At 38.6% G+C, this 143,194-nt stretch overlaps 10 protein-coding genes and 1 long non-coding RNA gene across 17 annotated transcripts in view; 6 read left to right on the top strand and 5 right to left on the bottom strand.

Moving 5' to 3' along the window:
- The window catches only part of LOC136239865 (interaptin-like), a 5,136-nt gene extending 2,762 nt beyond the window's left edge, over positions 1-2,374 (top strand). Inside the window, exons 16-26 of the mRNA XM_066030614.1 lie at positions 37-127; positions 175-263; positions 323-694; positions 748-814; positions 870-1,013; positions 1,063-1,109; positions 1,158-1,253; positions 1,305-1,378; positions 1,434-1,488; positions 1,541-1,870; positions 1,937-2,374. Of these exons, the coding sequence (XP_065886686.1) occupies positions 37-127; positions 175-263; positions 323-694; positions 748-814; positions 870-1,013; positions 1,063-1,109; positions 1,158-1,253; positions 1,305-1,378; positions 1,434-1,488; positions 1,541-1,870; positions 1,937-2,095 (1,524 nt within the window). The 3' untranslated portion in view covers positions 2,096-2,374. The remainder of the gene's footprint in view (positions 1-36; positions 128-174; positions 264-322; positions 695-747; positions 815-869; positions 1,014-1,062; positions 1,110-1,157; positions 1,254-1,304; positions 1,379-1,433; positions 1,489-1,540; positions 1,871-1,936) is intronic.
- On the bottom strand, positions 2,093-3,039 carry LOC136240221 (uncharacterized). Its single transcript, XM_066031141.1, has 3 exons — positions 2,879-3,039; positions 2,379-2,515; positions 2,093-2,292 (listed from the first exon to the last, which is right to left on the bottom strand). Exons 1-3 carry the CDS (start codon positions 2,951-2,953, stop codon positions 2,271-2,273), a joined length of 234 nt encoding a protein of 77 aa, XP_065887213.1. The 5' UTR covers positions 2,954-3,039; the 3' UTR covers positions 2,093-2,270.
- LOC136240219 (DNA excision repair protein ERCC-5 homolog) lies at positions 3,008-9,790 on the bottom strand. Of its 3 annotated transcripts, XM_066031137.1 has the most exons (15): positions 9,591-9,776; positions 9,330-9,505; positions 8,931-9,061; positions 8,697-8,774; positions 8,523-8,580; positions 8,331-8,474; positions 7,210-8,275; positions 6,914-7,020; positions 6,739-6,858; positions 5,221-5,434; positions 5,033-5,177; positions 3,728-3,776; positions 3,554-3,678; positions 3,415-3,502; positions 3,008-3,310 (listed from the first exon to the last, which is right to left on the bottom strand). In XM_066031137.1, exons 1-15 carry the CDS (start codon positions 9,676-9,678, stop codon positions 3,122-3,124), a joined length of 2,778 nt encoding a protein of 925 aa, XP_065887209.1. In that variant the 5' UTR covers positions 9,679-9,776; the 3' UTR covers positions 3,008-3,121. The 3 variants fall into 3 exon arrangements, 2 of the variants coding, with proteins under 2 accessions (XP_065887209.1, XP_065887210.1); XM_066031138.1 differs by lacking the exon at positions 9,591-9,776 and having other exon boundaries at positions 9,325-9,460; XR_010693746.1 differs by lacking the exons at positions 3,008-3,310; positions 3,728-3,776 and having other exon boundaries at positions 3,478-3,502; positions 9,591-9,790.
- A 264-nt stretch (positions 9,791-10,054) lies between these two features.
- On the bottom strand, positions 10,055-14,197 carry LOC136240220 (angiomotin-like). 2 transcript variants are annotated; one of them, XM_066031140.1, is made up of 13 exons: positions 13,983-14,197; positions 13,748-13,801; positions 13,319-13,626; positions 13,100-13,258; positions 12,909-13,053; positions 12,804-12,856; positions 12,689-12,755; positions 12,476-12,627; positions 12,317-12,423; positions 12,071-12,268; positions 11,569-11,703; positions 10,905-11,521; positions 10,055-10,213 (listed from the first exon to the last, which is right to left on the bottom strand). In XM_066031140.1, the coding sequence occupies exons 1-13, from the start codon at positions 14,095-14,097 to the stop codon at positions 10,191-10,193; spliced, it is 2,133 nt and encodes a 710-aa protein (XP_065887212.1). In that variant the 5' UTR covers positions 14,098-14,197; the 3' UTR covers positions 10,055-10,190. The 2 variants fall into 2 exon arrangements, with proteins under 2 accessions (XP_065887212.1, XP_065887211.1); XM_066031139.1 differs by lacking the exon at positions 10,055-10,213 and adding an exon at positions 10,220-10,556.
- Positions 14,198-14,252: 55 nt separating this feature from the next.
- LOC136240126 (uncharacterized) lies at positions 14,253-22,156 on the top strand. The gene is made up of 22 exons (XM_066030979.1): positions 14,253-14,381; positions 14,434-14,526; positions 14,582-14,875; positions 14,967-15,071; positions 15,135-15,404; positions 15,453-15,533; positions 16,479-16,772; positions 16,823-16,912; positions 16,975-17,292; positions 17,338-17,445; positions 17,504-18,175; positions 18,227-18,307; positions 18,365-19,948; positions 19,997-20,083; positions 20,131-20,463; positions 20,521-20,604; positions 20,654-20,873; positions 20,924-21,000; positions 21,054-21,190; positions 21,240-21,367; positions 21,418-21,566; positions 21,615-22,156. The coding sequence occupies exons 1-22, from the start codon at positions 14,262-14,264 to the stop codon at positions 22,080-22,082; spliced, it is 5,793 nt and encodes a 1,930-aa protein (XP_065887051.1). The 5' UTR covers positions 14,253-14,261; the 3' UTR covers positions 22,083-22,156.
- LOC136240127 (dehydrogenase/reductase SDR family member 12-like) lies at positions 22,153-25,236 on the top strand. Its single transcript, XM_066030980.1, has 12 exons — positions 22,153-22,282; positions 22,333-22,466; positions 22,560-22,642; positions 22,701-22,796; positions 22,842-22,923; positions 22,976-23,040; positions 23,348-23,455; positions 24,193-24,265; positions 24,329-24,346; positions 24,404-24,468; positions 24,517-24,589; positions 25,020-25,236. Exons 1-12 carry the CDS (start codon positions 22,227-22,229, stop codon positions 25,136-25,138), a joined length of 972 nt encoding a protein of 323 aa, XP_065887052.1. The 5' UTR covers positions 22,153-22,226; the 3' UTR covers positions 25,139-25,236.
- Positions 25,237-25,534: 298 nt separating this feature from the next.
- Positions 25,535-49,090, top strand: LOC136240125 (diacylglycerol kinase delta-like). Its single transcript, XM_066030978.1, has 32 exons — positions 25,535-25,700; positions 25,919-25,969; positions 26,024-26,089; positions 26,163-26,243; positions 26,305-26,409; positions 28,430-28,562; positions 29,087-29,193; positions 29,384-29,509; positions 32,208-32,327; positions 32,467-32,532; positions 32,589-32,671; positions 33,728-33,836; positions 34,436-34,575; positions 34,681-34,846; positions 34,944-35,041; positions 35,166-35,250; positions 39,498-39,693; positions 40,273-40,366; positions 42,667-42,702; positions 43,084-43,215; positions 43,669-43,765; positions 43,978-44,088; positions 44,142-44,210; positions 44,268-44,312; positions 44,571-44,705; positions 44,788-44,951; positions 45,084-45,195; positions 45,764-45,847; positions 46,100-46,207; positions 46,262-46,436; positions 48,557-48,690; positions 48,779-49,090. Exons 1-32 carry the CDS (start codon positions 25,596-25,598, stop codon positions 48,977-48,979), a joined length of 3,534 nt encoding a protein of 1,177 aa, XP_065887050.1. The 5' UTR covers positions 25,535-25,595; the 3' UTR covers positions 48,980-49,090.
- A 10,067-nt stretch (positions 49,091-59,157) lies between these two features.
- LOC136241518 (NLR family CARD domain-containing protein 3-like) lies at positions 59,158-68,580 on the bottom strand. The gene is made up of 5 exons (XM_066032741.1): positions 68,461-68,580; positions 68,122-68,403; positions 64,173-64,268; positions 62,496-62,567; positions 59,158-61,793 (listed from the first exon to the last, which is right to left on the bottom strand). Exons 1-5 carry the CDS (start codon positions 68,480-68,482, stop codon positions 59,215-59,217), a joined length of 3,051 nt encoding a protein of 1,016 aa, XP_065888813.1. The 5' UTR covers positions 68,483-68,580; the 3' UTR covers positions 59,158-59,214.
- A 6,183-nt stretch (positions 68,581-74,763) lies between these two features.
- On the bottom strand, positions 74,764-142,162 carry LOC136241909 (5'-nucleotidase domain-containing protein 3-like). Of its 4 annotated transcripts, none has more exons than XM_066033296.1 (16): positions 141,922-142,153; positions 141,206-141,387; positions 92,598-92,672; positions 92,491-92,546; positions 89,885-89,972; positions 80,753-80,824; positions 80,639-80,695; positions 80,178-80,238; positions 78,998-79,100; positions 76,749-76,853; positions 76,614-76,698; positions 76,475-76,561; positions 75,580-75,633; positions 75,440-75,526; positions 75,117-75,181; positions 74,764-75,065 (listed from the first exon to the last, which is right to left on the bottom strand). In XM_066033296.1, the coding sequence occupies exons 1-16, from the start codon at positions 142,052-142,054 to the stop codon at positions 74,867-74,869; spliced, it is 1,509 nt and encodes a 502-aa protein (XP_065889368.1). In that variant the 5' UTR covers positions 142,055-142,153; the 3' UTR covers positions 74,764-74,866. The 4 variants fall into 4 exon arrangements, with proteins under 4 accessions (XP_065889368.1, XP_065889367.1, XP_065889370.1 ...); XM_066033295.1 differs by lacking the exons at positions 141,206-141,387; positions 141,922-142,153 and adding exons at positions 93,645-93,826; positions 122,243-122,487; XM_066033297.1 differs by lacking the exons at positions 74,764-75,065; positions 75,117-75,181; positions 75,440-75,526; ... (9 more) ...; positions 92,491-92,546; positions 92,598-92,672 and adding exons at positions 132,961-133,275; positions 133,327-133,391; positions 133,790-133,876; ... (9 more) ...; positions 140,462-140,517; positions 140,576-140,650 and having other exon boundaries at positions 141,922-142,162.
- On the top strand, positions 99,311-102,319 carry LOC136241912 (uncharacterized). The gene is made up of 7 exons (XM_066033300.1): positions 99,311-99,615; positions 99,673-99,757; positions 100,283-100,526; positions 100,590-100,984; positions 101,032-101,166; positions 101,215-102,053; positions 102,164-102,319. Exons 1-6 carry the CDS (start codon positions 99,553-99,555, stop codon positions 101,232-101,234), a joined length of 942 nt encoding a protein of 313 aa, XP_065889372.1. The 5' UTR covers positions 99,311-99,552; the 3' UTR covers positions 101,235-102,053; positions 102,164-102,319.
- LOC136241609 (uncharacterized) lies at positions 122,738-124,004 on the top strand. The gene is made up of 2 exons (XR_010694358.1): positions 122,738-123,012; positions 123,064-124,004. It is a non-coding gene; the product is annotated as an uncharacterized lncRNA (long non-coding RNA).
- Positions 142,163-143,194: the final 1,032 nt, after the last annotated feature.

The following is a 143,194-nucleotide window of genomic DNA, read 5'->3' as shown; positions in this document are numbered from 1 at the left end:
ATATATGAGAAATTCATTTAACTTTTGTGTATATAGGAGATTTCTGACATGCAAGGGTTAATCGAAGAACTACAGTCTCAGCTACTGTTGACTGGTGAACCACAAAAAGATGATTTTATTGAAGAAGGTAAACTTTAAAAATTTACAGGCTTAAAATACACACAATTTATATAGACAAGATCAGTAATGCATCTACCATAACACCCTACTGTACGCCAAGCAGATCTCGTGAAAGTTGCACGCCCATAAAGGACTGCAGTGTAGTGAGTTAACTGTTGTACATTGAAATATTAACTGCACACACACACACACACACATGTAGATCATGTTACCAAAATCTACGAGTGATAGTGTCCCCACGAGTATGCAGAGAAGGCAGACAATTAAGAGTGAACGTCCTCTGTCCATTGAGGGACAAAAGTGCAAGTCCCTCAGTAGAATGGCATCAATGAAAGTAGCTAATAGCGGTAGTGTGAATTTGAAGCAAGGAGCACACTGGTTGGATACAGTCAGCTTTAGCAAACTGAACTTGACACCAGAAGAGCTCCAAGATACAATGAAACAAGTCTTGTTACTTGAAAATGATCCAAAAAGAGCTACAAGATCGATAGTAGCTGATGCCTTACATCAAGTCAACAGTGGGAAGTTCACTGGTAATGTCAGCGCCAATAACCTGGCTAGCTTCCAAGATGAAGTAAGTGATATTTTCCAATCATTCTTCAACTTTAACAAACTTTTTTACAATAGCTGGAAAGCATGTGCGATGCTATTGCTGGATTTTTAGATTACTCCAGTAATCTTGTTGAAAAAGAAGGTACGTTTTTGGAAATATACTCTATTATAACAAACACTGTGTATGTTGCTATTAGCCAAGGTGGTGTCTGATGCTGTTTCTTCTCTGCTGTCTAAACTACCTGATGAGGAAAAGGAAAGATTACAACAGACACAGGTTGATGAAATGAAGGATAAATTACAAGACAAACTTGCCGACATTGTACAACCAGCTTTCACAGGTGAGCTCTAACTTTAAATGATGTATATAGTAAAATATTATTATTACAGCACTACAACAAGGTGGAAAGTTGATCTATTCAAATATGAAACGACAGGTAATTGGCATGTCATTCTATCAAACTGAAATTTCATATCTCCATTAGAGCGAGAGTTTACAAGGCGCCATGTCTGCTTTAGCTGAGTACAAGAAGAAGCAACGTGCTTCGTATCAATTTGAACTACCTCCACCTGATCCAATGGTAGAACATACGTGTAGTAAATCTGTATACATTTGTATATAAATTATGTAGGTGGAAAACCAATTTGACCTACTACCATTACGAGAGAAACTTGTTCCTAATAAAAATGGAGGAATTGCTATGAAGTATGAAATATCAGTACTTCAGTGTAATGTACACATACCTGCTTACCAATTGTAGGTATGAAGAACAGTTTCACCGCCACAAACAAAGAGGAGCCGTTGTTCCCAAACTGGTATTGTACATATAACAAATATTTAGCACTTTTAATTCTTTTACTTCTACAGGCTAAGTTTCCAATTATCCATGGTTATCATTTTGTCGGCGGACGATTAATATATACAAAGCCCCCAATAGCTAAACAGGGACATCGCTACCGGAATCTTAACACACAGTATTTAACTATCAATGCTACTGGGTACTACGGAGCACTGGGTGCACCGCACACAGCATCCAGCCGTGCCTACCAAATGAATCAAGGTAGACATGCACAAGGAAGGATTCGTCCAGTTTCGAATTACAGAAGGCGAAGGAAAAACTCTATAAATTCTTATCATCCGGGGAATATACTAGCACCCCTTCCACTGAACACATATCAGTCTAATATTCATCCCCAAGTAAGTATATTTAGTTTTATAAAATACACAAAAGTTTATATTGTGTGTAATATTGTGTGTACGCAGACGCCACCAAGTGATGCTACTGTACGAAGGAAGCATGGTCAGTCAAAATATTCAGACATCATAACCAACCCTGAATACTATGGGAGATCAGTCCCAGCCAACATTCAAGCTAAACCCATCCATCTTCCACCCATTGACAAACCCAACAACAAACCGTAGAATTACATGTACAACTACAACATCATTTTATTTGTATATGTAACATTGTGGAACAATACAAAAACAACAAGGTATCCATTAACCAATCAGTTCTATAAGTATACCTGATATGAAAGAATGTACAAGTTTCAAAAGCTACAGTAGACTGAAGTTACAGTAAAGATGTATGAAAGGTTCAGTGAAGTCTTTTGGATGAGCTGAAATGTAAAACAAGCATGACAGGATAGGTTACATCATCACAACCTAGCAAATTTCATTCTCATTATGAAGGTGTCATACTTACTGGAGGCTTGCAATTCTGTTGGGAATACGAATGATGTATTTCATACTGTCCTGGATTGCTTTGCGATGTTGTCGGCTTTTAATCTTCCATCTACTCAACTCTGACAGTCGTCGGTAAACTCGAGGGAATCCATAGGACTAAAGGAATACCACATAAAAAATACCTGACATGTACACAAAATTATAGACTTTTTCTGGATAGGATAAAAATGAAAGTAACACCAGAAGGAAACCTATTAGGCTTTCACTCCAGAAAAATCCTTTTTTGCAAACACGAGGAAAGCAAGTCAGCGCCACTACTATATTCTCCAACCTTTGAGCATACATCTTGCTAAAGGCTGATAAATACGGAAGTAGTCAGCGAGACTCGATCAACTCCAATGTTCGCCTTCCAGTGCCAAACTGGTAAAGCATATAAAAACAACACAACTCATTTTACACGTGGTCTTTTGCAAATTTTAAAAAGTTGCCATAACAGCTTTAGCTACACACTACACTCACCCACGCCAATGCATACACCGTCGCCTTCTTCGCAACTATCACAGCGGCCAACTTCACTGTCAATGACAGAGGCATGTTAAATTGTTTACGTGTCTTGACCTCCAAACATCCCTCCGGAAATAACAAAAGTTCAAAGGGTAACTCTAATTAAAGAGCACGTAGCTCTTACAAATCTGTACAATTGCAAGGCATTTGTCAGCAAAATTCAAGTATATATATATATATATATATATATACAGATTATTAATCTTCATCACTTGATTCACTAAGTGCTAATTCTTTCCTTGCTGGTGGAGCAGGCTCAGGGCAGCAGCCTGATTGTTCTTGGTGCTGTTTAATTTTCAAGACAGCATCACGTAGTCTACGACTTCTAATAGGTAGTCCAGCAGGTCCCAGTTGTGGAGGGACAAAGTCAGTTATCTTTGCCTGTCGCTACACAAACCAAAAGGAGTAACCATTTGTCAAGTGCTAATTCTAGCGTATCTTCTATTAGAGTGTTTTAGCAAAATATCTATATTGAAATGAAACAAACAAACCTCTCTCCTTTGGTTGAGACTTCTTATAACTGGTATCAATTCCTGGTCAGTCTTTTTCTTATCCCACGCAAATTTTTCTCTAGCATACCTAACCACTAGTAAAGGCAATAACACAGCAATAAAATTGCATAGAGGATACTGTCTTAAGAGGTCAAGGTCAGGTGTACCCCATTCAAACTGCTCCTGAGAGTCATCAGTTAATGGATGGAGATAAGCATCTTGTACTCTCTCATCAGGGAATGATGGCTCCAATTTTAAGCTCCGCTAGTAAAGGAGTGAAACAATATGATGTATGCAGTGTTAGATGCCTTACCAGTTTGGATTTGTCAGTTAAATTTGGAGTACTATGATCATGCCAAGTCCTAGAAAAACCATAAACGCTCACATTGAAATGTGAAATACAAATATGAGCATTGGGTAGAGTTTTATTAATTCCTGGTTTACAAAACAGTTTTGGAAATTGTATACATAATTAATAATTATAGGAGTCAATGCACAGCACTAGCATGTGTGCACCATAATTTTTTTTTTCATAAGGGTGGCTACATCATCAAGTAAGCTATATATTATCAAGAGACAGATCTAATACACTGTAATGATATTATTACAACAAACACCTGTTACACAACAGTCACAAAGATATTTTAACCTAAAGAATCTAAAATCAGGTCATTGCAAAGAGACGACCTATATGAGGATGGGCCAGTAACAGTAGTACAAGATTAAATCTGAATGGAGACAGATTAATTAGAATCTCTGGAAACACAGAATTGTTGCAAGATGAGTGCAGTACACCAGTCCATTTTCTTTCATGTGTACACTTTCATGCAATTAGTGAAGCTGTTTTTTTTGTTTTTTTTAATCCATGGTATTGCTGTGTTAAGAAATTAGACGGTATAAAATAATTATTTGGTACATTGATCGGCGCTACTTTGAACATGCCTAAAATTTTGCTAGTACTAATATAGTAATTTTAAATAGTAAAATTAAATATGATTTTTAAGAATGAATACCATATAAAAGTGTATGCTGCATTTAAAAGATGTGGCGCTTATTACCTTAGCTCAAAATATTGATGTGGCAAATATTTAAAATTGACTAAAACTTGATGTGCTCAAAAATGACATTTTTAAGTGCTCATAATTGTAAAATCAGTTCAAGTGTGGGTATTGTTGAAGATGTGGCAGGTAAATATGGTAGCTAGAATTTCAACTAAAGTATGGCTTGTTACCTGACCACTTATACTAGCAGAGCTTTAAATGAAATTCTATTGGATGTTCTATTAGAGTAGTGGATCATTAACTGACTGTGATGTTAAGCCTCAGCTAAGTACATGGTCAATCTTTTAAGGGAGGAGTGCTTTAGCACTCCTTATAATCTCCCCTTGAAGCAAGCAAATTAGTACAATTATGGAGCTGAAGCATTCAGCAAATAAACCCTAAAAGTAATTTTAGGTTAGATAGATGGCTTTGTTTACAGGAAGCTCTGTCAACCATGTATTCAGGACTTTGTCTATTAGAGTAGCTTACACAACCTATCTACCAAATAAAAGTTGGCCATCTTATCTCCAAATTTAAATTTGGTATGTAATGGTTGTGACTGGCTGAAATATCATTACTTGAATTTCTGTAACACTTCCAGGCCACATCCGGGGAAGTCCCTCAGCACTTCCATAGCTGTTACCACGCCGACACCTGCCACGCCCACTGTATAATCACTACCCAACAAGTATGCAAGATTAATCAGTTGTAGCCGATCCAACCCTGAACAGTTAATAAAGAATTATTCATGTGGAAAGAGGCTTACCTAGAGTGTGTTGAATCTTATCATCTTGGTAACATGCTATGTCCCTACTGGCAGAGAAGAAGCTCCGGAATGCTTGTTTACCACCGAACAAAAAATAGTCACTATCATCAGTGATGGTACCTGATACTTGACAGGTCATGTCTAGTTGTGCACATTGAGCCTCTGCCTCACATGGGCTGATGATGTAGGGTACTCCAAACAATGACAACAACTCCTATAGAGATTACAAAGGGGTACGTTTCACAGTGCTCCACTGTATATGAAATTGTGCTGCCGGACCGCTTATTTTTCTTTGCATACACAAAAAAGTAAATGGGAAACACAAGACTACTGTAACATGCACGTGTATCCATTCTAACTCATGTAAACACACTCAACACAAATCAAAGTCAGACACAAAGACCCGTGTATATACACTGTGCATGCATGAATGCCAAGCATGCAAACTCATATGCACATTACATACAAAAAAGGCACAAACACTTTAACTGCTGTTTATATAGTCATGCTAACTAAGCTAGGGAGTGCATGGGAACACTGTACAGGCTCAGTGATACTCTTAGTAATACACATGGGAAAATTTTTCTCAGATGGGACTTTCAATACATTAATTATTGGAACTAATTATAAAACATCAGATTTTTTTTCCTGTTGCAATCCTCCCAGCATACAGACCATCTGTGTGGTCCTTTATGAAAATCACGTGTACATGGCAGATGCAAATTTTGTGGACAAAAAATGTGCTATGTAAAAGTACACAAGATATCAAGATATTCTACCTTCAATAGAACGTTCAGCTTTTACCCTCACTTTTCCCACAAAAACATCATGAAACCTGGAGTCGTAACAAGATCAACCCCAATTAAAACATCATGTATAGATGGTTAGTTGACTACACAAAAAATTATCTGCACAAATTTTTAACTGTGTTCCAACATAAAAATTACTTTATATGTACAAGATTTGTCAATGCAGTGATTAAATATGACTATCCCTACGTTCTTATAATATAGCTAAGTCGAACACTGTAGCTATGCATAAATTTTAATTGTTTTCTTAAGTGAGCGCTAGGTTAAAGCGTTTTTGGGCAGCTAGAAAATGTTTCTTGCTTAAAAAACAAACAAAACAAACAAAAAAAAACCAATAGGGTGTGTTGAATACTTTAACAATGCATGTTTGTTCAATGCTTTAACCACTTGACTGCTAGAGGTGCTTCCTCAACATACACACACACACACACACACACACACACACACACACACACACACACACACACACACACACGCAAACAATACAGGCATGCATGAGACCCACCAAATCGTTATGTTTGTTGGCCTCCATCAAAAATTATAAATTACCATGTTTAGATAAACTGATTAGCTAATTGACAAAACATCTATGACATGCAGACCATTGTCATAATAGCATACTTAGATCATAACTGCTTCAAAAAGACCTTATTCCATAAATATGATTGAAATGTTTATCATCTAGCAGGTATTTATTTATACCACATACCTTAGCTTCATCGTAAATTTCATTGGATACAGTGGCAGCAAGACGAGATTGTCTGGCTTGTTCACTCTGCAACTGTAGTCGCTCTTGTTCCCATTCTTTCTGTAGATCCCTAGCAGAAGTCTATGAAATTAACAGACTAAATTTTATAAGTCAATTGTAACTGGTATAATCTCACTGTTGCTAGTTCTTGTTGTACACTTTGCAGCAAATCATTTCCACTATTAGAAACCTTGTCATTTTCCAAACAAACTTTCTTTGCAGATGGAGCTAAGTCCTCTGGCTCTACAAATAATCCCATTTGTACCATATTTGGACAACAGTTGTTACTATATTATATATAAGCCATATACTGTGTTATAAATGGTACCATATTAGTAAGGGTGTAACAAGAAGGGATACAAGCTAGTGTCATATATGGTGACAAAGTGTGGTGTAAGCAATTGACATGGTCCACTTGTTATACAGACATACCAGAATCAGTGTCTGTACCATCACTCATGATTTCCACTTCACTGGTGAGGTGGGGTTGGTGTGATGGTGATGTGTCTTGTGTTGTGTTTGAATATGGGACAGTGTTTTGTGATTGTGTGATTGGTTGAGATGTGGTGGCTATTGACGAGCTGGTTAAGCCTGCTGTACTTGTTAAACTTGTTGTGCTTGTTAATGAAATAACAGGTTCTTCCGGTGTCTCGATACAAACTACACCGCCATCATTTGTGTCTCCAGATTTGTCAACTTTTGTGCTGACTTTGGTAACTACTGCCTCTTTATTGTCACTGTCTAGATCAACTGTGTCACTAATCATGTTAGTGGTAATATTAGTGTCTGGTCTGTCACTAGTTGTAGTACTAGAAATGTCACAGGTTAAGTCAATTTTGTCATCACCAATTGCATTAACTTTGGCACTAATACTGTCATCTTTGTCACTGGTTGTGTCACCATCTGTGTCAACTTTGGTAACATTTGTGTCAGCCTTGTTATCACCCATGTCAAGTATGTCAACATTTGTGTCATGCTGACTGTTAAATTTGTCAGTATTTCTATTACCTCCTTTACTAGCTATAGTGTTGCCAACTTTTTCGTCAATGAGTATATCACATGCTCTGTCACCCCCTTTGTCACCAGTTATGTCCGCTGCATTATCAGTTGAGCCCTCATTACTGCTATCATTTAATGCTATTTTGTCATTAGTTATGTCTACTGCATCATGAGATGTAGTGTCCAATGATTTGTCATCATTTGTGTCCAATTCTCTGTTGCCCTCTGTCTCATTCTCTGACACATTGTCACTGGATATGACATCACTACCCACATTGTCGACACCACCACCACCACCTTGACTTTTTATCAGAATATATCTTGCTGTTTCATCCGACGCTATCCTATTAACTTCAACCTGACAAGAATTGGGGTCCAGCCCCACTACAGCAGAACTCTCGGCTAGAGTGAGAGATTTGCGAACGTCGTCTAAACGTTTACTAAGTTGGCTTCTCTGTACGAGCCTTGTCAGTTGGTAACTAGAGAAATCACTGGCATTCTATAACACATAATGAATCATATTTGCCTTGTAACAATTTAACAATGTAACTTACTTCTGGAAGTGTCTCAGGTTGAACTGAGCTTCTGTTCTTCTCAAAGACTCTTTTTTCAGTGATAAGTTCATGTTGTATTTCAGCTGGTAGAGATTTAAAGTGTTCGCTATCAAAATCTAACTGGTCTACATCCTCACAGTAACCCTGTTAAGCCCCACACTGGCTGAATAACTCGTAAGTTTAAAAACTCACTTGATACAACTCGGTTTTATCAGCAATGTCTTCTTCTTCTTGTCTTTCCAATAACTCACTAAAGTAACAATATTGACAATCAATTTATGTAAAAAATTCAAGCACACATAATTGTGACTGGATGCTTATGGCATGTAAGCTAATTCATAAGGTGTGAGGTATGAAGTGACTTACAATTCTCTCAACACATTGTCTGACAGAGGAGGTAACTGGTAGAGGTCTGGCTGAGAATTTTCCACAACACTTTTAATGCTGTGATAATAAGAAATACAAGTAATTCACTATGTCATGCTGTATGTATAATAATGTGCTTGCATATGTATTTGGGAATTTTCGGTGCATGGTATGGCACATGTATATACTAGCGTACAGTATATGAACAGTTGCTACAAATCCACAAGATGGCACCTTTTAGTAGTAGCAGGTGTAACTCCAGTGATCTCCTCCATTGCTTTCAACTTGGCATAGTTCCACACCAGCTTAGTGGATGCCATGTCTGATTTGGCTTGAGCTAAATGACGTTGCTTGCGTCTCAAAGCCTATATGTGTATGTGAGATTATGTTTAAACCTCTACATACAACACAATGTTTCCATGGAAACTTTAAGTACATATTTAAATATACATAAGCCTTGAGTCTACAGACAAAACATTTCAAGTGTGAAGGGGCAAAATGTTGATAGTGGGAGGATATAGCTTGGCAGATGTAATTTGGAAGTACATGCACATGTACATAAACACATATGCACAACTACACAAACACACAGGCGAGAGTGCTCGTGTGCACACACACACGCGCGCACCTTACCAGCGTATGTTGTTTTAGGTCAGCAGTTGCTCCATCAAACACAATCACTGGTTTAATGTTGTAGTAGAGTAACTTGCACAGTCGATGGAACAATACTAATAAGTGAGAATTAGGCACAGCAGCTCCATGTTGGTCCCTGGCTCCTTTAAGAGCCTGGTTCAGCCAAATACTGACATCTACAAAGCAACGTTCAAATATACTGAAATAGCTAAGCGCATCTTATATTCATGTGAGAAAGACACTTTTGGTTGTGAGTCTTACCAACTGCTAGTATTGTCCCGTCAAGTGATTCTATAGCGACTGACCGGCCAGCGGGTTCAAGGAGCTTCCATAAATCCTTAACACCCATTTCACCAAACGGTGGGCTTTATTTAAAGTAATGAGCGTTATTTAGAGTGTGTTGTGGAGGACATGTGAGAAGTTTAGAGTCTATGCTATGGTGAAAGTACTGTAGTATACTGTGAAAATAATTAGCGAATCACAGTTACTCTGTTGTGCGATTTTACCTAGTCAAATGTCCAGGTCATTTGCCCTTGTAATTTTTTTTCCCCAATAGCCTAATAGAAAGTGATGAGACTAATTCCATTACTCCACCCTACCCAGTTCTGACCACAGGGACACAGCTGAAAAGTTGAAGAAGCTTTCTTTACAAATAGTCAAGGAAGCTTTCTTTACAAAAAGTCTTTAGTAATCATGCAAGGATTAATTACTCAAACCAACAAATCTTTGTTGACCACAAGTAAAAATTTTGGAACATTCTCAAAAGCATTTAACAGTGTACACAAGTCACTAGTGTTAGATGATACCATAGTCCCCACTGTTTCAGTATCACTTCATTGTATATTTTCCCCAACTAAGATTTCATATTCTGTACCAGCTTGTTCCTAATGTAAACAACAGTCTCATCTTACAAGTGATCATGTTACCAAATATGTACTACAATGTGTGTATATATATTATGTACACGGTTACCATGGTTACAACACTCAGATGGTTAATTAAGGTGAAAATGGTGTTAATCTTCAGTGACAGCATTACAAACACTATAATTATGTACAAAAAATATTTGAAAATAAGAATATGTATGTTCTGAGGAATGCCAAGAATTCTTCTGAGGTTAGACTTGCCAAGGTATATGTCTAGAATCATCTCTATTGCTAAGCCGACTATCACATGAAGTCCCTCCAACTGGATGAAAAACTCCGAATCCAGAATCTTGTGAGAAATCTTCAAAATAGTGAGTTATTGTAATTTGAAATCAAACACATGCTATCCCATGTAGGAGTGAGATTGTGAGTAAGGAACAATTAGTACACTCTACGACACTTGTAACATTTCTAATGAGATAACTAAGCCATAGTAATGTAAACTGGGAAATTATAAATATAAACTCCCTACCCAAATACAGTAGAACATATTAAATACACAAACTGTACAAAGAGCCTTTTATAAGGATACCTTGCTTGTAGCCATACCAAGTAGGTCTGAAACATTTTGACCTTAAGAGGCCACCCCAGTAAATCAACACCATACATTTGGTCCCTACATACACACTATATAGCCATACATACGTACCAGCTAATGGACTGTGCCTGTCTGCTGAAAAAGATTTTAGCATCCTGCGATTAGGGCTGTGGATTTTGTGGCTGGGTGATGACTTGGTTGTTTTTTGATCCACTGGTTCACGCTGCATGCCGGAAAATATCCATGCTGATTCAGCAGATTGAGACTTGACAGTCTTAGTTGGATTCTGAGTAGTGTGTAGCAAACGATGTGTCACTCCAGGTGAATTAGGAACAGAAGAAGAAATCTGTTTGCTTTGACCAGGAGGTGATGTGTCACTAATGGAAGTAGCAACGGCTAGATTAAGAGCACCCAATTTGGTTTTACCAGTTGGACTACTACAGTCACCATTCAGACTCCCCATGGAAGACACAAGTCTAGTTGTGCCTTCGCTAACATCTCCGACTAGAGTACTACTATAAAGTCTGTCATGAGAGCCAGCCTTATGGTTTGGTGATCTTGGGGATGGTATTCCCATCACTGTGGGTGAAGGTGACAATGCTTTCATCGTAGGTGACATCTCTCCGCCATGAGACGCCCACAAATCATCATCAACTTCAGCATAAGATTGTTGTAATGTTTGAATCAGTGAATCTTTCTCAGCAACATTCAACTGGAGAATTGCTTTCCTGTACAGTACATCTAAGCTACCACCATTACATACATACAGACTTACTTATTTTCTAAGTCAGCAATCTTTTTATTGGCGTCATACAACTGCACCATATAATTCATCTTTTGTTGTTTCAGTTCTTCTATCGTATCTTGTTGTTCAGCAATAGTTCTCTTCATCCGTGCGATGGCAGTGTCCCTAACACACACACACACGCACAGACAGACATACACATGATATGTTTAAGTTTTAAACCAATAACATACACCCACAAAAAAGGAGCACATGTTAACAACATTGAGATATGTATATTATGTTTCACCACACACACTTGATACAAGGTTTGTTATAACTCCTGCCACCGTGAATAAGATTAAAGAAGGAAAGCAGAGGAGTCACATCCATTAGCAATAACGAATGACATCACAAAATGAGTTACCAAGATCACATTAACAAGATGCTTATAGGTCAAACATGCCAAGGGCTACTTTGTGTACACAAACACACATGCACCTACGATTAGGTAATACACAGGGTTGATTGCTTGTACTTTGGATTATTATACCTTGGTACAGTTGCTGCATCTAGTACCATTTGTCTTTCTGCCACTACTTGAAGGCATTTGTGTTCTAGTCTGGCAATGGTGATTTCAAGAGCAGCCACTTTTTCGTTTGCACCAGCCACAGCACTTGCATCCATTTGGGGATCACCATTAGCATACTTATGCTGTTTCAGTGTAGTCAATTCTTGCATCAATTGAATCCTAATTGTAAAATGTATTCAGTAAAAAGAAATTCATGAAAGCTCTTACCGTAGTTTGTTCTCAATTTTTTCTTTCTTTTCACTCATGGCTTGCATCTCAGTTAACACTATCTTCAGATTTTCAATGCTCTTAGCATAAACCTCAGCCAACTGGGTCTAGAAGTACACACAAGGCTAAAACGAAAAACATTTATAACTATTTATATACCCCTTGTTCTCCAGCTGGTGATTCACTAGATTCTGTACGCTCATGATTCGTGGCAGCATTAACTTCTTCTTCCTTTTTAATATCTTCCAATGCACTTTTCGTACTCTGAAGATCTTTTTGTAGTTTTTCTCTGACGCTTACAGAATCCTTATCTGTAATAAGACCCCCAGTGCAGTAAATTGGTAGGAGTTTACAGACATAACATTTGCCCACTTTGTTTGATCAATCGTTTGATCATGCTATCCCTGCGGGCAATCTCCCTCTTCACTTTGTTATCAGTCTACACAAATGGCATGATGTTGTGAGAATATAAATACGTACACCTTACCATTTCACTGATAACTGATTGAGGCGTGTTATTACGCATAGTCTGCAACTCCACTGTTTAATAAAATATAATTTGTAATTGATGTTTCATATAATGTGGACTCACTTTCTAACTGAAAATTTGACTCTTTTAATTTCTTTAACTGATGTTCTAGTTTTGCTCGCATTGCATTTTCTAGTCGCTCCCTTCGTTTGGTTGATTCTTCAAGTAACTGATGGGACTCTCTAATCTGTTCAACCTCTTGTTCAATCTAAATTCACCACCTCTAGTTAAAATGTGTGATTTAATTCACATACCTTGTGAAGCCTTCTAACTCGTTGATAATAGGAATCTAACTCTTTTTTAAGTGAAGAATTTTCTTCTTTTAAAATATTCACTAATCTACTGCTGCTACTCCCACTACTGAGCTTTCTCGAACTCATAAACCCATTTAATGAGTTCTCTTCACTATCCGACTATACCAGACAGCATAAAACATAATAGCTTGATAGACGACAGTACACACGTGTATATACCTCGATTAATCGGTCTAAACTCCTGTGCCGTCTTAAGTTCCTAACTTTTGGTTCCATTAATAAAGAGTGGTGTCTCGTGCTCTTTCTATGTCCTGATACACCACTATCTCCAGTAGGCATCGAATTTTGCCTCATGTTGCTCAATGATATGTTAGTGTTACGGGGCCTAGATGATCCGGCTGAGCTGGGGCGAGGCATTTTAATGATAGCATTCTTATCACTGCTGTTTGTCATAAGATCGGCCCGCATTGCTGTAATCGTCTGCAGAATCGTAACTCTGTCATTGGTGTCTGCAACTTTCAGCTGGTCTGGGAACAAACAAACCTTTCACAACAATGTTGGTAGGAATGGTTGTTTAGCTAAACCCAAAGCCTACCCTCCCACCCGTGGTTTTCCATGGTGAAATTTCATACATAAACTATCACTTACCTTGTAGCAATGTTTGATTGAACTTAAGCAACGACTTTCCGTCAATCTGATTTTCTGAAAAGCAATAAAAAGCAGTAAAACAGATCGCTTTATGAAGCACATGTTACATTATAAGACGCCATTAGCGTCTGTACATAAAAACGCATATAACATGTGAGCGGTTTATCAACCAATATTCGCCCGATACTAATATGTATTCCCCTGCAAAATCTACTGTTTAATATGTTGTTATCACCTTCAAAGTGACACTGGTAGTTTCCGTTCAAGGACAGCGATTGCAACCACTCAACCACTTCGCTGACAGTCCAGTCCAAGAACGAGCCAAAACTCTTATCGTTACTGTTCTCCATGATTTCAACTACCGCCCAACATTGGTCAGCTTCTTTTATAGGTCGTTAATTTTTGAGGATTCGCCATGTTAATATTTTCGCGATAATGAACGAGGACGTCCCTCCAATCAAATTACTGCAATAATTGCGGGAAATATCTCCATGGTTATGGAAACGAAGGAGACATGAAAGTGCTTCTAGTGGTGTTGTTGCATTTGTTAGCAGTTAATTCTATTATCGCTTCTGTCTGTATAGATTTGTCATGGGATAATGAAGCGAAGATTAGTTTGTTTAACACAGGAAACGTGAGCAACTGAATTATCTAACTACAATGCAATGATGTAAATTGGTTTGCAGCATATCTTAACGCTGAGTACTACTAGATTAAATTGCAGTAAAACTGGCAGAAATTCAGATATATTAACAAAGAGCTATTTGTCCCTCAATCCAGTAAGGAGTTTGTATAGCTAATTTTGCATTCAGTGTGTTGTGGTTGTTTTAATAGGGACAGAAATTTCAAATACCGGTGGATGAAATTACACTGCAGTGTTCAGCAACTGTTTGTGTGGCCTGTCTCCTTCATCATTGTAACATTAGAGCTCAGGTGGTCGATTCTGGCACAAACGAAACAACGGTGGAATTTTCCTACAACACATCAAGTTTAATCAACTTTGGACATACCCGGTTGTCAAGAGAGCAGCCTTATGATCATCCTTCTTGTCCAGGGGATATTGCCTCAGTGTGGATGGACAAAAAGGATTCCCCATCACTGTTTATAAATTTGCCAAATAGAAAAAAGGTTTGATGCATGCATGCTGGCTGATAATACTGAGTAAAAGCCATTGAGCTATTAAGTGAATCATTATAAAATGAATGATTGTTAATTGTAGAACAATTCATCCTACACTTTGACTCTATCCTGTGATGGCCCTTATGTATTGGATGGTGATATGGCAGTCAATTCTATTTCACATACAACACCAATAATAAAACCGGTTAGATTTTCAATGTATGTACGTAGCTATATGACTATACCAATTTGTATGTTACTATTTTAGAAGAAAAATGTTGCTGTAAAGTTTGCTTTGCAACAGAATGAACTATTTGGAACTTGTATGGTTAATGCTTGTATACAAAGAAAGAAATTTTGTGGTCACTTAATCCAATGCATGGTTGATATTCCTGATGAGTCAGTCGAGTTGCAGAGCATTACAAAACTCAAACAAGAAGATGGCCGCCCAGTTGGTTGTAGCGGTATTCATTGGGTATGGACCATACTGAAGGCCCAAGAGGGCAACTTAAATCTGTATCTTCGGAACAACGATTGGGTGAGTAAATAAACTAGCCAAGCTGGTTTACATTGTTGACATGAACAGGATGAGAAATTGTTTAAAGTGTCCGTATCCTGTAAAGAATTGATTTCCTTAAGCGATTCTGTGCTTGTATCTATTCCACCGGTATGTTAAATCATGTGAAAGCTTCAACTGTTTGTGTGTTGAAATTTGAATGTGCCATTGCAGTGACGTAGCTATCATAGCTGCCTCGGTGAAAATTCTCTACGTACAGGCTAGCTAAGCAAGATCGAGATACTCTAATAGAGCAATCATCGTAATATACTCTAATAAAGCATTCAGTATAGTATAGCTATAAGTGCTATATGAAAAATAAAGCACTCGGCATGTGGCCGAGATGCTAATAAAGCACGAGGCAAATATACAGATTAGCCACTGTTCTCATTACACTGTTTGGTCTCAATCATTTACATTTATGTTAATTGTATTAAATTACTTTTCAAAAGTTCTAATGAGTCAACTGCATGGCACTGCATTGAGCTAATTGATCATACATACTGTATCATGCATTAGCAGTTACAATAACAAAAATAGCCTCCACATGCCATTTCAAAGCATATATTTTCAAAGTTTTCTTGCATGCCCCCAACTCCCTAGCTTGACATGCTTAGCACATGCAGTTGAGCATCACATGAAAGAGAAAATCTCTGACTTAAACATCACATCAGTTCAATAAAACTATAGTGTGCATGATCATGACCTCCCTTGCAGTCCATGGATGGCCTGACCACTCAAAGTATCTCTGGAGTGCTTCAGCTTTTTTGTGCCAATTGAATGCGATTAGCTAGTCTAATAATTGAAGCATGGGCTGGAGCGTTACTTATGGCATGTAGAAAACGCTCAGAGTCTTCTGAAACAGTTTCTTCCATCCATGCAACCAGAGAGTCAAACTGCAAATGTTGTACCACCCATACTTGAAAGTATTTCTGAATCAGTTGGGTCAGAAGCAGACCCTTTCAATTAGGTCAATGTATAAACTTTGCCTCAGTAAAAAAATTTTCCTGGCTACGTCACTGCGTTGCAATGTATCATGTCATTGTTTCATACTAGATGGTGCACACTAAAGTTGTCACATTCCCACTTCAAATTTCTGTTATGGACAAGTTGGCAACTGTTACAAATTGTATTGTTAAGTTTTGTAATACTGCAAAAAGAAACTGCAGAACGAGCACAACTTGTCCCATTGGTTTACCTGTACAAGACAGGCAATTTGTTGTCAAACCATTCAATGAAAAAAATAACAAGGACTCAAAGTCTAATGAATGCGAGTCAGAAATGGTATCCTGGATAGTCAGTGGACCTAAACGAGGAAATCTAATAGTTAAAGTATCAAATACTAACGAGGTAAAGGAAGTACTACTAATGTATAATTTTATATGTCTTTATATATGCAGGCACCATTGCTTTCTAATGTATCCACACATTGTAGTGAATTAGATAAAATTAAAGGACCAGCTGATGATTTAGTAGTGAATATTCCTGGGGTGAGTGAACTGTAACAGTATAATGAATGTGTGTAATTACTAAATCTATACTCAATTCGTAGAAATCCATGTATTCTATGGAGTTTAGAATGAGGACAAGTTCACATATAAACAAATCAAGCACAGAAACGAAATGTGCTATTGATGTCACTGATCTTGAAGATAAGACTAACAATCTATGCTATTTCGTGATACCCATTAGTAATGGAGAATTTGTACAGAAGCTGAAGGAGAGAAGGTCTATAAGCCATCAACAACAGCTGGTGTCTTACCAAAAAAGAAGTACTATTTCTACTTGTCCATCCGACATCACATCTATTACTGAAATTAACAATTCTGATTTGCTTGAATTACACGTGTCAGTAGTGAATAAGGGAAAGGTAATAATATTGACCATGTATATATGTACACATGTCTTATTACAGAAAGCCTTGTCATTTAAAGTTGAACTGAATTGTAATAACATTTATATACTTGATGATAGTGGTACAACCACTGGATCACTCACTAAAACCACAGGATCTATTTCAGCTGTGAGCTTGAACACCTATGCAATGTCTTTTTTATGTATGCTTCTCTCTTTTACATTAGAAAATGTCTGAAGTTGTGAACTTTAGGTTTCGACTTGATGGATTCACTGAGGGAGAAAAGACATGCACACTGAATATTTGCAAAGATCGTGCAAAGTTTTGCCGCTCAACTGTTTTCTGCGCTCTTAAATTTTCAAGTTCACAAGAAGCACCCACTATACCATCAAATGCAAGCTTAACTACTACACCACAGAGAACAAGCTTAACTACTACACCAGCAAGTGCAAGCTTAACTACTACTCCACTCAGAACAAGCTTAACTACTACACCACCAAGTGAAAGCTTAACTACTACACCACCAAGTGAAAGCTTAACTACTACACCACCAAGTGCAAGCTTAACTACTACACCACCAAGTGAAAGCTTAACTACTACACCACCAAGTGAAAGCTTAACTACTACACCACCAAGTGAAAGCTTAACTACTACACCACCAAGTGCAAGCTTAACTACTACACCACCAAGTGCAAGCTTAACTACTACACCACCAAGTGCAAGCTTAACTACTACACCACCAAGTGAAAGCTTAACTACTACACCACCAAGTGAAAGCTTAACTACTTCACCACCAAGTGCAAGCTTTACGTCTGACTGTGGTGCCCATCTGTGGACATGGATAGTTTATGAACAACAAAGAGGTGGTTTTATTGTTACAGTTCGAAACACTAAAGAGGTAATGCACATTTTAATGGTGATATTTTGTCAATTGGTAATTCTCAAATAGGAGGACATCACTTTTTCTGTGACACTACATTGTAATGATATGGAGGTGCCAGATGATTCAGTTAATGTTCATTTACAACCAGTAAGTACACCTGTTAACATAAATGTCTCAAAAGTCTATCTCTAATATATTATGTAGATGGTGCAAAGTCAACCAATAAACTTTACAGTTAATCCATTGCCGCTCCATACGTCTACAACAGTAGCACAATGCACTGTTAGGATTTGTGAAGGAAGTTGTCATCAGAAGAAGACCACTTGTAATGCCAGGCTACCTGTAAAACACAGACAACTTCTAAGCGACTTTGCTAATTTTACGAATGATAATCAAGATGAAGAAAATATTCATGATTATGAGAATCCTGATCAAAAGGATGAGAGCAATAGCCAAAATGATCAAAATGATGAGAATCATGATCAGGAACATGAGAGCCATGGTCAAGATGAACAGAATGAGCAAGAGTATGAGTACTATGATGAAGATGAGCAAAATGATGAGAGCTATGATCAAGGTAATCAAGAACATGAGAGCCATGGTCAAGATGAACAGAATGAACAAGAGTATGAGTACTATGATGAAGATGAGCAAAATGATGAGAGCTATGATCAAGGTAATCAAGAACATGAGAGCCATGGTCAAGATGAACAAGAGTATGAGTACTATGATGAAGATAAGCAGAATGATGAGAGCTATGATCAAGGTAATCAAGAACACGAGAGCCATGGTCAAGATGAACAACAGTATGATTACTATGATGAAGATAAGCAGAATGATGAGAGCTATGATCAAGATAATCAAGAACACGAGAGCCATGGTCAAGATGAACAAGAGTATGAGTACTATGATGAAGATAAGCAGAATGATGAGAGCTATGATCAAGATAATCAAGAACACGAGAGCCATGGTCAAGATGAACAAGAGTATGATTACTATGATGAAGATAAGCAGAATGATGAGAGCTATGATCAAGGTAATCAAGAACATGAGAGCCATGGTCAAGATGAACAAGAGTATGAGTACTATGATGAAGATAAGCAGAATGATGAGAGCTATGATCAAGGTAATCAAGAACATGAGAGCCATGGTCAAGATGAAGAGTATGATTACTATGATGAAGATGACCAGAATGATGAGAGGTATGATCAAGGTAATCAAGAACACGAGAGTCATGGTCAAAATGAACAAGCGTATGAGTACTATGATGAAGATAAGCAGAATGATGAGAGCTATGATCAAGGTAATCAAGAATATGAGAGCCATGGTCAAGATGAACAGAATGAACAAAAGTATGAGTATTATGATGAAGATGAACAGAATAATACTGAGAGCTATGATCAAGAGCACGAGAGCCTTTTTCAAGATGAAGAGAGTCTATATCAATACTATCAAGATAAACCAAATAAAAATAATAAAGATAAAACAAATAAAAATAATAAAGATAAAACAAATAAAAATAATAAAGATAAAACAAATAAAGATAAAACAAATAATAAAGATAAAACAAATAAAAATAATAAAGATAAAAACAATAAAGATAAAACAAATAAAATTAATAAAAATAAAACAAATAAAGATAAAGCAAATAAAAATAGTAAAGGTTTTGAGGGTGATTATCTAAATCGTAATCAAGATACTCAGAAATGTGGATCTAAAGTAGCAGTTTGGTCACCACAGGGACCACTTAGAGGTGTTCTCAAAGTTAAGACATCTAATCCAACTGAAGTTAGCAATATAACTGTGTTTATATTGATATTTACTATTGATTTATAGGAAGAAACGACTTTCCAAATATCTGTAGCCTGTACCCACGCAGAGGTCATAAGAAAAGCAGCAAACCAATCAGTAGATGTCCCAGGAGTTAGTTATTATTATCTTACAACTATGACACATGCATCTTATTTCAGAAATCCATGCGTCCAGTTACATTCAAGCTTCGACCGATTAAATCTGTATTTGAGGAGAAAAAGACAATATGCTTTGTTGAGATTATTGACAGAAATGATACAATTCTGAAGGTTTGTGGAGTTGTAATACCAATGGATACAGGAGAGTTTGTCATGATTGAGACAAAACAAAGTAATAGGAACAAAAATAAAGTCAAGCAGCACAGATGTCATAGGAATGATACTGATGAACCACCCGGGCCATGTCACGATAGCTTATGGGAACTTGTTTATACTAAAGAGCAGTTAGAAGGGGAAGCCTTACTGGTGATTATGTTGGATGTAAAAAACAAAGTATGTATAGATTGTTTTATAAGAAATGTTTACAACTTAATTGGTACTAACTTACAGGCTGATTTACGCACTCATGTTACTGTAACTTGTGAAGGCATAATGATAGAAGATGTTAATGAAAAAATTATGATGATTTCAGCCGTAAGATAGCTATTTGTTTGCATTATATAAATATGAAAATCATTTGCAGTATGAAAGAGGGAGGAATATTTCATTTTCTGTAACAACTGTGCGATCACTTGACGTGGAACATCATGTTTGCCAACTAGCAATACGTCACAGCGTGCTTCTTCCATCCAAAAACAACACTGATGGTGCCGCCAGACGGTTATGTCCTAAAGAGAGAAACTGTACAATATCACTAGAATCTAGATTTGGCAGGATAATACCAAAATGCAACTTGGAATATGGTATAATATTATATAGTTAAATAAATTTTATACCATTTACTGCCCAATAGAACAGTCATTGATACTATCTACAAAGGTCGATAAAAAGTTGGCAAAAGTTGATATTGAATTAGAGGCATCTCCTTATGTAGGGTGTATATAGATTAAAGTTGTGTTAATACTCTACGCATGTTATTGTAGGATGTATTTACCTATGATGCTTATTGCTCTAAAAACAATCCATTTGAACATAATACATTGAAAGAAAAGAAGGCCAACTCCTTTATCTCACGAGTTGGAATGCCCAAAACTGTTACAATTGAATTCGCCCCAGATTGGTAAGGGGATATAATTATTCGTTGTAATCTCATTCAAAGTTTTAATTAGTGAAAATGAAACAGTTCGACAAGCATTTGAGAATTACCGGCAAGAAAACTGCAATTTAAAATTTTATGGATATTGCCAAGGAGGAGAATTACTACTTGAAAAATTGGATGATATTGATTTTGACCACGGTACAGCAATATAATGGAGTACACAAGTTTAATAATGTTTAAATTTACAGATAGCATGTATTGCACGCCCAAACTGTTCTTCAACAAATGGTTACAAAGCGTGCAGAAGCGTACAGGGATTCACAGCAAACCATTGGCAGCGTTAATAGTAGTGGCCGCAATAATTGTATTCCTTCTTATTGCCATTGTAATACCAACCGTAAGTTTTTTTATTTTATTAAGGAGATGCTAATATTTTATCTATTAGGTGATAGTAATATATTTCTGCTTCTGCCATCGACATAGAGGATATGATGATGACAGGAGGCAGTCTCTAGGAATTGTTATTTCATCTTGTGATGAGTGGGAGGGAGCTAATGCTATACTTTATGCCATGAGTGAAGAAAACTCAAAGTTCTTAGCTGGAAAATCTGAGCAAGTGATAAAAAGTAGGTCCATTGATTCACCCTTTGATTTCTCATCTGGAGCTGATGAAGTAAACTATGAAATAGCTGACGAACTAAACAATGAAATACTTGGTGAAATAGACAATGAAATAGCCAATGAAATAGACACCACAAAGAACAGTGGTGATGCAGGCCAGGTGGATGACACTGGCTTTACAGAAGTTGATCTACACCAACAGCAAAGCAGTTTGGACTACAATGAAACACAGCCCACTAATGTACAGAATGATATCAGCACAGATGGATTATACAACTCTACAAAGCTATAATGTTCCTATTGTATAATGTGTAATATTTATTTGCGCCCCGTGTAAATTATGAATGTTCTAATAGACTATAACGTATACTAACATAATACGGAAATTTAAACTCGTGTAACGTAACATAGTACATTGAGAAACTAGACGTGTACGATGTCGATCTACAGGAACTCGATTTGGTTTTTAAAAGGACTCAGGGAATATACGAAGTACGTTAGTTTGAGTAGAATACTTTCCGTTTTGAGTTAGACTCGTGTAGGGGTGGATATGTGAAGGCTGCCAAGAATTTTGATCCAACTGACATCGAGGTAGATGCCAGTAAGCGAAACTTCATGGTCACTGGAGCAAACAGTGGGATTGGGAGATCAACAGCTTTAGAATTAGCCAAACGGGGTGAGTTATGTAATTTTACAGTCATATGAGTATTATGTAAAATTATGTTCGGCTAGGCGTGTATGTTCTAATGGGTGTTATTGTATTTCAAAGGTGGAACTGTGCATTTGGTGTGTCGTAGTGCAGAAAGAGGCAAGGAAGCCCAAGAGGCCATTATTAAAGAGACAAAGAATGATGTGAGATTTCAAGGAATTTCTCTGATTTTAAGTGCTCAAAAAATTCTTTATAACTTAGAAAGTACATCTCCACCTTGTGGACATGTCCCAACCTAAAGAGATACTGAAGTTTACCACGCAGTTTGTGGAATCAGGTGCACCCTTAGATACGCTGGTAAGAAAGGGTCTATAAACTCTATGATAAATCTTTTGATGGCAGGTTAACAATGCTGGTACAATGGTTAATCAAAGAGAAACAACTGATGATAAGTTAGAAAAGAATTTTGCCACAAACACTTTGGGTAGGTGGATGCTAGAATGACACCTTGTTATGGTAGTCTTTGTGTGGTTTAGGCACTTACATATTATCTACTGAGCTAATACCAGCATTGGAAAAGAGCAAGTGTCGTCCAAGAATTGTGCGTAAATCTGTGTGTGTGCGTGTGTCCATCCAAAGAAGCTGCTCAAATCTTTACTGGTTGTGGTTATCAAGCTACCTACTTTATGTATTTATAACTTAATCATAAAGCATATCTAAATTTGGAAGCACTGGATCACTGTTCAATAAATTCACCCAACTAAACCAGCTGACTTGAAATAATGGCTTTGACATGACCTGCATAATACAGTCCCCTGTTTGATAGAGTTGGACCATTGTACTGAGTTATAACAGTTTAACATACAATACCATAGCATGTTGTATTATATGAAGCACTACTGCTGCAGGTGACAGTGTCATCTGGGGGAATGTTGGTGATGAAGTTGGATAGTAATGATCTGCAGTTTGAACAAGTCAGGAATTTTGATGGCACCTTTGCCTATGCACAGAATAAAGTATGTGGAAATTTTGTGTGTGCAGTATATTCGTGCATGTGTGAGTGCATGTATGTACGTATGTATGCATGCTACTGTGTGTGTGGGCGGAGATAATTAATCACACAATGTGAAGATTATGCAATGAAGGTTACTTTAAGCAATTTCTTTATCTTACATTCCACTCAAGCAGAGCCTCCTACTTTGCAACCAAATTGAGCAGTAACAATAGAACTGTGATAATAAGAAATTGTATTAATAATACTACATAATAACATTATGTGTTTGCTTTAGTTGTTGTTGTATTTTACACCACACATCACAGACTTGATGTGTTATGGATCAACTTCCTTTGGTATGTGGGTGTGTGCGTTACACACTGTCACACTGTCTCCCCAGTCTGACTACAGAGCACTTGTAAATGTTACTGTATACTAGACAAAGGACAGTCCCATACATCAGTTTAATTTTTTACCGGTTTCTTTCCTGCTATGTCTGGGTATGATCCAAATTTTTCTTTAATGTGTAAGTTATTCCTGGTCAGTGCTTTTTAAAGCTAACTTTACTAGTAATCGTATTATTACATAATTATATGACTAGATATAGTGAGTGTGCTCGTGGAGTCCAGAGTGCAATAGGTATCCAACCAAAAATTCTATCATACTTTAGGGCCCCAGTTTCAATCGAACCAGTTGAACAGTGTGACAAAACAAGATAAACAAACACACATAATTATTGTTATATTATCATATGTGTAGCGCCAACAAGTGGTAATGGTCAGAAGATGGGCACTGCAATATCCCAACATTTCCTTTTCCTCGATGCACCCAGGTAGGTATGTTAATCACTACAGCAATTATATCATTGCTCTTCCTTTTATGTCATATGATACAGGATGGGCAGATACTCCAGGTAATTTTTATGTGTTTCAAATTATGTACCATGGTTGACTGTGTTATGGGTTGATAGCTGTGCAAAATTCCATGCCGGACTTTCATAGGAGAATGCAGGATAAGCTAAGGACCCCAGAGCAGGTATACTTATAACATATGTTTTACCATTGATAAAAAATATTGTATTAGGGAGCAGATACCATTGTCTGGTTGTGTCTATCTGAGAAAGCCTTGAAGTGTCCCAATGGGTCCTTCTTCCAAGGTATGGATTATTAAATAAATTGATTTCGTAAAATTTATATATTTTGCCGAATTCAATTTAACACAAATTCGATCTTCTTTTCCCAATGCCACAATCACTGTACAATGTTATGTGATTAACAGCTAATATCTAGTATCATATTCACTTCTTTATATAGTCACATGTTTTGTAAGTATCAAGTAGACCAAGCCAAAACTGTGGAGTGTCCAATAAATACTGCATTGTACTAATTAGTCCAATAGATGTAATGAAGATAACAAGTTCTCTTCTCCCTGTATACAGTGTTTTTTTTTGCTTCAGTAATAATTATGGATTCCACAATTATTCCCTAAATTAGACACATCTAATTGAAATACTTAGTGTATTGAAATACCATGCTGTTAGCTATAGTGTAACGTTTAGTCTATTAATTTTTATCCCCACTTAATAGATCGTGTAGTGGTCTCAGAGCACCTACCGCTAGCTCATACCAGGAGTAGTGATGCTGATGAGCTACAGTTGATAAGCAGGCTTGAAGAAATGACAAAGACCTTCAAAAACCAACTGTAAAGTCACAACATAGTCCCCCAAAACTCAATTCAACCATACCCAGTGTATAAAGTTACAGAATGTATTGAACAGTTTACAATAATAACATTGTTACATAACGTGTTATAGATACATGTAATGTATTACGCCTTTTTTTCAGCCCTTCTAGGTATTTGTCCCGTTTCACTTCAGGATATTTAGCTCAAAGATTTTCACTTAGGCTCCTAGGCTATGGGTAAACACCTCGAACAGGCTCTGCCTTCTGTGTACACCCTCCAGTGCCTAACTGGTAAAGTAGATAATAACAACAATAACAACGTTTCAAAAAATGAAGCACTTTCTGTTTGATGGTTTGATTAGATTGCCGACCGGAACAAGTGACATAATAGGAGTAATCACTTCCGTTAAGTTAATCATTGTTTAGGTTTCCATTTAATGCACACATACATAACAATTTGTCTCGCTTCATTTGTATTTAATGGATAAGGAATTGGACTCAATGTGTGAACAAGCCCCAGGACCAATGGACCACGCGAAAGTGGAGAGGAAATCTACAGTAATGTACAGCACGACTGGAGTGAAGGTAACTCGTCCTCGAACTGGCTCGCCCGTCAATGGTTTTGTGTTTGAATATTGTCTAACTGGCCGTAACAACAGCGCGGAAGTAACAGTTATTTGTTAAATAGACATTGTTAGAGTTATAACAATACACGTAAAATTTTAACATTACAATACACGTACCATCATACCATTGAAAGAACTATGTCGCTGATCGTGTCTAATGTTTTGTGTCCTTTATAGGTACAAATAATGAAGGAAGGATGGCTGACGAAGCATTCTGCTGTGTTTCAGGTATGTATATTAAAATGGTGATTAAAATTTTTAACACTGTTCTTTACTGTCAAGGCTAAAAAATATTTTGTTTTACAAGACTGCCTGCTCTATATGTACAAAGATGAGATCAGTGGACAGGTGTGTTTGTGTGTTTGTAAATTTGTGTCTAGTAGAGTGTGTTTATCTTATTAACTCACTACTTATCCCATAGGAAGGAGATGGTGACAAAATTAGTTTAAAAGATGCTGCAGTTTTCGAGACGAGCGCTAAAAACACAACACACACATTCACAGTAAGAAAGGGTCTATGTATAAATTGTTTGTCATTGCTTTCTCTGTTGTTTTTTTTGGTAGATTATTTCTCCATCCCATCAAACCACTTTGTCTGCATCATCACGAAAATTGATGGAGGAGTGGTTTTATGCTCTAAAGTTGGCAATCGCGAAAGCAAAAATGCCAGTAAGTTCAAGACAAATATTCTATATGATTTTATGAACAAATACCTGTTGTTTTGTGTGAACTATAACTTTGGTACTTGGTTAATTTTGTGGCATGTCTTAATTAGGTAGTGGGTGTGCTTGTGTTAAGGTGGGAAAATTAGCTGCTTATTTTTATCACACTTGCACCTGAGAAGTGGTAACAACATTTGCTACAAGTGCAAGGTGATGTAAACAATTAAATTATAACACTTTTAAAACACACCTATATAGACCCCCATAGCAACTGAATAATCTTAATGTCTTCTTATTATAATATGTTGAAGGGTGGACCATATTGTATTACTAGAGAAGCATGATATCTGTACTTGAATGATGTACATGTTGCAGATAAACAATAACGAAATAATATTATTTTGTCAAGTATAGTAAATGAATATTATGGTGCCAGGAGTTAGCCTTTAGCTGGCCTTAACTTGTTGGAGCCCTTGCAAGCCTTACCAGTAATAAATTGTAAATTGTCTCACTCCTGTGTTACAATTGGTGACAGTTCAATGCCCATTAGTGACCATATATGCTAATCAATGTCGTGTATTTGTAAATAAGACTCTGCACATGAATTAACTGGGTGGTGTTGTTTTGTTTACAAAGTGAATCTCCTAAACCATGTGATAAATATATCCCCTATTTTTCCCTAATATGGCACTAATAGGGACAGTCTAACTACAGGTGTATCATGGGTGTGTCAACATAATGGTTGCCTTACTTCCTGTTCAACACCTGTAGGTAACATACATTTGGCTCCTAAACATGTAACCTTGACAACTATTGAGACCAAAAGGTGGTCTCATTCATGAGGTGGTCTTATTGTGACATCTTAAAATACCTTAGCCATTATTGGTTTTAAGCATGCACGGTACCCCTCTAATGAAGCCTTATTAGCAAGGTGGTCATTACCAGATTTGGTCATAGTTATACAAGATAACTACTTTTTTTTCTGCAAAGTTTCTTAAATGCTATTCTGTAATGCTGTATACTTTCATATGGCTTGAGTTTTCTGGTTTCTGAGAGTGTGTGTTCTGTATTTTATATGAAACCATATGGAGTTAATGTATTTCTTAATTGTTTTTGCAAGATGTTTACATACTTCTCCAAGTGGTTGGTGCCTGCAGCTATAAGTATGTCATGGCTACCTATTTAGATTGTAAGCATGTACGGGTTTAGTTCATAGTGATGTCATCACCTAATAGTACTCCACTGGAGCCATTGTATGTACTTTAATGGTAACTGAAGATTTGCACCAGCACACAGCTATTAATCTACCATCATAAAGCTCTTTTTACTAAATTAAGTCTTTGAATTGATGTCAATTAATTAGATGGATGTTCTGGACAAAGATAAATATCTATGAACAGGTCACATGACATAATGTAATGCTTGTAGTTACTAGTTCTAAGGAAGACTGTAATGAGGTTGGCTTGCCTGTACATGCCATATGGAATGAAGTATAACATAGCTACATCGTTGATTTTTTTCTTTCATTTTTGAGACATTTGCAGTAGTTTTCTAATGTTATTGAGAAAAAAGGGTAGCACCATGCTTTAGTCTTTGGTCTCAGCTATGTCACAGTTCTGTATTCCCTTGCGTTAGAAATAAAGTTTCATTGTTCCCTAAGTTGAATTATGAGTCATTCACTTATGTACAAGTGAGACTACACTTCACATATCATTGGACAATTTGTTATGTTGTGGTGTCAACCATCCAGTATATGACCACCAGTACTGTCTTGGGATATACTGGTGTGGTTATCAGACATGAACTAATTCAATGGTGATAGTCTACAAACTTAAACCATTGTTGATGGGACTGTGTTAATGAATGTTTTTATGAAGTTAAAGATCTATTGAATGGCTCCAGTATCTTCACAGCTTTGGAACGAAAATTGAAGTGTTGTTATAGTGTAGCATTATTCAAACAGCATGTATATTGATGACGTTTCTGTTGTGTATTTTGTTATATGTATATAATTTGTTTGTTTTTAGGCAGGGAGTCGAGTTGCACCTACGTTGACTGGTGCACACCACTGGTATGATCGTTCCCATTCAAAGCCAACCTATTGTAATGTGTGTCGTGAAGCAATACACGGTGTCGCTTGGCGTGGACTGTCATGTGAAGGTCAGTTGGGCTTGCATAAGTTTGTTGGAATTGAATCCATGAAATGCACGTTATGTACAAAGATATGGAGTGGGGTTTTCCTGTATTTTAGACTGGTACAGAAGTGTTCTTTGTAGATGTGGCTTTGTAATAATCTAATTTCTGTGTATGGTTGTTGAAAGTGAAAGTCTGTTTTTTTTATGTAGTACTCTTTGTATTGTCTTACAAGGGGTTGCATTGTAGGTGTAAGCTTCCCTTATGAAAGCTAAAATTAGTTGTCTAGACCCAATAAATTTGTTGAATTGGGAATGTATGTGTGGGTGGTGCGTGTGTGTGTATGTGTGTAGTGAGTGTTCATACTTTACCCATGTGACACAATACAGCTTCCTGTGAGGTTTGCCTAGAATGACACATAGCATTGTTGTAGTACCACAGGTGTCCCAGTATTACACTGCTTAAATGTACTTTGAGTGGTATGTTTATAATCATGTGTTCTTTCCTGGTTATCAGCTATTGGTTTGTTACATCACATTCTAATGCTGTAGTGTGTAAGTACAAGACTCACAAGCGATGTGCCTACCAAGTGACACAGAGTTGCAAGTGGACAACAATTTCATGTCTGGAAAAAGATGGTGTCATGGTTCAAGGAGATGTGAGTGCACGCACGCACACACACACACACACACACACACGCACGCACACACACACATGCCACATAGAATACTTGCTGCATTTTACTGCAAACTAAAATACAAAATAAATTGTAATTTTATGTGCTTTGTTCTTACCAAAATGTCTTCAATGTTTTTTATTTCATATCACAATCTATAATATTCCTGTAGTCACGGATACCTCACCAGTGGCTGGAGGGAAACTTGGCAGCCAACAGTATTTGCCAAGTGTGCAATCGTCCTTGTGGTAGCATAAGACGACTCCAGGACTACTACTGTATGTGGTGCAAACATGCGGTAAGAGCTTTTTTGTGAACAACGCAATGGCACATATGACAGTAGGGACTTCCCATATAGTCTATCGGTATACTTCAAATGTTAGCATTTTTATATCCACTCCTGTAGACATCTTTCTGTTTTTTGTAATTGTAACCAGGCTGTTGGGTACAATTGAGCCTGTATTCATATTATAATTGTAATGGACACTTTTGAAACCAAGAATGCTTGAGGTTTTTCTTCTAAAATGTTTCGGGGTAAAATCTTTTGTTACTATTGTCTGAAAGTTGATATTTGTGTGCATTGTCTGTGCAGTGTGTGTGTGTTTGTTTGTTTGTGTGTGTGTTTGTTTGTTTGTGTGCATGTGTGTGTGCGGTCCTCAAATTTCCATACACACACTTAACTAACAATTTCATTTGTACAACAAATGTACCACAACACTTTCCAGTCAGAGAAAGTCTTCAGGATTACGCAAGCATGCAGATACCACACATCCTTTCCTTTTTGCAGGTGCCTGCTTGCATACAACACAATATGGCCTCTAAATTGCTAATGCAATTTGACTTGTAGTTAGTCTAGAGAATAGCAGATGGCATATATAAGAGAGTCAGACTCTAGCCTGACATTAAAATATTCTCACCTTTATTACAATGCTACAGACGTTTCATATATAGATACCTTATGATAGGAAATATCGGCGAAAGAAAAGGAGACAAATTTGTGGAATCTCAAATTTTAATTTCAAGGCCTTGAAAAGATCTATGATTTCTTTCTTTTGTCAACATTTGTCAAAGATGATGAGTGTGGATTTGTCAACTTTCCTTTCGTCTAGACTCCTTGTTATTTGACAGTACTGCAGACCATACATGGTACTTGGTGTTTCATGCACACCTCAGCATTTCACAATATGTAAGCTAAAATACATCTTTGTACTAACTGCTAGGCCATGCAGGCATAGATATGTGACTCCTATTGGAAATGGTGTCACGTGCCAGAAATAGGCTTGTTTTGAATGTTACGGGTGGTTTCTGTGATTTGTATCACGAGAGTAATTTAGAACCTTAGAGCGAAATGTGCTACCATCCCACTAGCTTTGTTTGTTCCATAGCTCTGGCATTAGATCAAAGCTTGAAACACAAATGGTTATGCTAGACAGCAGCTGTGCAGAGTTAGGAGAACAGAAACACGACAGTACAACAACACCTAGCCAAGTGGTGTCTAAACTAGAGGTGTGGCTTACAAACCATACTGTTTCATTCTAATGACCAAAGCAGTTCTAAAAAGCCACGTATCGTCGATACCAGAAGGTGTACACAGATGCTACAGGAACAGACTTAGTGTAGAAACAATACTGAAACAGCACAATATGACAAGTTCCTGACTTCCACCAATGCAGCTTGTATCGCTCAACCTTAGAGGACTTTAATATTCTACTAAACCTACACTGATAGTGTACAGTAAAGGGAGATTAACATTTATGTTAGTCTTTTCATGCTCTTTAAAAGGGTAACAAGCAAAATTCACCTCGTGTCAACCAGTGACGTCAATTGTACTGGGCTTGTGATGTCGTTTCCAATCCTTATTAAGAGTTGTATATCTATGATGCAGGAGGCACAGTAAGTTCCTACCAACTACCTCAATTTTGATGTGGGTGTGGGCAGCAATCTTCATATTGAAGAAAGGGGTGTATGCAAAATCACAGCAGCATTATTCTATCTGTCACTATAAGGAATAATTATCGAAGGATTTCTTGAAGCCTATACTCTTACTTTACTGTGTTTTTTTGAACAGAAAGAAACTGTTTTTTTTTTTCTCTATAAGTGATGACCAGTTTTACTCAACATTGAAATACTTACCATCCATAATGAATTTTTGAGGCAGCAGGTGAAGAGAAACATGAATCAAGTTTGCATGTCCTAACTGTGGCTTCTTGTTAATACAAACAGCATGCAAATAATCAGTATAATATCTTATTAAAGTTTTAATCACTTAGTGACAGCAGGTTGGAAGCCTCGTCTGTGAACAGCCAATCAGCCAGCTGGCTGAATACAGAAGACTTAAACACAATGACTTCACAACACCACAAATTATGCATGATGAATTAGCTTAGGTCATAATCTGGGTACAGTATAAGTATTTTCCATGAGGTGGATTTCACTTTCATGTTGACAGACTTCTTAAGCCAATAGTATTGTTTTCATCAAGTATTGTCAGTTTATTCAACACTCTAATACTGGAGGTCAGTGGTGTGTTTATTTTTCTCTCTCTCTCTCTTGTTGACTATTAATATGCTTTATGTTTATCTACTTTTGAATATTTATTATGTTTCATTTCTGAAGTAAATTCATAACTGTCAGTTTGTTATTGTATGTACACATGTAGAGTACATGTCATGAATAAACTATAGTATATGTAGATTGTTTGAGTATATACATCTGTTTAAATCACACAAAACCAACTTGATATACGTGCTAGTGTGTATGTGTGTGTTTTAGTTGTGTGTGTTATTGTTTTTGTTGTGTGTGTTTTTGTTGTGTGTGTTTTTGTTATGTGTGTGTGTTTTTGTTGTATGTGTGTGTGCGCGTGCGTGCGTGCATGCGTGTGTGTGTGCATGCGTGCGTGTGTGTGTGTGTGTGATTGAGTGCTGCGTGTCCCTGTGCACGTGGATATGTGGTATGCATAAGTGTAAATGTATTTAATACTGTATGTATATATACAGGTACATGCTGAATGCCGTAAGCAGTACCATGACTTCTGTAGTCTTGGGGAGCTTCATGGTGCCATCCTACCTCCATCTGTTCTGCAGAGATCTGATAGTATCCGCAAGGGAATGTGGGAGGTGTGTATAATTTTATTGCTTGTTTTTGTCTGTGTAGTGTTTGTGTGTGTGTCGCGTGCTTGTGTGTCGCGTGCTTGTGTGTGTGTGTAGTGTCATGTGGTCACGTGTGCTTGATATAAAAGTGTTTCTATTATAATAGCCTTTCAAGTTAACTGGAGGCAATCCTGTTCTTGGGTTAGTCAATTCCCGTAGTGGCGATAATCAGGTGAGACAGACAAGATGATACATAATCAGCCTCACTTGTACATTCTTTTGCTACAGGGAGTTAAGTTTCTGCGGAGGTTGAAGCAGATTCTCAACCCACTACAAGTGTTTGATCTGGTCACTGCTGGACCAGAACTGGGGTGAGTGTTTGTGCATCGCATGTAAGCCTCCTTCACAGACATGTATGTATGCTCACACTACACACACACACAACACACACACACAACACACACACAACACACACACACACAACACACACACACTTCTTGACTGCCTTTCTGGAGATCTTCATTACCATCCACAGGAAGGATCCACCCGGTTAGCCAAGGGATGCTGGTTATCCTAATAGACAAATTTCATAATAACGGTAGTTGCCCCTAGCAACCTGAATTTTACATTATTTGTAGGGGAGAATGTCCAAAGTAATGCCAAGTTTCAAAAGAATAGGATATATATATAGGTCATAAGATATTACATTTTACAGTTTGTAGTTTTCCCACGCATTTTCTATGGGATGGGGTGACAGTTACTCCTTCCAGGTAATCATATAGATAATGTATGGGAAAACCATGAATTCAAAACATTTCGCATCTCTATGTTACAGTATTTGTAGGTGTGAATGTCAGAATTAACCTCTCCAAGTTTTAAAATGATAGAGTGTATAGATCATCGAGATATGACAGTTTTGAATTTGCGGTGTTTCCTATTATCTACATGTATGTGACTACCCAGAAGGGGTAACTGTTGTCCCCTTACATAGAGAAACTACAAACTACTACAAACTTAAAAAATGTGATAACTCACTTTTGGCCAAGTGAGTGAACTCCCTCTAGGAAGGTGGATCGATGAGCCACAGACAATAACACCAAACTGAGTCTCCTTGTTCTACCCTCTCCTGCAGTGTACAGGGCGTATGGTTTGTATGCATGCTGTAAGTGGAGTGCAAATCCAAAGTGAGGGAAGACCCTGCCTGGTCTCCACCACACAGTAGGGCCAGGGGTGCTTGCACGTACGCACGCACACACAGAGGTGTGCATACATTAATACTAGCTTTCTCGTGCATTTCTTCCATTGTCACTTGTATACAGTTACACCTTCACACCTATCCACAATTATCGTATCATTTTCCATGTTCTCATTTCTTTAATGCCATTGTGTTGTGAGTAATGAGTACCTTAAATATGTTTTTTTTGCAGCTTCTACTTTTTTGAACGTTTTGAGAAGTTCCGAGTGCTGGCATGTGGCGGCGATGGTACCTATGGCTGGGTATTGTCCACCATTGATAAACTGGGGATGCACCCTCAGGTAAGAGATGGAATAGTTTAGCAGGACAAAAGTGTATCATTTTGAAATAGATAGTGCTAATTGCATTAGCATATCAGAACTAAAAATTTAAGGCAACATGTTTTGGTAGAAGTTTAATGATATCTTTATTATGTCCCTGCATCATATGTTCACTAAAAATTTCCCTCTCTAAGCCTTCTTGATGTTGAAATGTACTCAGTAAACTATGTTAACAAGTGCAGCCATTTTGGAAATGTAAAACTGTCCTTTTGTCACTGTAGTAGTTATCTAGCGTGTGACTATTTGTGTGTGGCTTTGTGGTGTAATCCTAACCCAGGTGTGTATAATATGTAAGTGTCACTTCTGAAATGTTAACTTGTGTCAACGTCCAGGCTTCTCTGAGTTATGTAGTGAAGTATTAACATCAGTATGTTAGTACAGGTTGATAGTATTCTTAAGGAACTTTGTTACTGTATGTGTTTATATACAGTACTATTTGTATCATGTAAGTATAAGTGAATTTTATATACATAAGAGTAATGTGCTTCTTTTATTTTTTTGAATTATGTTGTGCTGTTGTGCAAACAGATTTTAATTGTGGTGTTATCTTTCTTGTCCAGTGTTATATTGGTACAGTGCCACTTGGTACTGGTAATGATCTATCACGTGTGCTGGGTTGGGGGTCAGCTTGTGATGATGATGACAAGCTGTTTAATATTTTAAAAGAGATGGAGAACTCTGCTGTGCAAATGTTGGACAGGTTGGGAAACTCTGTGTGTGTTTGTGTGCATGTGTGTGTGTGTGTGTGTGTGTGTGTGTACACACAAAGTTTACATATGTGCATTTATAATGGTTTCTGTACTAGATGGTCTGTTCAACATGAACCTGGTGACTGCAGAAAGTCCACTGCATCAGAGGTGTCAGAACTTGCTAACAGTTTGGCCAGCGAGAAAATTTCTGAGGAAGACACAGATAGTCTCAGCCCAACTCCTACACTGGAGAAAAAGCGTTATTCCACCTCCTCCTCACAGGTGGGTGTGGCTACATTGCTTTAGGGGCATGGCTGCACTGATCACCAGATGTGACTGCAATGTGTAAAGGCTGTGACTATAATTTGTGTTGTTACAGGACTTGCAAGCTGTGGGAGAGTTTGGAAAGTCATTGTCAGAAGACATATCCACCCTCCTTTATTCTGATGATGACTCTGTTGTTATATCATCTGCTAGGTGTGTGTGTGTGTCTGCATGTGTGTGTGTGTCCGTGTGTGTGTGTGTGTGTCCGTGTGTGTATGTTATGTGTTGTGTGTGAGTAGTGTAGTGTGATGTTGGTTATACCCCACCTATGTGGCAGGAAACTAGCTGATCGGGTACAGCAGTTTATTGGAGAGCTGATAGAAGGACAAGAAGAACGTACAGATGACCCCATCATGTCACAGGTGAGCTGTACATTGTATATGTGGTACATGTCACCTGTGAAGAAGGGCCACCTCTCTAAACCATCTAACTTTAAATGTAATATCTCAATTTGTTATCAATTTGTGTAATACTGTATAGCCACTTGCCCATTAAGACCGCAAGAGTTTGACATAATGTTAGAGCTTTCTATTTTTTGAGATCCTTGGGACAATCTTGAAATGTCCTTATTGGTGAGGTATCCTGACTGCAAGAGTCAAATAATGTATACACTACTAATGTCAAGGACAATTAAGCATCCTAAATATCAAGGTGCCCACATTGGCTGTCCTTTTTTTAATCACCATACCTTATATAGACATTCAGTTTTAGGTTTTAGTCATCAAATGTGTATACAAGTGCACTCCTAAAAATCATTCCAAGAAATAGGAAGGATTGTTATAAGGGTTCAGTAATCAGGAACTGCAATTAATTGTTCGTATCAAATTTCCTATTACCCGTACAGTTGTACATTCTGGAAAGCCATTGGGATCACTTACTGATAGTTGTGCTTATAAAGACACTATAATAAGTTAGGCATTAAGGAAAAGTGTATCTGGCTGTGCTAAGTGTATTGTTCTATCTTTATGGAGCCCTGAAAATACATTTTGAAAGTGTAAGATGAGATTTTATGTTGGTTTCTTTTTGTGGATGATAGACTAATGACCTGTAACGCACACACACACACACACACACACACACACACACACACACACACACACACACACACACACACACCACACACACACCACACACATATAGATACACTAATAAATTATGCCACATGCCTAAAAGTAATTGCTACCTACATTGTACCAAATCGTCTGTGAATATTTCACACTCCTATATTGGTTGATCATTAGTAACAGGATGTGACTATATGTTCTAGATGTAAAAAAATCTAATCCAAAACAGCTAAGCTGTAAAAAAGGTGCGGCCCCAAAAAGGCCATGGTGAAAAAAGATGTGAAATCCAAGGTGGCGGCCAAGAAATGGCTGTGATGGTAGGTTAATGGTAAAACGACAATTCAGGTGAATTTGGTCTTGGCACAAAATTCACCTGAATTGTCGTTATTAAAATTTTTACCATTAACCTACCATCACAGCCATTTCTTGGCCGCCACCTTGGATTTCACATCTTTTTTCACCATGACCTTTTTGGGGCCGCACCTTTTTTTACAGCTTAGCTGTTTTTGATTAGATTTCACTTCTTTTTGTGTTTGTATACCCCAAAACCGGCCATAGGCCGGCTTTGGGGATTTTCTTTTCTTTACCACAGGAAGAAGAAAAGATGAAGCAGATGTTAAATACTTTAAATATTTCTGATTTTATCAGTAAATGTATATATATATAATACATATATTTATTACAGAACACTCTACATGGTGGTTTATGTATAACTGAACACTCTACAAAGTGACTTCTTCTAGCTGATATTTCTACAGGGTGATTTGTTTGTAGCTGAACTCTCTACATGGTTGTTTCTTTGCAACTGAAATCTCTACAAGGTGGCTTCTTCTAGCTGATATTTCTACAGGATTTGTTTGTACTGTAGCTGAACTCTCTACATGGTGGTTTCTTTGCAGCTGAACTCTCTACAAGGTAACTTCTTCTAGCTGATGTCTCTACAGGGTCACTTGTTTGTAGTTGAACTCTCTACATGATGGTTTCTTTGTAGCTGAACTCTCTACAAAGTAACTTCTTCTAGCTGATGTCTCTACAGGGTCACTAGTTTGTAGCTGAACTCTCTACATGGGTTTCTTTGTAACTGAACTCTCTATAAGGTGACTTCTTCTAGCTGATCTTTCTACAAGGTGATTTGTTTATAGTTGAACTCTCTACACGATGGTTTCTTTGCAGCTGAACTCTCTACAAGGTAATTTCTTTAGCTGATCTCTGTACAGGGTGAATTGTTTATAGCTGAGCTCTCTACAAGTGACCTCTTCTAGCTGATCTCTCTACAGAGTGATTTGTTTGTAGCTGAACTCTCTACAGGTGATTTGTTTGTAGCTGAACTCTCTACATGGTGGTTTCTTTGTAACTGAACTCTCTACAAGGTGACTTCTTCTAGCTGATCTTTCTACAGGGTGATTTGTTTGTAGCTGAACTCTCTACAAAGAACTTCTTCAAACTGATCTCTGTACAGGGTGAATTGTTTGTAGCTGAACTCTCTACAAGGTAACTTCTTCTAGCTAATCTCTATACAGAATGACTTTTTGGTAGCTGAACTCTCTACATGGTGGTTTCTTTGTAACTGAATTCTCTAAAAGGTGACTTCTTCTAGCTGAACTCTACAGAATGATCTTTTCGTAGCTGAAACTCTCTACAGGGTGATTTGTTTGCAGCTGAACTCTCTACATGATGGATTCTTTGTAGCTGAACTCTCTACAAGGTGACTTCTTCTTGCTGAACTCTCTACAGGGTAAATTGTTGTAGCTGATCTCTCTACATGATAGTTTCTTTGTAGTTGAACTCTCTAAAAGGTAACTTCTTCTAGCTGATCTTTCTACAAAGCAATTTGTTTGTAGCTGATTTCTCTGCAGGATGATTTGTTTGCAGCTGAACTCTCTACATGGTGGTTTCTTTGTAGCTGAACTCTCTACAAGGTGACTTCTTCTAGCTGAACTCTCTACAGGGTGATCTTTTTGTAGATCATCTCTACAGAGTGATTTGTTTGCAGCTGAACTCTCTACATGGTGGTTTCTTTGTAGCTGAACGCTCTACAAGGTAACTTCTTCTAGCTGATCTCTCTACAGGGTGAACTGTTTGCAGCCGAACTCTCTGCAGGGTGATTTCTTTGCAGCTGAACTCTCTGCATGATGGTTTATTTGCAACTGAACTCTCTACAAGGTAACTTCTTCTAGCTGATCTTTCTACAGGGCGGTTTGTTTGTAGCTGAATTCTCTACAGGGTGATTTATTTGCAGCTGAACTCTCTATAGGGTGATCTTTTCGTAGCTGAACTCTCTCCAGGGTGATTTTTTTCATCTGAACTCTCTACATGATGGTTTCTTTGTAGCTGAACTCTCTACAAGGTTACTTCTTCTAGCTGATCTCTCTACAGGGTGATTTGTTTGCAGCTGAACTCTCTACATGGTGCATAGTTTCTTTGTAACTGAACTCTCTACAAGGTGACTTCTTCTAGCTGATCTCTCTACAGGGTGATTTGTTTCTAGGTGAACTCTCTACAGGGTGACTTGCCTGTAGCTGAATTGTCTATCAGATTAACTGGTTGTAGCTGAATTGTCTATCAGATTAACTGGTTGTAGCTGAATTACCTACAGAATAAATTGCAATGTAATATAATTGTTTGATGGAGTAAGTTATAAACGTAGCCGAATACTCTATTAGGGTGACTGTTCTATTAGAGTATCTCGATCTCGCATTTGCAACACGTAGTTGGCTTTCGAATCATGACTCAGTGGTTTGTAATGCGATTCTTCTGTACTACTACAAGGACTTTCTATGATGATTATTCCAGCTACACACCGATTTTCAGCTCATTGCTCTAAGCGGTTTGCCTGGTAGGCATGAAAACTAATAGTTTTTTTATTCATAAAAATCAATTGCGTAATTGTGACACAGGTTGGGTTTTGTGTCATATCTCCATGGTCTTTATCTCAATTCTCTTCAAACCACAAAAAGGCACTCCTACGATGGTTGCTCCATCTACATAGCAATTTTCAACTCATTCCTTCAAGGGGTTTACCCTGTGGGTGTGACAGACCTTCGACCTTATTTTACGCGAATAATCGATCATAACTCCGTGAATGTCCATTGGATTCCTACCAAAGTTGGTACTGAGATTCGCCTTAATGAGCCCTTCAAGTGTGCCAAATTTCTGCCCGATTGGAGCACGAATTCGTGTTTTATGGCGAATTTTGCGAAGTGTGCGAAATGAAGAAGAAAAAAATGAAGAAATTAAAACGAAATTTTGTTCGCTCGTATCTTGGAAATGGCTGGACCAATTTTCTTCAAATTTGGTATGTAGACTCCCATAACTGGCCGGCACGTCTGTAGCAAATTTGGTTCTAATCGGATAAGGGATCACAGAGCTACATAGGTGTGAAAATTGCGTTTTCTTTCTTCCTGTTAATATACTCAGGGTGTGGCATGCCGGCTTCTTGGGCCGCACGACACACTACCGTGTGTCTTGATTCTGATTCAACGAGCTTTCTCTTGTATGCTTCAGTTTTGTCTGTATTTATTGTGTTGCTGGTGTTTTTTGTGTAGTGCTACTTGTTACGTGACAAGCTCAAGTCATTGGCTACTACACTTGGGGAAGAAGCTGATGCCACTACAGAGCTGCCCTCCAAGGACCAAGATAACAAGCTCACTGAGAAAACATTCAGACCACGTGAGGCACTCATGGCACGTGCCAACAGCCTCAAGAAGGCAGTAAAGAGTCTCATTGATCAAACTGAGTCAGGTATGTGCAGTGTGTGTGTGTGTGTGTGTGTGTGTGTGTGTGTGTGCAGGCCGCGTGCGTGCGTGCATATGTACATGCATGTGTGCATGTATATTATATGTAGCATATACTTACATGTATGTTTAGTCATACTGAGCTTTTGACAAAGCTGCAATACTGTATATCAAGGCCCAAACCAAAACCATGGTATTGAAATATCAAAAATACTAAATATATATGTGGTAGGAATTAGGATGTTATCAAAATATTCTGCATGTTTACGGTAGGGGTAGCTGACTACAAATGTGTTTTGCCTTGCCACTTGTTGAATATCTTATTTCATTTAGATCAATATACATTTTGTGTACAGCATCCATTCAAGAGCAATACAGTAGTGCTGAGGTGTTGTTTTGTTTTGACAATACTGCAGAGCCCTAATTATATATGTGCAATGGGTTTGTACAGGTGTATGTAGATGTATGCCATCTATATGATGTGCTCTACACAGTCACACTCATGCATCACACATACACACACGCACGCATGCACGCACGCACACACACACACACACACACAATACACTATTATTTTCCTATATAGCTGTTGACTTGGAGGTGACAGTTACAGAAGAGGTGGCTGTAATGACACAAAATGCACTAAACAAGTCGACACATCCTTACCCATTGTTCAAGCAGTGAGTAACATGTCACTTATGTAAATCTTCTCAATTGTACATCATAACAAAGTTATGTTTGCTTCGTACTTACAACTACTGTATGCCAATCACTTCTCTCTGCACAGAAGTGCTTTGTTTTAAGTCTAGTACAAATTAGTGTGTTAATTGCGGCTATTAGTACAATGCAAGTTATAGAGAGAGCATGTTTTATTACTTTGATCTTATGCTAAAGCTCAATATGTGGGAAAACTGGTCTTATCGCCCATGACAGTAAGTTTGAGTTTTTGACACAAGCACAAAGCTTTATGAATGCACTATCAAATTTGACTGTCACAGTCAACATGTTCTCCTTTTGCTCGCTGCTTTTCCAAGCTCAGTGGTGGGCCATATGAGCAGTTTGGGGCCTTGATAGAGCCCAGGCCATGGCTGTATGTGACTGTACAGCTCCGTGGTATTGGATAATGACCGTTGCTGTAAATTTCCTTTCATTTTAGCCACCCCTTTTAGAGCTTGCTTGGTTTAAAAATTATCTAAAAAGTGTGGGAAACTACCATTTGTTCAGTGGATTAGGTAATAAATAGTTATAAAACACATGGAAATTTGATATGCGTAGCTAGGCAAGCTACAACACATTGAATACTTAAAGCCGGTGTTTCTCAATACTTGTAAATGGGCAATAAGACTAGTTTTTCCAGACACAGTCACATACGTATTACTTTGTTAGAAATAATTGTCTCTGCACTTGCACATATAATTATGTGTTGTCATGAACACAACAAAAAGTGACTGTTCTATTAGAGTATTTTGTCAACTGGTGTATGTTCTATTGGAACACTGTGTTTCCTCAAATAAATGCCACTCTCAATCATAAGCCATGGGGCTTTCAAAATAAACACCTGGTCTCAAATATAGCCCTGGACTATTGATGGTGTTTGCTGTTAGTGGATTTACGTCTTTGCCTTGTTGCTGCTGTCAACATTAAGTTTAAGGCCATCTGAGGGATGAAAGTGGTATGTGTAATAATTATACAGTATGATAAGTACTGTATAGTAGGGACCACAAAGGCGTGGGCATGACCCATGAAAAAACATACCCAAAAACCAGCCTCACTTTTCCCTGGCAACAATGAAGCAGTATCGGTTAGCAAGCCTTCAGATCGACCCAAAATACTTTCAACAAGTTGCTATGAATTGTTTTTTTTTTTTTTTAATTATTAAATGGAATTTTCTAGTGACTGATGCCTTCAGACAAGCGGAACTCAATAACAACTAAGGCTACGGACTTGATTTTTTCACTGCTCGACGTAGCTTCGGCTCGAGAGGTGCCTTTTGGCATACTGCAGTATGTACAATATATTCTTCATGGATTTACCAGTGTGTTTGTGTCCCATTCATCTTTGCTGACAGCAAAAAAGTGTCATTTGGCGGTAGCACGTGATGGCTTCCCTTCATAACGGAAATCGCCTGTATTTTTTATAGTGGCTTCTTTCATTTTATAGGTGCTTTTTGAACAGTTCTTGATTCATAACGGGTTAAACATAGCTGACAACGAAGTGCAATGGATGCTTTACTTTTCAGACGATAATTTATAGCTGGGGCGTGCAGCACCATTTTTTCTTTTGATGCGGTATGCATGGATTCACCAGCCATAGTAATTGTATTTTATAAAAGTTAACATACACAAAAAAATTTGGAATTTTCAACTATACATGTAGTAGGGACCATAATACATCGATAAAAAGTACCGTAACAAGCTGGAGTAGTGCACGATATTACACTTCTTATTGTTTTACTGTGATTTAATATCGTGCACTGCTCCAGCTTGTTACAGTATTTTTTATCGATGTGTTATGGTCCCTACTATAGTTAAATTTTTTGTGTACTTGTATGAATAGTCTGTGTGAGTCCACATGCATGCAGATATGTATTTCAATAGTTTTAGGCCTTCACTACACTTTTTGTATAGTCAACACCCTGTGTAATGCTTACTGTTACATTTGATTAAACCCTGGACATCACTTGAACCTATCCAAAATAAATGCCCGATCTCAAATAGAGGCCCTGTTATTTATTTTCAGGTCGGGTCAAAATTCTGAGAAAGAAATATAAGCCCAGGCTTTTATATGAGGAAATACAGAAAGTGTATATTCTATTAGAGTAAATTAAATGGAGTTCTGTATATGATTCAGAACAAATTCAACACTTTGGTGGTTGAACTACCACACAGGTGCCCAGATGTTCAAGGTTCCACAGTTAGTACATAAGTTACTAACAGAGTAGCACTGTATTATTAACACCATTGTATTCCTATCCCCTTAGGAGTTCAGTGGCTCCATACTCACTGAGTGGCAGCATGTAAGTCTGTGTTGTAGCCATGCACGCATGCTTACAATGGTACTCTGTCCTACACAGTTTAACTTATGTTATCTAGCTGGAGATGTATGTGGGTGACTAGCACATGACCTAAATATCGGTGTTACCTGTACCCCTGTATATATTGTAGACACCTTGAGACTATGATACAGTAGCTGTATTATAGTTGTCTGCAGACAGTGCAGTACATTAATGCAAGTGGGACCATAGACAAGAAGTATTTTACACAAACTCTGGGATCCACAATAACTAGCTGTTGTTCCCCTTTACCGCTGAATAGCATTATGTCCTGTCCGTGTCATTCCAAAAAACAAACCAGCTAAATGGAGACTCAATATTGACTTACATGTTTACTACCTACAGCTCAACAACTCCAAGTAGTGGATCAGATGCTAAAGAGATTGCTGCTATGAACAATTATTGTGGAATTGGACTGGACGCTAAGATAACTTATGAGTTCCACACCAGAAGAGAGGAAAATCCTGGACAATATACGTGAGTGTGTGTATGTGTATGTGTAGGTGGTGTGTGTGTGCGTCCATGCGCGTGTGTGTGCGTGCATGCTCATGTGTGTGTGTGCATGCGCGTGGGTGCATGCATGCGCGTGTGTGTGTGCACACGTGCAGATAGTAAGCAAGTGCTTTTCAGAATTTGTAAAAAGTAGATATATGTTTTCAATGTCTTAGCTTGTCAATGTATCAATGACGTGTGTACTGTAAAAATTCATTTTATTTTTTGTGCAAAAAAATTTCATGATAGAAATTTCATGTAAAAATATTTTAAATGACTGCTCTATTAGAGTATCTTGATCTTTGCAAAAAATAATTGTATAAAAACTTTTGGTATTGATTTTAGCATACCAATTACAGTGTGTATTGTTTGTAACTATGTTCTCATAAGGTTCATATGTTGGCAGTGCTCATCTATACATGGTGGTGTTTGTTGTAGGAGTCGAGCTAAGAACATGGTGTTGATGGGGTTCCTAGGAGGGAAGGAACTGCTATCTAACTCGCAGAAGAACCTCAGTCAACGTCTAACATTGGAGGTATATAAGATGTACTGAATATAGAGTGGTATCTATGTGTACATGTGTGTATGTACAGTACACATACTACAAGCACACACTCACACATGCACTTACCTGCACTACATAATATACAAGCAAGTGAGCACAACACACACATAAATACACATTCAAAGTTTGTGTATATTATGACATTTTAACATTCCATTTTCAATATCTTTCTTACCATGCAGTGTGATGGAAAGAAATTACGATTGCCTCGTAAAATTCAAGGCGTTGTCGTACTCAACATACCTAGCTATATGGCAGGGACTAACTTTTGGGGTACAGACCGAGAAAAAGATGTAAGCTACTTGATTATTTCTGTGACACTGTATTCTAACAATTTCACTGTCAGGGTTACAGTGCACCTTCCATTGATGACAGACTTGTTGAAGTGGTTGCTGTGACTGGAGCTACTCACATGGTGAGTAAAATAATAAGTGTACGTTGATAGTGGATCTTTTGTTTTTCATGCCTCTAGGCTACTGCTAAGGTACTCGGAATACAGAACTCAAGATTAGCACAGGTATAATGATTATTCGGAAATACATCTGTAATATCACAACTCAATAAAGAAAAGATGTTTTAGTTTGTAATACGTACTGTAAGTTCTCAAAAGTAATGGGGAACGTCAGTTACATGACCCCTAGTGTTCAGATAAGTGAAAAAATTGGTTCTCCAATGGCTTAACTACTCTATTAGAGCAATCCTTTAATATTTGGTTTAACAAACGTGTAGGTAATGATGCTCAGTGAGTTTCAACTGTATTTTATTCTTTGTACAGTGTCGTAGTCTCAAGATCCACATTGCTCCTGGTGAGAAAGTTCCCATGCAAGTTGATGGAGAGGCGTGGCTGCAGGAACCCGGCATTGTGTCTGTGGTGCATAAGAATAGAGCTAGAATGTTGGCCAAGAATAAGGTAAGTATTGAGGGAAATTTCATAACAGTTTTAATGAGTGCTTGTAAGCAATATCTGGTAATCTTATTGTGTTACACACTAGGATTTAGCTGTCAGTCTCAAGTCATGGCAACAGCAACATAAGCCACCAAGACAACGACTGTTACTTAAGAGTCATAGTCGTATAATGTTGATGGCTGGACTATCAGATACAGTATTGGACTGTTGTATGGACCTTGCAGGAGTAACCAAGCATCTATTTTCTGTGTATGTTTATACGAGTGTAGGGTACTGTGTGTGTGTGTAGCGCGTGTGTGTGTGCATGTGTGCACAGGTGTGCAGAGCAGTGTGTTTCTGCATGAAAGCATGCATGTATGACAAGCTTGTCATATTCTACAGTATCCAAGAAGAATCACTGACAAATGTTGATGTGGAGAAGGAACTTTTTCCACTGGCTATCTCAACAAATCGTTCAATGGACAGAATATTTCCCAATGATCAGGTCTCACTAGTGAGTATACAATGAAGAAAAATTAAACATATAAATGTGACTGGATCTGCACATATGTTAGCACAGGCCTAATTTTTACGCTAGACTGAAATAAACGCAATAAGTGAAATATTTACAAAATTGAAAAAAAAATCCATAAATTCTTTGAATGCTTGTTTTCTGATGAAGAAAGGTGATAACAGCAAAACCTTGGTAGCAATGTGATCCCCAAAACAAGAGGAGTCAAAAATCTTTGTTTTATGTCAGTACTCCGAAGGAGATGGAAGATAATGAGTGTTAGTTTGCCTGACATTAGGCAGGGGGTTCGTTATCATTTTTTCTCTCACTTTTTCGCCTTTGTCCTGGTCATAGGAAGGGCTTGGAAGACAAAACATACCCAGCAATGGAAGTTCTTGGCTTCTAGAGCTGAAACTCCAGTTAGCCATTTGTTTGGCTATCTAGATAAGGAAAATGTAATAAAATTCGAAAAATGCGCTAAAATGTAAGTTCTTGCAGATCTGGTCACAAATATGGTTGTGCTATCCGTCCCCCTCATACTTTAAACTCCCTCTCTCTCTTATATTATTAGGATGCTGATGTTGAACACTTGGAGGATTTCAAACGTCTCTCACGTGCACTGATACAAGAAACAAATTGGTTTATCAAAATGAAGGTCAGTTCTGGTATCAGCTATGTCAAAAAAAGTACTCCTCTTTTTGGTACAAGTTGGTTCAGTTGCACTTAAACCTGAGATAATGGTTATTTGAGTTTGCTGACAGTCAACTGTACATAGTAATGACTTGTTGTGTTAGAGTATTTTGTCAGCCACTGATAAAATAAGGATATCAGGTATACAGAGCTCTTTTGTACCAAAAACTGGTGATTTATGTAACCAAGCATTTTAATTAAATGTGTTTGTTGTTAGAAAATTACGCCAGAAATGTTGGACATGATGGAGTGTGCCCTAAAACATGTTGAGATACAAATGGGTAACTTATTATTAGCCATGGGAGATGACCCCTTATCACCAGAGGTACGTTATCTGCTCACAGTAAAGGTACAAACTTTACTGGTTTTCATTGTTTAGGAGCCGAGTTTACAACGCAGGCAAACTAATCCAGAAATGTCGCAGGTGGCCAAAGTGAACAGCTTGCAACGTCTTAGCACCATGCCATCTTTAGAGGCGTCACAACGTGACAGGTCTAGTGTTATTTGTCTTAGTTCGGAAGAGATAGATGCTCTTGATAAGTTGGCTAATGAAGGTACAGTCATCATGTTGTGAAAGTGTATGTTTTATTAGAGAACATGTGTTCTCTTGTGTTGTGTTGGAGTTACGGGGGGAGGGTTTGTAATAGTGCTGAAAAGATATAGAAGTAGCTCTGATGCTTTACCAAAAAAGATTGCGGTGCTTATTCACACTTAAAGAATAATCGGTTGTTTTCACAGCTATTTGAATAGCAAAAATTGCCATTTGTTACAGCACTAGTTTGTTATAAGGTCACCTGTCTATACTGACTGTGTTACTTGCCTCCTTATGGTCTACCCACAGGAATTAGATGACAATTCTATTTGCTTAATGTTGTATTGGGTCACTGTTGTTAGGTGATTTTGAGAATCCAATTAGGTTTTGAATAGTGTTTACCTTCAGTGTGTGTGATTGTGTACTATGCATCTAATGGACAGTAAAGACTATAAACCGAAGTAAGGAGATATATTAAAGCTTGAATATTAATATTTCACTGAAAGACCACAGCATTTTCGTTAAGCACCATGGCCTTGTGTTATAAATCTATGTAGTTACTACTGAAAAGCAGCCACTATTCGAAGGAGGCATGTATAGGATAAAGCTGCTCTCAAGTGCAGCGACTATCAGTATAAAAACTGTTGCTAGAAGAAGAGCATGCATGTACACATTTAATAGCTCTAATAGTATTCTGCACATTATCTGTATTTACAATATATTTCAATTATTGCAATACTAAAATACCATTCTGTTGTATTGATTTACTGCCAACACTAGTTGCTACAAATAGTGTTGAGCCTGAATGCCTGAACTTTATAAAACAAGTACACAAAAAAATTTGGAATTTTCAGCTAGAGTAGGGACCATAGCACATGATAAAAAGTACTGAAACAAGCTGGAGCAGTGCACGATATTAAATCACAGTAAAACAATAAGAAGTGTTATATCCCTACTATGCATTTCCATTATGGTATCTTGAGCACAGTAGGGATAGTTATAACACTTTTTATTGTTTTACTGTGATTTAATATCGTGCACTACTCCAGCTTGTTTCAGTACTTTTTATCGATGTGCTATAGTCCCTACTCTAGTTGAAAATGCACAGTAGCGATATAACACTTCTTATTGTTTTACTGTGATTTGATATTGTGCACTACTCCAGCTTGTTTCAGTACTTTTTATCAATATCCCTTTTTGTCCCTACTCTAGTTGAAAATGCACAGTAGGGATATAACACTTCTTATTGTTTTACTGTGATTTGATATCGTGCAGTACTCCAGCTTGTTTCAGTACTTTTTATCGATATCCCTTTTTGTCCCTACTCTAACTTTTTTGTGTACTTGTTTGTTTGTTAACCTTTTTTGTAAAATTAAATTATTATGACTGGTAAACCCAAGTATACTGCATCAAAAGGAAGAAATAGTGCCGCGCGCCCCAACTACTGTAATAATTATCGTCTGAAAAGTGAAGTATCCATTAGGCTTCGTTGTCAGCTATGTTCAACCCGTTACACAGCATTACAAATCAAGAACTGTTCGAAAAGCATCCCTGCAGTCAAAGTAGCCACTATGAAAAATATGGACGATTTCTGTTACAAAGTGAAGCTATCACGTGCTACTGCCAAATTGAATGGGACACAAAGGAGGACACTGGTAAGTCTATGAAGAATGCATTGTATGTACTTGTATGTACTACAGTATGCCAAAAGGCACCTCTTGGGCTGAAGCGACATCAAACAGTGAAAAAATTAAGCCCGTAGCCTTAGCCATTATCGAGTTACGCTTGACTGAAGGTATCAGTCAGTCAATAGAAAATTCTGTTTAATAGTTTTAAAAAAATTTTTACAATTTGTTGAAAGCATTTCAGGTAGATCTGAAGGCTAACCAATACTGCTCATCATCGTCAGGGAAAAGTGAGGCTGGTTTTTTGGTGATGTTTTTCATGGGTTATGCCCACACCTTTGTGTTTCCTACTATACAGTATGGTATATGATAGTCCTGTTACTCAGGACACTTGAAAATGCAGATCCTGTCATCTGGAAAATCAGGACACTTACAGGATGTTCATAATACCTGTAATAGATTTTATTCATACACACATGACTGTGTACAGAAAATTACCTTTATTGCATTATTGTAGATGCAGAATCGTGGAAGGTTGATGAAGTGTGTAGATTGTTAGGGTGTATTGGACTATCAGAATATGAAGAGAAATTTACTAAACATAACGTACAAGGCAAAGAGTTGTTATCAATGCAGAAAAAAGATTTTACCGTAAGTGCAGATCTTTGTAGTGATTACTTAGTTATTTGTTGGTCATTCCTGTATCTCTCTTTGATTATACTTTAAAATTTTCTTGTAGGATCTTGGAATGGAAAAGGTTGGACACCAAGCAAAACTCCGTCAAGCCCTGAGAGTTGTTACAAAGAAGAGAAACAGTGAAGAACCAACAACTGAGGATAATGTTGCTACTACTAATAATACTGGTTCACTGACTCCATCTACAATGACTGTTAACTTTCTACCTTCCCCTACCACTACTACTCATCCTAGTACACTGTAACTGTATTATGCGTTGTAATTATATGAATTATATGTAAAATTAATGGAATTATTCTTTATTGTAATAAATATAAAGCATAAAATTTGAAATTATGAGGTCAAATGTTTATAATCTATTGAGAAATTAGACCACGTGAAGCTTTTCAGCCTACATTCTCTGTTATTTAATTGTTGGTTATGTGTGATGAGAAGGAATCCATGATCAGTACTTCAAGCTTGGGTGAATATGGTACTAGCTAAGTTCTGGTTTATGAAACAATTATATCCATGCATGCCGCAACAGTTGAGCTATGAATAAGAGTGTGACCGTGTGGATGTAGTATGTGTTGTGGTATTCTTTTGGGCTGGTACCCTGCATGGATCCACTTCAATTATTGTCTGCCCAGTAAATGAGATTGTAATGGCCTTCATGACCAATCAAATAAAGGCCATGAAGTTACATGGTAGCCAAGAAATGCTGCCTAGATGAACAATGACAGCCTCATGTCTTGGGAATTATGCTCCAATTTTCCTGTTTCAAATATCTCACAAAATTTTTACAACATGTGCTGCAGTCTATTATGCTCATTCACCTATCATTATTCCACAGTCCTAATCAAGTGGATTTTAAGTTAGTTTTGGTCCTGTGTGAAAGCAATAAGCTAGTGTAAAACTATGTGTTTGTGTAATTTACATTCTGTATCATAGGTATATTATTATTCTAATTAGTTGAAATATTAATATTTAGTATTGAAAATAAACTCTTGATGAGATAGAAGCAATAGTTAATTGCTATGTACACTATCTATACATGTAGCTAGCTACTAGCTATACTTAAGATTTAAAAACTAGATTTTTAGTTGTGAGGAGACAACTATAATAGAGATGGTCTTCAAACTATGGATGAGAAAGTCATTTAGATGTTCAGTGGATTAGCTATAAAATTGTGCATTTTAGTGATAAAAGCACCAAATTTCACTGGGAAAAAAGAGGGATATAAGATGGTATTTCCAGTGGCTTATTGAATACAAAAAAGCTTGATATAACCTATATTATACTAACAATCTCACATAAGGCTTTAGTTAATGTGTTAAACATACTGAAACCATATATGTGATGGTACAGTGTGGGCATTATATTAGATATAAGCTATTTGAGGTAATGTGGTAAATAAACTGAAACCATATATGTAATAGTATAGTATGGATTATACTAAAGTATAAGATGAGTATAATGCAGGATTTATATTACGGCTTATTTGTATTCAATAAGCCACTGGAAATACCATATTATATCCCTCCTTTTTCACAGTGTTTAGCAGAGAGGTAGATGATCACCTTACAAACAAATCTGGATAATGGGCCAATGCAGACCACTCCTCCTTTAATGGGTCCCTCCCTCTCAACCGCACTAACAAAATATTAATGTAATAATTACACAATAAACAAATAAAATGACAAACTGAACATGAACTCTCTACCATATCAATATAGAATTTACCTAATGTGTGTGGTATAGCAGACATGACCAAAGTACACTCTGTGTGTAGTATATATTTCTACTGAGATCACTGTTGTGACAGTACAACTATGAGTGACTGCATTATTAGACTCTCATCACTTGTGAACTCATTTGGCATTTTATGCAATCATGTAGATACTCTCATATACTTTAATTCATTTATGAATTAGTTGATTCCAAAAAAGCACACAACCTCCCTTACAGCTACATGGAGGGTGCTTGTAATATGCACAACATTCCGCAGCAGGGCAATCCTTAATGATAATTATACCTTTGGCATGTAATCAAATTTGCTAAATGTTGACTGGAGATCCTAACAAAATTAATGCCAAAGGCAGAAGTGTTAAAGGTAGGAAAACATATTTATTTATTTATTATCAATTTTTGTCAATGACAGGGTCACACAAAAGGTATAAGCCTGTACAGGGTGCTTCCCCACAAAAATTACACACAACATACAACTGTACCAAACAAACAACTACAAAAACAAAGAAACATACACACAAACAATAAGATTAAAGTTACAGAAAATTTCAAATTAAAGTTATATAGTATAGGAAATATCTATAATTGCTGTCCCCTATATATATAAATATAACATCCGGTATTATATACACGTACTGTACATATGGCCAAGGTAAACTTCGCAGTAGTGTGTTAGACTATAAGAAAACCATTTTATACTATATGCATAGCTATACATGTAGTGATAGACATAGCTATCTGGTTAATAAGACTATTGGAAGCCCCACCCATTTTTAGATATATCACTAAAACCATTAAAAGACAATACAAAAATATGATGAGCCTTGTCTTATTACGTGCATGAATTCAACAGTTTACAATTACTTACATAGATTCTGTAGTTTACTAATACCATACCTGTTTCACTGCCATACAAGTCCCTCTAACAGTGACTGCCCCATACATGGCCTCCCTGACAAGTAGCTCTCTCTGTTGTTCTAGAGCCAACCTGTATAAAAAGGGTGCGGCCTTCAAAAAGCCTGGGTGAAAAAAGTTGTAAAATCAAAGGTGGCGGCCATGAAATGGCTGCAATGATGTGGATGATAATAAATGTCAATAATGGCTGTTTGCATTAATAAGATTTATTGTCATCAACATCATTGCAGCCATTTTATGGCTGCCACCTTTGATTTCACAATTTTTTTCACCCAGGCTTTTTGAAGACCACACTCTTTTTATACAGTTTGACTGTTTTTGCATGGATTTGCTAGTCCTGTCACACAGCAGGATGACAAACCTCTGAATAATGTGTGTACCATGTTCCATGGGATCATTTTTGGTGTATGATACAATAGTAATGGTGCAGTTGTGAGCTCCGGCAGTGCATTTTAGGTATTCCATGCTGACCACACCCAAAAACCTGGAATCGGTGTCACAACTTGAATCTGAACAGCTGGGCAATGGAAAAGGCTGCAGGGTTTGTGTCTTAATGTGGGTCTTTAAGATTGGGACCTTCAAGTATCATGCCTGAAACAGATTCTTTCTGACAACCCACTGGAAACTCTGGTCCCAAAAAAGATTTAGCTTTCCAAAATATATGGCCAGTTATGATCAATTTTTGCTGCACATGCAGTCATGAATGATGGATGACATCATTGTTCTGGTTGGTAACTACTATAGCTACATTTGATGCAAAACATGCAGGTATACCTGGTGAATATAATGTATGCAAGGAAACAGTTCTGACCAAGTAAAATTTATTAATATTTTGGTCCCTTGTATAATGTAATTCACTGCCACAGTAGCTATATATAGTGTCTTCAGATCTATTTACTGATGTAAAAGCTCAGAAGAAAGGAGGAATGCATTATTGGCCCTGGCTAAGGCCCACGCCAAAGCCTGTGAGTTGGATAGTGACAATGATACCATCAACCTTGCACAAGCACTTAAAGATTGTTCATAACTGGCCAAATGCTTGGGAAAGGTAAACCTTTTTCAGGAGTTTCCAGTGGGTTGATCTTCTTACCCCTTACTACTACAGGCCAATATTTAGAGGGATTTGGTGACCTCAGACTAACCGCCCTCTATTATAATTTACTAGAACATTACACTCAAGATCAAGGTACTATAACAGAGCAATCAAATATTCAATATAACAGTCAGTTATTCTCAACACTATTTAATTGATTCAGACAGAAACATACATTATACACCAAACAAAAAAAGGTCCTGCTAAGAATCCTGGTTATGGGCCGATGCTAACCTAAGTAAAACATGATACTTGAAGGTCCAATCTTAAAGACTAATGTGAAGATGCAAACACTGTAGCATCATCCATTGCCCAGCTATAGACATATTAAAATTCAGGCTTTTCTTTTTCCAGCTTTGTTGGACATAGTAAGAAGAAAGCATGGAATACCTGAAAATGTACTTCCAGAGCTCACAACTGCACTGTTACTATTGTAGCATACACTAAATGAACCAGGTACACACATTATTCAGAGGTTTGTCATCCTGTTGTACGACAGGACCAGTAAATGTGCAGACTATGGTTCATATAAGTCAGTTTCTCTCCATATCCATGATTCAGGAACTGCTAACAGTGGCCGCCCCCATACACAGCCTCCCTGACTCTCTCTGTTGTTCTAGAGTGATAAAATATGCAGGTCCCTTTGTGAAAAATTTTCCTCTTTGTGAAAATTTTTTCATCAAGTTTTGTCAATGTGGTCTACCTGTGTACAAGAAGGAACATTGTGTTTGATCACAAACTTTGAAGTCTGAGGAAAATGTAATAGCCAAGTGTGTACCTAGTTAAATTTTTGTAAACTAGCTACTGCATGAGTACATTAATCACAGAATCTATGTATGTAATTACAAATTATAAAATAATTTGAATTCATATACAGTATGTAACTAGACAAGGTTCATAATACTTATAATATTACTTTAATGATTGCTTTTCATGGATATATATCTAAACGTGCATGGGGATTCCAATGGCCTTATAAAATAGATAGCTACATATGTTTATCACTTAATGTTGATACATATGCATGCAATGTTTTCTTATAATCTAACCCACTACTGCAATGTTTACTTTGACCATAAAATTATGTCAGTACATGTAAATAATACAGGACGTTATATAAGAGATGGTTGAATAGATACAGGACCGGATTTGCAAAATGGTACATTTTACATGCCAGCAAACAAAATGATGTAACACTTGACTTTTTATACTGACTAACTTGCTCTTTGTTTCAAACTGCAGCCAGATACTTTAACTGCACTCGTGGAAAATTTCAGACAAATTATATGCAATAATAAAAAGTTATGAAGCTTCAAAGTTCAAAAAATGGGTCAAATTTTGTGTGTCTTTTTGCAAATCTGGTCACATATTTCCTAGGATGTATAATGTGTTCTCACCTTTAACACTTCTTAAATGAATTAAAGTATTGAGAGCATCTATATACATGATTGCACCAAACATAAGTTCACAAATGATGAGAGTCTAATAATGCAGTCACTCATAGTTATACTGTCACAACAGTGATCTCAGTAGAAACACTACACACAGAGTGTGTTTTGGCCATGTCTGGTATATCAAAATAGGTAAATTAGTGCAATTCTATATGATATGGTAGAGAGTTCATGTTCAGTTTGTCATTTTCTTTGTTTATTGTGTAAAACATGTTCCAAACTAAATAAGAAGCCAAATGTTAAGTTGTGGCAAGTAATTTTTCTTGAAAACACAACAGATTTTATGTGATGTACCAAAATTTACCCTTGTGTAGGAAGCATGGTTCCTACACGTGTAGGACTATATTAAGAAATTTAGTAGGAAATATTCCCACACTGTTGAGTTTTGTAAGAAAGATTCCTACACATGGTACAATGTGTAGGACATTTTAGAAATAATTCCTACAAGTGTAGGAATTATTCCTACATTTGTAGGAACAGTTCCTACACTTGTAGGAATTATTCCTATACCGCAAGAAACTGTCTCAATGTGTAGGTATCTTTCTTACAAAATTCAACAGTGTGGGAATATTTCCTACAAAATTCTGCAATAAAGCTCAATCTACACATGTAGGAACCATGTTCCTACACAAGTGTAAAATTCCTTCCTGCACTTTACCCCAAAAATTATGATTTCTTATTTAATTTGGAATATGTGACCGGATTTGCAAAAAGGGGTCTTCCACACACATCCAGTTCTATATACTTGGAAGAGCATAACTTTGTGTTCAAGACAGATACAAACCTGCAATTTTCTCCATCCATTAACCTATGTTGGTGCTCAATAATGACCAAATTTCAAGGTAATAACTTTTCCCAATTTGAAGTTATGAAATTGCCAAAGTTGGTAAATTGGATGTGTGGAAGACCCCTTTTCGCAAATCCGGTCACATATGTTGTACTTAAACATTAGTATTTTGTTAGTGTGGTTGAGTGGGTGGAACCTGTCAAAGGGGGCGTGGTCTGCATTGGCCAAATATCCAGATTTGTTGTAAAATGATCCTCTACCTTTGTGCCAAATTTGGTGCTTTTATCACTAAATTCACGTGCACAATTTTTGTGTAATTTTCAGTTAATCCACCTCACTATATAGCTAATCCATTGCCTAAGCAATCAATATTTCAAACCATTTCACTACAATCCAGGTGTAAAAAAGTGTGATCAAAACCTCAGCTGGGTTGTAGCAGCTATACAGAAATGGTTTGAAATGAGATATAGGGATGAGGGAACTAGGCCCGTTATAATCAGGGGCAGATCTAGGATTTTAAAGGGAGGTTTCCATGGCAGCAGGACTTAAATGCAGGGGTCTGGGGGGCACAGCCCCCAGATTTTGGCGAGGTTTTAATTTTATAAGTCTTAAAATTTAACAAAACTTGATGTTTAAAATCTGCACACATTAGTTTTTGATCTACTGATTATCATCTAATGCCATCACTCACTGTGAAAAAAGAGGGATATAAGATGGTATTTCCAGTGGCTTATTGAATACAAAAAAAGCTTGGTATAACCTGTAGTATACTAACAATCTCTTGTAAGACTTCAGTTAATGTGTTAAATATACTGAAACCATATATGTGATGGTATAGTGTGGACATTATATTAGATATAAGCTATTTAAGGTAATGTGGTAAATATAACTGAAACCATACATGCAATAGTATAGTATGGATTATACTAAAGTATAAAATTAGTATAATACAGGGTTTATATTAAGGCTTATTTGTATTCAATAAGCCACTGGAAATACCATCTTATATCCCACTTTTTGCACAGTGACTTTCTGAGCACTTCTTGAACTTTCTGCTAAGAAAGAGCACAATACTTACAGTATATGCATTCTATCTAGCTATGTGTGGTAAGTATGCAATCCATTCACACTCATTAAACCATGTTTAAAAAGATCAATGCTTTCCATATTCTTGTAGGAAACTTAAAAACTATAACTTTTATGTAAAATACAAGACTTTAGTGGTTAAACTGCTCTTCATCTGAGTTAGTTAAAGTCTTCTTCCAATAACTATGCATAGCAAGTCATTTGCTGCCTTTGTAGCTACTCACTGAACCCACAAAATAAATTGCAGTTGGGCTACTATAGCTGGTTCTAGTTAGGCACCAGCCTATTATGCTTTTAATTTCACCTATTATGCTATGCTGCAGTGCTAAAAAATTTAACCTATTATGCTCAAAATTATGCTCATACGTTTTGCCTCAACCTCCATGTTTAACTAATAATTTTATGCTTTTATGCAGTATATGGATGACCTGAAAGCAATTGTTTAAAATTAACCATTGGAAAATAATTTATTTGGCAGATCAATAGCTCAAAAGTAAATGTTTATACCTGACTGCTTTGTTAGAATTGCTCATTAGGCTACAGCCATAATATACTCTCTTTTTTAGTATGTAGGAAAGTAGTGGTATGGCTACACAAGACTTTACAGATAGAATAGTTATGTTGACCTATTCCATGATGTGCATTTTTCGGTTCATTTTTCACTGGTAACAGTTTACTGTATGGCAAAACCTACCCATTATGCTAGCATTATGCTTGATGCTTCAAAGCTCCTATGATGCTAAAAATTATGCCAGCATAATAGGCTGGTGCCTAGTTCTAGTTAAATTTACACACCAATAAATCTATAGCTAGTTGGATATCAATGTCTACTAAACAGTGGGCATTAATTAGAAATTCAAAACTTGAGGGTGTGATCTTCAGTTAAGTTTTGTTGAAAGAAAAATGATAGCTAGTATCAGCAAGAGTAGATAATGGAGCATTATCTACTCTTGGTATCAGTTACCTTATATGGGGTGATTTAGTTGTTAATATAGTGCAAGACATCATAAACTTCCAACACTTAAAGATACTTTTCAAAATATCTTTTTAGGACTAGCTAGCTATGACGTACTCATAAGGATGCAAAAAGTACTTTTGTTTACTCCAAATATGATACGGCTCTACAATACTAGCAGATTTATAATTGTGTGGGCAGTGTTTTATAGCCTAGTCCTGTTAACTTTAGAATTTTAAAATTCTGTTACAGTGGAAATTTTACAATATGTTTATAACATAAATTTTCAGAGCCATGTTTATAGAGGCTTATCAGATTTTTTACAAGCCATACTTTCGAAAAGCTGGTATATATCGTGTTTTCTGAGGGATAAAATTGCAAATGTTTTACAGTGGAAATTTTTGTAGTTAGTTTGAATTTTGGGTAAATAGCTAGTTGGCAGATACACCAAAAAATTCATAAATATAATTTTCTAATAAAGCATACACTTGGTGCTCTAAAAGTAGAGAGAATTAGAATTGTTGTGTAAAAATTGACACAATATGAAATAATTGTACACAGAATATACCTTTTCCAAATTTGGTGGCTTTATGTTGACTTGAACTAAAATTATGATAGAAACCTTGTCATTTTTGGAAGTTTATGATGTCTCGCACTATATAAGTATATATTACTAGCTAGTAACTAGTTCAATAGCTGTACCCCAAAGGGGTACCTCAGAAACCCCCCTCCCCCTAATACTGCCCCTGATTATGCTGGAATAATTTGAGAAATTTGATGGCAGATGAAATAACTGATCATGAATTTTTGAAAGAATGATGGGCAAAAAGTTAGCAGCCTATGGTGATACTCCCCTAGGCTCCTCATGTACATGTAGTACACAATACAGTTGCAATCCTCTGTACTGTTTATTTGCATGCACTCTATAAAATGTGTCCAAAGTAAACACCCAGTCTCAAATAAAGGCTCTATTAATTTTGTTTACATGGAGGCTGGGTCAAAAACACTACTTAGCCCAGGATTTTATTTAAAGAAATACGATAAGTATATTATGTTCTATTAGAGTAAGTTGATGGAGCTCTATAAATGAATCCAACACTTATCTGAGTACTTGTGTGATTAAACTACCACACAGGTATTTAGATGTTAGTTAGAAACAGAGGAGGTAGCATGTAAGTCTCTGTTGTATCCATGCACATTATGCATACAATGGTACTCTCCCATGCATGGGGAATTTGTATTGGTTAGCTGGAGTATGTAGCTACTAGCTATGGATGACAGAACTCAGAATACATACTCATAATGTAATGATTATGTTTTGAAATACATCAAAACTTATGCAATAGAGAAAAGATCTTTTAGTTTATACTGCAAGTACTGAAAAATAATGGGGAACCCCCCAAGTGTTCAGATAACTGGATTAAACAAAGTTAGGTTCTCTGTTAGAGCTTAACTATTCTAATAGAGCAACTTGGTTAAACAGACATATATGACTTATGCTCAGTGAGGTTAAACTGTATTTTGATTCAATTGTTTGTGTATGTAGTGTCAATGTCATTATAGTCTCAAGATCCACATTGCTCCCGGTGAGGAAGTTCCATGCAAGTTGATGAAGAGGTATGGCTGCAGGAACCTGGCATTGTGTCTGCATCTGATACATAAGAATATAAGCTACAGTAGTTGGTGAGAGAAGTCCCTTCAGCCTTACCCTCCACCACAATATATATATAGCATAGACTGACACTGATGAAATTTAACAAACTTATATCCATTTCATTATATACACAGAATCAGAAAGGCACAATATTTTGGTATGGTTACTGTAGCTAGCTATATCTACTGCAACTATGAAATGACAGTGGTGGCCAGGAAATAGAGGAATTTTACATTTTGACTCAAATTCTCAGAACCATTTGATGAGCTAATCGCTTCACCCTGCTTTAGCTATAAAAGTATTGCAATGAGCTGTGTATCTCCCAAACCATGCAGCAACTTTTATAGTATATCAAGCACCTTAAGAAAACATTATGTAACATGTGTACAGATGCTTTTGTCTTATATAGCTCAGGATTTTTAATCTGTCAATCCTTGTGTAAGAGCCCGAATTGGTAATATATAATTCTAAGTTAACTAGATGAATTGCAACATGTAGAAGAAGAGGGTTTCTTGGATCCCCTCTGAAATCGTCCATAATATAATACGGGACCAGAAAAGTGCAGCTGAAATGAGTTCTTAGCAACAAATTGTCTCTTGCAGCTGCTACTTTCTTTTTGTTCTAGTGTTCTACCTGGAAACTTTACAGGCTCATTAAACTATTGGCAGTTATATTTGTATTTGTTCATTAAGAAATATTGACATTATACCTTACCCCTACTTTCTTCTACCCTTGAGCATATAGCTGGTTAAATACAAGTAACTATATGAATTGAGAAAAAAATTAATCAAAAAAATTAACTGAAACTATCTAATGAGTTGATAATTTGATAATGTCTGTGAGACCAACTTTTACTTCTTGGATATTATTTTTCTTCCTCTTATTATTGATGTTAAATATTTCTTCCTTCACATTATTCTCATTCATTAGCTTTAGAGTAAGCCTCAGGGTAGTAATACAATCATTATTATGCAGGCTTTTCATAATTATCATGGCTGACTCGATGCTGGTGTTGTTATCAAACAGTGACAATTCCCATAGTATCTTATTTTTGGTAAGGGCGTCAGCTATTGCAGAAGCTCCAGCTTCATTTATAGTATTCCCACTAATATCCAGTACTTTTAGCGATGTGTTACTTGATAAACTCTCTACAATTGCTACAGCACCTGTAGATCCAATTTCATTGTTACTGATATTTAATTCTCTTAATGTGTTGGTTTTTGCTAACCCCTCTGCAAGTATTAGTGCTCCATCATCACCAATTTGGTTGTCCATGATGTTTAACAGCTCTAAGCAGGACATCATAACAGACAGTGCTGAAGCTTCTTCTGCAGTAAGGCTATTACTCCACATGTGCAGTTCTTTGACTGTGTTTGTGCTAACTATTGCAGTGGAGAAGTCTTTAACACGAGTAATATTGTTAGCTCCTAAGGTCAGTGTGTGTGGTTGTAGGCAAGTAATGACGCCTCCAATGAGATGTGATGATGATCCAGTGAGGTTATTGGAGTTAAGATACACTGAAGTTATTTCTTGCTTGCATACTTTATCCCCACAAAGGTAGCGGTGTAGCAGGTTGATGCCATGATCTCCAATGTAACACCTATACATGTTAAGTACTTTCCATTGCCTGGGTGACCTTGATAAGAAGAATCCCAGCGACACCACTTGGTGCGGAAGGAGACTGTGCTTACTGAGGTTAATCTCACCACTATCAAATGACTTGTATAAAAAGCCACATAACTTATCATCCTCAGCTTCCTGAAAGCACTGGAACAAGTAGAGTACTTTTACTGGGTCTTCCAAGATGCATTGTGAAATAATAGTCAAAGTGGTTGATGTATCTTTAACAAAAGATGAGCCTTGTAGAGATAAAATGTTCATTGGTTCTGAACCCATTTGTCCAGTAATATTGGGGAAGCTATCTGGATTATGACTGGATATAGCTGCAGTATGATACTTATAAATTCGAATGTAGTCATACTCATCAAAGTCACTATCATCATAATGATATGCAAGATACTGCCTTAAAGAATGACAGTGTCCACTGGTTATGCCACAATACATGATCCACAAGTTGGAGAAACGGACACTTTTGCTATTATGACCATGCTCTCTAATGAATGTATTAACAAAAAATGACTCCATCAAAAGTTTGTATATAACATTTTCTGGTAAGGTTGCTACATATTTGGCAGCAAAATACTCTTGTATTCCTAGATGTAGGAAGTTAAAAGAGTTGATTGGAGTGCCAATTTCAGTTGAACTGTAACAGCGAACACATTGCAGTAGTCCATAAAAAGTGGGATTGTCTCTGCACATGTCAGGTAATTCATCTATTGTAAATACTATTTTGTCTTCCACAAGGCCATTAAATGCAATTTTTTCTAGTTCTTGCAATGCTTGTTGGATTGGTTGTGATAAGTGCTGCATTGTATTTATGCATTCATCTTCAGCAATTTTCCCTATCCTCTTCAAGTAATGGCAAATAGTATGTAAGATAAAACTTGCATACATCTTATGAGCAGTTGACGGCAATTCTTCTGGCTGACAAATGCAAAGAAACACAATGATGGACATTATTAAAGGTATGTAACAGATGGCATCAATATTTGGATACTGTTGAAAATGCTTTTGTAGCTTCTCAAGTTTGAAGGAAGAACCTTTGAGTGCTTCTTTACAATATTCCTTTCTACTAGCCTGGTCAAATCCAAGTATTTCAATTCTTCTGTCCACAATATGATGAAGGCAAGTAGAAGCAGTAGGCCGTGAAGTTACCACTATTCTTAGCTTAGGTAAAATTTTCTTCTCGATCAATTTAACAAACAAGGATTCCCTACGTAGTTTTGTACTCAATTCATCAAAGCCATCAATGATCAAAGTAACATCGGCACCATGACTATCTTCTAAACAACTCTGCAGTTGCATTACCTTACCAGTTGCTTGTGTATAGTATTCAATTAGCTGTTGCACATTAGTAATTTTCTGTACAATAGGATCCCTTAGCAACAGGAGAAGCACTAATTTTTCAGATGAAAGCAGCTTTCCTTCTGCCCATTTTGTACAGATCTCTTTAACTAGAGTTGTCTTTCCTATTCCAGGATGACCTTCAATGAGTATTACCTTAGGAATGCTGTCAGAGTGAGAGCTGAATATTTGTGTTAGGTCTATCAACTTTTGGAATCCTGGTATAGCAGAAATGTCCCCTTTAGTACGCAAAAAAATAGTTTCAGTAGTCACTGCTCTTGTCTGTATATCTTGTTGATACATCAGTGCTAATGTTATATAAGATTTGGTTTTCACAGGTGGCCAAGGATCATTTTCTTCTTCAAGTTTCTTATGTCTCATGTTGCGATATCGCTCCCTCATGAAGTCACTTAGCCAATCAACCACTAAAAACATGAACAACTACTGTATATGGTAAACAATAAAACAGATAGCTGACGGCACATTACTATGTTGTATATATTGATCAAGACATGCCACTTAGTAATACCGGATTGTACATGAAACATAGTGGTCTTAGCGTGTGAATGCTTGTGCTCGAAATTTAGGTTTCTGCTGAGGCAGTCACGTGTTAGTAGTATGTCGCATATACCCACATGCTATTTTTCTATATGACACCCATAGCAATGCTTCAACTAGTATGGCAACAGTATGTACGTATATACAGGAAATACAGCTGAGGAGGGGCATGCATACTGAGAGACTAATAGGCAAAGCTGAGTGTTACATTCATCTTGAGAGACACTCACATGCTGTGTTTTTCATGCACATAAGCAAAGGCAGTGCTTTAAGTGCTATATTGTACTTTGTAGTCATCCTCTTCAGAGCGTCCATTTTGAGTATTCAAATGATAACTATAAGACATTGTCTACACATGTATTCATAGAACAACTATGATTAGTTTTAGTGATCACATGATCAGCTGTGATACTGGCGGGATTATTTTCATAAAACAAATTCATAACTGTATTGTATACTGTATTTGTTTTAGAGTCCATGCAACTGTATAGGAAATATAACATACTCACTTAATCCTTCCTCCCCATGTGAAGTACAACATAAATAATAATACAACTATGCAAACTAACCTGATGGTGTATTTCCCACTTTAGCTTGGGATTGCAATGTTCCTGATTCTTGATCAGCTTTCGTGGCAATACCTATATCAGCAGGGAAGCCATGCATTTATTACATGCTACAGTTTTCATTAGTTGTCCATGACAAGTGACACTGTGTATTAATGCATCAGCATAGTGCGTAAACAGATCATCAAAGTGGTTACTAATTTGTTGTAAACTGATTGTATTATATTAATTGTCTGACTATCATGTCACCATGAAATAATTGACTATCATATTAGTTTATCAAATTTGGAAGGCAATATAAGTCAGTCCAATTTTTGTACAGACGAAATAAAGAACAAGAGTTATGCACATTTTTTGAAATATTAACAATTTTCACACCTACAGAGTTTCATTTAGGGGGGCACAAGGGGCACCCGCCCCTTCGGCAAACTTTGGCTCCCTTAAATTTTAATAGTTGAAACGAAGCAGAATGCATAAGAAGCAATCTGAGAGTCTAAAATACCCAGAATGGCATGTTATTCTCAGGTACCTGAGAATGCACCACATTCAATCTACGAGAGTCTAAAATACAAAATTTTTCTGGATCCCGGGTACCTGAGGATACACCAGAAGCATCTTAAATGCAAAAGATTTCTGGTGGGCATGTCTCCAGATCCCCTAGATGCCATGTGCATAAAAAGTAAGCTTTACACTATATCGCCCCCTTTGCTCTCATAAACCTCTGTTTTGTCCCCCTCACCCTCAAGTCATTTCCTAGATGAAGGCCTGGCCTATAGGGTGAATCCTTTAACAATAATTCAACATTTTGTAAACTCTGTAATAGCAGTCTTGAGTGTTAAAACACAAATGGATTTTCTATACCTGGTATAGATTACGTGACCGCTGTAATCCATTATGTGTTATGGTATCAGTGGGCTGAGCTGTAGCCATTTTAGCTTTTCTAATACCTTAGCATAGGTATGATTTGAATTGACAACTTATCCAGCCTAGAGTATTTTAAACTAGACCATCTCAATACCATATAGTGGAGGGGAAATATTTTGCAGATGACTATTGTCCAAAATTTTGAGAGGGAAAATTTTTGCTCCTTCAGAATCTTTTATGCATTAAACAAACCATTTTGACTGAGCTGCATATTTTGAGGGGGAAAAGTTTCATGGATTGGAGCCAATTTGCGTAAAATATGAAAATTTTCCCTCAGAAATTTTCCTACAGTAAAAGGCTGTGCCAGCTGTGTTACTACGTATGTCTGATCTGCTACGTATATACTATGTACTGCATCATTTATAATCAGTTTCATAGGAAGAATTGGTACAGTGGTAAGATACACAAGTCACAGATTGAATGGTACTAGAATAACCACTGGGCAAAGGTGATGAATCTCTGTAAGACTTAAACACGCCTTTATGAAACACATTGACTGTATTATTAGAGTGTTTGGAGTATATCAGTTTTCCTTTTATCATTTTGATCCCACTCATAGAAACACAATCTTGCCAGATTTTATTCCAAGGGAAAGCCCTCTCTTAGTTTAATTCAGTACATCCCCTTTCTGCCACCTATGCAGATGGAATAAGGGATGAACTAAAGCTAAAGACTGAAGCTAAGGACTCAAATAACAATAATTTGCAATAATATTGTACAGGCAACCTGATAGCATATTGACAGGTTTCTTCTTACTTTCAGTTTCCCCCTTCACATCTTTGATCTTCCTTTGAATTCCTATCCCAGTAGCTACTGCTTCATTAGTTGAGTCACAAGTAGATGAAAGGTTGCCTATTGTGAATAATAGTAGACCCACATTCATATATTACATTCATTTAAATAATAGTTATAACAGTAGTCTACGAAATGTATAAAACCCGAAGATCCGAACGAGTGAAGTGAGGGTGCTAAGGGCCTGAGGGTTTATAAATTCTATAGACTCAACATTGTGCCTGTATAACTGCTTTAGGCTCTATTTTACACATGCACTCAAATTAGATACCACATTCATGGCTGTTTCTGTGGTAGCATCAGTAAAAAAGTGGCTGGAGCTTTCACAATACTAGCACCATGGCAACCATGCATGCTCATGTGACACAATTTAACACCCAATTACATCATTGCATGTTAGGAATGCGTACTCATTGGATAAACCTAAATAGAGTCCATTTTTGATGTTAAATAAACTAAAAACTCCATTTTCTACACATTTTAAATAAATCCTCTACTAATTATCTGGCAATTGGTATGACTAAGATAAGAAAACGTTTAATTGAACACAGAATCATCTGTTGGCAGCAGCAATACTAATTACTTTATGAGAAGTCTAACACTCAACAACTACTACATGAAGCTTATACCTAGCTTGATACAATTCAGGCGCTATGGACATCATACAAAGGACTCTGACCTTGGTGGCAGGAAATTGAAATACAACCAACTATTTCTGTTCAAAATTCTATTGCCCTATGCATATGTAATTTCTCCAACTTTTACAATGTACAGTGGATCCTCGCTTATCCGAACTTCGGTTATCCGAACACCTCGATTATCCGAACGCCAAATGTGACTGTTCTATTAGAGTATTTTGCCATCAGTGTGCATTCTATTAGAGTAAATGACTGTTCTATTAGAGTAGTTCAACGAAGCTCTGTATATAAATCAATGGGCTTCAGTTATCCGAACAAATTCACTTATCTGAACACTTTTGGCAAACTATAAGAACAAAGCTGTTCGGATAACTGAGGATCCACTGTACAAATGAAACATTAGTGTGACTTGACTATATATGGTTAAAGATATGGGCTTGATTTCTTTACTGTTTGATATTGTTTCAGCCAGAGATGTGCCTTTTCACCAACTGCAGCAACTTTACAATGCATCCATCATGGACTCACCTTTGTCCTCCTTGTGTTCCATTTCTTTCTCTACTACTGCTAAGGTGTTGATTTGCAGTAACATGTCATAGATTTCACAGCGTTGGCTATCACGAGAAGAATTCATAATTTCTGTAGTGACTGGGCTGATTGTGGAGGTTCTTCTTATACTGTTCTTCACTTGTAATGCTGTGTAACTGGAGGAACATAGCTGAAAACGACCAGAATGGCCAGTAATTGATAGCTCGGCCACACATTCAGCTTTGTAATAAATTTTTATAATGTTTTGGGCACCATTCTTTCCTTCACTGTGGTACACACTGGTTCATTAGTAATCAATTATGAAAAGCAAACATACGATAAAACATAGTAATTTTAGGGATCATAGAAATACAAACCAATGATACTTGGAGGTATTCTATACCTGCAGCTACTATATATATACTCAGTTTAGTCATAGCTATATTATTGACAGGCTGAAGTATAGGAACTAAATGTTCAATAGTATAGCTGCAGGTATTGATGACTTCCCTTGTTTTATTGCTTTTTATTTCCTACACAATGTGTAAAATTCTAAGTATTCCTTACCCTTGTTACAGCCATAGGCGGATCTAGGAGACACTGTCAGGGGGGGCCAAGGGGGGGCAAGAAGTTTTAGTGCACAACAGTGTTTATTCTACTATGAGCTATGGGGAAACTCTAGAACACAAGTTATATTCATTTGCATAACCTTATTCAGCATATAGCTGGATGAACGATGGACATACAGTTTGTAAAACTGTAGTTGGAGAAAATTTTAAAAATCAGACCTCCCAGGTTTGAATTTCAGAGCATTTTTGATAATGCTTAGCTTAAAAGTGTATGCTTTGCAATGCGTACAAAGATTGGTTAGCCTATCTGAGATAACTTGTTTGATGGTAAAGTGTATACCAAATCAAAATAAGGAGTAGCTAGCATTGTTACGATTTGTAAAATTTGTAAATTGATGACATCAGAATTGCGACTATTCTATTAGAGTAGTGACTGCTCTATTAGAGTATCTCGATCCTTGCACAAAATTCAAATTTATTTGCCTCACTTTCTTTACAGTGTACAGTTTAACTATAAATGTTAGGCACATTTATAAGCGTTGTCTTCTATTTGCCAATTGGCTTTCTATACTTCTAAATGCAGTGTGAATGCATGATTCTAGTTTCTGGTATACATATGGTACTGTAGGTCCAAGGGGGGCCAGAGAAGGGCCAGGGGGGGGGGGGGCATAGCACCCCTTGGCCCCCCCTCAGATCCGCCTATGGTTACAGCTAGCTATCTATTTGAGACTGGTAACTTGGAAGCTGAAACACACATAAATATAACACTTTACCAAAACAAAGCACTCATCGTTTCACAACTCAAAGTTCATTGTTGTGAATTGCTCCATGCTTTCGTTTTCTTCTATACAGTGAAGTGAAGGCACCAAACTTGGGAATAGAAATTATACATTTAATAGTGCATAAACGAATGTACTGCATTTGTTTAATGGTTTGAAGGGTGCATCATTCGAATGACATAAGCGAAGTTCGAATTTTGTGCATGCGTAACCTGGTCATATTAGCGAGCAAAAGACCTTAAGAATCCAAGTGCTCATCACGCCATGAATAATTTTGCCATGGGCAGTTACACTTAGAAAGTAATGGAAGGTGGTTGTACTAGGTGTCTGACAAGTTAACTAGCTCGCACCACGAGTGGCCAAGTCTAGAGGAAGAATATTCCCGAGTTGTGTATTACTGTAAGGTCTTTTAGCAGGAGCTTTGTGTTTTCTCCAGGTGCTATATCTTGTTAAACAGACGAATAATAGTGTCAATGTGAGATTTTCCATTTGCCAAAGGGAGCCTGACGCCAAAACGAAAACTGGATTAAGCTACACTGTACAATACATTCAAAATTATGCCACCTACTGTACGTAGCTATAGCACCATAAAACATTCATTAAACCTTCAAAGCATAAAATCGAAATTTGTTTATGCACTAAAATCTAAACAGTTAAACTTTGACACAGTCTTTAAAATTCATTGTGAGTGATGATGGAAATGAACAATAAGCTATTGATGGCCTATCAAATAGAGAAAGAACTGCAACCAGGGTCAAAGTTTGACCTATGGAAATTTGACCTGTGACTTGGAGCAATTTCCAGTATTTGGTCTTGACTTTTGACTCACATGCATCAATAGCACATGTATGCACAACTTTGTATGAGTTTTAACACAAGATACAGTGAAATGTATACAACTGTTCAACACAATTAAGGCGATAAGCAGTGGCTGGAATTGCCACTAGAGGCTTTCAAAGCAGTGAAGTACAGCTGTACATGCTCAGGTTACAGATGTATGTGCAGGAATGCTCTGAGAGCACAAGAAGCATAAGTTAAGTACTAAATAGTAAACTAGCTACTTATCTACACTTTACTTCCCTTGTGTATGTAGCCTTGAGCAGAGCAGACATGCGTGCGAGCTTTGATAAAAAGCCTCAAACACAGTAGACACATGAGCCTCGCCTGAAAACATGTATTATTAAATCTAAAGCTGTTATGGCAATCCTATCCAGGGATCCTCAGTAGCTACACTTCCCAACAATATTGCGTAGCATTCACAAAGAATCAAGGACTAAATAAGCTGAATGACATACAATATTGATAACAAAGTGGTATCGAAAAATTGTCCTGTTCTGCATTTAGTGGTTCATTCTATTCTGTGGATTAGTGGAGGCCTAATTTAAACACAGCTACTCACCTTGTAGCAGCAGTTTTTCAACATTATGAGCCACATTTTCTAATGAAGCTTGTGTAAGACATGTTACCACTTTATTCCAGCTAGCTTGTGGATCAGTCCTCAGCCATATGCTAAACATTTTCCTACACCTTTCGCTAATGCGGTCAGTGGTCTCTGATTCAATGGTATCCAGTTCATTTTCATACTTTGGATTTAACAACTCTAGACCGAGATCATACCAGTGGCCTCCGACTAAAGGTACCACATGCTTAACTAGATCTCTCATTGTAGGACGATCACAGCCTACAGCAACGTGACCGGTACATACGGTTAGTGCACAGTGTTTCACAAATTACCTACCTCTTGCACTAACTTCAGTCATTGTCACACTTCTTTTTGAACAGGACGATATTACAGTATTACGCTCGCACCTCGCGCACCAAATTAGAAATCAGTGATTCAAGCAAACGGAAATTCCCCGCACGTGATTTCCACTAGGGATATGCATGGGTGCCGTCACACCCTTGTGTAGTTCACCGACATAGCTAACTGTAGCTAGAAAGCAGTGGCGTAGCCAGGAAAATTTTTTTACCGAGGCAAAGTTTATACATTGAAATAATTGAGAGGGTCTGCTTCTGACTAAACTGATTCACACACACTTTCAAGTACAGCATTTGCAGGTTGACTCTCTGTTTGGATGGAAGAAATTGTTTCAGAAGACTCTGAGCATTTTCTACATGTCATAAGTAATGTTCCAAATTGCCTCACACTCTACTGAGAAGCTCGCCATACCAGCAGAACAGCCATCTCTTATCTCTTGTTGAACATTACCAATATTTGGGTGTGACAATCCAGAGTAACCTACAATGGCACAAACATATCTAATCTGTTACCTGTAAAGCCAACCAGACACTAGCTTTGTTAAAACGTAACCTAAAAACATCACCACAGTTGAGGTTCCCTGGCTCGTGGTAAACACCTCGTACAGGCTTTGCCCCCAGTGTTCGCCTTCCAGTGCCTAACTGGTAAAGCAGATAAAAACAAAAACAAAACAAACAGTTTATACCTTACATTGGTATATAAAGGAGAGTATAGATATGATTCCAGTGTTACGGAGATGCTAAATGAGTTATAATGGGAATCACTTGAATCATGTAGGGAACAGTTTAGTTTGATCATGCTCTATAACATTCTAAAACAGAACACCCATCTACCATCAGAATATATTCCAGAGTTTCACTCCCAGACAATATCAACTACGAAAGATCAAGCCACATGTTCAGATTAACTGCAGCTCTGTAATGCAGACATCTATACAAGTCATCATCACATTGCCAACTTTGGGCGTACAATGATAAACATAGGTAAAGGCTTGCAAAACTCCCTAATATAACACACACCTTTGCATAATCTTTGCCTGTGCATTGTAGTTTGCTTTGCCATGCTGTACTGTGATGTTATGTACTTTGCCAGTGTGTGCGTGTGTGCATGCATGTGTGTTGTACGTGTATGTGTGTGTGTGTGTGTGTGTGCCGTGCACGCGCGCGAATGTGTGTGTGTGTGTACATTACTGCTTTAACTATTATTGTAATTTGACTTTTATAGGGAAAGATCTTGAAGGCAACTACCTTGAACTTTCATTTTAATACTGTGTACAAATGTAATTTAATTATGTATCACGTGATCTCACATGATGATCATTAATTCATACTATTGTTTTGTGGGTTGGTGAAGGGGCTGATTAGGGGTGGATGGAACAATGTCTGATAGTGCTGTTCGACCAGCTGATGATGTAGCTATATCTAGGATACTCTGCTGATACATGTCTGTATGTTCAACAGCAAATGAACACTAAAATCCTTCCTGTTTTTTATTTTATTTTTTAAAGTAAAAAGGCGCAGGTTTCATAAGCTAACTTTTCTACCCAAAGGGTACTGAATAGCTGTGTTTAGTTGGATTAAGGTCTGTGATTATTTTCCGCCTTCATCTTTATTAACATTCACGGAAAGTAAATTCCATGCATGGATCCGTAATCTATGCATTATATCATTATATATATATTTTTAAATTTTTTATTTTCCCGGGCTTGATGGACTGCCCTTGCCTACCACCCCCAGCACATAAATGGCCTGTGCTGGACAAACCGGGACTTTCTTAGTCCACGGCAAACTGAGACTCTGCCTGAATCAGCTTCACAATTGGGGGAGTCTTAACATAGTGACCGATGGATGAGCGGGCTCCGCGGATGCATTGTATGGAGGACCGCAAGAGAGAAAAAGATAGACAGCACCTTAACCACCCCATGACAACAGAGTAATCATCACCCCACTTATTTGAAAGTTGACGAGCCAAGCGTTGATAAAAAACAGAAGCCAAACATATCATTAAGGAAAACATATCATTAACATTCGTGTCTTTCTGAGAAACCTTATAAGTGGAAAAGTGAGAATTTCACATATATTCTTCCAAGACGGTAAAGTGAATATTTACACTGTATGTGTATGTGTGTGTGTGCGTATGCATGGGTGAGTGAGTGACTGATTAAAGTGAATGAGTGATTAGAGTGAGTGAAGGAGAGAGGGAGTGAGTGAGAGAAAGAGAGTGGAAGGGAAGGAACGAGCAAGATTGCTACCTAGTGAGAGTGCGTGGTTTGATGCAGGGAATTCTCCTGATTATGTTGTGTATAAGCTGATTACGACCTTGATCTAGCTTGGAAAGTGTAAAACATCTTCTCTTGTAATGTATCAAGGCTTTATCCAGGGTTAATTATGTTGTTAATTGAAAATTGTAGCTTTAAAAATTCAAGTAACTAAAATTTGCCAGTCTACACTGCTTGAAGTATCTTAGTTTACTACAGTGGTATATCCCCAGTATATGGAACAGTTAATTGTTTGTTATTTTAGTAGTTTTTCAGTAAACCCGCATTCACTGATGTTTTACTGAGAGTTTAAAACTTAGTAAAATAATTATATTCCATATACTTAAGTTTACTGACACTTTACTATCAGTATAACTACAGTAAGGCATCTTAACAAATTAGTAAACTAAGAACCTTCAAGCAATACTATGTCATCAAATCAGCCAAATTCAAATAATATTTTGATGTTTAAGTGACCACTGCATGGATTAGAGGTTATTTGGAGCTTGAAATGTGTTTGTCTATAAGCAGTGTTCTATTATTGCTTTAACCCATACAAATTGTATTGGAAATAATTATAGTGTTTTAGTAATTAAATTGCCAGGGGTAAACAGCACAAATATTCTAGTTTATTATGCTAAATCAGATAATACTAGGAGGCTGATAACTTCTGGGGTTACCTGGCAGCTAGCATCAGTCTATTCACTGTTGTGCTATGTTGCCTTATATTTATGTTCCCATATGTCTCCAATACACTTTTTCTCACTTGAATTATAGCCTCATGACCATCAAAAGTTGGCAGTGAAGATCATGGAACTCTTTATGCCACATTGCTGAATGCACCACAGCAGAATCTTTCAAATTATCGGTATATGAAACTATTACTCTGGACTTCTAGTTAGTTATATCTGTGTATGATATTCATTTTTGAAGTTTTCACAGTACTATTGATAAATAAATGAATTGTCAAAATGCAATGTTGTACTTCTATGCTGTTTTCCAGTAGTATCTACGAAACTTCTTCTGTTTTCCTGCTGTAGCTATTTGACTACAACAATGTGTACATTATGTTAGATGACTATTGGCATGAAGATTACCCTAGAAATCTGTGGTGCAAGACAAATTTATTCAGGTCATTCACTGCTCTGCGGATTCTTCAGATTGGTGCTGGGTTGAAGGAAGTCACAGTGCATATGTATGCACAAGAGAGGCTAAGATGTAAGCAGCGATCATGGGTGGAAGAGTTCCAACACATCTAGTAATTGTTGTTGTAAAATCAATTTATTCTTGGGAGAAGTCGTTTTTCCTGCAGTTTTTGCTATGGCAGTGTACATTGTCAGTAGATCACAGACCTAACTTCAAGTTGTGTTTCAATTTTAAAGTTCCATTGAACCTTTTCCCTACTTTTCCAGACTTTCAGTTACAGTTTGGTCAACCACCGCTCATCAAGGTTACTAGTTTTGGAATATTAGGACTAGATTGGGACCTAGCTTTTAGTATTAACTGACACCATTTGCAAAGGCAATACACTTTATAAAGTAAAGACAGCACCTGATGATTGTAGTACATTTTGGTCAGTTTGTGATGTTAAATAAAATATCAGTAAATTTAAAATTTGTGGCTGAGTTTGATATACGTTCTACGTTACTTCATTCTGGACACTTAGAGCAACTAGCCTCAACGTCTTAGGGAATCAGAAGTGCTTAAGTAGTCTACAAGGTCTTCAAATGATTGTTCACAACTGTGCCAAGTTATGTGGATTAAATTTGATTGATATACCAGTGAACAAAGTGGAAGATCAAGTAATACTATGGGAAATACTAAGTGATATGAAACTAACACACCTGGTAGTTGAGGTTTGTATATTCTTACCACTCATAGGGAATGAAGAATACCTAGTTAGTTTGTTAAGAAGTGCACTAGTTTGCATGGACTACAATTAGATGCAGTTTATTATTTTGATATTTGTGAAGAGTGCATTTATAATGGAGCTCAGCGGTCATTGCTGTCCCATTTCCCAGCTCTGAAGTACTGCAGACTACATACTGATGAAGATGTTAATGATATTCAGGAGATTATCGGTGGCTGTAAGGAGCTGGTTTGCTTATCATGTACAGTAACTTGTATGTTCAACTATCACTGTCTCCTGTTTACCATTCTAATTTACAGCAACTATGTCTTGACTCATTCAGGACTGATGTTCCCCCAACATCTTCATGGAGACAGTATCAGCTCATGGTGGTTTAGTACATGTCATCTTAAGCATGAATTTAGTGATGGTGGAAGGGATTACCAGTCTAGTTGTGAACTCTCCTAGATTACTGACAATGATTATCCTTTAGTTATCCTTACAAAGCAGTGTGTTTGTAATGAGCATGGTTCTAAGGTAAACTCAAAAAACATTACATCCAGTTTGAGGAAGAGGTTTCCTGGTAGAAAACTGTTCACTGTTGGTGATTACCGAGTGGTCCAAAAATATCAAGATAATCTAACAAGTCTGTCAGACTTTTTGTTTGGCACAGATCTTGGTCCATTATGGCGATAAAATTGACTATGCAAAACACATGTACTCTTGCTGTACGTGTAGCACACTTGTAACAAATCACATGTGACTGGGTCTGGGAAAATCTTATTGCCCATGACAGCAGATTTGATTTTTCACCAAGAACACAAAGCTACATAAACAAAACTATCAAATTTCATAATCAAAATCAGCTAGACTCGCGATCTGCTTTTCCTAAGCACAGTGGCGATCTGTATGAGCAGTCTGGGGCCCTAATGCAGCCTGGGGATGGCTGTACAGCTCCGTGGTGTTGAATAAAAACATGTGCTGTAAATGCCCTTTAATTCATTTTAGCCAGTTTTGATACCTGAATGGTCCATAACTTGCCCTACTTCATTCCTATGCCTTCCTGTGTAATTTTAAAAATAGCTTCTTGCCTTCCTTCAAGCCCCCGCCACCCACCCTGTCCTGGTACAGTCAACCTCGAGTTAAAAACTATCTAAAATGGCAGGAAACTTAAGTGTTGGACAGTGAATGCTCTCGAAGGTAAGGAATTGGTGTAAAACACGTGAAAATTTGGTACATGTAGCTTCAGCCATTTGCGACTGAATACTTGAAACCAGCATTTGTTGATACTTTTAAATTAAATAGGTGATATATAAGACTTGTTTCCCAGACTAGGTCAATTACTTTTTCAAACAATAATAATGAATAATAGTAAAGGAGCTTAACTGTAATTGGTTGTATAGTATATACTAACAGGGGCTTCAGTAAATCAGTAAAAGAGATGGAGTAATGGCTCTGATAATCTACTTGCAGCAGGCAGAGAGAAACAAATTAAATTTAATCACATGATCAAACAGAACAAATGACCGACATTCTTAGTACCTGCTGCAGTGGTGGATAGAGTTTATTCAATATGCAACCAGATTATTTTCCTGCCTGCATTCCAGGTATGTTTGGCTAGACAAAACGCAGCACCTACCAACCCACTATCACATTAGCTGCCAAAAAGGGAAGCCGGCCAATGGAATGGAGTCATCTAAGCCACTAGACCCTGATAGGTTAGGGGGTGAGTTGCAGCACTATTAATATTTCCAGCAAAGAAGGTCAAACCAGACTTGTCCAACTTCCCTACCAGACCCATAATATAGGTAACCCAAGGGAGGCTATGTCTACGAATTTCATTACCATAAGAAATCACTGTACCCTGTACTGAGCAATGAGGGACTGTACTGAAGGCTTGACAGAGGACACACTTTGCTATACAGTGGAGGCCATGATATTGACTGCAATGACGTCAATGCTAACCGATATTAATGACATGAGTTCAAGGCTATAGCGCTGTCATTATTAGTATTAACATCATTGCAGACCTTTCTTGTCCACCATTATTGATGTTAGAATTTGTCAAACCCTGGAATTTTAAAGGCCATGTATGCTCACACACTGTTTTTCACAGCTATATTGCTGTATTTCATGAACAGTGTTGCATACTGACGATATAAGCACGGCCATCATATAAACAGACACGAGTGTTGATCACAGCCAAGTACAGGTGTACCTTTATAATATACGTAACTATAAAATATAAAAAGCATAAAAAGTTTTGTAAGAGCAATTATTTAGTAAAATGGGGTTTCATGAGGTAAGGCAAATCTTCTTGGATAGAAGGTAAAGTCCAGTGGGTATTGGATTAAATTTTGCACCTTGGAGGTGTACAGGTGTGCAAACTGGCCAAGCCAGCGTGTGAAGTAGGTTGGAGCTTTCTCTGTCCGGAACAGACTACCAAACCGTGGATTGAACATTGTCTTCATGTTGACCCTGAAAAGGATACATTTGTGGTGGCAACTCCATCATAACTACACCCTGTACCTCAGGGTCTTATGTTGTAGTCTCCACTGCTGTATCATCTCTCTTGCTTCTTCGTCACTGCTACGCTATATAAAGTCATACAGATATTGATAACTATAGAGTATTGAAATAGTGACATGTATTATGGACATGTATAATTAACTAGCTACACAGATCACCTTTTACTATATGGAACCAGACCTACTGGGAATTATGTAAAATCTTTATTTTTACTATGGTGGTATTTTGTTTAAAGGATGCTATTAATTTGAAACACGGCTCCTTTACCAAACACCAGTGACAGATTGGAGTAAATTATGATAATTAGTTAACTACCTACGTACCTGGAGATCACCAAACAAGCATTCATTAGCAAGTAACTGGGATAGGTACTCCTTCATTTCAGTAGAATTGATCTTCTCCACGTCAGTCTGCAAATTACAGGCATCATTAACCAGCATGTGTCAAATTGGTGCAAGCCTACCTGCAGTTCTGGAATAATGGCACCAGTTTTCCAGCCATGCTTCAATGTGGGATCCTATCACATGATTTGAGCAAAAATTAGAAAGTTAACATTTGAGCAGGGACCATAGAAATAAAAAGCAATGAAACAAGGAAGGTCATTTTGTTCATACTGTTTTATTGTTAATAATGTATCACTTTCACACCTCAGATCAAAGGAGCCACCCAGGCTACATTTGCAGTGTAGTCCAGTTGGCGATTTTGCCAGGGCTACATCTGAATGTAGACAGGGCTACAACTAATGAAGTGATGTCGAACAGTGAAGAAATCAAGCCTTTAGCATTATCTGTAGTCAAGTTAAGCTAGTTAGTTAGTAAAAAGAATTAATTGAATAGAATTTCATAAAACTTGTTGGATGGGTTTAGAGTCGCTCTAAAGGTACTGATTTTGCCTAATCAATCCTCCCAAGCTGGTGGTAAGAAAAAGTGAGGCTGGTTTTTGGATGATTTTATGGGTAGGAAAGTCCAAACCTTCATGACCCTTACTTTATAGTACTACTGTACTGTATGATAATTGCATGTACATGTGTACACACACTGTACCATGGAACATACTACCGTATAGCCTAAATGTTTCGAGGGGCAAATATTTCGAGGTTGAGCAATGTTGCTAAAAATAATTTTTTTTTTGCAGATTTGCAAACACTCCCAAAATGTATTAGACTATATGGAGGTCTAAATATTTCAAGGGTAAAATTTTCGCTGGTAACACCCAAAACTGTGAAATCAGCAAAAAAATTCTCCCTCGAAATATTTAGGCTATACGGTATTACATACAGAATGACTCATGATGTGACAAAAGAGGTGAGTAATTGTGACATACTCTGGATACCATTACACAACACACAGAACACATACAGCAAGGTCACTGTACAAGTGATCTCCCAAATAGAGTACACGATTGCCTCTCCATCCGGTGTGCTTAACAAAGTCTACAATGTTTCCCTATTACATAAACAAGTATATAATGCATGATGATGTATTTAAGGATCTTCACCTCTTGATAAACATGGCTTTTAGCAAACTGAGTGACCTTGGTCCAGGTTGGGTTACCATTACCACGATCCAGTGATCGGAAAGGTCTGGGGGTGTTAATAAGAGTTATCAGAAGGTAACAGATTGTTGCACAAACCTATATGTGTTAAAATAGAAGTCTGGCTTACGTGCTTGTACAATAACTACATCAAATAATTCTACCCAGTCAGCCGTATTTGTCAGATGTCTCATTCCTTTATTACTGTTGAAACAGAAAATATATATTCTAAACATTCAAACCTTGTTACAGTTCTCTCCCCACCCCATGGGTTAGCATGAGAGTAAAAAGTAAAACACATAAAATTATTTTTATTACTTTTCACTCAATTATTCTAATAAAACATACGTACACACAGAGTAGAACAACATCATTTATAAAGAGTTGGTATACACACTGAATTGTTATAAGATTGCATAGAGTATTTTAAAGTCAATATTCGTACTGCAACCAGTAGCAGATGCTGTATAAGAATATACAATATATAAGAGTAAGACAGTAAGCTTATCATTGCTATATACAGTGATGAGTCTGTCCCATATGGTGTTACATGAATTTAGCCTACTAAACAAATGGCTGCATTAGGCCACATATAAACTTACCGTTTAGTCCTCTAATACTCAAAATGCAGGTGGATTTATATTTACAAGTACACAGAGTAGGGATATAATGCTTCTTATTGTTTTACTGTGATCTAATATTGTGCACTACTCCAGCTTGTTTCAGTACTTTTTATTGATGTGCTATGGTCCCTACTCTAGTTGAAAATTCCAAAATTTTCTGTGTACTTGTTTGTTAAGTTTTTTTTTGTAAATAATTATTATGATTGGTGAACCCACACATACCGCATCTGAAATAGCACCGCGTGCCCCAATTGTCGTCTGAAAGTGAAGTATCCATTACGCTTCGTTGTCAGTTATGTTCAACCCGTTATGCAGCATTTTGAATCAAGAACTGCTCGAAAAGCACCTCTGCAATCCACGCATATCAAAAGAAAGAAATGGTGCCACGCATCCCAGTTGTATCAATTATTGTCTGAAAAGTGAAGTATCCATTACGCCTCATTGTCAGCTATGTTCAACCCATTACACAGCAATATGAATCAAGAACTGTTTGAAAAGCACCTCTATCAAAATAGCCACTATGACAAATACGGACGTTTTCCATTACAAAGAGAAACCATCACATGCTATTGCCAAATCAACACTTTTCGCTGTCAGCAAAGATGAATGGGACACAAAGGAGGACACCGATAAGTCCATGAAGAATGCATTGTATGTACTGTGGTATGCTAAAAGGCACCTGTCAGGCCGAAGCGACATTGAACAGTGAAAAAATCAAGCCCATAGCCTTAGCCGTTATCGAGTTATGCTTGTCTGAAGACATCAGTCAGTAAGTCAATAGAAAATTCTGTTATATAAATTATTTTTAAAATTCCGTAGCAACTTGTTGAAAGTGCTTTGGGTTGATCTGAAAGCTTGTTTGGGCTTAGTTTCACCTAACCAATACTGCCTCATTGTCGTCAGGGGAATTGAGGCTGTTTTTTGGGTGATATTGTTTCGTGAGCCATGCCTACTAGGGCTGAGCGATACTACCGTTTTAGCGATATATCGCGATATTTTGAAAGTATCGATATCGTGATATTTTGTTATTAACTATCATGATACCACGTCTGTACATTACTGTCATTGAAAATCCATTTGTTATGCAGTACTAGGCTAAGAATCCTTGTAAGTGATAAAGTCCACCCATCTGGTTTCCCCTGCAGAGAGGTGTGAACACCACAACATAACCTCAAAGCATGTGTTACAATAACTGTTACTGTAAGCAAGAATGATAGTGGTTAGTTTACCATCACCTACGTATAAGGTAATACAGTATGTAGCAGCAGCTATGATTGACTTATTCATAAGTATCGTAAACTATTCAGTATTGTGAATAGTGGCTTCAGTATCGATCGTGATACTAAAATGGCAGTATCGCTCAGCCCTATTCCTTTGTGGCCACTACTATACAGTAACTATCATACTGTGTGATATTGTTATTAGCTAGATAGCTGAATTAGATATTTCACATGACGCAGCAAGCAGCTTTCTTGCTCTACTCTAGCTAGCTACAAACTTTAAAAGTTGCTTAATAGCTGTATTCAGCCACTAATGGTACAAAAAAGATCACTGAGGAAAATGGCAATGCAGGCAGAGATGTGAAACTAATCAAATGTCAAGTTTATGAGGCCTTAAGAAAGTAAAGTTGTATATATCCAGGGAATTTTCAAGTTATCTCATTTGGATGGATGACTGATTAGATACCATGTGGTACTGAACATCTGTGAATAGTATAACACTTACACAAACCAGTAGGGACTGTTACTGATGAGGAAGAGGCTCTTCTTGTTTGACTTGAGGTATTGAAGAAGGTCCAACACTTCACTGCAGTCATGTATGTACTTCCCTATGTCATGTATGAAAAAAAAAAGTGTACTAAATAATATAGCCACAAGAGATGTAGCTATTGCCAAATATAGTGGAGCCACACAGTGACACTACAGTGGATCCTACCACTTGTATAGAAAACCCACCTCTCTTTGTTTAAGGTCAACTTAATCAAACAATAACTTTTAGTCGCATTTTTAATTCAACCACCTCCATGTTTACTAGCATCAAAACTTTTAGCTCATTGGTGATTTGTTTAGACGGTACTTACAAGCATATAATGATAATGAAAGTTCTAATATTAAGCATTCTAATAAAGCATTCAATATGTATACGCCGAATACTGTACTGATAGTATAGCGGCATAGCCCCCAAAATTAGCCAAATCAGGCACTTCATGAAGCTTTCCACATAAATAGTATCAAGAGTTCATAATATTAGAAGAGCTCTTACTACTATATTATGAACTCTTGATAGTACTCCTCATGATATGTACTTTTTTTTGATATAGTGCCATCACAGATTTGACCTTTGGTGACCTTTATAGACATTTTTGCCCAGAAATTTGATCATTTCTGTCTTTATCTCCCTGAGGCATTAATTGGCAGGCTAAAACATGGTACTAAAGTAAAGGTCTTGTTGAATGAAACAACTTGGTTTTTATTTGGTAATTCCATTTTGAAGTTATGATTGCTTTTATTACCTCCGAAATTCTCTGAGTTTACCTACCCTTGGGATGTAGATTACCCATGGGGAGGTAAAAAATTCATGGGTAATATAAATGATCATAACTTTGGAATATAACTTCAAATAAAAACTAAGTTGTTTTGATCAAAGAGATCTTTATAATAATGGCACCATGATTTAGCAAGTTAATTAATGCCTCAGGGAGATAAAGACAAAATGATCAAATTTCTGGGCAAAAATGGCCATAAAAGTCACCAAAGGTCAAATCTGTGATGGCACTATATCAAAAAATTTATGTCATGAGGAGTACTACAGTACTTATGTGGAAATTTTCATGCTTTTATGAAAAAGTGCATGATTTTTGCATTGTGCTGCTATACTATGTCATTTTATACATGCACAGACTTACCCATATCAGAAACTATCCCTTTGTATAGTACACCTGACTTATGTGTTTCTGCTACTGCAGCCTGCAAATAATGAATGTTGTTACTGACAAGTGATCTAATATACACAATGCACACTTGCATTGAGAGCAAATGTATGTACACACTTGTGAACAATGTAATTTTGGTCACTCCAACCTAATATGTATATGCTAGTGAAATCACACCTACATGTACTGTATATGACCCATTAAGTGAAGCATAGACAGTTAATTTCAGGTTCCATTAATTTGACTGGAATAATGTTCTTGCTCCACAAGAAACAACAGCAGCGGCAGTTGAGTAATTGCTATCCACTTGACTACTGTGGCCACCCATGTGCATGACACACACACACACACGCCTAATATGTACAGTACACTACACACAAGGCCACACATGTACACATAATACCATAAATATAAACAACACAATGAGGAAGTACCTTAACATCACTGTAAAGGTACTCTGGACCAAAAGGAATCTCCTTATCAATTAGGAGCTACAGTAAAACCACAAGATATATGAGAAATTAACACAGAGAAACTAAAGTACTTACTTGAGATAGGTCACAATAGAGAGTCACTTCAGGTAAGGAGAATAAGTCAGAAAAGTACTTCATTCGACTTTCCTATAACCACATGTAGTTGTCACCACTCAACCAACAGCATTATACAAATACACTGATATGTATGCACATGTTTCCATCCTACAAACATGCATACTAATGGATTACACTTCGGAAGGCTCAGTTTCATATCAACATGTAATTAGCATAATTACAAGGATATGACAGCCATATTGAAGAGTCACGAGACTAGTTTACGTAAAAATGTGTAGTGCCTATAAAAGGAGCACGTGGTCTATTTCCATTGGCTTTTTATTTGGTTGTGACAGTAGTTGGTGCTTTGTGAATGGTGAGCAATGAGGAGATAACGAAGACGTTGGAGACTCTTTCGGTGAGTGTCAGGTCCATACAGCATGAACTCGTGACACTTAAACGCGGGGCCACACGCAGTGGCACAGACCCGCAGTCAGGATCCGGCATGCAATACAGCAGTACAGATATTGCCGGTCTGGTCCCCCCTCCCGATAAGAAATCCAGACTGGAAGATGATGAGGCCAATTCTGACGAGGAGATAGACGGTATCAACACGCAACAAGGTCCCAATCTCAGAGGTGGCTACGGCATTTCTGGAGGCTTCATTCAATACGAAGCTGGATAACAAATCCCGAAAGACCAAAGCTAAGGTGAACAGTACTCCTAATTCGCGCTGGATACAATGTGCCAAGCTGAATCCGGTGGTGGCGTCGAACATTACACCAGCGGCATGGACAGGGGACAGAGCAAGTAGTCATATCCAGAATTTCTGGTTGGACGCAGCAACCCCTCTCATATTCCTCCCGGAGAAGGCAGAGGAACTGGAGTTACTGTCTGAGGTTATTAATGGGATCCAGACCTCTCTTCAGTGCTAACTATCACCACTCTATGGATCGAAGGCATGTGCTAATGACACAACTTAACCGAAATTGAAGCAGCTGTTTAACTACAAGGATTTCAAGGATGCAGCACCTTACCTTTTTGGGGAGAAATTTGGAGCCTTGGCAAAGGAGCATTTGGATGCTGTGGAGGTTCTCAGAAAAGCAACATCTGACGACTCAAAAAAGGGTTTTCACAAAGGCCACTCCCAGAGGACAAGTCGCGGGGGTGACAACCAGTATAGCGGCACAGGAGGGAGTCGGGGATGGCAAAGCCAAGGCAACAAAGCCAAGAAAGGGCAGCCAAAGAAATGACTAGGCAGCACACAGACTGCAATTCATCATATGGAAATGCAAAAAAATTCATTAAAATTGTTTCATTTATTCAGGTGTTAAGCACACAAACACATTACATACAGGCTCTGATCAACACCATGAACCTGTCAATCGCATGCCCAAGGCTGGCTGGGCGAGTAGCATACTTCCTACCAAATTGGGAAGTGCTAATCCAAGACCAGTGGGTTTTGCAAACCGTGGCTGGTTACCAACTGGAGCTAACAGAGACTCCAATTCAGGCCAGAGTGCCTCACCAGATAAAATGCTCACCAGAGAGCAAGAGCCAGGTGACCTTGGAGGTTCTGGAGCTTCTGTCCAAAGGGGCAGTGGTGGAGACACAAGCCTCCCCAAGGAGCTACCTGTCACAAATATTCCTTGTGGAAAAGAAGGACAGGGGCCAGAGACCAGTGATAAACCTGAAGGGTCTTAACCAATTTGTGAAGACAGAGCACTTCAAGATGGAGAGTATTCAGATCTCCTACAGCCACAGGACTGGATGGTAAAATGGACTTGAAAGATGCATACCTTCAAGTCCCCATCCACCTAGATCATCAACACCTCCTTTCATTCCAATGAGAGGAGAAAACATACAAGTTTCAATGCCTACCTTTTGGCCTATCAGCAACACCCAGAATGTTTACAAAGCTGCTGAAGCCAGTAGTGGGCTTCCTGAGACAGAATGGTTGTCATCTGATCATATACCTAGACGACATACTGATGATGCATCAGAACAGGGCTCAGTTAGAACAAATGACCCAACTGACCTGCCAACTGTTCGAGAGCCTAGTGAACAAGAAGAAGTCCATACTGACTCCTTTTCAGGAGATAGATTTTCTGGGCTTTCATGTATGCACCCCACAACAATGAGATTATTAATCCCCCCCCCCCCCCCCCCCAAGAAACTCTGAAAAATCCAACAGGATGCTTCACCAGGCATCAGTCTCAGTGAGGGAAATAGCACGATTTGTGGGAAAAACAACTGCTACGATCAGAGCTATCCCACTAGCCCCATTGCATTACCGGGCTCTCCAGATGCAAATGAACTCTGTCCTTCCCCTGAACTATACTCAGGAGGAAATTTTGGACAAGTACAATACAATACTCTCACTGAACTTGGCCAGCAGAGAAAATCTGGAGTGGTGGGTGGCTCTCACAACAGCTCCAGTAGGAGCACCAGTGTGCCCACCGGACCCATCAATAACAGTGCATTCAGATACATCAAACCAGGGCTGGGGAGCAGTGTTGAATGGTCATTCCCATACAGGGGGATGTGGTCTCCCGAGGAAACAACTCACCACATAAACTATCTGGAGTTACTAGCTGCCTTCCTGGCAATCAAGGTTTTCGGGAAGTCTTGGCAGATATCACAGTCTTACTGCAAATGGACAATATTACAGCAGTGAGCTACATAAACCAGAAAGGGGGCACAGTGTCCAAAGCTCTGTGCAAATTAGCAATAACGATCTGGACCTGGTGCACAGAGAGGAAAATTACTCTCCAAGCAGAGTACCTTCCTGGCCGACTGAACTCACAGGCCAACGAGGAGTCCAGAACGGTGAGGGATTGCTGCGACTGGAAACTAAAGCAATTAGTATTCCAACAAATAATGGCAGCAATGAGTCCGCTGGAAGTGGACTTGTTTGCATCACACCTGACAAAACAGCTTCCTCGCTTTTACAGCTGGAGACCAGACCCAGAAGCGGAGGTGACGGATGCTTTCATGCAAAACTGGGCAACACGTCGAGGGTTTTCCAACCCCCCATGGTGCCTGATACACATTGCTGTCTTACCAAAGTGAGGAAACAAGCAGCAAGGATAGTACTATTAACACCTCTGTGGAAAACCCAACCATGGTATCCACTAGTACTGGAACTTCTGGAGGGCTACCCTTGGAGGATTCCTCAACAACTGGACCTAGTATCAATGCCACTGGGACAAGAATTTCTGATGCAACAGGGAGTGCCCCAGTTGGTTACCTGGCCTATCTCAGGAAATTCTATACATCACAAGGAATTTCTTCACAGGGTTCAGATATCATGCTTGCATCATGGAGAGACAAAACCAACTCCAACTATGGTTCCTCATTCTATAAAAGGGCTAGCTGGTGTCAACAGAGGGGTAGAGATCCCCTTTCAGGACCTATAGAGGATGTTGTGAACTTCTTAGCTAGCTTGTATTCTGAAGGCTATCAATATCAGTCACTGAATGCTTATCATTCAGCAATATCATCTATCCATGATCATGTACTGTAGATGGAGTCAGTGTGGGAAGTCATCCTACAGTGACACGCCTCCTCAAGGAGTCTTTAACTCTAGGCCACCGCAACCAAGGTATGCTTCCTTCTGGGATGTTGGGGTGGTAATCCAGCACAGACAGTGATGCTGCTGGCGCTGACTAGACCATCACGCTCAGCTGATCTATCCAAACTGAACTTACAGATGAGAAGCTTCAGATCAAATGAAGTGGTCTTTTGACCAACCCATCTGGCTAAGCAGAGTAGGTCTTCAAAACCTATAGCAGATTTTTTTTCTTTCCAAATTTTGCTGAAGATCCTGTCATGTGCCCAGCGACAACATTAAAGGCATACAAGGAGAGAACAGAAAGATTTCGGGCTGACTCTAGATTTCAGCTTTTCCTGTCCTTCATAGGACAGCATACCCCAGTATCTAGCAGTACTATAGCTAGATGGCTTAAGTGTTTTATGGCAGAAGCTGGTATAGGCATCTCGATATTTAAAGCACATTCAGCAAGAGGAGCATTGTGTTCTACTGCTGCAGGAGTGGGAGTTATTACCAAAGATATTCTAGATGCTGCAGACTGGTCGTCAAAGGGCACCTTCCAAAGATTTTACTGCAGAGAGCTTAAGAAAGATGACTAGACCACTTTTGGTACTGCAGTCCTGTCATCAAAGTCATCTTCAAACAATACATGTTGATATGAAACTGAGCCTCCCGAAGCGTAATTTGTAAATGGCTCACTCAGGGTACGAAGTGCCTGCATGCTATTTATAATTACATGAGGAAGGTGAAGTGAAATATCAACATATCCCACCCCCTCCCTTTAGTGCTTAATAGTATAACTGATATTTGCTTTTTCTTTCAGATAGAAAGAACACACCATGTGCTGAAGTTGATGTCTGTGCAGTAGCCATACAACAACTCAAGATCTTGTACTTTTATGAATCAAATTTTTGTACATCATGCAATAGCAGAGAGTCCGAATGAAAGAACAATATCTACAAAGAGCCAATGGAAATAGACTGTGTGCTCCTTTTATAGGCACTACACATTTTTACGTAAACTAGTCTCGTGACTCTTCAAAATGGCTGTCATATCCTTGTAAGTATGCCAATTACACGTTGATATTTCACTTCACCTTCCTCATGTAATTATAAATAGCATGCAGGCACTTTGTGCCCTGAGCCATTTACAAATCATTCTTTAACCCTTAAACCTGCATAGGCCAGAAAACTGGCCCAAATAGCATGCCTTGCACTAAGCGCTGTAACTTTCTAAGCATCCATCCTATGGCTACACAATTTACTGCATTCTACAGTACTTGTGATATAGCAAGGATTAAAACGATACCAAGGGAAAACCCCCCAGTGAGGCCAAAACTAGCCATGTAAATAACTTATTGGCAAGGAAACATGCAAACCCTTTACATACATTTATAAAATGATCCATAACTTGATGGTGGTTGCTCCTATCAATTTGCAACAAGTTCCGTTTGTTTCGCCATAACATTTTCTATCAGGTCATTATATGACTCATGTGAGTAAACCCACAATCAAAATTATAGACATGGCAGTAATTTTGAAACATGGAGATGTGACTTGCTGGTGCTCATCGCTTCATAACAAGTAAGCCACTGTAGTTACAGTATTCATTTAACCTTTTCCAAGTAGCCCAATGAACAGGCTTTTGAACAATGTGTTGTTTTAGGCTATAAAAATAGACGGTATGCAAAATCATGCCCCCTTTCAGCTGCCATTTTTGAGTGGGGCCAGTATAAAAATGCCGCACAGTTGTTGCGTACCGGAATGTTGTGACAAAGGATACAGAACGACAGTTATTGATGGAAAAGAAGTGAAAGTATCTTTTCACAAGTTCCCAGATACAGACAGCAAAGAAAATGCAGAATTAAGGCGTAAATGGCTTCATGCCATATGTAGAGATGTCGATTTGTATCGTTCATGTTCTTTTGTAATGTTGCAGTATAGTGACACCACAAGACTTGTAGACAGAATAATTATGTATGTCGTGAGAATTCTTATGGCTTGGGCTATAATTATAATGATTATTCTCTTTGCCTATAGGAGAGAACTTTCAACCAGGAAAGTGGACTAAGATCTGTTCGCTCCATTTTTTGCAAGTGATTTTTACAACTTTTGGGGCAGCTATCATACACTAAGAGAAGATGTTGTGCCATCTATTTCCCCTTTTTCCACAAAGAAAAGTACACCAAAAAGGAAACTTGTTCGTGTTGGTCATGACAGTGAGGAGGACCTTGTAGAGGAAAAGGATGATGGTGATGCAGAACCAGCTGATGCAACATTGATATGCCAAGCTCTGAGAATGCTGATGATTCATTAGAAGCATGTTCACGCCTTGACACAGCTAGGGAAGAAATTTTGAAACTAAACATGTTGGATGAAGCAAGATTGGAAATTGTTGAACTGAGGAAGAGTGTTGGAAGGAAGCGATTTGGTATTGAGGCAGTCCAAGATTCTGACAAGGATGTTAACTTTTATACTGGCTTGCCATCTGCTGCTGTTTTTGATAGACTGTTTGAATATCTTAGTCCAGGTGGAAAACGATCAAATGTGGTCTACAGGACCACAGCTCTGAGGTGGATTAGTGACTGTGCAGGAGGAATACAGCCTGGGGAGGCAGAATGTAGGGATTCAGAATCTCAAGTTGGTCAACCAGGTAGTTTGAGCCAGGCAGATGAGTTGTTTTTGGTGTTAGTAAGGCTACATCTTGACTTGAAAGAGTATGACCTGGCTCGTCAATTTGACATCTCTCAGTTTACTGTCTCCAGAATTTTCTTAACCTGGATCAATTATTGTTATCTTCGGCTTGGTATGCTTCCTTGCTGGCCAGATCGTGACACTATTAAGGATACCATGCCGGCTGTCTTTAAGGAGCAATACCCTAGAACTACTGTGATTTGGATGCCACAGAGGTCAAAGTTAATATGCCATCTTCATTACTTCTACAGTCACAGACATATAGTAACTATAAGTCTTCCAACACCTTTAATGGACTTGTTGGCATTAGTCCTGCAGGACATGTAATGTTTGTGTCCTCAACTCTACACAGGCTCCATTTTGGACACTGAACTGGTAGAGGGAAGTGGGTTTAAGCCTGTTGAAAAGAGGGGATGAAGTGATGGCAAATCGAGGGTTCACCATTGAAGATGTGCTGACTCCTTTGGGTGTCCAATTGAATATACCTCCTTTTCTAGGTGGGAGGCAGCAGTTAGCTGCTAGTGAGGTTGTCGATACACAACAGATAGCTTCTCTCTGCATACATGTAGAGAGAGCTATCTGTCGGGTGAAGGAGTATGACATCTTGGCTAATGTGATGCCAGCATCACTGGCAGGTTCTGCAAACCAGATATGGACTGTTTGTTGTTTATTGATCAATTTTCAGAATCCAATATCATGTTAATTACAGTACTAATTACAATTCATGTTTATACTTAATTTCCTTGTTATATACACATGTTTTGGTAAAATATATTTAAAGAAAAACTCTGTTAACCTTGGTTACATCTTATCCCAAACTTCTTCACTGAAACGGACCCTTTCAACTGTAAACTTTTGATGGGTGTAAATTACAAAATCACACCAAGATACTCCACATAAAGCCATTTGGCCTTGAATTTGGAAGAAATGTTTATGTTCTTGCTTCAGAGTGACCTTGTCATTTCTGATTGTTGCAAAAAAGCTAGGATCACTGCTTGAACAGTGCTAAAGTGGTGTGTATAAGGACACTTTTAAATTGCAAGAAGTCCGAAGCATTTCTGTGATGGGTCTTCAACTCAGCTGTATGGTGATGCTCCAAGCCAGGGCAAGGATGGGTTAATAACCAGCCCAAATGTACGTATCACAAAGCCTTGTCTGTGAACAATAGGAATTACGAGCCTTTATTTCATTTTGAAGGCCATGGTTAATTGGAGCTGGAATAGTGGAGTTCTGCCTAGTATAAAAAAACGAATTAACAAATGATTCAGATGGTAGTGATAGCTGTAACAAAATGTCTCCAAACTGTGATGCAGTGACCCTTCCAGCCCGTGATTCCTTCCACTTGGCTGATTGGGATTGTTGGCGTGTACTTTGTTCAAGTGAGTGGGCTTCATCTAATGTCATGTTCATCTTTGACAGTTGTGCATGCTCTTCCTCTGATTCTACATCAAACACACATGGAGAATTCTTCATGACATTAAGTGGCAAGGCAGGTAGTAAGTCACTAGGGCTTTCCCTACTAACTTGTGGTTTATCATATTCGAGTGTTTGATATGACAATACACAGCCGGTTGGAACAATACCGAATTGAGTGGCCAAGTACTGTGTAGGTGGATTAGTTGATAATAATTTGCAAATGCACAAGCAGGATGGTCATTCAGCAAGCCTTCTTAAGGCACTGTTGTTGCTCAAAGTTGTACTCTTGTACACACTTAGCATGAGCTTCGTACAAACTACACATCACTGGATCCCTCTTTGCCTCAGACTGTTTCACCTTAGAAAACAGCACATTCATCACTGGAGCTGCCTTAATTTCAGTAGGGCGAGGCTTGTGCCACAATTGCTGCATTTGTGTGCAGGTAAGATCTGCAGGAACAGACTGAAGCTTCATCATTGTATAGTGAGCATTGCAACTGATGGCAACTTTTAACTGGTGCATTGTATCATTCTTCTTCTGGCTCCGGTAGCAACGTGCCTGTACCCGATTATATCATCTTTGCAGCAAAAGCGAACATGCTTCCCTGGGATGTATGACTCCATGAAATATTGGTGGCCTCTTTGAAGGGTTGAATAATCAACATTGTAATAGTTGCTGCTTTTCTTCAACTGTTTGCCATATGACTTCAGATGCATCATGATTATTTCTTCAGTTTGCAGTGGTGGCAGCACTCCTTGGATCTGTTGAGTATAAGGACCCTTTGGCTAATCTCCAACATCCTCTTCTTGTGGTACATCATCAGCTGATCCTTTTTGTTGCTCTACCACAGCCCTTCTATGGGTGTACAGCCTGTTAGGATCGGGATCAACTATCCTTTTATCCCAGCCATTGGATATGTAAGCCTTAACCCTAGACGGTAGACATGTTGCAGGACATGCGATATAAGAAAACAAGGTGTAACAAACAACTAAACAAGACATAACTACAACCTCTACTACAAGTAAACAAGGCTTAACAACAACCAAACAATTTAACAGGGAAATTTTCTTTCTAGTGCACTCAGTATTGCACTGTTATCATAGAAATTCACTTACTGTCTAACGTAGTCAGCTTTAGTTTTCAGCTTAGACAACCTGGTCGCTCCTCTACAACGCAACCAAAACTTCAATTCTGTGACCTTAAGTGCTTCTGGATTGCGGTCACTCAAAGAAGCCCCTGGTATATCCTCTTCCGTCAGATTGCCAGCCATTAATTGCAATTACAACTACACAGTTAATTTAAACTCTGGCCCCATTCAAAATGGCGGAATTGTGTTGCTATGACGATTACATAGTTTTGGATTTGGTCTATTAAGTTACCCCACCTAATGTCGCTATGCATACCCATATTGTGTAAACACGCATTCCCCAAAAGTTCTTTGCGGGTTCAAGGGTTAAGTATGAGCCAACATATGTTGTATACAGCACCTTTTGAGGAGCATCTAAGAGGTCCATTGACAAGTGTGTATCTCTGTAAACTTCAAAGATCTTCTCATTGTCCACAGCTTCATGACCCCTACACAGACAATAATACAAATGCACCACTGCTCATTAATATAAGAAACACAAACTATATTTATTGTAAATCTGGAAACAGTTGCATGAAAAACACTTGCAAATAGTGTGAGTATAAATCACTACAAAAATTTAACCATCACAAGATAATTTTACTGTTCAATTAAAAATCACAAAAAAAACCTTTACAATTTTTCCCGGTTTGTGAAAAACACAAATGTTCATTTTATACAATGTTTAAGATATTACGGTATAGCTATTTGTGATAGCTTTGAAAAGTGGTAACCTTACATGATCTCTGCTCTCTAATGCCGTATTAAGACTAAGTCAGAAATAAGGCACCGACTATTAATTACATACACTGAAACAGGGGCGGAGAAATAGGAAGGGGGCAACTGCCCCATCATTTTGAAGATTTCTTCCTTGTGTACATGTTTTTGTTTTGTAAGCTAATTTCTTGTTTTGTATATCATGTCTTGGATTATGTGTGTGTACTTGTAGTTGTGTATGTTGTTTATGTAACACTCCAGCATGGAAGAATGGTTAGTCTGAATGCTATGAGTTTAAATAACAATCAATCAATCAATCGAGTAGAGGGACAGTGCCCCCTTACCATTTTACCAATGCCCAGAAGCTAAAGTACAGCACTTCTTTTTACTCATTAGCCAACTAAGTTTAGTAAAATTGTTCATGCAAGCATGGAATACTAGTATTGGGAGTGCACAAGATTGAGATACTCTAATAGAGCAGTCACCTAACTACTTGAATAGAATATTCACTGGAAACATTTTTTTTTGTTCAATCTATCTGCCACATTAATAGGTGTATTTATACATAATCAAGTGCATGTGTCTATCGACTTAATTTACTGATGAATATAATCAAGAGTTAATAATAAGAGAGGAGAGTGTCTAACGCTGTATAGGCCTGTAATAGATGATTGCACAGAAGTTAAACGGCTTCCTTTCCGTGTAACGTATAGGCTTCTAGTATTTGTTCATTTCCTTACTGCAATTAGTTTAGCCGCACCGTGATGAATCCTCGAGAATATTCGAAGACTGAACTAAAGACTGAGCTGTATGTACAGGGAACAGTGCTCCTTCAATTGAAGAATGCTCAAAGGTAGGGTAACATGGCGACGCAGTGAAAATTCGAAACGATACTCCGCCTTTGGTTCAGTGTTTATTGGTTTCTCAGACGCTCTCCCCCAGAGTTATCTTCGAGGTTAACAGCCACACTTCTTTACGCAACAGAGCGATGCTCTTCGTGGTGAACTTGAACATCGAGTTGAACGCACGCCCTTGTGTTTGGGATAGCCTTTGTGGTTAAATGCGAAAATATACTAGCCAGTCTGTACGTTACGTGGAAAAGAAGCCGTTTAACTTCTGCGCAATCATCTGTTACAGGACTATATGGCGTTAGACACTCTCATCTCTTATTATTAACTCTTGATATAATTGTATGGTATCTTTTTATGATAGTCATTGCCATAATATTACGGGCGTATCCTATTCAAGCATACACGTTCCAATTTCACAGTATTCAAATTTCAAAAATTTCTGTGGGATATGCCCCCAGACCCCCCTAGTATTGGCATGCTCTATACACTAGTGTGCTTTGGCATTAAGGTAGAGATTATGGTTTTTAAATGCTTCCTAACTGACATCCACCCCACTTGGCTTGCCCCCTACTTTGGAGTACTGTTCTTTACCAGAAGTACAGTGGAATCTCTCTTAGCAGCCACTTCTTTAATACTGACGACTTCTAATAGTTTCCAATTCACAAAGACAGCTAACATAATAGAGGTTGTGCAGGGGGCATGGCAGCATCATGTTTACATATCATTAACTCGCATACGCACACACAGACACCATTTTGAGTAGAAACGTTCTTAGTGTAGTACAGTGGCATAACCGGCATTCGAGTATTCTAAGTACTCCCCTGAGCTTAAAGAAGAGATATGAGAATAAAATGAAGACCGTGGGATGTGCCAAAGCTGCTTTCATTTTATAATAACCCAGTGGACAAAGACTGAATTGAGGGATATACTATAGATATATACCATACCTATATTATCTATGGATATGCAGTAAAGATCCTTTAGTATGGTCCTAGCACAGTTAAGAACATGGAAAGTACAGTGAAAAGGCACCCTTTGACTTGGAAGAGGCATGGAGAGATTAACTGAACAGGCTGTAGGACAGAAGTCCTTGTAAAGTCTTACTAAATAAGGAGGCAAGCTAACATACAATATAAATGATGAACTAGTTGCTGCTGGTGCAACTGCTGAGGTGAAACTCTAACCTATATACTAGAGGGAAGTGACATGACTAAGTAAGGTGGAGCTTCGTGCCAACTATACCTACTGTCAAGAGTTAATGTTGAGCAAGTCAAGATTTTATTTTCACGGTTGCTCGTGAAATCCATGAAAATTACATACAGTGAAAATTTCCATATGTACATAGTTCAATCATTATTGAAACCATATTCAGTGATCCTATCAATGTGGTTTGCTATACCTGTACACTGATCCAAGTTGAATATGATTGTTAGCATCAACCTTCATCAGATATCCCTGGTGGGTGTATACAACAGACTATAGTGGTACAATGGGACCATTACTCACTGTTTCCACATCAAGATGTAAGCCTCTTATGGCAAAGTATGGATCATATTGAAAATGCTTCACCTCTCTTGGATACTGCATAACAAAAAATACATTAGTGTCAGACATATAAGGCTATACTATAATTGTATGACAACTTGTGCCGATATAATAATTACACTATTAAGCAACGTGTGACCATTTTTCTGATGTCTTATCCATTACACAGCCGTACACACAAAAGGACAATACATGAAACAAATCTGCTTACATCAACTGTTGGAGGTGCATGCAAAAATTACGGATGATCTCCATTTTATTTCATGTGATAAGCAAAATGCAAAGCTCGACACCTTGTGCTATCACTGAAAAGAACTAGGACACAATGAGGACAAAGCTAGGTGCGTGCATTCAGTGTGCCAAAAAGAGATCTGTTGTGTTGAAAAGGTAGCGTAATGGCCACTTCACTTTTTCAGTAATGGATAGCTGGGTCATGCATTCAGATGAAAACATTAAGTCTGGTGTCATTCTTTCTTTTGATGTGGTATGTGCTGGTTCACCAGCCAATTAAATGTGTTACAATAAAAAGTAAACAAACAAGTACAAGGAAAAATTAGAAATTTTAAGTTTGATAGACAAAAAGTAGTGAAACAAGGAAGGTTGCTTACACTTGAAAATACGTAATTATACTAGTGGAGATCCCTACTTTAGTCACAGGCACAGACTGAATTAATTATCTACTAGTATATCTGCAGGTGTAAGCGGCCTCCCTTGTTTCCCTATACTTTTTGTCAATGATCCCTAATCAAACTTAAAATTCCTCATTTTCCCTTGTACAGTATGGTTCATCTATTATCCAGCCATTGATTATCCGAACATTCCATTATCCAAACTGTGGAAAAGATAGAGTATTTTGATGAAGGTGTATGTTATATTAGAGTATTTACAGAGTTCTGTATATAAATGAATGAGCTTCTATTGTCTGAACTTTTGTGTTTAATATTATCATAGCTTTACAGTGGCCAGCACTGAAGGTTTACTGATGTGAAACCTAAGTAATAAGCTTACCAGGAATTTCTCCACAAGCAATTCCTTGGCATGATCATAGATCAGTTTGGGCACTTCATTGTTATAACTGACCAGGGTGTAGTCATAGTCAAATCCATACACGTCGATATGCTTCATCATGATATCAGAGTTGACAAATACTCCATTCCTTTTTACATGTGCAGTTTCCGCTGAAAGGTCCTCTAAAATGGAAAATCATACATGAATTTTATTGTGTGTGTGTGTGTGTGTGTGTGTGTGTGTGTGTGTGTGTGTGTGTGTGTGTGTGTGTGTGTGTGTGTGTGTGTGTGTGTGTGTGTGTGTGTGTGTGTGTGTGTGTGTGTGTGTGTGTGTGTGTGTGTGTGGTAAACATATGGGGACTAAGAAAGCAAATATGAAATGTCCATGTCTCACATAACTTGTGTGAAACTTTGGGTTCCCATATCTTTACCAGTGAGACATGGTGCTACCTCCTGTGCAGGGGTTAATCTAGGGGGGGGGGGGGTGGGGGGCACAGGCCCCCTCTGGGTTAGCTATTGCCCCCCCTAGGTTTATACCTAAAGCCTTGAGAAATGGAAAGGTTTAATTGATCCCAAAGTTGTATAATCCAATGGTCAATATTCAATGGCATCACAGTAAAATTTCACCAAAATTGAGTATATTTACACCTAATTTTTCAAAATTTTCCTGGGGGAGCATGCCCCCAGACCCCCCTAGAATCCAAAGCGACTTACTTCGCCCCCTCTAGGTTTATATTCTGGGTTGAGCCCTGCTGTGGGTGCGATTTGCCAGTGTTAATTCATAGTGTAGTGCAGCAGTATGTGGAGGTGTGGCCCAGTGTTTTAAATGGGTAGGCACAACCATGCACGTGGCATCCAAATACTATTCATTTGTGAGTGTGTTCCATGCATGCATGATGCATGTACTAATGTACGTGTATATAATTTATTGCAGCATATGTACATACATTTACATGGGAAGTTGCAAAGCAAAATGATACGCAGGCACCATAATATTATTATGGTCACATGGGTCCTATTGATAGTATATGGAAAGTCCTACAAGACCGGTCACCAAACATGTTTGCATTCTATGATAAATACAATAATTTAAAATGTCAACAAGCCAGCAATGGGATTCTCCCTTTAGTGATCAACTGACTTTAGTTTTATTACCAAAGCTTTCAACTAAAAGGTGCATGGTTGCTAAGGGTCTCCTCAATAGGGGAGCGGTCCTATGGAATCCTGCACTGAATAAGCAGAAGATGGACATATAGATATATTAAGTAGTCGGCTTCAAAGAAAAAACCTTCACTACAGAAATAATTTGTCTATACGACTACATACTTAGGATGTAGGGAACACCATGACTGAATCAGAGAATGGAGCCACTCTTGACAGATTGTATTATAGGTCAAAATATCAACACAAAATTCGTTTTAAAAATGGTTCAGTAAATGATATGGAATGTTCTAAGGTTTAATTTGTTATTCTAAGTATTGGTGAAGTCTTGCAAAGAACATTTTCAATGAGTTTTCACTGACTCCTAAAACTCGAGATTTGTGAGTCATAGGGTAGGAATCGTCCCTGTAAACAAGAGTTCATAATATAAAGAGGGAGGGAGAGTGTCCAACACTGTATTACCTGGTCAAAACACACTGCGTTCAAAGATTGCATCATATCCTGAATATTTTAGTATACTTCAGTATAATTCCATACAAATTCGTCACTTGGCTTCACCTACTGAAGAGCGTTGATAGGTGTTGATTTATCAAAGGGAAGTATTCTTAGTGCTTTGCTTTAATAGAATTAACACCCTTTCAGTAGTGATTTAATAAGTTTTGGTGCTGATATTCATTGTGCAATCTTTGAATGAAGTTTAACGTCTCCTTAAACAGAGTTAACATAGAGACAGTAGGAAGGCGTGAGCTGCTCCATAGCAGCTCACACGAGCATAGCTTCAGACGACAAGTCACATCCGGAGTGTGGGGCGTGCGCGCAATAAATAACCGGATGTTTAGCTGCAGCCAATCATTGCTGTAAAGACCAGCTAGTTGCTTGTTGTATGCAAACCATGAGTCACGAAGAGTCTGGATCCTCTATGACACTCGACAATGTTGGCAAGGGCGGAGACGACCCGCCACCGCAACCAGTGGAGAAGACAAGGGAGCAACTACTCCGGGAGGAGTTGGCCAAGTACGCGTCAGAGGCAGTTGAGGCAGCTCTGTCGGCGAGGGAACGGACTGAAGCAACATCACATAAGAAAGGAGCCGATCAGATTATTTCTACTCCTCGCCCAAGTTCTCCCAAGACTGGAACGCCGGCAGGTGAGTACATAGCCATGCGGTCGCGGCCAGTGTGCAGGGAAAGAAGCCGGGTCTGGTACGTATATAGCCCGGAACGGCATCTGGTCTAGTCTCGCTGGGGTTATCAGCCCTTCGTTCCCGCTAGCTAGATAGCTGGGAACAGCTAGCGGTTGTTTTGGTTAGCGGCTTTTTCAGTTTTTTCTATCTCGTCTCATTCCTGTCTCCGCTTACTGGTGGTGAGCGTGTATCGCAGGACGGGACCACACACCTCGCACACACGGCCCGTTCCCCTTACACGTAGCTACTACGCATACAGCAATGTAAGAAGGGCTGGTATCACCACCGCAGCTAGACCATAAGCCCTGACAGCTGAGCTGAGCTGGGGGCGACCAATGAACTCGTGACAGTTTGGTTTCATTTTAGCTATGATGGCCCGCCTTTGCATGCATGGCTGGAATCCACACCTATGGGATGGGGGTGACGGGCCAGGTAGCCCCCCCATGAAGGTGTCACAACAGTCAACACATTCTTCCATTGTGACTGGCATGCAGGCACCCCTGCACTTGAGTTATGGCACCAATGGTTAAGGATGAAGCCAATTAAGGCTAGGACCAAGGAGCTGTTAGGAGGGTAATGGCTTATGTCTAACAGTGAGGTGCATGAGACCTCAGCATGCCCACCTTTGACTATTCAAGCAATCCTGCATGTTGTTAAAGTGATTCAAGTAATATCTTATCACAAATGGTTGTGTGGTGGTTGATTATCAGTGAGGCCAAGCCTGGTGTGAGGTACTGTGCTCACCAGTGATGGCCAGCCTGTTGTTGGGTTATGTAATGAACTTTCAACAGATGGTTGTGTTGTGGTTAATTAACAGTGAGGCCAAGCCTGGTGTGAGGCAATGTGCTCACCAGTGATGGCCAGCCTGTTGTTGGGTTAAGTAATAAACTTATAACAAATGGTTATGTGGTGGTTGATTAACAGTGAGGCCAAGCCTGGTGTAAGCAATGTGCTCACCAGTGATGGCCAGCCTGTTGGGTCATGTTAAATAAAATTTTTTAAAAGTGGTTGTGTGGTGGTAATTAACAGTGAAGCCAAGCCTGGTGTGAGGCAATGTGTCGGCCAGCCTGTTGTTGGGTGTTGCAAATAATCAAATGGTTCTGTTGTGGCTAATCAACAATGAGGCTGAACCTGGTGTGTGGCAACGTGTTCACCATTGATGGTCAGCCAGTTGTTGAGTTATTTCAAATGACTTCACAAATGAAGTACCTGTTGCCAAGTTGTTCAAAACAATGTTATCTCCAATTGGATCGGTTTTTTGCTTTGATGGGATGTACTCATAGTTTAGTGGGAAATATCTCGCACCTATCCCAGTCTCAAGCAGGTATACGAGTCACTCACCTCTGACAAAAGCTAACCAGGCTGGCTCACATCCTGGCACAAGGCTTGTGCTGCAAATTGGTGGTCACAGCTGCTAGTGTTTATTGGTTGCGTTGTTTGTAGAGGAGATTTCAGGGGCTAAAAGTTGCAAGATGCTGGAGTGAAAACATTTCAAATGGACAATATGAGAGATGTCGTCTCAGCAAGCCAAGTATTCCAGACATTGGGGTCTAGGGATGAGTCCCCTCCACTGTCTCAGCTAGTGTCTCCAGGTACCGGCTTGTCAGCCTTGCCGAAGAAGATGATAGTGAAGATTTTGTCCAGAGAATACATTGACTTCGCTGAATTGCCACCAGCTAAAGGCAAAGTACGGGGTATCCCATCAGGACTCGATGGTCAAGTAATATTAGTCCAGGCAGCTGATCTGTTGCAATCAAAGAAGCTAATCCCAGACCTGGCAACTTGGACCCAGTGCTTTGCTCTATATGTGGCAGTCCTTGCCCCCAGCCTACTGGAGTGGTTCCCTGAGTTGATGGCGTATATGTCATTCATTGCAAGGAAGAGCTTGCGTTATGCTTGGCCCTCCTGGCTGGTATATGACCAGAATTTCCGTCAAGAAGCAGCTGAAAACCCCCATCTCTCGTGGGCTCGTGCTGATCCAGGCACCTATACGGAGTCTTTTTCTGGGCAGCTGATTGGAAGAGAAAACTGGTGCTCCCACTGTTACTCGATTGACCACTACTCCTTCCAATGCCCAGTGGCAGCTCAGAGCCCTGCCCCAGGTTTCTCATCAGCTCATTACAAGCCAACACAGAGGCCTGGTCCAAATCTGGGAGGAGGAGGAGCCGTTGGGCAACTGGAAGAAAGGCCCAGGAAGCGGTCACTTCTAGACAAGAGGTTACTGGGAGATCCTTAAGGCCATGCAACCTTTATAATGACAATGGAGGTAGATGCCAGTATGGGAGGATGTGCAGATACGATCACTGTTGTAGATCCTGCGGTGGAGGTCACCCCGTTAGCAGGTGCAAAGCTCCCAGTGAACAGGCCCCCAGTACAAAATGACTGGATGGTTTTACTGGACTCTCAACTGTTGATTACTCTTTGTGATTATGTTACCTCACATGCTTATGTATGCTTATCTTCACATTCAACATGCATATGAATAAAAACAATATTTGTGTAATGAGTAGAGTAGCACTAATTAATTCTGACATACAGTAGAAGCTACTCGCATTATTTCTGTTCTTAAGGTTATGGGATACCCGCTACTTACCGAATATAACAATAACACGATGGAAAATATTTTTTACGTAATTTGTGCGCAAATCTATATTTAGAGACACCACGTTGGCACTGTTTCAGTTTGAGGGTTCTGAAGAAGTTGATATTGTACAAGTAATAGTAATAAATAAAGTGATAACAAATAGATATTCTACGTGAATTAGTATGATTACAAGATTATATACTATTATGAATTAGTTTGCAGTGGAATACCGGCACACAAAGCCAACTTTCTATCCCAATCTACAGCTACGCAACGAATCTACGCCGGCAACATGGGAGTCGACCAACAGTTAAGAAGAGATACCCTCAACCATGCCCATCCAGTTGTCTTCGTCGTCTATCCATTCCTTGGGCTCCCGTATTGGCTGGCAAGAAAGGGTCAGTTCAGGAAGAATGGCACAGAAGTAAAATCGCTTCAACTTCGGAATAACTTTGGAGCAGAACCCTTCGTCGTACTGGATCCTCTCACAGTGGCTGTCCTTGGCTCGAATGAAAATGTCACACCATTTCCTGCCCGTACAAAACATGGCGAACTGGATCTGGAAGTGATACTGGTGGCTGCGTTTCAGTGATAACGAGCCGTCGGCCTTCTCCAAACAGTTACAACGTTTGCAGTCTAACGCTTCTTGCAAGAGCAAATCCTTATAACTATAGAGATTTTTAAATTCAACCAAGCCTTCTGGTGGTGAGGCGGATGGATCCTTGACCCATGCATCTGGTGTTGCAGCTAGCCATGAGTGAGTAGCTGATATGACTAAACCACAATTGCGGTTGATTGTAGCCCCAGCAGATCCACTTTGTTTCAGCCATTCCAAGTACTTGATAGAGCTGACTCTTTCCTGTGCTAAACCATACCGGGTGGCTGTGTTCCCCTTGAAGTTGCTGTAAAGCAGTCGCTGGACAAGTGGAGCAGAAGCAGTAGTTGATCTGCGTTGGTCAATATTCTTAACGTTTGAAGAGGTGATGCGTAGCCTCCTTTCAGCTTTCCAAATTGCCCTTGCAGTGTCATCATCTCCCTGTTGTGAGGTAAGCAGTTCAACTCTCTTCATGGCATTGGTGTCAATGAGTATCTTGCTTCTGTAGAATGCCAATGACAGTTCCTGCAATCGGGAGCATGGGAGGTGGCTGGGAACATCATCCACTTCAGTTTCACCATCATGTCTAGATGGTAAAGGATGGTATAAAAGGATTTGTGTAACATTTATGAAAAGTATAGAGAAAATGGATACTACAGGGTGGACATATTTTTGAAAGACAACTTCTATGCTATAAAGTGGGTGGTGTGTACAGTGTGTAAGCTTCTACACAATTTACAGCATGTCAGTTGGCAAATTTCATTGTGATTCTAATGCTATTCTGTATAATTTTAGTCACTATGCAGCAGAACCTCTATTTAATGGACACTTTGGGACTAACTGAAATTTTACTGCTATAAGGAGGTTGTTCTCTGTCCTCTTGATAAATTAAACATACAGTGTCCTCTACAGGGAGTATCCTTTAAGAGTGATTCTGCTGTAATGCAACCAAAATTGCTTGCTGGTATGAAACTTAGGTAAAATGTGAGTTCCCTTTAACTGGTATGCGTATTCTGCAATAACTAAACTTTTGTATTACCTGGAGTATGCTCTTCGTGAGCTTATACTGTTATCAACAGATGCTGTACAGTATTTTGCCCGTTTCCTCCTTTCTTTAGACTCATCAGTAGCCTTCCGCTTCCTATCCTTCTCACAGCATTGTACAGCATTCTGTCCAGAAGCCACGCAGACATCAGGTGGAGCACCAATAGCCTTCTCCCATGCCAGTGGTCCCCAAGATGGTCCCAAGTTGCAGCGTAGTCCAGCTCCAGCACAACGGCCTTGTCAGGAGCCGCTCTGGACTCTATTGATTTGCTTCCCACCGTCAAACTTCGACCTGATATGCATCCAGCTTTCTGCCAGGTTGGTCGTAAAATTACCTGTAGTGTGTGCATACTGAATATTAATTCTCACAACTCATTTTAGCTTACCAATTAGCTGTGGAGCCTTGCTCACCAGTCTACTAACAGCTCGCTGGATATCGCATATCATTCCCATGTCAATGTTTTGCAGATCTTCTTCTGGGATGTCTCTCACTTCGTCCAGACACTCATCACTTGTGGCATATATCCAGTGCTGTGCCTGTTCAGTCATCAGATCATCAAGGTCATCTGGACATTCATCAGGTGGATGGAGGCCAGATGATGCTGAAGCTGACAATGTGGTAGGAAGCAAATCAAGTTGTGGAGTATTAGTACTGCTGTCTGATGGTGCTGGGCTAGTGGATGTAGTGGGCATATTAATAGTTAGAGTAGGGGTTGATATTGTGGGCGTGTTAACAGCTACAATCGGGGGTGATACTGATGCAGCGGAAGTTGATGGTGAGTTGTTGGTGTTTGTGTTCTTATGCTTTTGTGCTGTTTTACAGAAATCTATGCTGCAGTTGGTGTGGCACCCAAAGCAGTGGAGAGGTCCATTCATGAGGTCTTGTTGCAGCTTGATAATGGCAGTTGTCCTGTCTGGCTCTTTGCTCCTCATCACGATTGCACAGCGAGCTGCTCTGGTGAGTCGTTTCCGCATTGCCTCCGTTAACTTTCCTCTACCTTTGTAGCTAGGATTGTAGGAAACTAAATTCTCCAGTTGTGTGCGAAAGCACTTGACTGAGTGATTTGCACATTCCACTTTCTCAATGGCGAAACCCCAGGGAACTGCAGAAACCAGAGTTGACCAAACAGAGCTGTCACCATCACCTATGAACTTGCTGTACTTCACCCCATGTTGCTGTATACACTTCTGAAAGCCTTCAGCAATGATGCTTGATTCCATGGCAGATGAAGAGCCATCCCAATTCTTGTAACAAGAATGTAGTGGAGGATCATCGGTATGACTACATATTGAGCAGTATTTGTTCCGGACACCCATGAACAATATCTTCTGTGTCTCTAATCCAATGATGACTCCCACCCCACTTTTCGCATTGTAAGAATGTTTATGGGCACGTTTACTCCACCCCCCATCTAAGATGACTGTGATGGCTGGGTCACCCAGACAAGTGCGATTCTTGGAAATTGCTATCTGCCGCTCTTCCTGGCCTGCCTGTCTCATGGAATCTTCAAGAAGAGTTGACCACCACTCTCCGATGCGTTTCTCAGCAGCAATAAAGGATCGCTTTGTCATGGTTGGGACTCCAAGAGTTGCCATAGACTCCTGTAATGGGGCATGACCACCACCCGTTGACATCTGGCCCCATACTGCAGCTAAATTACTCTCCCAGTACTGACCACCGGTTGGTCCACTGACTCTAACAGATGTGGAGAAGGAGAACTCAATATGGCAACCAGCACAACGGGTGGTAAGAATTGATGCTAGTCCTTGTCTGTGTTCTTCCCTTACAGATATTATGTGGTCCTGCGGAGACTTCTGTTCACAGGGTGAGCAAGTTGCTACATGGTGAGCTACAATCTGTAAATGTTCCTGTAGCTGTTGTAGTTTAATTATTCTACTATCATTAACTGTCTCTGCTGTGCTGTTGTTAACTGTTGTGTTATCTTCTTTTCTAGCAGATACTCTCCTCTTACGATATATGCCACGGGAAATGTGTCTGTCAAGTTTGTTCCTTTTGTTAGCCGTTGTTCACACTACAACTGTAATTTAGATTTTTCATTTTAAAAATGTACGTATGTATAATAATAATATTACCTTCAAACACACTACAAGATGTAGACAAACTTTCGCGCAACGAAAATTGCAACACCGACACGTGTAGAGGCAGCTGGCTGCGTTATTAGTATAGTATCTATGCTTAGATATACCATAGATACACCGCGAAACTCTTGTACGCATGTGTGTTATCAGTCCTAATTTACATTAAGGTGGCTTGTGTGCTCGCGAACCAAAATTCTAGACATTTGCCACTCTCTGCTTAGTAAAGTAGACACCAACGGGTTAACAGATAAATTTAGCAGTGCAACACGGAGAGTTTTGTTTCGAAAAGGATACATGGACCCGGTTGCGGGGCAAAATTTTCGACAATTGTTGATTGAAAACATCGTAGTGATCATAAATTTTGCCGTCAGTTTGTATTCCTTGACGCGACTACTTCCTTACTTTCTGGAGACCTAAATACTATGAAATACAATGATATTATGTAAAAAGTACGTTTAAAATAAGTGCATAAGATACAATATTTGGCGCGCCGATTGTCGCACTTTCAAGGTTAATAGTGCAGTGTCTTCTAGAGTATCCTCCGTCACCGTCGTTCCTGTAAAAGACAATTATATATGTGATATGTTGACACTATAATTTATATTCAACAAGCGTAAATGGACGATTTTTTTTGGCTTCAACCGTAGTAGTAGTATCCGGTATCCCATAACCTTAATTAATTTTTTTTTTGCTTATAGTCAATTACTATCAATTCTATGACTTTTAAAGTGGGCTATCCATACCTCACCCAACTGCTGGCTCTGGAACAAGCTAATACTCAACAAGAAACTGTCTTGCCAGATAGCCTGGCAAAAGTCACAACTCCTCTACAAGCAGAAGTGTGGTCCCAGTATTTAGGTAGTCACCCTGACAAAACCTTTGTCAATTTCTTGTTGCGGGGGATAAAGTATGGTTCCCGCATTGGTTTTAATCCTACTCTATCTGAACTGAAAGCTAACAACCGTAACATGTTTTCAGCTGAGCAGCATCCAGAAGTGGTCAATGCTTACATTCAAGGGGAAGTAGAGAGCAACAGAATGTTGCTAGTGGGTAAGGAAGACCTACCAGAAGCTAAACAAATCCATTGTAGCCCATTTGGAGTTATACCAAAAAAGAATAAGCCTGGGCACTGGAGACTAATCCTGGATCTATCTAGCCCTGAAGGTAACAGTGTTAATGATGGGATTGCAAAGGAACTAGCAAGCCTCTCATATGTGTCAGTTGATGATATGATCGCTGTAATTGCTAAATTGGGAGAGGGGGCAATCCTAGCAAAATTAGACATGAAGCAAGATTACAGGCATGTTCCAGTGTCTCCTCTAGACCGGCACTACTTAGGAATGCAGTGGGGTGGCAATATTTACATTGACGCAGCGCTGCCCTTTGGCCTGCGATCTGCCCCCCTATTGTTCACAGCAATTGCCGATACAGTTCAGTGGGTGGCTCAGCAGGAGGGAGTCAAGCATGTCCTCCATTATATCGATGATTTTGTTACTATAGGGAGACCTGGCTCACCAGAGTGTGCTAATAATTTAGCAACCATTACAACAGTCTGTAATGCCATGAGCCTGCCAATTGAGAACAAAAAAACAGAGGGATCGGCAACATGCATTACATTCTTAGGAATAGAGATAGATTCAGTTGCCATGGAGATCCGTCTTCCGGCTGACAAATTAGCTCTGCTAAAGGAAAACTTAGCCAGATGGCAGGGAAAGAAATCAGTCAGAAAACGAAACCTGTTATCATTAATTGGGTCTCTTTCCCATGCATGTAAAGTTGTGAGGTCTGGTAGAGCTTTCCTCCGCCGACTTCTAGCGATGTCGTCAGATGTCGAAGAACTAGATCATTTTGTCAGGCTGAACAGCTGTGCCATGGCTGAGGTAGAATGGTGGTATGTCTTTGGGTCGTCGTGGAATGGAGTATCCATGTTACTCTCGGTTAACAAGGTCAACCCAACATTCTCAATTACAACAGATGCTTCGGGTTCATGGGGGTGTGGTGGCTTCTCAGGCTCTCAGTGGTTCTGCCTACCATGGAATTCAATCGGGGCTTCACTCCACATTACAGTCCAGGAGCTTATTCCTATCACCTTGGCAGCAGCCTTATGGGGGAGGAACTGGTCTGGACACTCGGTACAAGTGTGGTGTGACAATGAGGCTGCTGTCAACATCATCAACCAGAACAGTAGCAAAGATCTCGATGCCTCACACCTCCTAAGGTGCTTGGCTTTCATCAGGGAAAATATAACTTCTTTTTGTTTGCAACTCATATTGCTGGAAAAATAATAACATTGCAGATGCACTATCCCACAACAAAATGCATTTATTTCATTCCTTGCACCCACAGGCTCAACCGATTCCATCAGCTATCCCCGAATCACTACTGTACCTAATCATAATACAGAAGCCAGATTGGTTGTCTCCAGCCTGGACGATGCTGTGGAGTTCTATTTTTTCAATGGACTAGCATCATCCACTCAGCGAGTCTATGGCTCAGCAAAACATCGCTACATGCAGTTTTGTCTCACCTATAACCTCAACCCCCTCCCAACCACAGATCCGCCTGTGCCAGTTTGTGTCAGCCCTAGGTATGGAGGGACTGTCCCACTCCACAATCAAAGGCTACCTTTCAGGCATCCGTCATTTGCACTTTTACCAGACCCAAGAATAAGTTCCATGAGTCGCCTGGAATTAGTTCTCAGGGGCATCAAATCTCTCCAAGCTAAGACTAAAGGGCCAGTGTCTCCCAGACTACCCATCACACCTGAGCTGCTACTGAAAATCAAACAAGTGTGGTTCAATGGTCACTATCAAAATGACAATGTAATGCTGTGGGCAGCAGCTCTACTGTGTTTCTTTGGATTCTTGCGAGCTGGGGAGATTACAGTTCCCTCTGATACAGCCTAGGATGAAGGGGTCCACCTAAACTTCTCAGATGTGTCGGTAGATTCATACACCAATCCTCAAGTCATAAAAGTCAGAATCAAGGCCTCCAAAACAGACCCCTTTCGCCTTGGTGTAGATGTGTTCCTGGGCCGTACACAGAAGTCATTGTGTCCAGTAACCGCAGTCCTGTGCTACCTGCAACAGAGAGGCCCGGAGGCCGGTCCACTATTCACGTTTTCAGATGGCAAACCTCTTACACGCCCCAGATTTGTTGTGAGAATCAGAGAGGCACTCAGTCAAGCAGGAGTTCAGTTTAAACATTACTCAGGTCACAGCTTCAGGATTGGGGCTGCCACAACAGCAGCCAGACAAGGCGTGGCAGAGACCACAATCAAAATGCTGGGTCGCTGGAAAAGCAGTGCGTACCAGTTATATATCAAGACACCATGTCAGCAGTTGGCTGCTATGTCAGAAAGACTGGTCTCCTAGGATCAGACAGTATGGCTAGTACCTATATATAGATATATATCAGCATTCTTTTTTTTCTTTTCATGAATGTATGTGTCAGCACTAATTATATCTCAACAGGTGTTGCTGGTAGCCAGTTCTGTGTATCATTATCATACAGAGAGAGATGGTTGTGAGGTCAGGGAGTGTGTGAGGTATGCTTGGGCTAAGTTTGGGTGGTGTCATTTGGCTTCTGCAAAACAACTGGCGCCTGGACTTCAGAAGTCAGCAGGCACTCCCAAGCGAGCCTTATTTCATGGTTCACGTGATCTAGCTGATAACCATAAAATCTTACAAGGTTGCAGTCATGTGGGTTCACGTGATCCGATGAAAGTCATCCCTGACCTTCTCTCCCAAACCACATCTTCCAGGCATGTTCAGCAATAATGCAATTTATGTCCATGGTACAGTCGAATATGTTAAATGAAGTTTAACATCTCGTTAAACAGAGTTAACATAGAGAAAGTAGGAAGGCGTGAGCTGCTCCATAGCAGCTCACACAAACATAGCTTCAGACGACAAGTCACATCTGGAGTGTGGGGCGTGCGCTCAATAAATAACCGGATGTTTAGCTGCAGCCAATCATTGCTGTAAAGACCAGCTAGTTGCTTGTTGTATGCAAATCCCCACCCTTCCCAACCCTAATACAAGATCTTGAAGTTTCCTGATCATAGCAAGAGGGTGTTTGTCTCTTTAAAGGCCATAATCTCCATTGGGGAGTCACCTCCCCAATGTGACTAGGTTAGGGATGACAGTTTGTATGAGAATGGTGGTGTTGTTTGGCTTCCGCAAAACAACTGGCGCCTGGACTTCAGAAGTCAGCAGGCACCCCCAAGCGAGCCTTATTTCATGGTTCATGTAATCTAGCTGATAACCATAAAATCTTACAAGGTTGCAGTCATGTGGGTTCATGTGATCCGATGAAAGTCATCCCTGACCTTCTCTCCCAAACCACATCTTCCCGGCATGTTCAGCAATAACCCAATTTATGTCCATGGTACAGTCGAATATGTTAAACGCAGTGTGTTTTGACCAGGTAATACAGCATTGGATACTCTCCCTCCCTCTATATATTATGAACTCTTGCTGTAATATATTAGGCTATTCATGTATGCATATATGTACACCGTCACATGATGTATGTATGCAAGGTATTAATTAAGATTATTAGAATTGCCACATGGGTGAGAAGTATGAACTGAGAGCGTGAGCCACAATGAATCTCTGTAAGCCGCCTGATCCTATATCGTTCACGGGAAACATCACCCAGAAATGGACAGATTTTGAAGAGCAATTTCATTGGTTTTTGGCAGTAACTGAAGCTGCGACCAAATCCGACAAAACAAGGATCGGAATAATGCTCTCACACAATGGAAAAGAAGTGAGAAAAGTGTACAAAATGCTTCCATGGGCTGTCAAAGGAAATGAATTGACATTCGATAAAGTGATAAAAGCGTTCCAAGCTTACTGCAAGCCACGCAAAAATGAGCGTCACGGCTTCTGGAACTTAGAAGAATCAGTGGACACATACCTTACTAGATTAAAGATCAAGGTTGACTCCTGTGACTACAACAAAGAGGGTTGGTCTCCTGCAGTCCGCATGGAAATGATTCGTGATTGGGCAACTTGACACTTTGAAAGAAAGACTATTATGTGAAACTGAACTAAACCTGGCAAAAGCAGTAGAAATTACACAGAGACAAGAATCTTCAAAGAAACAGATAAAAGATATGTTGTCAAAAGCACCAATTCACACATTGTCAAAAGGTCAGAGACACCAACATAGTCCAAGGACACACACCTCATCTGCCACTGCTGTGGATATGTAACAACATAAGCCAAAGCATTGTCCAGCTTATAGCCAGATTTGCACATGTTGCAAGAACCAAACCACTTCACCAGAATGTGCAAGACTAAATTTGTTCATACACAAATCCCAGGAAAAGGCTGACATAGATATCCAAGGAAAATTCATGTGGTTGAAGAGCCAGAGCAAGACACACAGTCAGATCCAGAGTCCTATGTATACAGCTCCACAGTTACACCATTATTAATTAATGGCATAGAGAAGCCAATGCAATGGCTATCAACAGTTAAGACACCAAGTGGAAAGGTCACTTTTAAGTTGGATACTGGAGCTGAAACCAATGTAATTTCTAGTTGAGGTATTTAACAAAGTTGACAGCTTATGGTGGAACCACAGTAAAACCTCTGGGTACTTACACCCTAAAGTGTACAGGTAAGCATTAATCACATGATGCCAAATTCTACATTGTTAATGCTGATTCTTAGCCCATCTCGGGTCTTGACCTAGTGAAATGAGTAAACACCATTGAGGTGGAAGAGCTATCTAAAGAAGCTCTACAAGTCAAATACAAGCATTTCATGGTCTTGGAAACCTAGGAAATACAACTTCATCCTAAGAGAAGGCTGTGCACCAGTAGTACACTCAGCACACCATGTTCCACATTCCTTAAAGAATCGGTTGCCTAGATTCTAATGTGAGGTCAGGAGTTCTGTGCAAATTTGACCAGCCTACTGATTGGGTAAAAAACCTAGTAGTTGTTGAGAAAGCTAATGGGTCTCTCAGACTCTGCCTAGATCCAAAGGATTTGAACAAGGCTATTAAACGAGAACATCATAAAATTCCCACAATTCAGGAGATTACAAGTGTTCTCACCTGAAGAATAGATATTGGTAGATTGAACTGGGCAAAGAAAGCTCTTTCCTGTGCACTTTTGCAACTCCCTTTGTAAGATACAGATTCACCCGAATGCCTTTTGGAATATCTTCTGCCAGTAAAGTCTTCCAAAAGAAGAATGAAACAGTGTTTGAAGGTATATCAGGTATTCACATTGTTGCTGATGATATCATTATTGCAGCTTCCTCAGTGCAAGTGCATGATCGTATCTTACGCCAAGTAGCCAAAGGGCGCAATGTCCGTTTTAACTCTCACAAGCTACAGCTAAAGTCCCGGAAGTCAAATACCTTGGCATCATTACAGCAGATGGAATGAAGCCTGATCCTGACAAGAGCAAAGCAATAGTTGATATTCCAACTCCAAAGTTGATGTCAGATGTCTTTTAGGTATGATCAACTTTCTTGTTAGTCACATACCCAACATGTGCTCCATTAAGAGACCTTCTGAAAACGATGTATACTTTCAATGGGATTCACAGCATGAAGCAGCTTTGACCAAGATTAAGGAAGTGATATCCTCTTCACTAGTTCTATGCCAAGCAACAATTCAAGTTGATACCAGCAAACATGGTCTAGGAGCATACTTGCTTCAGCAGGGGAAGCCAATCGCCTATGCATCATGAAGTCTGAGTTGAACTATGCTCAAATAGAGAAAGAGCTGCTGGCAATTGCTTTATTTGTGACAAGTTCCATCAATTTATCTACGGATTTCCAACTAAAGTGCACTCAGATCCAAGGCCGGAGCCCACGGTCCGGCCGGTCCGGCATTGGCCGGACCACTTTTCAGCTACTTGAATTTGTAAAAAGATCGAGATACTCTAATAGAGCAGTCATAAAAATATACTCTAATAGAACAGTCATCGTAACACTCTAATAGAACATTCAGTATAGAATATAGCCACTGTCCTAATTACAAGACTGCTGTGTAAGCCATTACATCTCTGGTGATTTTAAATTACTCCAAGTTCCAATGAGTCATCTGCACATGGCATTGTGTTGGGTTAATCATGCATGTCATGCATTAGCAGTTACAATCATATCTCAAAGAACTAAACTTTCACTGTGAGAATTTTTGTATCATGAAAATGAATTAACTACTAACTAGATATGAAGTTGAATTAATTGGTATACTGTAACACAAAATTACCATTGATGTTGAAAAGACTTTGCATGTAAAATAGCCTCCAGATGCCATTTCAGAGCATTTACTTTTTAAAAATTTTCCTGGGTGAGCATGCCCCCAGACCCCCCTAGCTTGGCATGCTGTGTTTGCTTAGCACATCCAGTTGAGTGTAACATGAAAGCAGATAATCTCTAATTTAATTTTAAAATCATAATATTAGCTAGATCAATAAAAACTGAATAGTGTGCATGACGGCTATGACCTCCATTGTAGTCCATGCATGGCCGGACCACTCAAAATCTCTGGGCTCCGGCCCTGCTCAGATCACAAACCTCTTGAATCAAGCCACTTTGCTCTGTTCCACCAAGATTGCAAAGAATGTTGTAACAGAAGCTAAGGCTCAATTGCAAGATTGCCACAAACACTATTATGATAGATATGCTAAAAGTTGACTTGAGATGTTGTATGCTATAAGACCTCTACATCCTGGGAACCTGCAGTGATCACTCAGAAACACTCTGCACCATCTTCCTATGGTTTAGTCACCAATAGTGGGTCAGAAGAAACAGATAAAGCCAACACAAGAAACAAGACCAAATGTAACTCTGTCAGTTGATGACGATGACATTGACGCTCCATCTCCTTGATCATCATCAAGACCAACACAACCAGCTTCAACAGCTAATGTCAACACAGGACAGGTGATACAAAACTGTACACAAAGTGGAAACCACCTCTACGATATGGTGACAATTAACTTTATTATTAATTTTGATTTGTAGTTCATTTTCTAACTTTTTGTATGTTATCCATCTTGTATGTAGAGGGGGTGTAGCATATTGAGCTATTACAGTACGTGTACATGTGTATGTACACTGTCATGTGATGTATTGTATGTGTAATGACTGACTGTAATTAATGAACTCTTATTGATGATGTAATTATTGTCATGTAATATTGTAGTTGTAATTGGTTTTGTTGGTGTGCTTATTCCTGAATTGTTACATTGGTGCCGAAACCCGGGACATGACGACAGGAACTGGGATTGCTCTTCCCGAACCCCTACAAGGTGGCGATGCCAAGTCTTGGTTCAAGCGCTTTGAAGTGTGCGCTGCCGCGAATGACTGGAATGCAGCGAAGAAGCTCCTCCGAGTGCCTACTCTCCTAAAGGGCCGTGCCTGGGCCGTCTTTGACTCCTTGACTGAAGCCGACACTGACTCGTACGATCACCTGAAGTCCGCAATGTTAGCTCAGCTGGCCCCAGACAGTGATGAAGAGAGAATGAGAGTAAGAGATGAGCTCTCCCAGCAACGATATCGAGAGGGACTTGAAAGTGTGGATGAGCTTGCATGAGATATCGAGAAGTTGTTAGACAGAGCCGCACCAGGACTTGAGGGTGCAGTTAGAGCTACTGAGCTGCGATTTTATCTGATAAGTGCTCTTCCTGACAGAATTTCCTTCCAGTTAAAACTACTCCCTAAAGTCAGTTACTGGGAAACAATTGCAAAGGCCAAAGAACTGTGTTTAATGTTCTCTCGCGCTGACCAGACGAAGATGGAGCAGGCCAGCCAGCTTTCTGGCCCCACTGATCAATTAAACAAACTTGAAGAGGCTGTTCAACAAGTCTCTGAACAGATGGCGGCTTTGGAAAAGAATATTGATGGAGGCTACAAGAAAAGACCTAGAAACCAAGTCTAGTGCTACAACTGTGGCAGACGAGGCCACCTGGCACGCAACTGTTGGAACTCTGATCAGGGAAACTACCAATTAAGGGAGCACCTCAAAATCTCGAGCATGGGGTGTTCCTGGCCACAAGTAGATGCTCGACCAATTCAGATAGTGCCTGCACTCTCAGACATCATCAGACACAAAGCTGCATACACACAAGGATCAGTGAACGATCATAACATTGACATATTGCTGGATTCCGGTGCTTCATGTTCAGTAATACAGAAGGATTTTGTTACACCACAAGAAATGAAACTGGCCACACCCATGAAGCTAATCAATGCAGATGGTAGAAATATTTAACCAGTGGGCACAGCCACCTTGCAGGTCCGCCTGGGTGGTCTTGAGGTTAACCAACTATTCATAGTTGTTGACAATCTGTCTGCTCCAGCTATTCTTGGGTGTAACTTTCTAATGAACAATGCCATCACAATTGATTTCAGCCATGGCACCTTTAATAGCAAGCAGTTTCCTGCCTATCAAGGGAACCTGACACTTCGATCCTCAAGCATTTGCACACTGACACTTGACACTGAATTTCCACAAGCCATACCCTACAAAACTGATTCCTCAGGAAATGAACTGAACTTTCCAACTGACTTTCACCAGTCCCTGGAACCAATTCTGAGGCAACATAGCCAAATTTTCAACCAATCCCTTGGACAGACTAATGTTACACAGCACTTCATTGATACAGGTAACTCACTGCCTGTAAGAGTACCACCACGACGAATTCCTTTTCACTTTGCAGACCGTGTACATACCCAGCTACAGGAAATGGCAGAAGAAGGCATTATTCGCCCAAGTAACAGCCCCTGGTGTGCCCCTGCTGTATATGTACCAAAAGCTAATGGTGAGATCCGCATTTGTGTAGACTTTGTGCAGCTTAATAAGGTTACCAAGAAAGACTCGTACCCGGTCCCCAGAGCAGATGGCCCACAGCAAAAGCTTGCAAATAAGACACAGTATTTTCAAAAATTGATCTTAGGAGTGCCTATTGGCAATTCCCCATGGAAAGTACTTCAGTAGAGAAAACAGCCTTCTGTCCTGGTCCGGGATATGGGTGAGACTTATGGCATCAACTGGGAGGATACAGATGTGATGAGCAAGGTAAGTAGTTACGTAGCTATTTTGCTGCTTGTAAGCTCTTACTGGTAGTTTATTTATCAGTAACTAACTTAGTTTCTTGTAAAACATTCCGTTATTATATTATGTATTTCAATAGATTAGAGGAACCATTAATTTCTTAACAAAAGGATGTAGTTGTAAGAAAGGGTGTGCAACCAACAACTGTGGCTGCAGGAAGAAGTCCAACCAGGAGTTTACTGTCATGCCCTATGGTCTTACAGGTGCAACTCAGACATGCCAGCGAGGTCTGGATGAAGTACTCAAGGAATGTAAAGACTGTGTCGATAACTATGTGGATGACTGTATCATATACTCGACAGACATGAAGACACATGCCAGTGACTTAAAGCGAGTCCTAAGCAGGCTTCAAGATGCTGGATTCACGCTACGAGGATCCAAATGCTTCTTTGGTAAGAGTAATATTTCTCATCTGGGTTTTACAGTAGGGGCCATTAAAAAGTTTACACTTTGTTTGGTTTTAACAGTAGTTAAACCATTTGAATGGTTATAAAAGAACAATTAGTTTAATGGAACTATCTTTTTAACAAAGCCACAGATATGCAGTAAATAACACATCACGAATTGTTAAAACTATTGTTTTAACAATATGATTTGTTAAGATGATTGGTTTAACAATACAGATGGTTAAAAATATTGTTTTAACTAATTGTTTTAACAATATGATTTGTTAAAATTATTGTTTTAACAATACAAATTGTTAAAACTATTGTTTTAACAGTTGTAAGAGTTAAATAGTTCAAATTATTATTAGCAAATACAGACTGTTATGGTAAATTACATAAGTGTTTTGTTAAAATCGACAATGTTTCACTATTGTTTTAACTATTGTTAAAATCAAACAGAGTGTAAACTTTTTAATGGCCCTTACTGTAACTATTCAGGCGATGGTGTCAGTCCCACACCAGAGAAGACACAATCCATTATGGAGTGGCCCATTCCAAAACATCCAAGGAGGTGCGCTCATTTCTGGGCCTGGCAAATTTCTATTGACGATTTGTTCCCAACTTCGCAGATATAGCTGCTCCCTTGAATGGAATGATCTAACTGGGACCAAGGTGCAATTTCCTGGAACCCCACACACCAACAGGCCTTTGAAAAGTTGAAACTGATGTTGGCATTTCCACCAGTAATGTCCTACCCGACTAAACATGACAAGTTCATCTTGACAACAGATGCCTCTGACACTGGCCTTGGGGCAGTCCTCTCCATGAAACATGGAACAGTGATAGAATTTGCCAGCCTATCTCTATCCTCCCCTGAAAAGAACTATGCTACAATAGAGAAGGAATGCCTAGCAATTGTATGGGCTGTGCGTAAGTTTAAACGTTATCTTATTGGTGCTCATTTTATTATACAGACTGACCACAAACCATTGGAATGGCTGGAGTCCTCCAAATCCAGCAAGGCTCACTCTCAACGTCTTGAACGCTGGTCGCTGGAGCTCAGAGGATTTGACTTTACCTTGGTACACCGCCCGGGTTCTCTCAATGATAATACCGATGCTCTTTCTCGAAGACCAGTCAACCTTGTTGGACTCACCCCACCAATGGATGTGAACACCATTAAAGAAGCCCAGCTCAAGGACAAGGTACTATCTAGAGTATATGAACAAATCAGTAAAAACACTACCCCTCCAAGTGGTCAAATGTGGAACCAATCCCCCCTTTGCCGTTACAAACAAACATGGTCCCAACTTGTCCTCCACCAATCAATCCTTTGTCGTAAAATACTATCTCCTTCCCTAAATGAAGCCAAGTACCTGATAATTGTCCCACAAGCTCTTCATAAGCAGTTTCTTGTATTATGTCATGATAATTCTGGACATTAAGGGATTGACCGTACACTGTCTCGCCTGTCAGACATTGCCTACTGGGTGGGCATCAGCAGGAGTGTGGCACAATACTGCAAATTCTGTGTGATATGTCAAAAGGCAAAAGCCCCTTTAATCCAACCAGTTCCCCTCCAACCAGTCCTTGTCATGCAGCCTTGGGAACTTGTGGCTGTTGATGTATTAAAGGTTCCCCTTTCCACAAAGGGCAACCAGTATCTCCTGGTCATCCAAGACTACTTTTCAAAGTGGGTGTTTGCTTATCCTATGTCAGACCAGAAATCAGAAACTATTGTTCGCATATTAAAAGATCATGTTTTCACTGTGGTTGGCCCTCCCCAGAAGCTTCATTCAGATCAAGGTCGTAACTTTGAAAGTCACATACTGCATGAATTGTGCAAAGCTTTTGGTGTTGTAAAGTCCCGAACTACCCCCTATCATCCGATGGGAGATGGTCTCGTGGAACGCATGAACCGTTCATTGTTGAGCCTTCTCTGTACCTATGTGGAGGAACAGAGTCTGTGGGAGGAACATTTGCAGTTACTACTGTACATATACAGAACTACCAAGCATTTTTCGACAGGGTACTCTCCTCATGAGATACTCTTTGGCTCCAACCCAACACCATTGTTGTTACCTACCTTACAGAACCACTCACATGTAACACCTGCTGGTTATTTTGACAACTTACAAAGCAAACTAGCACAATTGAAGGAATTGGTAGAGAGTAATGTTGTGAAGTCTGCAGAAAGCTAACAGAAATTTTACAAAGCAAGCCAGTCATTTGGTCGGCTACTCCCAGGAGACTTAGTTTTATTGAATAATCCACGTGCTGGCAAGCTCGACTTCCGCTGGACAGGACCTTGGACTGTTAAAAAGATGAAGGGGAATTCTACTGTTCTATTATCAAAGGGTCGAGTTACACAAGCAGTTCATGTGAATCGTGTGCAACCCCTATGCACTGACATTTCTGAAACAGAGGATGGATGCTTGGCAGATGGCTGGTCTCCCCCCTTGTTTCAGTATGATGAGCTCCCTGACCAGTCTTCTCCGTCACCTGGACCTCCAGAGGCTCCTGATGATCCTCATGTTTCTGATGCAGTTCCTCCTCGACCACCGTCAGTGTTGATTCATCATGCTCAATCTGGAGGACCTTTTCCAGTGATCACTACAAGTAGTGGAAGAGTTGTGAAGCCAGTTCAACGGTATGAAGCAGAGATTTAAGGGGGGAAGAGTGTAATGACTGACTGTAATTAATGAACTCTTATTGATGATGTAATTATTGTGTCATGTGATATTGTAGTTGTAATTGGTTTTTTTGGTGTGCTTATTCCTGAATTGCTACATATGCGAGGCATTAATTAAGATTTGTCACAGTCCCTCCACCTTATGCAATGGATAATATTGCTATAGCTCAACCCTTACACTATAACATACAGTACTTGCCATACTAAGAGCTGACTAGCACTGGCACACTAAAACCAACCCTCACCACCACAGACTGTAATACATTTTTTGACCTACAAAACTCAGAGCATGTCACAGAAAGGTTACGGTTAAAATGGGCACACCTTTAAAAAGGCAACCTGTCTATACATGTAGGTCTCTGCATGATAGCATAGATACTACACCCCCCAGGAATGGAAACTTTGCACGTGAGCCAATACTGCCTGTACAAGCATATCTGCACCTCTAGTTATGGTGTGGAATGTGAAGAAAAAATTCTCAACAAGTACAACGCTGCCAGTTTAAGGCCTGTACTGAGCTTAACTGTTACTTTATTGCTCAACATTGCTGAGGACTCTTTCGGGAGGTCAGGAGCTTCAAAATAGATGATTTTTTTAGGGCATCGCCATAGCCACTTTGCCAGCCGTAAGTCAATGATTGTGAATGATATGGCTGTCAAACTTACCTGGGACAGATAACTTTTAATCACCAATCGAACCAATATAGTTTTGTAGCCTTGTTTCTGTCTTGTCATTTGAGTTTGCGGACCTTTGTTTTACTAGCTGTAATAGCCTCTGTCAAGTCCATTTCTCCGTGGTTAGACTAAACAAGACATATGCTATTGAACTGGGTTATGTAGGCTATCATTTATTTGTGCAATGTATAATAAATTAGTTTTAAAAATATGCCATTTGAGATTTGTCACCAACAATATACTAACCATTGTTTGATTAAACGCGTAGGGTAAAAACACTTTTTTTTGATTGTGTGTGTTTCAGGTTTTTCAATCAGTATGGGTAAGTAGAAGTTTAAAAAACTTTCTTCTGTTAAAGGCTACAAAAAGAAAAGAAAAGCTAGGCTAGCAGCCAGTTTAACTTCCGAATCAGTGGCTTACTCCAATAGTAGCAATCCAGACACAGATTTGGTAGTATCATTACTGCTACTATCGTTCACTCATAATAAGTGAAGGATTGATAGAGTTACACAATCGCTTGAGCAAGAATGGCATCCCAGTCTGGAATATTGTTGAGAGTACTTCTGAGTAGCTCAGTTTAGCCAAGATGAAATTTTCTCCTCTACGTATCAGTGTATCAATTGAAATATCTTCCAACTTTGAATACTGTGTCACTCTGGAGGGCTACACCATCAACCTACCACAATTAGGAGCTCCAATTGGATCTCGTATTTCTTGTGTCAACGGTATAATTATATTGTTGGACACAATAAACACTTTTTATTTATGTGAAGGAAACCTGTGCTCTGAATTTCCTGATTTGGTGGTTCACAATAAAGGATTATTCTATGGAACGGATCATAAGTTATACTCCATAATGATTAGTTTAGTGTTATACAGGCAAACACAAGTTGCCAACATTGTTGCCAACATTGTTACCACAGACAGTAGACAGACGGGAGTGTTAGATCATTGTGAAGGAAGGAGTGATCAGGTGTCGAAGTGTGCTGCACGTCATACAACCTTACAGCTACATGATTACACAACAGAGCAAGAAATGATGCATCTAGATCTCCTACTTCACAAACCATTACTTCTCCTAATAACCACGCCAATCTTGATTACTTGACAGTGATGAAGATTCTTTTCAGATGATATTTTGGAGGCAACAGCATCAGGCTATACAGAAAGGAACAGGAGTTTGTTGGCATCCTCTGTTCATAAAATGGTGCCTATATACCTACACCAATGCAGTAGTGGTGCTTATAAGGTATTAAGAAATTCGAAGTGTTTGTGTTTACCTTCCGAACATGCTTTGTGCGATTATACCCACTTTAATTCAACTGGTGCTGGGTTTTCTGATGCTACTGACAGCCAGCTAAAGGAGCATGCAAAGTTAGGTGAATCCCCAAATCACAAAAATTTGGTAGGCTTGTTGTTCGATGAAATACACATCAAAGAAGGACTGGTGTTTGATAAGAATACTGGCAATTTGATTGGATTTGCAGGTTTAGGTGAAATTAACAATGACTTTATAAGGTATTCAAATTCTGATTCGGATAGTGAAAGCAATTTACATTTGGCAAAGTCAGTCATGTTTATTGTGGTCAAAGGATTAACATCTCGTTTAACCTTCCGTTATGCTCAGTTCCCAGTAGAGTCCATTAAAGGCTCACAGCTTTTCCCCTTTTGGGAAGCAGTTCATGGGCTAGAGTTTATGGGGTTCTGTGTACTTCCATGTACATGTGATGGAGCTACGAAGATTGTACCACTTGCTCACATAATCTCAAACTGATAAGTACACAGAACTAAACAAGTACAGTGAAGACCAGCGATACATATAGTGATCCACCTCACTTGATCAAAACAATTAGAAATTGTTTTTCAACAAGGCCTCTGTGAGTTAGTACATGTGTCATTGTGCTTGTCATGCTATGTAGTAACCAACTTTGTTTTGGCAGTGTTGTGGATAATAAATTAGTTGGCAACATGTCATCGATCTGTACAAACGCAATATGGGAACTGGCAAAGGACCTGCAATGGTTCACAAGTTGAGGTATGAGTATATAAGCCTGACTTCTTTCTCAAAGATGCTGGTTGACCTTGAGGCTCAGGTTTAATAAATTGATAGCGTAATGATTTTTTTACACATTGTTTAAATTAGGTACTTAGTTCCACTGTGTCAAAAGCTATCAAGTTAAATGATGGACCACATGCACAAGAAATAGCAAAGTTTATTGAAATGTGTAACAAGTTCTTTGATTGCCTTAATGTTGACAACTTGGATGGAGGTTACTGGGAGAAAAGATTTTAAAAAGATTTCAGAGTAATGGTATGGATCATTTTTTAGTCAAGGAATTGCCTGAATGTATAATTTTGTAAGATAGTGGCTACGTGAAAAGTTTATGGCCTATATGAACAACTGGAAAGAATCAGTGGACAACAGAGAGGGCTATACTCCACAACAAAAGCAGCAAAACCTGTAAAGTGATCTTGCACAAGAAGGGATTTCAATTACAGGTACATAAAATCTTTATAGTGTAATAATTATGTGACAAGATTCTGCAGCTTCGTCATTTGCGGAGTTAGTTCCTGTAATAATGAGTCAGCCTGGGGTTGGGTATTTCCTAAGTGAAAAGATCTGCCAGGACCCCTGGAAAAAGAAAAAAAAATTAAAGTTGTTTACACCTGCGGGGCAAAGTAAACGACAACCCAATGCTGAATGATCAAGGGGGCTCAAGTATTATGAGTTATTGGCAATGCCAACATAAAGGCCATTGTATAGGAAAGAGAAGTTGTACTAGATAATTCTAAAACAAAACACTAAAATAGTTTTTTTTTCTCAATGCTTTTGATTTTCGCGTACCCTTTTTGTTCGATTGTTTGTATTTTTTCCACAAATCCATTTGTGAATGTATGGCTACGAATGGTTAAAAATAAATCAATTACCTTAAGTAATAGCTCATCACAAACTTCAACAGGAGCCATTCCAATAGCAAGATCTCAATAAAATTTTACATCTACATCACCCAGCATCTTGTCTGCAATTGTTCACTTAAATATCACTCAACCAGCTAGCCATGTGTGCAACTTTTGTACACCTTTTCAATTGCTACCAAACAATAATAAAACATTTCAGTAATGTGTGTCAGTCCTACAGTTTCTGTCCATTGGCTGGACTCCAGGCCAGTTGGGATATCAGACTGTGATAGCAGCAATGCATCCATGTGACTCTTCCTTGTCACAACTTTAGAATGTAGCTACTTTACAATATAATAGTTAATTGCATTCTTTTCTTCAAATGTTAACACTTTATCTTGTACGTCATTATCAACAGCTTCACCTGTGCTTGAAGACTGGCCAGCGGGTTTGACTTTGCTTAAAGCATCCTCTTGAACACTTCCTCAGTAATGTACTGCCAAAACAGTGGCTTCATTTCCAAGGACAGTGTATCACAAAATGCTTTCCATTCCATCTGATAGCAAATATTTTTGGAATGCTGGCCATAACTTTGAAAGTTTTAATGTCTTTCCAAAAAGGTTTTCCATACGACTTTGTAAATTGTTGGAAAAAATGCTCTGCCGTTTCCTTGTTCTCCATACTAACAATCTTTTCTGCTGATTCACAAAAGAACCTGCAATTACTAGAGTCTGTTGAAAACCTTGACGAGTGTAACACTTTGTCGCAAACTTCTAAAAATTAGTGTTTCTTGTCAACAACTTCAACTGGGTCGGGAACAGACACGGTGTGGGCCATCACAAACTGTCTGTAGAGCGCACATGGAAATAATCAATTTAATTGGTGCTCACAATGGAAAGGTGCCAACGGAGGTGTGGATAGAGGTGACGAAAGTGAGGTTTCCAATCCTGGGGGTGTAGTATTATTTTATTAAACGCTATCCTACTAGGGACCTGTGAGAAGGCTAAAGCCTATGAATACAGGGAATAACTCAAATGTTGAAGAATGCAGAAAAAAATCCCAGACCTGGTGGTGACTTGATCCCCCGCAACATGCAGTCTAGGCATGTGCTAAAGTATCTATGATGATACACACAGCCAAGCAGGGGCTCCATTCATAAGTCACACTAAAATAAATAAGGCCTTAAGTAATTTAAACAAGTTTATGCACTGTCGCATTTTTCTCCACATGGGGCTTATTGAATGAAAACTATATCATAGCGTACGCAAGGAAAATTTGATGTAAGAAAAATTTGATGAATTCACACTTCATCAGATATATTTCCGATGAATTAGCTAAATTCTGACAAAATTTAAGAAATTGTAGCTAGCTGGGCAACCACATGATTTGAGACACGAGCTCACTACCCATTAGAATTGGCCCTTTATCATCTACCTACAGTTAGCAGTAGACCTTTAGCATTTTCTGGACCAGATCTATCTGTTTACAAATTGACTTCTGACTTTAATGCTACACACTATTCCAATGATTATCATCAAGAGTTCATAATACATATGCTGAGGAGAGTGTCCTACTCTCATATATCCCTGTAGAAGGGCGTATCGTGAAGTTATGACGTAACGACAAGATGTTGTGGTTTGTGATGTATGGAAATCTGTAAAAGTACAAGAATCATTAGCACCACTTCACACCCACGACGCTCAGGATAGCCGTATTCGTGAATGGCCTAGCAAGAAATGCCTACGAAGTGGTCTTAACCCATGAAGGAACGATTGTAGTTTGGTGAGAAACGTTTAGAGCTTGGTTGCTAGCGATGTTGTTAGGCATGTGTTCAATTGATGCCATGTTCAACTAAGGACATCATTAATTATACAAAGAAAAATGAGCGAACTCAGAAATGCTACATCATAACTTTACGATACACCCTTCTACAGGAGTGTATGAGAATAGGACACTCTCCTCAGTATACATATATATATATTATGAACTCTTGTTACCATCCATTCATCTCTTCCACTTGTACCTACCAGTTCCTCTTTACCCTGTATTCATCCTTCCCTGCTATTCCCAGCATCTCCCTTCCAACTTGACTGTATATTTAGTATAATTATTGCTTTAGCTCACATGTGTATGTTTTTGTAGCTGGATTGTATGTATTAAATTGATTCGTCAATTTTTCTTTACGTCAAAATTTCCTTGCGTACGGCATAGTATAAATATTTCGAGGGGCAAAGTTTCAAGGTTGAGCAGTGTTGCTAAAAATGCTGATTTGCAAACACTCCCAAAATGTATTAGACTATATGGAGGCCTAAGGATAAAATTTTTGCTGGTAACCCCCAAAACTGCAAAAAATTTCCCCCTCGAAATATTTAGGCTATACGGTAATATCATAATCTATGGTAAAATAAGCCGGAGCAGGCGTTGTGCTGAGAAAAAGCGTGAGGCTGTGGGGAAAGGGAACGCCCCTCCGTGTAGTGCTAAGTACCATAGATTATGTAGTGCTAAGCACTAGTGCTGGGCGGTATTGAAAAATAGCAAACGGTATACCTTCCATAAAAAGTATCACGGTATTACTAAATATCATGGTATTAATGGTAAAGCCATTTCTTGTAAAGTAACTGCCATTTACCTCAACAAAAGAACGAAATACCCATGGTAGCTCAGCAAACCTCAGGTACAAATTACCACAAACAAACTTGTTTACATAGTTTGGTTAGCTGACTACATCAGCACCTGCCTATAAACATTGTCACATGTCTGGTTACCTTCTAAATATGGGATGAAACAAGCCCACAGGTGCCCAGACATTAAAAAAAACAACAGGCGATATCAAAACTGGTGTGACTTAAATATCAGATTACTAACAATACCGGTATATCGCCCAGCTCTACTAATGCACCTATCAATGTCAAGCCCCACCTACCCCGGTCGGGCAGAGGTGGGGATTTGCAAATGCGAGAATGCAAATTCCCCACCCCTGGGGACAACTTTGAGTTACGAATCCCCTACTAATTATACCGGGAATCACAACAGTATGGAAAAGTACAGATATTCGTGTTGCAAATGCCCCTACCCTGGGGACGAGCTTGGGTGACAAATCCCCACCTGCTGCAGGCGGGGCGTAACATTGATAGGTGCATAAGCACCATAGATTATATGCCATGTCATACTAAACTACCCACACCTTCAGCTTACTTAATATTCCTTCTCTTCGTGCTTCGTACGACGAGCGGATCTCACTAGCGGTCCGTTGGTGCACAGAAGTAGAACCTAAATATCGTACAAACTTAATTATCGGCCCCCATTTTGCTGTTGTCCTCCTGAACATCACCAAGTGTCTCGTGAAGGACGCCAAAAGTACCACAGTTTCGCCTTTCGGGCTTTGAAAGTTTCAAAATGTCACTTTCGCGCGCACTATCGTGTCCTGTCAAATCTACGGAAATCCAAGATTTCGTATTCTTCTCATGCTTCTAGTCTCTTGATTCTTTCGCATATCATACAGTACGGCATGTTGCAGGGGCGGATTTAGGGAGAGAGCTAGGGGGCTGTAGCCCCCCTTTCCTTTCTAAGTCCAATAAAACCTTAAGTCTTCTCTGTGTATCAAAAGCAGACTTATTTCAGGAACTATGGCAACACGTGACAACTATAGAGCGTTTTCATTTCCATGGTAACGAATAATGACGTAAAGGGCACACCTATGGTCGCCATATTGTTGAACCACGTTGCGGTAGTGATTGTTGTTTTTACAGCGTTTGTATTGTGAATGCAATGGTTAACTGTGCTATTGTTGGCTGTTCTAGTGACAGTAGCAAGCCTGGAAGGAACAATTGCTCGTTTCACAAGTTACCAACCATAATCAAGGATCTCAAATGGTGGAAATAACAACGGAAAGGAGAAGAGTTTGGTTATAGAGACGATTTGCCATGTTTAGAAAATGTTTGTTTGCAGTAATCATTTTGAAAGCGGTAAGTGCTACAAGCTAGGTGTGTTGTGCTGTACTAATTCATTTTATTTAGGTAAACCAGCATATGTTATGAAAACGTATTAACCTAGGGCATGACAAGGTCAATGTGAGTACTTTTCAAGCAGCTAGTGATAGGGCAATACGAACTGAACAGAGAAGGCAAAGAATGGAGGAAACTGCAACCTCATCTTCTGTTGCCTCTTCCAGTGTTGTTGCACAAGTATCAGAGGAAGATACTGACTGTGTGTTTGTTAATGAGGGTACTCAAACTGATCGAGGAGTGTTGTGTCACAGTAAAACGGTGCAAACAACTCCACCTCAGACTTGTGATGTTGGGGTTCAGACAGATGACTGGAATTTTTTCAATGAGAAGGTTTTTTTGTCAGATGATTCCAAGGTACATTACTACACTGGGCTGACCAAGTGCGCACTGCTGCTGTCAACATTTGAGTTTGTGATGAAGCCCTTTTGTAATGGAGAGAAACGAGCATTCTACTGGTGTTCATTCCTCATAGTTCTTTTAAAGTTTAAAGTTGAGGCTTAATCTGGGACTGCAAGACCTAGCGTATAGATTGAATGTATCACTAGCTACTGTGTCACGTTCATTCCATGCAACACTAGATGTTATGATGGTACGTTTGCTGTGGCTTATAAAATGGCCAGAGAAGGAGCAGCTGTGGAAAACTATGCCAAACTGCCTTTGTGCCCGCTATGGAACTAAGGTAGTGGCAATTGTTGACTGTTATGAGATAAAGATTGAAACACCATCTCATTTAGTAGCTAAGTCAGCAACATGGTTGCAATATAAACATGCTAACACTGCTAAAGTGTTCATCTCAATGTGTCCACAAGGAGTAACTACCTTTGTTTCATGTGCTTGGGGAGGAAGAATAAGTGATAAACACTTGACTGTCAACTGTGGCTTTCTTTCAAAATTATTGCCGGGAGACATTGTCCTTGCTGACCGTGGTTTTGACATTGATGAGGATGTTGCCAGAATGCAGGCAACTTTACAAATACCCGCATTCACATGTGGATGTGTGCAGTTGTCTCCACAATATCTTGAGAAAACTCGCCAACTGGGAAATGTCCGTATACACATTGAGAGGGTGATAGGTGCTACGAGGCAGAGATACTCTATTCTGATGAGTTGTATCCCCATAGACTTTGTGAAACCTAAGGAAGATGGAGAAAAAGCTACTATAGACAAAATTATAATTATTTGTTCAGCATTAAATAATTTATGTAGTAAATCTGTAGTTCCTAATAATTAATATCATTGCATGACAAATACTGTAACTGTACATTAATATAATAACATTATTTCTTTTGCTTCTTCCGTGTAAATTGAAGCAACTTACGACGTAAGTTTGCACAATACCACTTGTTGGCACGTGGAGGATTCTTCAGATTAAGGCACGAGAGGTGGAACCATTGACCATTTTCAATCATCATTGTCACATCCAACCATCTCACTGCCCTTGTCTTCCTTGCAGTAAGTGTAAGTATCACTAAAAGCTGAAGCTGCTGCAGTCTGTACTGGCATAACTTGTTCTCGAGAATGCCATTTTGTCAGCAGTTCTGGAAGAATACATAATTCAAAAAAATGAGAACTTTTGTCAACTATGTCTTTGATCAGGTGTTCATCTCGAAATATTCTCTGGATTGAGATGCTTGCATTACCATCACGAAAAGTCGCAACTACAAAATCAGCAGAACACACAAAGAGCTGAGTCTGTACTTGATAGTAGTACATGTGTGTTTTCAAAATGTTACCATCATCTTGAATGTAGGGAGCTGATGATGGTTCAACATCACGAACGCAATAAGGGCACTTGACTTCCAGTACCCCTATTCCAGTGCAGCATTCACACTGGATATTACCATCCGGACTAGCCCCAATGAAGGGATATGTGATGCTAATAATAAGCCCACTTTCCTTGCAAACAAAGCCAGTGTGAACATCTTTCATGATGTCTACATATGCTGACCTTGCTGAAGTCTCGTGTTCACACCCCCACTTAGTAGCCTTAGAGGAGAAATTATTTATCTCTGGATAACAAATTCATCGAATCAGGCAATGAGTCATTGTATAAATGTGCTCTCCTTTTCCTATTGCAGCTAATAGAACCTTTAGGCTTCGTAAATGTTATGTCCATTATTCGAGTATAAGGTATCGTTTCCACTAAGCGCGGCCCCTTCCACACACAACCTATCTGTGTACAAGTTGTGGAAACCCGTGATGCCGATTCAAGATAAAATAAAATAACTGCAACATGGGAACAAACTTCACCAAGGCCTGCCATGCAGGTGCAGTGACCTGCATCATGCTGACATGTCACCTAAGTGTTCACTGGTGGATCATTAGCACGCTGGGAGTGTCTCAACTACAGTACATATAAGTGAAGTGATTGCATGTGTAGCTAAAATTTACCTTTGCCACTGCAGCAAACTTTTTGTCAAATCGTTTTGAACCCAGGTAGTTCACGAATCCGCAAAGGAAGTACTTGTAGCATCAAGACTTTTATGAGCTTTAAACCGTTGTGAAGTACAAAAGCTGTGTCCCAGAACCAAGTAGTTGAAGATATCTGTGTTCGTGACAGGTGGAAAAACGCCTTTCATCAATTCAGAGGGTGGAATAAATACGGGTCTTGAATTCCAGATAGCTTCTCGAGGTACCTCCTCTTATTACTGATAGACAACTCCCGAGCATAGTCACTTAATGGCAATTCATCAGCCGCCATATCCGCAATCACGATCCAGTTCCGGTTCAACAATATGGCGACCGTGGGTGTGCCCTATACGTCATCATTCGTTACCATGGAAATGAAAATGCTCTATAATCATACAACTCTGTTCCAGAGTATAGCTTCCTTTTCCTCAACAGTTCTTCTAAAACCTTGTTTTGATTGTGGGTTGCATCTCCAGTTTGCTGTGGGTTTTGCTTTAGTTTAGCATTCCAGTCCGGCCCGGTTTTCAGTTATGTTGGGCTGAACTTCGAGGTGATTAGTGTGGGTTTTGTATTTGAATGAATCATGATTCAATTGGTTGGTTTAATTGGTTAGTGTTATCAGCTTCAGTATAATATGTAGCTATACCAACTCCGCCATTTAGCAAACTGTAGTCTTTTGGTACTTTGCAATCTATGAAGGCAGCTACGTATATTCACCCACTTTTGTCTATGAATGTAAAATCTGTATCAGTTACCTTCTGATATGACCCCATGCTGTGGGTTATGGTGCTAGAATTTGTAGCTAGTTATAAAGATCAGGCTTTCTAACCCGGCAGATCTAGAAATAAGTAATGTAAGTACAGTTGTACTTTGCTAAGGATTGCCAGTGGGCTAGCTAATAGCTACCAGTATACCCTTCACTGCATTTTACTTTTCAGTACATTTTATTGGTGTTAAGGCTAACAAAGTCTCACTATAGGCTAAGGAGCATGCATACTAATAATTGTGACGTACACTCTCTGAGCCGCGGTTCCTATATGGATACATTTGACAAGGAGAAAACATCCTGACCATCTGGCAGACTCCTGCAATCATTTGAGCATTAATCAGATGGGTGCAGGTTCAAGGCTGCCCATGCAGGTCCAATCATGGATTTTTTCTCCTTTCTCCACCTTTTCAAACATACTTACATGTGTAATAACTTTAAACAGGCTGTAGGACCAGGTGTCCTACAGACCTTCATCGCTTGTGCTGTAAAGCCTTATAGATAAATAAAAATCAGCTGGCAGTGCATTAAAAGCTATAATTTATGGAACTCTATACAGTGCATACAATAGAGATACGTACTAACAGGTGACTATGTATCAGTACACTGATATGCAAACTGTACAGTGATAAATATTTTTTTTTATATTTACATAATAATTAAGTTTATCTTAGTTTAGGCTATTCTTTTGAAAGACACTTTCCATACAGCTGATACATTTTTTCTGTGAATGTGAGAGTGACCATGATCATACTCTGCTGCATGAAAAATATGGCTGAAATTGACACATTCACAGTTGGTGCTGTCAAACTAAATATGGGCTGGACCACAAACACAAAAAATGATAAACCAATTGTTGCACCCATGGCAGCAGTAATCCTATGAAAAAGACGTTGTTGCTGAATCTCAGCATCCTTAAGGCTCTTGCTCACTTGATACTTATATAGTAGAAATAGCCACGTATTGAACAATCTGAATCACTTTGTTGATGCTGGTAGAAAGAGCAACTATCTGAAATGTATTGTAGACCTGGATGTCATACAGATGCAAAATACAGTGATCATCTGGTAGGATTGTTTCCTTGTAATTGCCAGTAGCCACATCATAGATTATAACAAGGACCACAACAATCACCATTGTAACAAGTTCGTAAATCATATAGGATCTAAAGTGGCACTTTGACTTCTCCTTTGACATTGCTGGCTTTAACTTGTAGGTGCAACGCATGGCATATACAGTGTGATTGATGATACATGTAGCAAACACTTCAAGGCTGACACTAGCTAACATGAATGTAAGAATTGTGAAATAGCACAATCCTTGTGAGTTAAATGCCACTTGATAGCGCAAAAGCTGCATGGTTACAATGGCAGCAAATGTACATGCACTGGTAATGCTGTAAAGCATTAATAACTTTCCAAATAGATTGCACATCTCTTTGAACAGCATATGAACAAATGCAATATAACCACTGGTTACTACTGTTAGTATTGAAAACAACACTACCAGAATAAAGTGGTAATTTATAGCCCTACTGTTGGGTTTAGTACAAGGCAGCTCCTTTTTTAGTGTAGCAATCACCACAAAGGTGTGGTCATCTGTTGAGGTAGTAACAAGCAGAGTATCAGTAGTGTAGACAATGTCCAGTTTATCTCCAGTATCGATCATCATGATGGTACAGTCATCAACCAGGCAGTATTGTACGGTAGTGACTTATTGGAGATCATCACCACTAGCTGGTAGTTGTTGATCAGAACAGTGAAGTGATGTTACCACCTTACTGACTGTAGTAAGGATAACAATGAAGAGTAGAGCAGTAAGACAACCCATCAACCTTTCTAGCAGTTTAACACGAATATGATTTTTAAAATAGCAGTAATTGTCATGCATGTTTTACACCTACCGTAAACATGCCTGCTGACATGAAGCCTCAAACACACAGTGACATATCTTACTATTAGACATCTGAAATAGCATTGTTGTGCGGCATTTGTGTGTAGTCTGTGTGATGTTTATACTGTAATATAGGTGTGTGCAAAGTGTATGAGAATGTGTGGGTGCATTGTATTACAGTACATGTACCAACTGCACAATTAAGCATTGCATACAATAAGTACCATAGAGATATTTGCTTCTTGTTGTTTTACAGCAATTGGACATTGCATACTACTCCAATCCAGCTTGTTACAGTACTTTTTATTGTGGTACTATGTTGTCCCTATTCTAGTTTAAAATTTCTATACTTGTTTGTGAACTTTTTCTGCAAGTTCATGACCACTAAACACACCATATAGTAGTGCAAATTAATTTAACTGGATTTTGTAAACAGGTCTTTAACACTCATCCATATAATATAGGAGCTATATAGAACTAATTTTTTTTATCGATTTAGGTGCAATGTTGGTGCTAACTATTGACCAGATTTTGATGTCATTAATTTCCTTCAGTTTGTCGGAAGCTACTGATGAATCATTAAAGTTGGTAAATTGGATGTGTGTGTGGGAATACCCCTTTTCACAAAACCGGTCACAATATTACACAATTATAGTTAATGATAGCACTACTACATGCAAGTAGTACTAACTTTGTTTACATGGTAATATAGCTATAACTGCCTGAATTTATTAGAGCTATGAGGTGTAAAATGATGGGAGCTTAAAAATTAAGAATTTTAAGCTGGATTAGGGATCAAAGAACAAAAAACCAGAGAAACAAGGGAACAGCTAAAAAGTTGTGAAACAAGGGAGGTTGCCTATACCTGTAGATATACTAGTGGACATCTAATCCCTACTCTTCAGTCTATAACCATAGGATTACATGTCTACTAGTATATCTGCAGGTATAGGCAACCTCCCTTGCTTCACAACTTTTTAGCTGCATGTTCCCTTGTTTCCCTGCTATTTTGTTCTTTGATCTCTAATCCAGCTTAAAATTCCTTCTACTTTTTTGTTTACTTTTTAATAACACAATTATGACTACTGAATCCATGTGTACCACATTAAAAGAAAGAATGGTGCCAGGCATTTCATAAAATAATTTTACGTCTGAACACGCGCCCCAATAATCAATTACGCACTGAATAGTGAGGTGGCCATTACGCTTCATTTGTAGCTATGCTCTACTCGTTACACAGTGTTACAAACAAAGAACAGTACAAGAAACTTCTCTGCAATGAATCCAGTCACTACAGAAAATGTGGGCGAAAAGCATGACACAGCCAGAGGGTAGCTGTATTGCACTATCGCAAATCGACACCTTGCGTTGTCAGTGAAAAGAACTGGAACACAAAGGAGGACAAATGTAGGTCCATGATACTTGCAATGTATGTACTGCGGTTGGCAAAAAGGCATGCCTCAGGATGAAGCAGCGTCGAACAGTGAAAAAATCAAGCCTGTAGCCTTGTCTATTGTCGAGTTATGCTTGGCTGAAGGCATCAGTTAGTTAGTCAGTAGAAAATTCAGGAAATTTTTTAAATTCCATAAAAAATTGTTGGAAGGGTTTGGGGTCACTCTGAAGTATTTTTGGGCTTGGCTATGCCTAACCAATACTACCAAGCTACTATGAAGGAAATTTGAGGCCAGTTTTAGGGTGATATGTTTGGGCAAGAAAGCCCAAAACTGCATGATCCCTAATATACAGTACTACCGTACTGCATGATATGTGGCGGTTTGCTTAACACATTATGTGAAGAAACTCAAAGAAAGCCATGAAGGAAAGCATGCTACCAATCTGGATAATGATGAAGTGAATAAGAGAAGCAGCTAGTGCAGGAGTGGATCTGCTGGGCTTAAAGGGTTAGAACCTCCATTTGGCAGACGCCTGACTGAGTCTAACTGCTGACAAATTTTTCTTCTCAATAAAACTAAATATATAATTATCAGTCAAAGAAACACTTATTAAAAGACAAAACAATTACTTCTACCTTTGTTTACAGCAATAATACTTCAAATATCACTTGAAACTGCTATCTTTCTGTGATAAGCACCTCTAAAATAATTATATCGTCTTTAACTTCTAAAGCAACTGTTACAGGCTTCAGTTGCATTTCTAAAGGCCTCAACGATAAGATTTAACAGTGAAACATTGCTGGGAGTCTACCATTATGAGTGGAGCTTCCCCTTTTAGAAGTCTGAATCCTGGCACGACTGCATGTAGTGAACAGTGCCCAGTGTTGGGCAAGTTACTTTGTAAAAGTAACTAGTTACATATTACATATTACTTGCAACTGATCATGAACTATTTAGTTACAGTTACATATTATCCATAAAATAAAGTAACTATAATAATATTACATATTATATTACTTTGTGTTCACAGCCTTAAGCTGTCACGTATGAAACTACCACCTTATCACGTGACATGACTGTGTTGTTGGACAATGTGCAAATCTTGGTTATAAGTAAGAAGCGGGTGAATAAGCTTCATTCAGTAGGCCTCGTTACTTCGTTGTGGCTAGGCGTTACTCAGAGGATAACTAACAAGATTGGTAACTTCGTTACTTGTAGTAATACTATTACGTAATATTAGGCTCGTTACAGTAACTATATTACTTAGGTAACGCGTTACATTCGTAAGTAAAGTAACGTGCGTTATATTACCTGTTTTTATAGCGTATTTCGTTATATTACTTTGTTACCACAAAAGTAATAATATTACGTAACGCGTTACATAAGTAACGCGTTACTCCCAACACTGACAGTGCCTTGGTACAGTCACAGCAAACGTTCAGAAACACAAGTAATTCAGTTAACTTTGCTAAAAACAAAACACTTGCCTCTGATGATATTGAACAGCTCACTCAGCACTGCAATGTCTACAACATGTGTCCACGGGTGTACACGTTACGTGACTATAATGTTGCCACACCCGTAAAAAGGATTTGGAAGCCCTACTATTGATGAAGAATCGAACCTTCACTGGTACAGAAGGATTCAAGGACAAAAGGCAACACAATAGCACACGCATTATATGCTTATCAATATGCCAAAGGTTTCTTCGTAAGTGAATTTGAAATATTTTCGTGAAAAAAGTAGCCAGTGGGCTGTACCATATAGACGGGTTGCCTTTTTAAGGCGTGGTCGTTTTACCGTAAATTTTCCACATACTTTCCGAGTTCGCTAAGTCAAAAATGTATTACGGCTATTGGAGAAAATGAACGTTTCGGTTAACGTTAGCAAGCAAGAGTTAGCCAGCCTTCAGAACAGAAAGTATGTTATAGAGAAAGGTTCGAGCTATAACATATCCAGCGTGTAAGGTGAAGGCTGAACGAGAAGATAATTTTCTCTCAATCTCGGGTTTTTGGAAAGCGATAAAACTCGCTGAAAACATTCTTTGTACGACTTTGCTACTACTTAGAATGATAGACTGGATGATTTTAACTCATCTTGTACCTTTGAAGAGCCAAAAACGTTTGTCAAACTATTTTTAAAAATGGGTTTTTTGTTGATTTCTTGACCAACATTGTAATCATGCGTAAAACGGAAAGTCGCGTTTTCTCGCGTTACACAAGGGACACGCCCTAAATAGGCAACCCGTCTTACTGAATGTGGGGATTTTTTTTGCTGATTTTGCGGTTTTGGGGGTTACCAGTGAAAAGTTTAGCCTTGAAATATTTAGACCTCCATATAGTCTAATACAGTTTGGGAGTGTTTGCAAATCTGCAAAAATTTTATTTTTATCAACATTGCTCATGCAACCTCAAAATATTTGCCCATTGAAATATTTAGGCTAGCCATATGGTAGCACTACCCACTTTTCTGCTATGCTTGACTGAACGCATCAGGCAGGCAGTGGAAAATTCTGTCAAATAAAAAATTCTGTAGCAACTTAACAAAAACATTTTGGGTCAATCTGAAGGCACTTTTGGGCTTGATTTTATTGTCATGTCATTGTGAGGAAAAATCGAGGCAGGCGGTTTTGGGTGATTATTTTATCGCGGGCCATGCCCACACCTTCCCTACTATACAGCATTCATTGTCCCTACTATACAGCATTCATTGTCCCTACTATACAGCATTCATTGTCCCTACTATACAATACCATCGTACTGTATGATATGTTGACATCACTGTACCTGACAGGAGGGATTGCACTGAAGTCTTGACAGAGGACACACTTTGCTATTTGGATTGAGAAATCAGAGAAAAGTTGTTGTCTTTCTTCCACTGAAGTAATAGTGTTTTAAAAACATAAGCCCATGCCATAGGACAGTACTCAAATAGCTACAACCTTTCAATTAACCTATGGCAATAAAAATATACCTGCTGCATAATCTTAACCTTCATATATATACATGACTTAATTGCATAACAAAGAAGAAATAATAATAGTTCTAAACTATATTGAAACAAAGAATGATGTAATTCCCCCACACTTGGATACCTTTTCCACACAATAATTATTGGTTGCTTTGGCATGGATTTAAACATCTCAAATCAAATATCCCAGCTTCCAGATATTATAGGGTAGCTATCTGGTTTGGTTATAAAAACCTGGGTTGTGAATGTGGAGGCCATGATATGGTTGACATTGTAATAATGTTAATGCTAACCAATTTTAGTGGTAGTAGTTCAAGGCTATAGCGCTGTCATTATTAACCTCATTTCTTGGCCACCATTGTTTATGTTAAATTTGTCAAACCCTGGCATTTTGAAGGCCACACCCACACAATCTTTTTCACAGTTTAGTGTCATGCATGTATATAATACTGTATTTCATGAGTATTGACAATATAAGTTTGGCCATCATATATATAGACATGAGTGTTGATCACAGCCAAGTACAGGTGTACCTTTATAATATAACTATAAAATATAAAAAGCATAATTTTTTTTGTAAGAGCAAACATTTAGTAAAATGGGGTTTCATGAGGTAAGGCAAATCTTCTTGGATAGAAGGTAAAGTCCAGTGGGTATTGGATAAAGTTTTGCACCTTGGAGGTGTACAGGTGTGCAAACTGGCCAAGCCAGCGTGTGAAGTAGGTTGGAGCTTTCTCTGTCCGGAACAGACTACCAAACCGTGGATTGAACATTTCCTTCATGTTGACCCTGAAAAGGATACATTTGTGGTGGCAACTTCATCATAACTACACCCTGTACCTCAGGGTCTTGTGTTGTAGTCTCCACTGCTTCATCGTCTCTCTTGCTTCTTCATCACTGCTACGCTATATAACGTCACATAGTATGTATTTAGATATTTATAAACTACAAAGTATTGAAATAATGACAGTATGGACAAGCATAATGAATGTTTCCTCACTAAGCAACACACACCATAGTCTTGCATGTGGCCAGACTACTTTTTTTCTTGTGTTGGGTAGGGAAAAAAGGTGGTCTGGCCACACAAGACTACACACACCATCCATTATTGATGTAATAAAGTGGGTTTCTGATTTAAATAATTTATTGTTACTATGGTGGTATTTTACTACATGGATTAATTCACAGTCTGCTAAAAAGAGGTTATTTTTTAGAAAATACACAGCTCCTTTATCAAACAGTTACAGATGCTTGAGCATGTATCATAACATGAATGTTTGGTTAACTACATAAATATGTATACCTGGAGATCACTAAACAAGAACTCATTAGCTAGTAACTGGGATAGGTATTCCTTCATTTCAGTAGAGTTGATCTTCTCAACTTCAGTCTGTATGTACATGAAAATGCATAAACAAATAACATGTGTTGCTGCTGTCAAAGCTCTTACCTGCAGTTCTGGAATAATAGCACCAGTTTTCCAGCCATGCTTCAATGTGGGATCCTATCAATAACATAGTATAGAATTGTGCAGGCAATTCACTGTGCGATCATATAGCAATGATGCCATATGCAGCTAGCTATAGCATTTACATGTGTACCTTGGAACCAGTGGTGGGCAAGTTACTTTGTAAAAGTAACTAGTTACATATTACTTGCAACTGAACTATTTAGTTACAGTTACATATTACTCATAAAATAAAGTAACTGTAATAATATTACATATTATATTAATATAATCCACAGCCTTAAGCTGTCACGTGTGAAACTACCACCTTATCACATGACATGATTGCGTTGTTGGATAATGTGAAAATCTTGGTTATAAGTAAGAAGCTGGTGAATAAGCTTCATTCAGTAGGCCTTGTTACTTCATTGTGGCTAGGCATTATTCAGAGGATAATAACAAGATTAGTAACTTCGTTACTTGTAGTAATAATATTACGTAATATTAGACTCGTTACAGTAACTATATTACTTAGGTAACGCGTTACATTTGTAAGTAAAGTAACTTACGTTCTATTACCTGTTTTTATAGCGTATTTCGTTATATTACTTTGTTACCACAAAAGTAATAATATTACGTAACGCATTACTCCCAACACTGCTTGGAACATACACAAAGTTGAATAGTGTATACTGACTAAGATGACATATGATGTGACAAGAGGTTGGCATAGTGACAAGAGGTTGGCATAGTGACAAGAGGTTGGAATAGTGACAAGAGGTTGGCATAGTGACAAGAGGTTGGCATAGTGACAAGAGGTTGGCATAGTGACAAGAGGTTGGCATAGTTGTGACAGTATACAATCATTACACAATGCATAACACATACAGCAAGGTCACTGTACAAGTGATCTCCCAAATAGAGTACACGACTGCCTCTCCATCCGGTGTGCTTAACAAAGTCTAAAATGTTTCCCTATTAAAAAAAAAAAGTATAATTAACTTTGCATACTTATGCATACAAACATCTTCACCTCTTGATAAACATGGCCTTTAGTGAACTTAGTGACCTTGGTCCAGGTTGGGTTACCATTACTACGATCCAGTAATCGAAAAGGCCTGGGGGTGTTAATATGAGTTATTATTAGTGTTGTTTTAGCATACACTAAACCTATTTTAGTAAGCATAAATTTTTAGTGTACCAAAACTAAAAGCTTTAACTGAATTTTATTAAACTAAACTAAAACTCGATTTCCTTTATTTACCAACCTAAACTAAATTACTAATATTTGTTCTAGTTTACTAAACTAAAACTAAAACCTATTTTAGTAAGCATAATTACTTTTTGTATACCAAAACTAAAAGTTTACATCTTAAGTTTACTAAAACTAAATTAAAACTAAAACGTTTTTTCCTACTGGTTCTAAAAGTCCAAAACTAAACTAAACTAAAATGAGAACCTGTACTAAAACAACACTAGTTATTAGAAAGTAACACCAACCTATATGTGTTAAAATAGAAGTCTGGTTTACGTGCTTGCACAATAACAACATCAAACAATTCCACCCAGTCAGTTGTGTTTGTCAGATGTCTCATTCCTTGATCACTGTTGAAACACAAAAATTGACATTTTAAACACTCAAACCTTGGTACAGTCCCCTTATTTTATCCCACCCTTTGGGATAATAAAAATTAAAATAATGACTTTAATATGCTTTACTATTATTCTAATAATCAAACATACACATAAAAATTGCTGATTTATAGCTTTCAAAATTGTATAAGGACGGTAATTTTGTATATTGTATTTACTTGGTTAAACACTGCACCTTCCACAATCGATTTTGAAAATAAAGGCTGGACTAATTTTGAATAGTTCCTGCATCCTTGTATGCCCAGGAAATGGTTTGGATAGGTGACTACTGATTAGACAGGTTTTCATACTCATAGTGGATCATGTGATACTGAACATCTGTGAGTATAACACTTACACAAACCAGTAGGGACTGTTACTGATGAGGAAGAGGTTCTTCTTGTTTGACTTGAGGTGTTGAAGAAGGTCCAACACTTCACTGCAGTCATGTATGTACTTCCCTATGTCATGTGTGAAATATATAGTGTACTTATATGCAGCAACAAAAGGGATTAAACTAATGTAGCTAAACAAACAATTAGAATGGATCCACAAAATGACACCATCTGGTCACCTATATACAAAAACCACAAAGCCAACTTACCTGACCCTTCTCTTGCCCCCTTTGGACATACAGGACTATACTGACACAGTATCATGCTTTGTATTAAGAAGTACAGAAAATCAATGGGCAAATAGAAGGCAACAGTTATAAATGCACTATACAGTTATAAGCTGTACACGTTGCAGTTATGAACTGTACGCTGTGAAGGAAAGTGAGGTAGATAAATTTGCATTTTTACGATAAGATCGAGATACCCTAATACAGCAGTCACTACTCTAATAGAACAGTCACAATTCTAATGTCATCGGTCAAAAATTTTGCAATACTACCTTAGTACACTTTGGCATCAAGCAGGTTTAGGCTTATTAACATTTGTAAGCTTTGCACAGCATACACTTTGTTAGCTAAATAGCTACAAAAAATGATCCAAACTTCAAATCCAGGAAGTCTAATTTAAAAAAAAAAAAGTTCTCAGAAGATAAGACTCCTCTTAGTGAAGTAAACCCCAAACTTCTTGCCCCCTTCAGCTTCCCTAACAATGTCTCCTAGATCCACCCATGACCTAGACAGTTGCATAATGAAAGTTCTCTGTAACATTAAAACACTCTAATAGAGCATTCAATACACTAGGGTTTTTTTTTTTTTTTTTAAAGGGTTGTTAAATACTGTACTGTCATTTTATACAAGCACAAACTCACCGATATCAGAAACTATTCCATTGTATAGCACCCCTGACTTATGTGTTTCTGTCACTGCAGTCTGTAGAACATGAATGTTGTAACTGACAAATGACCAAATATACACAGTGTACACTTGTACTGGGAGCACATGCATGAAACCAAAACAAAAGCCAAGCTGGTATGCCCCACCTATATAATACTCATTAAGTAAAACGTAGACAGTTAATGTCAGGTTCCATTAATCTGACTGCAGTGTTCTTGCTCCACAAGAAACAACAATAGCAGTGGCAGTTGAACAATGCTATCTACTTGACTACTGCTGCCACCTACAGTATGTGCATGACACACACACACATATGTACTATGTGCAGTACACTACACACAATGCTACACACACACTCTCAATACCATTAATATAAACAACACAATGAGGAAGTACCTTAACATCACTGTAAAGGTACTCAGGACCAAAAGGAATCTCCTTATCAATTAGGAGCTACAATAAAACCACAAGATATATGAGAAATTAACACACAGTAAATAAAGTACTCACTTGAGATAGGTCACAATAGAGAGTCACTTCAGGTAAGGAGAATAAGTCAGAAAAGTACTTCATTTGACTTTCCTAGTGTATAACCACATGTAGCAGTCACCACTCAACCGATGGCATTAAGGCTTTAAAAACTTGTCTACCAGTTTTCTAGGCTTATTATTAGTTTTATGCAATAGTTTTAGTATGTAAATTGTATTTCAAGCATATTTATAAATATCGGCAGCCCACGCAATTATACCACCCACACAATTAAAAATTATCGAAAATCGAATCGAAATTTCGATATTTACCCCAATATCGTACTGATATCGTATCGAAACAAAAATCCTGATATTGCACATCACTACTGTGTGATTATATTGATTATACAATTAGTGCTAATTATGATGTGCAACAATTGCAAAATTATGAAACAATCAATTAATCAAAAATAGTATACATTCTCCTTATAACCTACTGCCAAAAGCCATATTAATAATAATTATTCAACTTTATCCAATTGCTATCACCATAAAACCAACCTGTATCAGAAGTAATGATAGCAAATAAAGCCTCAAAGTCACAAAAGAGAGACGAGTGAATCTTTCTAAATGAAGGCATTCAGCTCAGACTATACAAAATGTAATTAAATAAATTGCATAATTGTGACTACTGGGTATTAATCACTTGTTAATGACAATTGCACAGCCCTAACACAAATATATGTAGACACAAACATGTACCGTATAGCGGGAATGATTCGCGGAAGAAAACAATTGCGAATTTCGTGATTTTAGGTACATTCGCGAATGTTTTCTTGCAAAATTTTTCCTACAATTAAAAGTTTTTAAATGGATCAGTTGATGTAGCTAGAATTCATGTAACGAGTGCATAAGCAGGTAGCTACTCGCTAAACTGCTATATATACGTGACAGTATAGCTAGTGAGGCACAGGACCGTGGCGTGTGATCGAACAGAGATGCAAACTTCAGTGATGGTGGAAAAATCAGTACTATTAAATGGGCAAATATAATTGCAGCCCAGCGATTCACTGTGCCGGAATGGCATGTCTTAGCCTCGGTTTTAGTGCCACCCGTTCATGCTCATTATTGTGAATGCCTACTTCTCCAGCGAAACAGCGATCATGCATGGCTACTAGTATGCGTAGTACGCAACATGTCGGAGTCAGCCATATAGACAAGCATTCCCTATTCATAGAAAAAAGATTAATTCGTTGTGGGCATGCACGCCCAATTATTAATTACTTTATGCAACAAATCGCGAATGTTTTCTCACGAATGAGGAAATAGTAGATCATTCGCGAATGTTTTCTTCTGTGAATCATTCCTGTTATACAGTATTTCTGTCCTAGATAAATACCCATATAAACATGCATAGATATATACAATGCAATGGATCATCCTTTAAAATGTAAGCCAAACACATGTTGTTCATATTACCTTTTGAGTAGTATCTAAGAGGTCCATTGACAAGTGTGTATCTCTGTAAACTTCAAAGACCTTCTCATTATTCACAGCTTCATGACCCCTTCAGATAACAATACACATGTACCACTGTTCATGATGTACTATAGTTCATCACAGAAACATGAACTGCTCTATATTTATTGTAAATCTGGAAATGGTTGCACAAGAAAACACTTGCAAATAGCCGGTGTGATTTATAACACTTCACAAATTTAACTGTCATGAGTTCTTTTACTGGTCCTTTCCAATGGAAACTTAAGTATCACGTATCACAAAAAGCTTTACATTTCTTCTAGGTTTGTGAAAAATGCAAATGTCCAAACTTTCAAGATTACAGCAAGAGTTCATAATATGAACTCTTGATTACAGTATAGCCATTTGTGATAGTTTTGAAAAGTGGTAGCCTCATAATCACATGATCTCTATTCTCTAAGTTGTACGTACGAAGAAAGTAGACTAGGTCAGAAATAAGGCACTGACTATTAATTACATAATGTACACTGAAACAGGTGAAAAAATAGCATCACTTTGAAGAATGGAGGGACAGTGCCCCTCACTTATAAATACCAATGTCCAGAAGCTAAAGTAAAGCACTTCTTTTTACTCATTGACCAACTTACTTTGCCTTGATTCGTGCTGAATTTGTGCTAAAGGTTATGCAAAAATGGAATACTTGGCGAATCAGTGCTGGGAGTACACAAGATTGAGATACTTTAATAGTCACCTAACTACTCTAATAGAACATTCACTAGAAATATTATACAGTAAATTGATCTGCTTATGCAATTTTTTCAATTTACTGTATAGCTGGAAAGTTTGGAGTTTGGCAAATTTTTCGTGATAGGATTTTAGTGAGAACAAAGTTTGGCGAATTTGTTGAGCTAATACAGATCTGTATTGGACAAACGGTTTGGTGGGTTTTAGTTTGGTGAAACATCATTCACTTGCCAAATTTGCCTAACTTTCCTCCCGCCAAACTTTCTGGCTATAGGTATCTGCTGCACTAACACTATCAAGTGTATGTGTCTAACTCTTTCATTTAATGATGAATAGATTTGTAAAGCATCTTAGTCATCACCATAATATTATAGGAGTACGGTACTGCTCAAAAGTAATGTCACACTCGCACAAAATGAGATGAATACTCACGAAGGAAATGGGTGCCACACCCTTTAATTAGCAAGGTTTTTAATCACTCACAATTGAGTAGTGCCAGCGAGTGTGACATTACGTTTGAGCAGTACCATATCTTATTCAAGTATACCGTATCACCAAAAATGCTATCAGATTCAATCACAAAGAAAATCAATCAAATATTTGGTGAAAGCATGCCTCCCAGACCTCCTTAGTGTTGCATGCTAGTCTGCAGCTTTGTGGAGTTAATGGTTTTAAATGCCTCCTATATAACTGACAGTCATCCCATGTGGCTTTCCCTCCCACTTAATTTGGAGTGTTGTTCTCTACCCCTACACTGCTGCAAAATCTCTCTTAGCAACCACTTCTTTAATAAGCATTAAAATGGCCACGCTTCTAGTAAGTCCCAATTCACAAACACAGCTAACACAAGGTCATGTTATTGTTGAGACCATATTTTGATCCCATCAGTAATCCTGTTAATAAGGTTTGCTATACCTGTACACTGATCCAAGTTGAATATGATTGTTAGCATCAACCTTCATCAGATATCCCTACGGGACACATAAACACAGCTTACTGCAGTAGAATACTCATCACTAATATACTCACTGTTTTCACATCAAGATGTAAACCTCTTATGGCAAAGTTTGGGTCATATTGAAGATGTTTCACCTCTCTTGGATACTGCATAACAAAAAAATATTACCTAGACAAATAATCATGCCGAATTTCCAAAATTATATACACAATGCACAATACTTGACGCTAGCCTAAAACCAATCTGCTTACATCAACTGTTAGAGGAGCGTGCAAATTTCCATTTTATTTTCACGTGATAAGCAAAACACTAAAGTACTGTGAATCGCCACCTTGTGCTGTCAGCAAAAAGAACTAGGACACAAAGGAGGACAAAGCTAGGTAAGTCTTTGATGTGTGTAATCAGTATGCCAAAAAGACATCAGTTGAGCTGAAGCAATATCCAATAATGGAAAAGATCAAGTCTGTAACTTCAGCCATTATTGAATTAGCATTTCTGAAGGCATCATTCAATCAGTTATGTCAATCAGCGCAACTTACTGGAAGCATTTTGTGTCACGCTATGGGAATTTTTGTTGATTATACCTGTTGTGAAGGCATGGCTTCTTTGTGGGAAAGCACAAAATCTTCACAATCCGGTACTACCGTACTGTATGATACTGCACTATGTTTACTGATGTGATGCCCAATTAATAAGCTTACCAGGAATTTCTCCACAAGCAATTTCTTGGCATGATCATAGATCAGTTTGGGAACTTCATTGTTGTAACTGACCAGGGTGTAGTCATAGTCAAATCCATACACGTCGATATGCTTCATCATGATATCAGAGTTGACAAATACTCCATTTCTATTTACATGTGCAGTTTCTGCTGAAAGTTCCCCTAAAAAGGAAAACCATACACAATTGTTTTTGGTTTTGTCACCAAAGCGTGCATGGTTGCCAAGGATCTTGGGGAGGGGTTCCATGGCCTGGGTTTGGCATGCATAAATATTACAATTACAATGCACAACAAATGAGAAGATTGGCATGTATATACAAAGCAGTCAGCTTAAATTTGAAGAAAAATATTCTTTTTGGCTCACTATGGAATTAATTTATCTATACAAGTACGTGTGTGCAAGGATATAGGGAACATCATGACTGGATCAAGAGTACACAGAGAATGGAGCTACTCTTAACAGACATGCAGGTCTACTGATGGTCTAACGCGTTTTTGGTCTCTGCATGAGCTAGCATTCATAAGTCAAGTCAAGCCAAAATAAATAAGGCCTATCACGAGTCATTTAATAACTAGATTAGATGGGTGAATATGATTGGGGTAGGCAAACAAGTATTCGGGGGGAAGGGGGACGCCCCTCCGTCTAGCGCTAAGCATCGCCATGTCATATTAAACTACCCCCCACGTTCAACTTACTTAATATTCCTTCTCTTCGTGCTTCGTACGACGAGCGAATCTCACTAGCGGTCCGTTGGTACACAGAAGTAGAACCTAAATATCGTACGAACTTAATTATCGACCTCCATTCTGCTGTTATCCTTCTGAACATTGGAACAGTTCACTAAGCTTTCGACGAGAAGCGGAGAAGGACGCCAAAAGTGATACAGATTCGGTTTTGAAAGTTTCAAAATAATTATGGAAATAAAGTGTCACTGTAGAATCTACGGAAATCCGAGAATTCGTATTTTTATAGGTAGCGCCCGCCCCTTTGCATAGAGTAGGGAAAAGTATGATCTGGACTATTATAGCATTCAAAATTTGTAGCGTGTTACAGAAAACAGGTAACACCAATCAGATCATCAAGTTGTCAGAGTTAACATGCTTGTAAAACATGATTTGGCTTATACAATCCACCCAAGTGCATCAAAAGGTGCAGTTTAACCCCACCACAAGTTATTTGACTTTATTGTGCAAACCTCAGTCAATTATAAGGTATTAATCACAGATTATAAAAAAATAAATTAATCAATACTAATTCTGCAGTTTCTGCATGACCATGATTGTTACATGTAGCTATTAAATATCTAAAGGTAAATCAAGTTAAGGAGTTCCACAATCTCATTGCTGAGGGGGAAAAGGAATGTCGATAAATCACAAGTGCATTGTAAGTGTTTTAGATGGTATTGGTGCCAATGGGTGTTATGAGTAACAGATCTAAAATTATCAGGGGGTATCATACAAATCAGATTCTATTAAATTTTTTGTAAGTTAAATTTAGTTTTAAGTGTGATTTTCTAGTTTCAAGAGTTGGCCAGCCAAGAGATTTCAGCACACTGATGTTGTTCTGATACTTGCAATGCACAATCCTATAGAAACCATTTTCTGAAGCATTTCAATTTTTGAACGTCTTGGGTAGTATGAGGAGCCCATATTGTGCATCTATAGATAATTACTTAACAAAATTTACTTCTTTTATAGGGACATTGTTATAAGAAGTGACTTCCTCTTTGTAACCAATCTATGAACTAATCTTAAACACTTCAAGTGATAATTAGTTGACTTTCACAGCGTCTGCTTTCCCTGAAACCTTGTTGCTCATCACAAAGAAATTTGGCTTGAGATAAATGTAAGTAAATGTTTGTTGAGATAAGTATGTTTGAGAGCCTTACAGCATCAACTTGTCAATGATATTGGCCTATAATTTTTAGGCGATGATCTATCACCTTTTTAATGTGCAGGAACAGCATGA

This window comes from Dysidea avara, chromosome 12 (assembly GCF_963678975.1).
Source record: "Dysidea avara chromosome 12, odDysAvar1.4, whole genome shotgun sequence".
NCBI lineage: Eukaryota > Metazoa > Porifera > Demospongiae > Dictyoceratida > Dysideidae > Dysidea > Dysidea avara.
This window is presented reverse-complemented; position numbering and strand designations above follow the sequence as displayed.

What these genes read in the sequence shown, in the direction of transcription:
- LOC136241912 (XM_066033300.1), top strand. Translation starts at nt 99,553, where the DNA reads ATGCGTAGCCTCCTTTCAGCTTTCCAAATTGCCCTTGCAGTGTCATCA. An exon ending in TGCATCCAGCTTTCTGCCAG is followed by an intron (nt 100,527 to 100,589) that starts GTTGGTCGTAAA and finishes AACTCATTTTAG; the next exon opens with CTTACCAATTAGCTGTGGAG. An exon ending in TTGCACAGCGAGCTGCTCTG is followed by an intron (nt 101,167 to 101,214) that starts GTGAGTCGTTTC and finishes CTACCTTTGTAG; the next exon opens with CTAGGATTGTAGGAAACTAA.
- LOC136241518 (XM_066032741.1), bottom strand. Translation starts at nt 68,482, where the DNA reads ATGACTGAAGTTAGTGCAAGAG. An exon ending in TGTGAAGGGGGAAACTGAAA is followed by an intron (nt 62,568 to 64,172) that starts GTAAGAAGAAAC and finishes CTGCTGATATAG; the next exon opens with GTATTGCCACGAAAGCTGAT. An exon ending in AGTGGGAAATACACCATCAG is followed by an intron (nt 61,794 to 62,495) that starts GTTAGTTTGCAT and finishes TCATGTTTTTAG; the next exon opens with TGGTTGATTGGCTAAGTGAC.
- LOC136241909 (XM_066033297.1), bottom strand. Translation starts at nt 142,054, where the DNA reads ATGTTCAGAAGGATAACAGCAGAATGGAGGTCGATAATTAAGTTCGTA. An exon ending in ACGAAGAGAAGGAATATTAA is followed by an intron (nt 141,388 to 141,921) that starts GTAAGTTGAACG and finishes TTTCCTTTTTAG; the next exon opens with GGGAACTTTCAGCAGAAACT. An exon ending in TCTTAGATACTACTCAAAAG is followed by an intron (nt 137,436 to 138,802) that starts GTAATATGAACA and finishes GTTATACACTAG; the next exon opens with GAAAGTCAAATGAAGTACTT.
- LOC136240221 (XM_066031141.1), bottom strand. Translation starts at nt 2,953, where the DNA reads ATGCCTCTGTCATTGACAGTGAAGTTGGCCGCTGTGATAGTTGCGAAG. An exon ending in CGGTGTATGCATTGGCGTGG is followed by an intron (nt 2,516 to 2,878) that starts GTGAGTGTAGTG and finishes GTATTCCTTTAG; the next exon opens with TCCTATGGATTCCCTCGAGT. An exon ending in AACAGAATTGCAAGCCTCCA is followed by an intron (nt 2,293 to 2,378) that starts GTAAGTATGACA and finishes TTTACATTTCAG; the next exon opens with CTCATCCAAAAGACTTCACT.
- LOC136240219 (XM_066031137.1), bottom strand. Translation starts at nt 9,678, where the DNA reads ATGGGTGTTAAGGATTTATGGAAGCTCCTTGAACCCGCTGGCCGGTCA. An exon ending in TGGTACAGACACTGATTCTG is followed by an intron (nt 7,021 to 7,209) that starts GTATGTCTGTAT and finishes GATTATTTGTAG; the next exon opens with AGCCAGAGGACTTAGCTCCA. An exon ending in GTCTCAACCAAAGGAGAGAG is followed by an intron (nt 3,311 to 3,414) that starts GTTTGTTTGTTT and finishes TGGTTTGTGTAG; the next exon opens with CGACAGGCAAAGATAACTGA.
- LOC136240127 (XM_066030980.1), top strand. Translation starts at nt 22,227, where the DNA reads ATGTCGATCTACAGGAACTCGATTTGGTTTTTAAAAGGACTCAGGGAA. An exon ending in GTGCACCCTTAGATACGCTG is followed by an intron (nt 22,797 to 22,841) that starts GTAAGAAAGGGT and finishes TTTTGATGGCAG; the next exon opens with GTTAACAATGCTGGTACAAT. An exon ending in GCAAGTGTCGTCCAAGAATT is followed by an intron (nt 23,041 to 23,347) that starts GTGCGTAAATCT and finishes CTACTGCTGCAG; the next exon opens with GTGACAGTGTCATCTGGGGG.
- LOC136240125 (XM_066030978.1), top strand. Translation starts at nt 25,596, where the DNA reads ATGGATAAGGAATTGGACTCAATGTGTGAACAAGCCCCAGGACCAATG. An exon ending in CCCGTAGTGGCGATAATCAG is followed by an intron (nt 32,533 to 32,588) that starts GTGAGACAGACA and finishes CTTTTGCTACAG; the next exon opens with GGAGTTAAGTTTCTGCGGAG. An exon ending in ATTCCACCTCCTCCTCACAG is followed by an intron (nt 34,847 to 34,943) that starts GTGGGTGTGGCT and finishes GTGTTGTTACAG; the next exon opens with GACTTGCAAGCTGTGGGAGA.
- LOC136240126 (XM_066030979.1), top strand. Translation starts at nt 14,262, where the DNA reads ATGAAAGTGCTTCTAGTGGTGTTGTTGCATTTGTTAGCAGTTAATTCT. An exon ending in AAGTATCAAATACTAACGAG is followed by an intron (nt 16,773 to 16,822) that starts GTAAAGGAAGTA and finishes TTATATATGCAG; the next exon opens with GCACCATTGCTTTCTAATGT. An exon ending in AAAATGCAACTTGGAATATG is followed by an intron (nt 20,874 to 20,923) that starts GTATAATATTAT and finishes ACTGCCCAATAG; the next exon opens with AACAGTCATTGATACTATCT.
- LOC136240220 (XM_066031139.1), bottom strand. Translation starts at nt 14,097, where the DNA reads ATGGAGAACAGTAACGATAAGAGTTTTGGCTCGTTCTTGGACTGGACT. An exon ending in CTACCAGTGTCACTTTGAAG is followed by an intron (nt 13,802 to 13,982) that starts GTGATAACAACA and finishes ATTGCTTTTCAG; the next exon opens with AAAATCAGATTGACGGAAAG. An exon ending in AAAATTGAGAACAAACTACG is followed by an intron (nt 12,269 to 12,316) that starts GTAAGAGCTTTC and finishes TTTTACAATTAG; the next exon opens with GATTCAATTGATGCAAGAAT.